The following is a 144,179-nucleotide window of genomic DNA, read 5'->3' on the forward strand; positions in this document are numbered from 1 at the left end:
GCATTTCCCTAATGAGCAATCCCTTATCTTTCTATTTTCTCCATTTAAAAAGGTTTCTTTCCAGGCACAGATCTGCCTCAGGTGTATTTATATTTTCTTACAACCTTCCATGATTTAAAAGTCCAAGCAAAAGAACATAGTCACGTATTTAAGCATAAAACGCGCCCTGATCTATTAGTGGGGAATAATTTGATTACCTTTAGAATGGACACATTAATGTAAGATCTTAGACTAGTACATATCATCAGGGTGACAAGAAAGAATAGAAATGTACTTATTCTGAGAAATACTTATATGGAATACCCAGAGTTCTAAATATAGCGTACATAAATAAGAAAACTTTTTTACTTGATAGACTTTCCATATTGTTGAGCTAATGAACATCTACCAAAATAGAACATCCATAAATTTGATTTGCATATAAGACTTGGCTATTTTATTAGCAAATCAGGTAAAAATACTAATCTTGCAGAATTCCCACACAAAGGTATTCATAGAATGAGATGTTGGGAAGGGCAAAACTAGATATAACCGAGCAAAGTAGCATATGCTTACTCATTCAAACACAATCTACTTGCATTACTGGGTTTCAATGAATACAGAGATTACATTTGTCTGAAAGATATATCTGTTCACCCTTAGCACACAACAGCATGTCTGCACTGTCTATACGGGACATGACAAACCTGTAAAGCAGCTTCACAGATTTCTTGTTTCTGTTAACATGCACACTTTTCATTTGGGGAATGAACAGCTTTAAGTCACCACTAAGTAATTATTTTTCAAAAAATTAATTGTATTTCAGTTCCATCACAAACTAAATTCTATTATTAGCCAAGTGAGAGACAGTTACCTGCATTTCTAATAGAATCTCAGCTACAATTCATTAGTGGAAGCACTTCTTTGAAAGAATTTTGCAAAGAATCCTTTACACATTTCCTTTAAAAGGCCTTTCATAACCATCAATCCAGAAGAAATACATTTCCTGAGGAGACAGTTACGCAGTCTAAAAAAAGACAAGTAAACCTAAAGACTTGACCTAAGACTGGCTTCAGCCACATAGACCAACACAAAAATGTCACCTCGTACACTGGAGACTCTTCTATTATTACTTCGCTTCTTTACATTTCTGGTATCAAACTTCAGCACTTTGGATAAATAAATGGGCCAGATCCTTAGTTATAATTCTTATCCCTACAGACAGCAGCAATGAGGAAGCATCCCTTAGTTTTGAGAAAAGAGTGACTCAGACAACTTCTGGCAGTTAATGACAAATTACATTACTGCAAAGCTGAAAGAAACTGATAACAATAAAATACTTAAATAGGAAGGGGAAGCTAGCATCCTTTACTTGGAAATTCCCTTAAAATATAAACACACACAAAAAAAGGAAATTTCTATCAAAATTAAAAAAAAACAAAACAAAACAAAAAAACCCCAACCAAACAAACAAAAAAACCCAACACCTAACCCAAAAAACAATCCCCCTTAAGTTTGCTTAAGCTCAAACACAAAGACAATCTAGCTTGGTTTGGCATGACAGTTTCATACTAAATCAGCCTGCCTGCACAAGCTGAAACGTGAGCGCTACTGTTACTACATACTGGATTGTTTATAACAAGCAATAGGAGACAGCAGCTAGGCAAAATAAAAACTCATTTTTAAGTGAAATAATCTTTGCAAAAGAATGTTATGCTTGAAGTGGTTAATTTTCTTTACCATTTCAAAAAAAAATCTCTGCTTACCTATATAACAATAGGACATTTACGGAGATGGCATCTTTGTGTTACTGTAGAACCTTAAAACCCAACTTCAATGACATCAAAGGTTCGTAAAGAAAATACTCCTGATCAGCACTGCCAGATGCAAAAAAATCACTGGGATACAGTATGCTACTAAGTTACGTTCTCAGAATTTGCCCAGTATGGGATGCATATGTCTAATGTGTATGCTTTAGACCTGAATTTGATCACAAATATATCACCCACTGTTTTGTGTAAGCCTGAAAGCTTTTTCACTGTGGATCTATATAATGTGCAGCACTGAACCTCACACCAGAAGGTGTCCTTTCATCCCTTTTCAGCCAGTTATGTACAACGTATTTGCAAATGCTGTGGCCTTGCACTTAAGATTTAAAAAACTGGAAAAGAAGAAAATTGTGATCTGGAGTATCAACTATGTGAGCATCTTCCAGGAAGAAAAAAGTGCAACTAATTTAACCTCTAGAGGTTCCCCATGTGGCTTTGAACAAAATCCTTTCAGATTTATCTGATCCAGATTGCAAGTTCTCTGGGAAGAGACCAAGTCATAAAGTACGCTATGCAAAGAAGGGCTATTCTGGGCCTCAAGATACACAAGGAGGTGACAAGTGCAGTAAGTTCAGTTTATATTTCCCCATAGTTGATCATGACTTTACACTAGTGGAAAAAAATGCTGGAAGAAGGGAGAAAGAACAAAAAGTTCTCTGCACTGCGCGAATGGAACATTTAACATGTATATCTTCCAAGTCAATAAAAACAAAGAACTAAGCTTAATTTTGTAACAAACCAAAATGGTAAGTACTAAGAATAAGACAAGTTCAAACACTACCTCTTTTACAGGCAATTAAAAAACCCAAACATTCTGATATGCTTGACTGAAAAGTTATGCTATGGGCTTAAAAAAATTAATGCTGTAATTGCTTACGAGTGCCTTTTCAGCACTATCTAGTTATTCCTACTGTAATTAAGAATACCAGATAATACAGCATTTCATTCAAAGTTCCTGACATGCTCAGTTCACTTAGAAACTTTTTAACTTTGGCTTATCAGTTTAATATTCTATTATATAACAGTAAAACGTTGAGAGAGCACAGAGCACCTCACAGATCATTCCTTTGCTTCACTCAAGTAAAGACATCTTCCTTGATTTTTGTAGGAGATGGCAAAATTGTTTACATGCCTGTACATTCTGGGCTGCAAGGAAACTACAGCAGGGGCTAGGAAAGAAGGAACAACTAATGGCCCTGGCTGGAGCTAGTTGCCTACTATGCACACAAACAACGGTTCGGTATCTACTGAATGACCGACATGCCCACGCTTTCAGTAACACAAAGTGAAGGCATATTGTGACTTAAGATTTTTCACAACTGAGTTCTGTAGGATTATCTATCATCTTCTCCTCTGACAGTACCCTAAATAATACCATATACCATTATGGGATATGGCTAACAGATTCTCTCGTAACAACAATGGAATTTTGTTTGGAAGAAAAAAAAAAAGTCATCAGACGATGTGCAGCCAAAGTGTGCAGACAAAGTGCAGCCAAAACACAGGTATATTTATGACATCATTTTATTGGCTGGAAATGCACAGGTTTAAACAGCATATTGTCTTGCTCTATTGAAAATCATTGATGTCTGCTACATATATTCAGTAACCATTTAACATGAGGAAAAATGAAGTTCACACCAATTAATTTAGACATGCACTTGGCAAAAGCTCAAAACACATACACAAAAATGCAGATACTGTACTTCCAGTGATTAGCACTTCATACTCCCTGCACCAGCAGGGATAAACAGGAAAAAAGAAAAAAAAAAACCCAAAAACAAACCCAAAGGAGGGGTGCCCGGCAGGCAGACAAGTTAACCGCCCGAGTTTAAAAACGCATATCCGTAAAACGGAAGGAGGTCGGGGCCAGCAAGGCACCTATCGCGATTTTGAACGTGTAAGAGTCGCACCGCCAAAGCGGAGCCAGTAAAAGCGACGTTTCACCAGGGGCACGCCGCCCTCATGTCACCGGCACGGCTGGAAGGCAGCTCCAGGGGGTCACCCGGCGCTGGCCAGCAGGATGGCAGCCCCCACACCTGGCAGCCAGGGCAGGGGAGGTGAGGGGTTGGGTGGGATGTTTCCCCTTTCCACCCCGCTCGGTTCTCGGAGCTCTCTCCAGGGAGGGGAGCGAGGCCGGGGCAGGCTCTCCGCCGCCCACCTTCCCCCTCAGCCGCCCGGGCTCGCTCGACCTCTCCCCCGCGCCCCTCACTTCTCCTCACACAGGCCGACACCCCGCCCCCGGGCGCGCCCCCTCCCCACCCCGACTCCCCTTCTCCCTTACCTCCAGCGAGGCCCGGCGGAGTCGCCGCCAGCCGAGGAGGGACGGACGGAGGGATGAATGGCGGGGGAAGAGCCAGGAACAGCGGGGCGGGGGAAGCAAAGGGGGAGCTGGGGCAAGCCGCGCTCGGCTGGATGCGAACTGCGCCAAGCGGCGGCGGTTGGTGCAGCGCGCGCACCTCTGCGCGCACGCGCGAGCGGCGGGGACGCGCCGCCGCGGGGGCGAGTGGACGGGCAGCGCGCGCGCGCGCCACCTCAGCGGCGCGAGTCCCGCCTCGCCCCGGGCGCCACGTGACCTTGGGGCGACGCGCCGGGGGCGGGGGGGAAGGTGTGGAGGGACGCGCGCTGTCGAGGCGCGTGCGCGGGGCAGGAGGCGGGTGAGGGGGGCCGCCTTCCGGGCCGGCAACTGAGGGGGAGCAGCGTCGCTGTGGGGCGGGAGGCGCCAGTGAAGGGGCACAGAGGGGCAAGAGGCTGTGGCGACCGCGGCTTTGCTGAGGCAGGGGCCCGCGGCCTCCCCCCGGGCAGGGCAGCCTGCCCTGGGCCTGCCTTCCTCGCCCGTCCTTCTCCTCCGGCCCCGAGTTGTGGCAGGGGCGATGCGTCTCGGTTCCCCCGGGCGCGGGGCTGAGGTGATCGGCAGGGAGGCGCCCGCTCTCCGCGGCTATTTATAGCCGTGGTCTGAGCTGTGTCTGAGAATTAACACCTCGTGACGGGGATGTTTCGAAAGAAACGCCGCGGTCAGGGCGTTTGCCTCTTTATGCGTCTGTCACTGCATCCTTCTTTTGAAAGTTACCAGGCTAGCCACAGGAGGCTGGAAAAGAATATATATATATATACACAATTTTTTTTTTTAATGAAAGTGTAGAATTGCAAAATCCAAACGTGCCCAGCAGGCCAGGTATGTATTTCAGGTCAGCAGCTTCACTTGCCCACTGCTTTTGTGATTCACGCTGCTGCTCGCTGAAGCTGGATGGATTGTGTGGTGTTAGTTACTTGAGTCACGCTATTGCCCAGAGGCCCCAGGTGATACTGAGACGTAGTAGGTACTAAAACGGGGTAGTATTCTCAAACAACTTGCAGTATAAAAAAAGGAAAAGAGAAGTAGCATAATTGGAAATACAGTTTAGTCTTCATGAATGTTAATTTAGCCTTTTTCCATGTTACTTCTTTATTGTACTGTACTTTTTATTTGTCTGCCAATTGCTTTTTCATCTTCCAATCTGTTCATGAGAGTTTTGTTAAAAGCTGGGTTTGCCCCACTTGCTGTTAGGGCCATTTTGGGCTCTCGCATAGGTTTTACATAATTTTCACATAAGAAAACAGGCTAGTTAATAGCTGACAAAAAGACATGCTAGCATGCAAAACAGTGTATAGACAGAGTTTACTGGGATAGTCCATGGATGTCTAAAAAGGTTCTTGACAGTCTTTTGTACAAGTCCTACAAACAGATAAGAAGATCTGTTTATTAATCTGTACCTCCTGGTACAAGCTGCCTAAAAGATTATAGTCAGTGAGTTTGCTTATTTGCAAATAATATATTTTAATCCCTTTGAGCATGGAACTAAAAAAAATCTATGCCCACATAACATGCAGGCTGGATTTTTAAAGAAAGCAGTACATGGAAGAAGACACAAACGCAGAATTATGTGCATAGCGTGACTATGTTATACATATATAAAAAGAATGAAAGGTCAGGTTTCGTGCCTGCCCATTTTGATGACATTGGTGTTGCATCAGAAATCCAGAGTCAACTTCAGAACACTTTCCAGGACTCTGGATAAATGGATGCAACACAGACTGCTGGAGCAATTTTCCACCCTTTGGTGCAACCATGTTTCAGCTGCAGCAGTTTTCTGAAGAGGTCTTCTATTTGAATATAATGTTGTAACAATAATTATGTGGCCACGTTAGCATAACATCTGTCACAAACATGCAGTCTGTGCTTCAGCTTAATAGATCATTTCCCTGCTTTACCAAGTTCCTTATCTGGCATCTTAGTTCCTTAGCTTGTGAGGGTAACCACACCAGCGGTTGCTCTAACAGAGTTTTTTTGTTTGTGTTCCTGTGATCTTATCTTTGCTGGTCATAACAGCAAGTGGTTTTTTTTTAGTTGAGGGTACAAATCCAGACAGCCCTGTTCACAGGGAGATAAGAGGTAGGGGCTAAATCTATCATACGTCCTCAAATATCAGTTTTAAGCTAGATCCTATTATAAAATTAAGCCTAATCCAAAAGCAGGCTAGCTGCTTAGGTGACAGAAAAATCTTTACTTGAAAAGGGGTAACAAATTGGTAAGTCATACTTCTCTATTCCAGACCTGGAATAGGTGCTTCCGGTTAAAGAGCATTTGCTTGAAAACACAATGTTTTCCCTTCAGGTAACCTTTTCCATTCCAATATTATCATCTCCAGACAATCAGAAGGCTACAGAACTAGACAGCCATTGGTGTTTTCCTTTTGTATTCTCTACTCTTTTGCACTTACACATAGAAGATTACAATCAAGCTGTAAAAATGGCTTGAGTTTTCCACAGCTGTATCGAGTGAGATTTTTTTCCGTTCTGATTGCGCAGAGTTACGCACCACAGTGGTGTAGGCAGGATCTCCCTCCATCTGTGCATGATTTGTGGTCCTTGTTGAACCATAACTCACTGGTAGGTAAACCAGGGCCTCCGGGCCACAGGAAACCTGCCACCTCATTTACGTTCACTTTGCCTTTTCGCTGCAAATGTCACCATTATTTTCCCCATCAGGGACAGGGGAAGGAGTGATGAGAACAACTGCTTACAATTATTTTTTTTTTTTTTTGGTGGAGGGGGAAGGGAAATAATTTGAAAGCGTGTTACCTAGAGCCATACGTAAATCAGTGGCTCTGCAGCTGTTCGATTTCCAGATCATGTCTAGCAGCAATAGTGTGTGAGAGAGAGCGCCCACTTAGGGCTAGGCAAGAGAGGATGAAGCGTCTCCAGCAGGTTAGGATACAGAGTGCCAGGGGTAAATCACGGGTCTGGGAGCATATAGGGTGGTTGGCATGGCTTTGGTGAAGTCTCAGAAAAATTGTGATTCTGCAGATAGTAGAGAGCTGTAGGTGTAAGGATGTAGCACCAACCCCCAACTCGCATTGGTCCCTGAGTGCTCAACACATTGCTGACATTTGTAGCTGAAAGAAAAAATAGCCTTTTGCTTAGTTGTTACAGCAGTTGAAAAAAAATGTCTTTGGCCACATATGGCAAAAAAGCTAACATCAGTGATGAGATTTTGTTATGTCATTTTGCTTTTTTTATGTGCATACAACACCCAGAAACCATAGTTTGGAGCAGTCACTTATTCCATACCTGCCATCACCCAGGCTCATATTGCAGCAGTCAGGATATTCTTAAACTTTTTTTTTTTTAAATTGTTGTTTAGACTCTGTTGTATCTCACCCATAAACCTGAGGAACTCCTTATCTCTGCATCTTAGTTATGACTTGCACATGTCCTCTCAGGAGTGTTTCAAAAACTTCTCTGGGATCAGAATGACATTATGAAAGCATGCAACAATTTAATTTAGTTTGTCCTTTAATACCATTTAACAGTTAGAAAAAAATGAGGGAAGTCAGTAGCAAGGATTCAGGGCTGTACCCTGACCATACTCCAAGCCACCAATATTTTTAAGCACAGCAATAGCCTCACTGTAGTTGATGGGCTGGTTTGTAGGTTTAGGGTGTTTGGTTAAGTCAGCACACTCAGATCAAGTCTCATGTCAGCAATATTTCTCCCTTATTTGTCAATCATTACTGGGTGTTTCACAAACCATCTTCTGATAATAGATACGATAGGGTTTTGGGCCACCTGTTAAGATGTTCCGTATCCTTGCCAAAATCACAGCCTAAGTAAGGAGGAGGTTTTATTCTACTCCTGTCAGTATGACTGATGAAACAGTAAATGGAAATGACTGTATCAAATAGGATGAATGGTAGAAGATGCAAGGTGGGGAAAGAGGGAAGGAAAGGTGTTGCATTTGAAAATGCAGAAGGAGAAAGATTACAGGAAAGACATCTTGCATAATGAAATGGGAAGTGAGACAAGGGGAAAAGTCAGCAGAAGTTTGCAGCCAAATCTAGTGCCTGCCTTCCTGTCCTTGCCATCGGTCTCATCCGCTGTCCCTCTCACAGTACCTTCATCTCCAGAAGCCCTTGTGGAATGGAGCAATTTCTCTAACATTTTTCTCTTTACAGCTTTTGTTGCTCTTTTCCCTGGGCAACATTTTACTTCACTTCTTAAGATTTACTATTGTCTTAACAGCACAAGAAAACTTGGGTGGAAAGATTTGTTTCAGCTGTCTGGTCGGTGTAAGTGCAGCTGAAATGGAATATTGCTCGCTCAGTGGCTTTATAGTTACTGTTCAAGGACACAGAGCAGAGGTCCACCCTACGCTAGTTTCAGGATGATCTCGCTTTGCAACTAGCTGCTTCAAAAATTATGGCTTTATATATTATCAAATTATAGTTTATCAGTCTCAGACCACAGACAGGTCTTCCTCAATAATTGGCTAACAAATCCAGAAGTAATTCTCAGAAGAACTCAAGGACACCTGGAATCACACTGCCTTTACTATAGTGGAAGGCAAAGCCTATTTTTCACATTTTCTTTCATCTTGAAAAAATCACGCTTTGTAATTTTGGAAGGCAGTTAGATAATATAGTTTAATGCAACACTTTTGCACACTGCTGTTAGAACACAAGAATATGAATTTATAATAGGGTTATAAATATGAATATAAAGAGTAATGCATGCTGGAATGGAATTTGTAGGTGAGAAAGAAGATATTATCCAGAAGTGGCGCTTCAGATAAACATTGCAACCAGTGCCTGATTTTAAATATAGTCAAATGGTTCTGTGTGTTTGATAGGAGATTCTGTTGTTTCAGAAATAACTTGCATTCTATCATTATGTAATGGACAGAGACTGAAACAATTTTTCATAGTTATCATGGAAAACAGAATACAAATTATACATTTAGATTGCAAGAAAAAGGTGGTAACAATAAACTTTAATCTACTCAACATTTCTGTTAATATTTTGAATGTTTTGTTATACATTTGTGAGCAACTACAGCTTAAATAATAATTATTTTTTTTAAATCTTTGATATGTTTATTTATGTATTTCATTTACCATACATAAAATACTATGCTTCTGGACAGCATATAGTTTCCAGTAGAACAATACTGATATAACTGCATTTCCAGCTTTTTGAGGAACCACCCAAATTTAACAAAAACAAAACCCTAAACCCTAGTGCATTTTAGTTTAAATTTTAAAAAGTATTTCCAGTAGGTTTTAATATAAATATCGTGAAAACACTGATACTTTTTCTTTCAGCAAAAAGCTAAGACCTGATTCTGCTACAATGACAGAAAAGGGAGATCTGCCATTGGCTTCACAGGGAGCGAAATGGGCTTTGTAATCTGAGAGTTGGGGACATTTTTAGAACATTCTGCTGAGATCCGGCTTGTTTTCTATTAAAACCAGTGAAAAGACCCCTGTGGCATTTTACAGGAATCGGTTCAGGCTCTCAGTGGTACAAGCTGTTCTATATATAATTTACACGCTGCCGTTGGTGTTTGTGGGGGATAAGCTCCCAACCCGGAGGAGCTGTAGGAGGTGATGGATTTTTAGAGAGGTAAGGCAGGTTAAAATAATTGCCATGGCAAAGAGCAGTTGAGGGTTGTGTGAAACAACCTGCAGCTTTGTGACGTTTAGAATGGCCAGACTCCCTGGAAGAGTGATGCAATTGCATATCTTTAGAGATATTTATCATTTTCTGTAACAGTTGCAGGAGAGCCTACATGCATTAAGATTCTCATTTAAAAAGCCCGTACTGCATTTCTGTATGTGATCTACACTTATGTCATTCACTGCTGGGCTGTTCCAGTTTTCTACTAATTTAAATTGTAACACATAGTTGTAGAACAAGGTGTAATGTAGAACTGAGTCAAGCTCTATGTGTCAAACAGTACTTCAGGCTAGTAGGATGACTTTGTAGTTCAGTCTGAATTTTAAGTTTCTCCCACCACTTTTTTGCGTAGCAGTCAATTTTTTGATTTGCATAATTTTTCCTCTATTGCATCCTGCATTTTTCTGTCACTCAGAATGGACCATCCAAATTATTTAAATCCTTTACCTTGTTTATAGAAATATTATTACTCTAATTGCCTCCATATAAGCACTCTATCTAGTATTTCATTCAGCTGGAATCTTTCTGTTGGTTTTAAAAAGAGTTCAGTAACCCTGTTGGAATTCTACTGGAAGGAAACGGCTTGCTTTCCATCAGAGATATCAGTCTAAGGTGTTACACATTTACATGCTATTAAGATTCTTTGTTTTCTCATGTTAGCAATTCTATAAGGATGGATTATAAACTGATATTTCGTGGTTTTTTCAGTATTTCCACATTTGTCATAGATCTAACACCCTAGAAATATCAGCTGAGTTCACTAATCTTTCATCAATAATCCCTCTGGAAAAAGCCAATGTAGTATGATTGAGCCTTCTAAGAGTTGAAATCAATAAAAATATTTCCCTAGTAATTAAATATCTTTTTTTTTTTTTTCTAGTATTTAATAATTTCTTGTCACGTGAATGTTGAACTCAGCTTGCATATTAACAAAATAAATTCTGACCTTTATTTTTATTGGTTTGTTTTTCAGCTTGAGCTCCGCTTCTTTCAAAGTATCTAAGCATCCACAATGAGTCATATTTTCCTATATATCCTCAGTACATAGATGTACCGAGTACACGTGAATGAACACGGCAATGAATGTGAATGAGCACAGTACTGACTTAAAGTAGAGATTCTTGGCTTGGATTTATTTCTCACTTATATGGACCATGAGGGTATATTCTCTTAAAAGAAACCAATGGACCTGATATTGCAGCAAGGGGAAGAAGGGACAGCTCTGGGCTGAGTCACTGAGGGGAAGGAGGACAGTGGGTTTAGCAGGTCTTGGAAACAGAAATTTGACTGCTGTAGCAAAAAGGATAGAGAGAAATGAACAGGTGGGGCAGCTGATACTTTACGGGTGAATGCCATATCCATAGTACCTCACCAAGGCCATGGAGAAGTTCACGAAGTAGAGAGGCATGAGTGGTCTTGGTGAGAAGAAATGGCCAGATGTCATCCTAATCCACCTGATGAAACAGGTTTACATGGAAGAAACTTGGATCAAAATAAAAATTACTTCTGCCCCATCCGCATCCTTAGGAGATGATTGTGTTTCTGAAGATCTTCCCCTGTGGCCAAATTGGCCATGGTGAAAAGTACAGCCCACATGGCATTAACAGGGCTGTGTGTATGGTTTTCTTGAGAAAGTAAGCGGGGTCTGCCTCAAGCTGTGATGGCCTACAAATATCAATTAACAGATCCACATAACTGATACCAGCATTCTTTCACAGAATAATAAATATGTCACTTCTGGACAGGATTCACTCTAACAAACTGTTTATCATTTTTCAGTAATTAAAATCACCTTGTCAGTACATGGATCATTATTAAGATACTTAGAAATGACTGCAGTGCAATTAATCTGGTACTGAGACACAGGTGCCCATCTACTATGCATTTAAAGTTATGGAGTATTACAAATGTTATAAAAAAATGGTAATAAACTTTTGGGTTAAAATATTAGAGCTAGTCTACCACCCATGAAATCTCAGCTTGAACTTATTATCCAGATCATGACAAGATCACATTCTTCGTGCAAGAGTAGCGGGGCTTACTCAAGGCTTTTTTCCCAGTGGTTTCTTCCCCTGCCTGTCCGAGCTTTCTGTGGGCTGAGGAACTGTTTCTGCCGCTGCTGCCTTTCCATCAGTTGTCTTTGCTGCTTGCTGGTTGCTTTGTGTATCCTTTTCTGTCTCCACAGGGGGGATTTCATTTGGAACAGCTGTCTCTTCTGTAGCAATAATTTCTTCTATGTGTGGCTTAATAACATCTGATTTGAGAGAAGTAATAGAATTTCCCTTATATTTACTATGCTCAGCAACACAGAGGTACATAGAGTAAGATTTTGCTTTCATATTGCTTTTGACCTTATCATGTTCTTTTTCTTTTCCCATACCCATAAAAAGAGATTCAGTATCACAAATAACGTTACTACTTTATAGAGCCAAAAGCAAGCCCAAGTCGTTATGGTCTCTAATTAGAAAAGATTGAGGACCTGCAAAACATCTACAGATGTAAATTATAGTTTCTCACATATATCATCTCACTTACAGGACTCTTGAAATGTCTGGGTTACCCATACCAGGAAGGCAAGAGAGAAAAGAAATGCAGTTAAATATTTGTTCTTGCCTTTGGAGCAGAAAGGGGAGGCTAATAGGGGTATAAAATGTTCTGTCGGCAATGATATAACAGGAATACACCCTGTATACAAAATAAAAATACTTAGGCAAAAATATGTAAAACAGATGTTCTGATAATGTTGGAATTTAAGCCTTATTTGGAGCTAAAATGCTCTACATGAGGGAGTTGTAATTGTGAGGAATAAGTCAATGACCAAGTAGCAATTATATAGCAAGAGTCCAAAAGAACAGTAAAAATCTGTAATATACAAGAATGCTGAATCCACCCTTTTTCTAATTTGGACAATAACATGATCGCTTATAATTCCAACTTTACCATTCAATATGGGCATGAAACTAAGGGAAAATAATTGATCAATCTGAAATAATAGCTATACGATCAGGCTTTTCTAAAACTCTTTGGCCTTTAGGGTCCCTTAATTAGCAAGGCCTTTTTTGTGTGTTGTGTCAAATCTCTAGCTGCTGAAATGATTCTCGCTTTGGAAAATAACACCATGTGTGTATAGATACATGCTTAGGAGGTCTTTCCTCTGCATTCAGGAATTTGAAAGTATTTATTATGGCTTAAAAAACTTCCATCAGCCAGGCGAGCCAAGGTGAGAACTTGCAGCTCAGTGGAAAGGTGATTTAAAAGTGTTGATTTAAATATCTTTCAGTGAGGTTTAACCTGGCAACTCATACTTTGCATTTGTTGTTGATTAAGAGCATACATACTGTAAACTTGGTTGTTTGGGACCTAAGTAATATTGATTGGCGCAGACTATTAACTGCATAATGTTTGACAATTTTTTCATTGGAGTAGAAGACCATAAAGGTGAAAGTGCTCTTACCTTTCTTTTCCCCTTCCTTCCGTTTGCTTGCTGTCATTGTTTTTTTCTTTTTAGATACAGTTGTGTTATTTTGATCTTGTCCTTGGGCTGTGTCAGTCTGGCCTGACACAGAAATCACAATCACCTGAAGCAAAGCAAGAGCAAAAAGCGCATAAGCAAGAAATGTGGATGCGTCCACAAATTCAGTTTGAAACCACTAGGACTGAATCCCTGGGAGCAATACGTTTACAAGCAGCTATTACTCTGACTCTCAGGGACACATACATCTTCTGGAGCAAAGAGAAGTGGAATCCAGCCTGTCATCTGGGAAGTGGCCCACCTGTATTCCCTCGCAGTTCTGCCAAAAGGAGGGAGGCAGGAGGACACGTTTTTGAAGATAAAGTACTAGAAATAAAGTGCTACCAAAATGCAATCATTATTAAAATATGCTAATGCTAAGTAATAAACATCAGTTATCAGGTATTGCAAGGAGCAAGTCATATTCTTGTTTGTGCTCTGGAGGATGGAAGAGATGTGACACTTGCTTTAAGGTGTATGTCTTGGACCAAGATGGAGTGACCTGCTTATCACCCTTGAATTGGCTTCATGTCATACTAAGCAAAATTATCAAATAATTCAACATTAGTTCTTTACACTCAGAAAGCTTGCCGCATCTCAGATTACAGATATTCTCATGATTATGTATTGAAATTTAAAAATTAAGTTGTTTTACTTTGTCTGATTCGCAGCTATTGTGACTAAATGGTCTGAACTTTTTTTTATAACAGATATTTATAACAGATTAATTAATGTGCATAATTGCACACTTAAACCTTAAAACTGCAATAATGTCATCAAGCTTGACACTTGAGTTTTAACTATTTTAGGAGATAAGGCTGTGTGTAAACATACACTGTTTATGTGAAATGCTGGAAACAGAGTTTACATAATTTCATGTTAAAAATCCCTGTGATGTGAAATCTATTCTGGAAAATAAGAAGATTTATACCAGGTAAACTTAATATGTTCCTTGAAACTGGAGGTGCTATTCATGCATAAAGTTAAGCACATGATAACATGTTTTGGTAGGTCATAAGTCTGATCTAAATCTGAATTTATTATTTTTTTTAATGATTAGGATCAAAATCATTAGCCCTTTATAGAAACTGCTAAAAAAAAAAAAAAAAAAAACCACTATTAAAAAGGTGGAAAAATCACCATTTTCACCATTGATAACTGCGTTGAATCTGTTGTTACCTGAGCCATTAAGAATTCCCTCACGCTTCCACTTCGCCTTTAACGTTAGCTGACAGTAAACCTCGGATGGCACGGGATTAAGTGAGCATTAACTGTACAGCACTTACTAGTGGCGTCCTCACAGAAATGTCAGTGCTGCAGCAAAACGAGTGCCTGGGAAACAGCACTGTGTCAGCACTCACAGTAGCTAAAAATGACAAGAGAAAGTATGTGAAAGGTGCACAGACATCATGCTTACACTAAAAACATACATGTTAGTTCTTTAGATTTTGATGTGAAGAATTGTGCTGTTGTGAGATTAGTAATGACAAGGATTATTAATATGGCACATTGCTCTCCTAATTAGGAATTGGGCTGATAACTGCTTCTGATCATGTATATATATATATATATATGATATATATTGTATCACATGTATAGATCATATATATGTCCAGCAGGATGGATATGTATGTACATTCTGTTGCTCTTCCTCAGCTAATAATAATCAGTGGCATTGTTGTAAAATAGCTGACATGGAGTTTTTAATCTAAATAAGTGTGTTCAAAGATCTGGACAAATGTTTTTTGTCTGAAACATTTTTATCTGAAAAAAACCATTTTTTTCTATGTTCCAGTGAAGATTCTTCTTGTAGCTTTAAAAGATCTTGACAAAATATCTTATTTCTGACCTTCGGTGTTAACTTCGGATGAAATTAACTGAGGTCTCAGTCTAACAAAATACTTACCTAACACCCTTAAATCAAAATTCACGAGCAGGTCCATTGAATCGCATGAGACCACTCCTGTGCCTCAATTTGCAAAAATACCTTGTCGAGCTGAGATGTGAAGTAGTGAAGGTCTGGACAGAAAGTTGTGACGAGGTGCCATTGTGGGTTTTGTCGTGAACAGTAAAGTGAAGATTAACAGGGATCTAGAGGAAAGCTAGAGGTAATTACAGTGGTGAAAGCATTAAGAGACTAAGATACTGTGCACAGCTACCAGAGCCGTGACTAGTAAAACAAGACACAGTGAAACAAGCTTGTGATGGAAGGAAAGAAGTGAATTCTTTTTATTTGTGAACATAGAGGAGAGTTCATACAGTTTTGCAGACACACACACACATTAGTATTCTGGCCTCCTAAGCCTCATTTTCATTTATGTTACAGTACTTTTACCCCAATTGGGCAGATTAAACAATATTTATGGATGTCGTTAACACCCATATTAAGGCCTCTCTAAATTAACACAGCAACACAAAGGGGCCTTAATGTAGACAAAACCAACACTAATATCTCCGTGATTTAAGTCTCTAACACATTCCATCTATGCTACTTTGTGAAAGTTGGAACAAATCTAAACTGCTGCTCAAAAATGCCTCGATCATTTTTTATCTTTCCATCTACCTCATCAGTTGCCTCCATTCTTCACCCTTTCCATTTTTGTTGTATGGCCAAATGCTCCAGGAAGAGGGTCAAATGGTGGACCTGTGTTCCCAGCCAGCATGCATTGGGCCTGGCTGAAGATGCTACAACTAGGTCCTGTGAAGTTAGCAATAAGAATATACTTAGGAAAGGCCCTGTTTTCTCTGTTACAATTAAGCGTATTAGAAACCAAAGTGAAGTGAATGGAAAAATCCAAGGCTGCCTGCTAAAACAGAAAGCCATTTACACACACAGATTATGTCAGCCTGTCATCCAAAATCCCCCCCATGCTTCTGTTTCCTAGTCTTAAATTCACGCATTCATTTCTTATCTTCTTTCTTTTTGTCTTGCTCGGACTGCCTCTCCTCCTCAGGTATGAACACACTTACAGTGACATCGCTGGTCTCTGTGCCGTACTTGTTCTTCACCACAATGCTGTACTTCCCAGAGTCATGTGTGGACACAGTAGAAATGGTAAAGCTGACATTTTTTCCAGATTCATATTTCAGGATGCAATTAGCATCTGACACAAATGCTTTTTCGTTTTTCAGCCATGAGACCTCTGGAGTAGGATCTCCCCAGACAGTGCAAGAAAGGTTGAGTGCCTATAGAAAAAAAGTACAAAAAGAATTACAGGTAAGGCTCAGTAAATATTTGCTGTGTTTTTTGATGCCTGACTCTCCAAATGTTCCAACCCCCTATTTATCTTCCTGCTTTTAGTAAATGGATGCATATCATCATCAGTAATCAATAATTTTTGTCAGTGTCTTCTGTACCATAAAGGAAAAGAAGGAACGCAGTTAATTAAAAAACTCCATTAAAACCTTTCAATATTTTATGGACCTTCTTCTCTACTCTCATAATCATTAGTAGAGCTTTTTCCATGCATACTGTTTAATATAAAATTAGATATTTTCTGCAGTTATGTGTGCAGAAATGAGAATTTGAGGAACAGTCAGATGGATTTTTTTGCATTAAGCTCACTATATATTTGCCAGAGAAGTAAAGCAAGTGTGTCTGCCTTTTTAAATAACTAAGAACAAATTGTCCCTGGAATACTTTGTTTAGTTTAGGATCTTTTAAAACTATGCCCTGACAGCTCTTCCCACAGACTTGAATTGTTTTATGCACTTCTATAAAACTATTTTTAACCGAAATCAATACAGGCTTTACCCTTTCTTTGGTGTTTGTATAAGTATTTCCCTTTGATGTTAGTAATGTTTCTGAGGTCTGAATTCAGTCCCATCAGACTTCATCTGATATCACCATCTTCATCACCAGAGAGTCAGTTGTTGGAGAGCTCACTGTCAGGTGGATACTTTCTCTAGGCTGGGGAGTCTATCGTGCACACCATATTCAGGCCTCCTTTTTTTGTTGTCAGCTGAGAAATTCATATTTGGGAGATACCGATACATTTAAATGATTCCCTCCTCCAGTCTCAATGCCATGGGAATCTTCTCAAAAGAGTTTGTAAAAATGAACATCACATAGAATCAAGTGTTAAGAATGTTAATAGGCAACTTCAGTGGTACATAAGCCTTTCTCTGGACCTTTATCTAGGAAAGAATCCATTTATGTCAAAGTATTAAAGAGTACATTGGTCCGAACTTAAAAAGTTATTCAAAGTAGAATATTTTTTTAATGGAAATTGAAGAATTTTTACTGCAGAGAAAATGGTCTTCAGTGGTCCATTAGGCATGGACTAAGTGATACATAAGGAATGGACATGCTTCCACTTGATTGGAATCAAGTTTCTCTTACATTTTTTTAAAGGCTCTTGATAAAAATATATCAAAAATAGAGGCAACTGAAGAGCGCTCACCTTGTTAGCCCTATAGTCTGTCATGATAAAAATCTACCGTGAGAAATCTATTTAACAGGCTACCTTCCCTTCACCTCTCTGCTTCCTATCTGGTAGTGTGATGGTGGAAGATGGCACAAAAGACAGATACGCAGAAGGCTGTTGAAATGGGCAGATAGATAGAAAAAATGGATACCTCTATACAAATGAAAGATCTTTGTACCTCTGACAACAAAATAAAAATCAAATAAATCCCACATCCCCTAAGGACCAACATGAGAACAAAAGGGAGGGGAAGTCTTTCCTCCATCAACAACACATAATTCTTGGTACCGAAGGAAAGGCAGATTCCAAGGGAGAGGTGGTTATGGCATGGTGGAAACAGCCTCTATCTGATTTCCTGCAGCACCTACAGCTGGTGACCACATGGAGCTGTTGACTGCCTTCTCTCATAGCCCACTGGTGTGAATGTGGTTTTGATTGCTATATCAGTCCATCTTTTTGAAAAACAAGGGGAAAATAAGAGGATTTACATTTCCCCCTCTTCCTTATTGCTCTCAGTACAAACATGCCCTCAGTCTTGGCCAGGCATTGCATGCGGGTCCCTTCAGGTGCTTGGTATTTCTTTGTTGTCTTCTGATTCTCTAGCAAGCAAGAGATCACCACTGAGTGGCCCCAGCTGCCACTCCAAGGTGCTAATGAGGTGATGTCCGTGTCCAGACAGCTCTATTAGTGGCATCTTTCAAACCTCAGGTGTTTGAAGTGGTGTCAGTACTCTTTAATTCAAAGAGATTCAAGCAGCAGTGACGATTCTTTTTTTCTTCTAAATAATTCCTTAAAATAGCTGCATTTTGCTTAACCTTGCATCACTAGTTCCTGTTTTGACATCCATGCTCCTCTTTACCTTCCCAACTTTTACTTGTTTTCCAGGTGTGCGGAGATATATATTATAATTCACTATGTAGCTAGTGAGATCTTTGGTTTTCTTGAAGGTAATTCAATAATTATGCAGCCTTAGCCAAGGGGAATAGGGATCACCCATGATCACCCACAGGGACTGCACCTATTTCAGATTTTCTGTTCATTGGGCAGGAGATCGTTTTTACCCATGTGTTCATAAGTTAATGCATATCTTTATTGCTCACAGAAGCCCCTGGTTGTAATGCTGTGTTCAGCCTGAACTTCTTATCCTGGTAAAAAAGTGTGTCCTGTCCTCCTGAGAGGAAGAGGCACTTTTCTCCTCAAGGGGAAGGACTGGAAACCTGTCTAGATGTTGTGGTGAGTGAATGAAATCTATCAGGAAATCTGAACTATCTGAAAAAAACTGCATGAATCAAACCCATCTCTTTGAACTGGATCTCAGTATTTCAGAGCTCCCTGCAGAAGTTCCCGTAAGTCTCGACCTGGGGCATTGGGGCATGTGCACTTGGCAGCAGGTGCAAGACCCTTTGTGTGCCCCCCAACTTTTCTGCCTTTCAGTACAGATTTTAATGAGTAGGGTAATAGAGGTAGTAGAGGGAAATGTGTCATTGTATTTCAAGTATTGACATTCCTCTTGCATATTAGCACAAACTCATTTTCCTGGGTGGTTTGGGCTAAGATGCCAGTGAGTGAATTGAAGCAGCTCAATCATGGGAACCTGCTCCCTTCTTCCGGCCTACCTGCGAGGGCACCTACTCCTGGCAGAAGGGTAGAAGGGGGATTTAGTGGGCAGAAGAATGCAACACGTTTCTTCTAGATCTGAAGCTGTCTGTCAGAATCTTGAGCCCCTCCTTTTAAAAATAAAACCCCTTACTCACTTGCAGCCCTTCATTAAAACAGCCACTTAGGTTAATTTGGCTGGCTGTACACAAAACTTAGACTAGTATTCTCTGTCAGGTCAAATTCCTCCCTAATATGAACTGACACTTAGCCTTTTCCAATTGTATCACACTGCTGAAGAGCATTTCTGTCTATTGGTGGAAGCCTCTTAGGCCATCTGGAACGCTGTTTGATTAACACTGGGTAAACACTGGTTCATTTGTTCTCACACATATCCTTAAGCTCCCATGTAAAAAGCTAATAAATAGCATCACAGTCACGGTGTTAAGTTTAAGTTTAAGACATGCATATGCTTGGAAGTTCAATCTAGGGATACCAATCTGTTCATATAACTCTCTAGTTATGGCTGCACTTGTATTCAGAATCAAAGCTTGCAATTGCTAGTCCTCTGCTGTCTCATTTACTGTTTTTCAAAATCCTTGATGATTGTGCAATTTGCGTGAATTACACAACAGAGAACTGCATTCTCCTCTCTCCAGCATATATGCAAACAATAGACAGATGAGCCAACACCACACAGACAAGCACTGTTTTCCTCAATCACTCTCTGTCCTTCTCCGTTTCTCAAAACGATTGTCTACTGCATCCAGAAATATAAGGTCAAGGATATTTGTCTTGAGTTCTGGGAGTTTTTCAGTCACTTATTCAAACATCACAAGTGTCCCTGCTGTCAAGGACAAAGTGCGTCTGGGTAAGATTTTGCAACTCGTTTTTTACAAACTCCCTTTTTATAAAGTCTACACATTTTGCTTTAGTGAGGTCATACTCAACTTCATATCAACTCTCTTTTGGCAGAAAGACCAAATAATAACGACCACCCAAAACCGTATGCGAATCTCATCTCCAAGCACAAGCACCATTAGCTGAGAACCTGCAAATTAATTCTGTTTCTTTGTGTCTTCCACCTACAGTTACAATGCTCATGAGTGCTTCTTACTCCTACATCATTTCCCAAACTGCTAAATTGTTTAATGAAAGGTTTAATCAATTTTCATTTTTCATTTTTTTCATTCTAAAATGCCAGCATACTTAATTTTCCCAGGACTGCTGCAGTCCACTATCTGTTGGCTATGTTCTATCTCGCATTGTTAAGCGATTCAGACCAACATTTTAGACTCTTAACACACTTCTGCTCAGCTTATAATCAAATACTTTTAACTCGGCTGACCTACTGCCGATTACAGCCAGAGATACCAGGAAGCTGTCTTACTGTAGTTGTCATATCACAGCTTTTCAATGGCATTCTCGTGCCCTATTTCAGCGTTTGCACACATTGCAAAGAGGAACTGGCTAGTGGCAGACCAGCGGGAAGTGACGAGCAGGCACTTCTTGGTCTCAGTACTATTAAGCAGCAACTTGTAGAAGCAGCGTGCTGGGAAAAGGTTGCGAGATTGAGAGCTGACTTTCTGGGTCATCTCTTCTGTGCTCAAGCATCGATGTAGCTGTGTTCCTCTGGGAGTGCCTTACAATAAGTTTTTGGTTAAAACTCTGCTAATATAATCCAGTGACTTCTTTTGACTTCCCATTTATCCTGGTGAAATTAGAGAAAACTGTCTCCTTTTGTCTGGAAGAGAATTGAGTTAGACTGGTTTACTAGTTTTACACCGTTTAAAAGTCAGCCTTGACAGGTGTGACTATCTTGCCATGTTTTGAGGAATTTACCTGCAAAAGCCATAGAAAGACTAGCATTTTGTAAAAAAAGGAGTTAAGCTTCCCTGATACCCTGTTACAAAAAAAAAAAAAAAAAAATCTAACCGTGAGACCTGTGCATGAATTTTTAAAGAGCTGGTTATATAAGGAGTTTTAGTCTCAGCTCACATTGTCATCTCACTTTTATCTAATGCTTAAGAAAAGACACTGCCCTGAATACATAAACCCATCTGTGCAAGACCGCTGAATTACGTACAGAAGGCAGGGGATGAATAAATAATGTAGCAGATTTTAAAGATGGCATCTTTGAAAAAAAAAAAAAAAAGGTGACTATTTTCCCATCATTGAAAGGCATTCAAGCTGTCAGGCTGTTGTGCAAAACTTCAGTTAATTTAGGGTACCTTGCCCTCCTGGATGGTGACGACATCCGGCAAACCTCCAAGTACCCGTGCACGATCTGGAAATAAATAAGCGTAATTTTCTTTAGTGTCTCAAAATCAACGGTGTCCCAGATTCTTTTTCCCTTCTAGTTCTTTTATTTTATCTTATTTATGTACAACTTGTCTCTGATATCTGCGCTAGCAGAGAACTATTCAGCATTCTTAGCACACCATTTGGACTTTAAAAAACGTTGAATTCACAGCAAAAGATGTGTTAATAGCTGGTGTCAATCACTTGCAGAGGGGAATTAAAGTACATGTGCTGTGTCCTGCAGATTTTGCCATCAATTCAGTGTTACTTCTGAGTGCACAAAAAAAACCCCTGAATTTTTGAGATTTGGCACTCCACATTTTTAGTATTGTAAACTAAAAACATTGTGTTTCCTTAAGGAACTGAATGACAGCTAATAAAGTGGCAGAGATTAGATTTTGATCTAAATACAAAGACAGTCTCAGTGACAGCACTGAAATTCCACCACTTTGTACATATTGATCTCTCATATGAGATCAATATTTGGTCTGGTTTTAAGCTCAAAGTCCTATAGGAATCTTACATAAATACAAATAAGCTGATCACATGCTGGCTGCGGTACATTTGTCCTGGAGTATGGATTTTATTCGTTATAAGTCTTGGTGGAGCCTGGCAGAGGAAGGAAATGACTATACAAAATGTTCTCCTCTAATGTATTCCGTAAAAGATGTGCTCTGGACCACAGAGATAACAACCTTATGAGACCAGGAATGGGATTGTGTTATGTCAATTAACATGCCAGCCCCTTGTGAATTATCCAGGGTTAGAAATGAAATGCCCAGGGTAGGGCTATTACTGATCTCTCTTTGTGCCATCTCAGCTGGGACTTGTAGGAATCACTGTACATTTCCAAACCCAGCTTTATTTGGATTATATGTCCAGGAGGTGTTACCTCAGATCTCTCTACACGTTTTTCTCCAATAACTTTTCAAATGCCATCATTTTTATATAGGTCTGAAAGTCATCAGTAGTGGGAGAACTTTGGGATGTATTACATTTTTTCCATGCATTTTTCTGTAAATAGGGAGAATACTTAAGTACTTATTACATGCTTTTGGTTTAATTGCTATGTTGGAATTGACACACACACAAAAGTATCAGGAGACTGAGGGATCAGTCTTTAAGCAATACAAAAGCTCCTGTTGCTTTCTTGCCTATCTCTTTATGCAATGCAGAGCCATTTGACATTTTAGATAGTTCAAAACTTGTGATTTCCTCCATCTTTGAAAACAAAGTGGCTTTTGGGCAGAGAACATGCATGAGAGATCTCAGCAATAAAGATAATTTTTAGAGAAGGCTTACTGGTAGTGAGAACAGGAGCTTAGACTGGAAAAATCAACATAACCCATAAATATAGCGATACTAGCACCAACATTAAGTCATTAAATGGTCATTCTCCTTGCTTCCCCTTGGTGCAAGGACAAATTCATTTTAGGATGAGCGCATACACATACACATGTATACGTGCCCTCTCTCTCCCAACACACAACCTTCCTGGAGAGGAAGAAAACTTTCATAAACTGTTTATTGCAACTATCGTCAAAGCAGCTCCACTTACTTTTCTCTGCAATCGCAGCTTGCCTGGAGTTGAAAGAAACAAAAAGAAAGTCCAATTTCATTTAAGGTTTACTTAGAGTGATTGAAAAATAGCTTATCTTTCTAATTGCCTTTAACCCATTAAGGAGAATTTCTCTCATCATTTGGCAATATTGCTTACTCTTCGTTACCTAACTGTTATATAAGAATTGCATCAAAGAAGTCACATGCTAAACTCCTACAGAGTTCTGTAGGACTAGGATTTGTTTCACAGGATATATTTAGCTCCAGCACAAAACAAACAAATACTCTTATTATTTTATGGCTGCCATTACTGCGTTTAGATGGCATAATACTTACTTTAATCTCTGGAACTCAGCAAAGGCTTCATCAAATGCTTTGTAAAGAGAAAAGTTGATTTTAAAGGTAGGTTCAGAGATAAATTATCACAAGTTTAAATTTAGAATGTAGAACTAAATTAAAAATGTAGACTTAATTAAAGAAATATTAATGTATGGATGTATGCATATTGTATATGCCCTAAAATGCTGAATGGTTCAACTAATAAAGGCCATCTGGTATATGGCAGCTGTTGTAGGTATATATTTATGCATAAATCCACTTTTTCTTTTCTTCTACAAGTCAGGCTTTAAGACAAAGAGATAGCAGGAGAGCAATGGTCTGAAATTATCTCACAAAACAGAGGAAGAAACCCACAATACACGACCTAAATGATAGCTTACAATAGTGGTCTCCCAAACGTTTGTGATCGTGCACCCCATGGGTAAAAATTTTTTGAGCATGCACCCCCAATGTATGTATATTTATTTATTTATAAATTATATAAATGTACTTCTGAAGTTCTCATATTTTTTTCCCGCACCCCAGCAGATCGTCTTGCACACACCCCACTTTGGAGACCACTGGCTTATGGAATACTAGAGTATTTCTGAGGGCTTTTCACATCTGCTCTGAAGCATCACACTGATGGCCGTGAACAAACCAGACATCAAACTGCTGTCTCCTTTGTAAGTTCAGGCTAAGCTACTGTCATGCGGGAGGTCAACCTCTCCTCTTTGAAAGGGAAGAAGAAATCTCTTTTCTCAGATAGTGAGGATAGAGTACGGAAGGAGCAACATGGATAACTGGGTTATTGCCCTTACACAGATCTTGCAGACTCAAAGTGAAGCTTTAGGGGTGGGAACAGCTGGGACTGGAAACTCAGCGGTTTGGAAGGAGTTAATCTGTTCCCTAGGATCTGAGAGATCTCTCAGACTAAAAGCTTTCAACAGTCGATGCAAATAATTTTAGCTGTTCCCCTAACAGTCCTTCATCGTGCTGATGAAAGGGACCAGTCTTGACATCTCTGAAGAATCAGGAGCCCTATTATATCCATCAAAGAAATGCAGTAGGAAAGTAACAGAACAAACTTGTCCCTCACTTCCTCCTCCAAATATTACTTGGAAGGCAAAGATACAGAAGGCATTCAGTGCTACAACTTGTATTGAAAACTGCCAATCAATGCCAGCAACACAAGGGGTTTTGTAAGATAGCTCAGAAACTGGGCTGACGTCTCAGTGGGCAAACCGCAAGCGGGTATTTGGAATAGGAAAAAGCCAGTTGCAATTTATGACCCGAGAGCACAGGTTGGGGAAAACAAATTGCTCTGTCCCCACAAAGACTGTCAGGCTGCTGGGTGCACCCAGGGAACCTACAACCCAAAGGGTAACAGGTCTGTAGCAAGATCCTGCTATAGATGCTCCTGCCCAACCACAGTGTAACGCCCACGTGATACAGATGATGTTAGCAGAGGGAATGGCCTACCTTGTCCAGAAAGATCCACTGTCTTTTTGTGTCCTGTTTTACCATCAAAGAGTTCCATTGTGTATTTGCCTTTGTCCTGTGGAGTTGGCTCATTGATCTGCAACCAGATCTGCTCCCCGGTGACACCGGTCTTCACTCGGTCTGTAAACTTAATCTGGGTATCGCTGAAAAATACAAAACAACGTTACCCTTTCGTTTCACTGGAGTATAAATGGGATTTGCTCATGATGAGTCACTGAGTATGTCTGCAGTTACTAAATGATTTCCAAGGTGCTATGGTTCACCATATTTTGAAACTTTTGAAGTCAAATTTTTGATAAAGCTGGGGGCCAACGGGGCAGAAATGACATGACGGTCTTTCCCTGTTCAAGGTCTATCTTTCCTCAAAGCAAAGTTATGCATCTTAGTCTATGACCTGACCCAGAAAAGACATACACAAATTTAAACCCCAGATCTCTGAAGGGTAATCCATGCATCCTCAAATGTTTGTATTTTATTCTTAGCATAAGTTTATTTCTGCTTGGGCAAAGTAAAACTATATAGAGCTGTACCTACACACACCCCTCCCCCACTTCTGTCACAAATTCTGTTTGCCTAGTTGGAATGTTTTCTGACACTCTGCTATACTTTGGCATTTATAATTAAGCATACTTTGACATAAGTATATTTTCTTCCATGAAAAAATATTAATTTATCAGCTTCCTAAGTAAGCAGTTGATTGCCCTAGATGAGGCAAAAGATATTAGTCCAATAAGCTACTCATTATCTTTAAACTGATAACTTTGAATATACTAGAGGGTCAAAGAACATTTTTACTAGATTAATTTGATGTGCTTCAAGATTAAATTAGTTCCTAAAAATTAAACAGAGAGAAGAGAGAGAGAATTGAGAGAGAAAGAAATGCAGAATACTTCATATTTACTTCCAGTTTTGAAATGCCTAGGACTCCTGCTGATACCAGGTCAAAATGGGTGCCAAGAAACAGGAAAACCTAAACTGCTTTCATTTCTCTGGCAGCGTTACTGGTTAACATCAGTACCAATAATTACAGCCAGAGTGCTACAGCCCATCCTGGGTATGCTGTGCCTCATTTACATGAGGTTCCCTGAGAGATCAGTAATTCAGATTCCATCCTAAAGCTTAACTACTACCATGTCCACAGGAAGTGAAGCAGCAATAATAATAATAATAACAATAATAATAATAATAATAGATTTGAAGTGATTCAAATATAAATTAAAACAAATCTAAGTTGTTTACTTCTCTGAGTTTTCCAGTGCATGCTGTTCGTGCTGGCTGAGAAGTCAAAGCTGTCTCATGTATTTGGATATACAACTCCCATTCGTTTTAGGGGGAGCTGGGCATTTAAATTATTTTTTAAAATCTCAGTTCTTCTGTCTGTCTTGGTTAGGTTCGTAATGCTCACAGGAAGGGCTGTCTGGATTTTACTGCCCTGGGCACGTGCTGAATCTTGCTTTGCCTCATGAACATGAACCCACGCGTTAAAGAGGACATGCCTGCTTGTCCCAGTTCCCGTGAATTGCAGCTTCTAGACAAGCAGCCCTCCAGGCTAGGTATCTCTGAACCTGTGGTGCTGGCCTCTTCTAAAGCGTGTCAGTCTCTCGGGTTATATTTGCATCACTCCTTAAAACTGATTCAAGGAAAGATGCAGCCCCCATCCGTGAGGTGGGAAACGCTCTGAAGCAGCATGGCCCTGACAGCATCCCGTGGCATGGGACTATCTGTCGCACGAGGGAAACGACAGGAGGGCCCTACACCACCAACACCTGACTCTCATAGTGGTTTCACATGGGTGTACTTCACTGAAACTAACTCATATGAGAGAAGGGAGTCATGAGAGATGAGAAGAAACCTGGGCCTCATTTCTCTCATATCTCCGTGTTCTTTCTGAGTCTATAAAAACAAAATTGCACTGACTTTTGCAAAGCTTTTGCATACTTACTTGTGCACCCAGCCTACTCTCAGATCTTCCACATAATAAGTAACATAGGAGTACAGTCTGATACCCTCAGCTGTGCTCTGGATTTTCAGGTCTGTCGCAGATAAAGCTGAAAGAAGGGCATATGGTTTTATGCAGCCATGCAGCCATTCACTGAGTGTCACAATGAGTCATTCATTCGAAAGAGAATTAAGTGCTTACCAATCCTTCTGCATACTTCATTCATCAGATCTGCAAAAGCTGTGGAAATAAAATCCAGAGACTAAGACTCTCTGTCTGCAGCTCAAGCACAGTCAATAATAGGACAAGTATGGGCTCTGAAATATTCTCCTCAGTAGGTTTGAAAAAGAAATCAGACCTACCTTATAAAGCATATTAGAAATTTAAGTAATGCAGAAATATGGCTTCTTATTCCACAATTTCCAGACTTTATTTAACAGCAACCTTGATGGATACTGCTGCAGCTGAACAAAACTATATTTTCTTTTTCTTTCTTTTTTTTTTTTCTTTTTCTTTCTTTTTTTTTTTCTTTTTCCTATCACGGAATTGCCAGAGTTGGAAGGGACCTCTAGAGATCATCTAGTCCAACTGCCCTGCCAAAGCAGGATTGCCTAGAGCACATTACTCAGGACTGCGTCCAGGCGGGTCTTGAAAATCTCCAGAGAAGGGGACTCCACAACCTCCCTGGGCAGCCTGTTCCAGTGCTCTGTCACCCTCACTGTAAAGAAGTTTTTCTTAAAAAATCATTCTATAAATGACACTATTCAGTTAGAATACTAACCTATCTCTATACATTCTAATGGATAGGTTTTTATCCACTTGCTTGGAAAGATAAGTGAAATTTTAAAAATATAGTAAGCACAATGAGTGAAAAGGCTGCTAAATAACTGAATGGCAAAACATAATACAAATGTAAAATCTTTTAAAATTATCTAGTTCTGTAATTTCTTTCTATACTTGTAGACTTACTACTGTTGGCCCCCTGAGGAAATCTGCTATCATTTTGCTTAGCATCAGTCATCGTGTTCTCCCAAAATTATACAGAATCCAGATGCAATAAGCTGTGTTCAAATATTAGTTGAACTGTAGAATCTCAGTTTTTCTAATGAGACGATCTTATACACAGGAGGAACAAAGCCACAGGAAGGTGACACATGCAGTTGCCTGTATTACCCCAAACCCGCTTGCAGGCGAGCAGTCAGGCTGCCAGCTGGTGTGGCTGACAGCACGCAGAAAGTGGCTCTGACCTGTCTCCTTAAGCTTTAGCTCACTGGAGTCCTTTCCTCTGTCGTCCTTCAGTATGACTTCATAAGTGCCAGCATCTTTCCTAGAAAACTGCAATATTGTAAGAGTAAAACTACTCAGAATAGTTTCTGTACAAAAATTTAGATTTTACTCCTGAACCCAGATGACATCCCATCCCCAGGGAGGTACCCAATGCCTGGGGCTGGGGCTGCCCTGATGCCCCCCAGCTGCCCTGCTCCTGGTTGGGGTGGTGGGACAGGCCTGCAGCTGTGGGGGAGCCCCCAGTCCCTGGGGGCCCTGACACCTCTTCCGTTCCTCAGCCAAAGAATCAAGAGCAAAGAGATGAAGTGGTGAATGTGGGTCACCCCCCCAAGCCTGCAGCAAGGCTGAGGATGGACCAGACCTCTCTGGTGACTTGAAGAGGGTGGTCCTCTGAAAGCCTGAGTGACAAGTGCTTTCCAAATGCCATTTGCAATGTAACTGTGGTCTCATTCTGTTGTTAAACTGACATGCAAAGGAAGTTACAAGCTTATTTTCTCTTCTGTCATCATTGCCTGAAAATCTGAGCAAGTAATTATAGATAGACATTTGCTTTAGCTAAAACACAGACGCCTTGCAAGGTTTTCCATTTTAAAAACTCGCTTCCTTTTTTGATTGTTCTGCTGAAATATCAGATTAGATTGTATCTTTCATCTGAATTCATAACACTAACTTCAGCTGTGGGCTAACAAGGACAGTCACTCACCTCCGATATCAGCAGAGTACACACACCATCTTTAAAGTCATGTTCTTCATCTACCATTATCTCCCTGTCATCTTTGTACCACACAATGTGTGTTTCCTTCTTAATATTAGCCACCTAAGATGGATGAAAACCACATTGTAATTACTCTCTCCATTTGAGCAGGGGAGCTTAGCAGCGCACGGGTTAGCCCGTTCAAGCCTCTCATAAAAGAACAGCAAGCTTTACAACTTGATCGCAGGGAGTGGTTTCAGGCCCCCGCTTTAAAATGAGGGATGCAAGAGGAAAAACAGCAGGGGTGAATAGAGAGAGAAAGGGACTACCAACAGCTTCAAGGAGCCCGGGGAACCAGTGGGATTCCTACATGCAAAAACTGGCCAAAAATGATACAGATTCACAAAGACTTGTCATTCCTATTCCGGTGCCTTTTCCCAGGTAGGTGGCTGACAGACCTGAAGAAAAAAGTTCAAGCTATTTTCCAAGGTATTTTGTTACATGCAATGAGCAGTCACCTCAGCATGATTAGCCTTCAGAGGCTCTGTCACTATCCGATATGCAGTTGGGAGTACACAAGCAAAGGGCATGTCTTTAGTCCCTTCCCACCCTCACCATCTAAGTAGTGGTAGGTCAAAGTCCTTTGAACATTGTACTCGGTGTTTTCCTTGCCCCTTACCTTACATTTCAACATCACGTTACAATCATCAGTAACTTCCCATCCCAGTTGATCCACAAAATGGGGACCTGTTTAAAATCACATATATGTTTTTAAAGGTCACGTCAATGGTATTCACAATACAAAACCAAAGACAATCATATTTTGCTTGACAAGAATACTGTTATATTTTAATGTGGCTTCATTTTTCTTATTTCTCCTTCAGATGGTAAGCAACTATGTAACAACAAAAACCATCTATTTCAAATTAACATATATAAATATAAACAAACTCTTAGCAGACTAACATATATGTGATTCTTATAAATATTCATATTATCACCTTGTTTCCTGTGCCACTCTTTTCTCTGGAAATCTGCTTCATCCTGCAGCTTCTTGAATACTAGAAATTAAACCCAGCAAGAAATACAAGGTTAAACATCATGTGCCATTTGTACAGTACTGAATGTCACTGTCCCAGTTAGGTGCAACTCTCTCCCCTTGAAAGTCAGTGAGAATCCTGCCATAGGGTCAGGTTTTCACTCAGTGTTCCAAAGTGTCACAAGCTGATTATGGCTAACCCAGCTTTCCCAGCTGCATACAGTCATCAGGAGTTTAATGTGTCATGTCTGACGAAGCATAATTCCTAATCATACAGATACTTTCTGCTCTCAGTAGGAAGGCAAATGAGTGGCAGCAGAGTCAGCAAGCCACTTGAGCTCTAAGAGGTGCAGCTACTTGTTCCTACCTGAATGGGCTCTTTCCACGGGAAATCTTTATTCCATCCATACAAAAGTAAATCATGACAGGCTGCAATATTTTACATTTCTATAACAATTCCCCTTCCTCTGAGCACTTTAAAAATATCAGTTCATACACATGCCCTGTCCTATATGAGGCAGGCAAGCACTGTGACATGAAAAACCACTGGAACATCTATTGGTATGGAAAACAGTGGAAAGTGAAGATGACAACTGAGGTAGCCTTGGAATAATTTTTCCAGCCTATTGTGCAATATAGATTAGTTTACCATCGCCAATGAGGACAAGGCTGGACTGATTGGTTGCTTTTCCATCCTGCAGCTGGAAAGTGTAAGTCCCTTCATCCTTGTCCTCAAGTTTATCCATAATCATTTCAACAAGGCCAGTCTTCTGGTCCACCTTCATTTTATATTTCTTCAGGAATGGAAAGTAAAGCAGCAGTTATTGGATGTCAGAGAAAAATATTTGTCAAATGTTATATGGTATCTTTAGGTGAAATTTTGTTTTCTTTATTCATATTCTCACTATCACTAGCTCCAGCTCTAAACATAAAATCAAATAAATAAGAAATCTGTTAAAAGTGAAACCTATTTACTAATGCTATACAAACACATGACATTCCTGTTGTATGGTGACTACTGTGTTCGTCTTCATAAGGTTTAAATTTGCCTCTCTTCAGAGTAACGCTTTCTTTGAGGATGATTATATTGTTATAAAGTTTTGTGTAGAATGCTCCATCACTGCTTTCTACCTGATATCAGTATTGCAACAAAAGCGTGCCATGTCATGTCTTTGGGAGTAACAAGTTCTGCTGCTGGAAACAACCACTTGGGAATTTTCCCTTGGTGTAATAAATTCCTCCAAACAGCAGAGAGAGGTAAGAACTGAGCACAAGGGTATGCTAGGGCCATAGAATAAGGAGGTAGGATGAATCTGGGCAACTGCAGTTACTCCTTGAAGACCACAGTAGTTTCTTACCTGGGATTACCTTATTGAAGGAACTCCTATGGTCCGCACTAGTTAACAGAACACGTGGTACTCACAAAGATAGCAGGAAGTCATTTAGTTCCACTTTATAAACTGCATCCAGTAGAATTCAGCTGCAGCTCAGAACTACAGCCAATATCTTTCTAATGATGCTTTCAATGACATATGTTATTTCTCATGAAAATGCATGTGTGGAACACTAGTTGGAAGTATATTGGAGACAGAGGCACTAATACTCATTGATACTCACAAAAATACAACACATGTAAGCAATGAAAAGACTTACCTCTCCATTGAAAATCTCTTTATCATTAAATACGAAGTTGGCCTTTGCATTGCCAGACAGTTTTTCAGCTTGCAACCAGAATCTCACTTCTCCTTTTTCCAAAATTTCCACTGCCAACTCAGAGGCAAGTGGGACAGCTACAAAGAAGAATGAAAAGAACAAAGCATATACTTTGCCTGTGCCCAACAACTGTTTTCTTCTGTAATCAGAAAGCTATTTCTTCCTTTCATACTCAGATACTGTATGCAAGGTAACTAGTTTCTGATAGTTCTTCCTGTAGACAGGATGTCTCTCCACCCACATATACATAGGATGACAGATAAGATTTAATCTTTTGATCCCTCAATCACTAGGTCTCTACAGACTGGAAATGTTCAGGATTTGAGTTATGCTGGTGCCCCTCCATTCCAATACAAGGCTAAATCTATTTCAAAGGTAAACTGCAAGTATCTCTGCAGCATGATGAGTGAGTCTTTATGGCGCAGACCCATGTTTAATAAGTCACTGAACAATTCTACTGTCGGACAGCGAATTGACTCAGTGAAGAAAAACACCAAAAAACCCCAAACACGAAGCCAGATCAGAAAGTCAGCTGCTGAGCTGCAGGTTGGGAGATTTTTGTAAGCGCTCTGGTCTTTTGCTGGGTTGAACCTCCATCTCCCAGAATTCACCAACTATCACAACACACCCTCAATCTCTCCAGTACATTTTGTTTACCTATGAATAAAATCCCCAGCGTATAGACCAATTCCCTGTGTTAGCAGGCAAAAAAAAAAAAAATGTAAAGGGCAGGTAATTTTAGTCTTTTTAAAATTTATTTAATTTTCCTAGTTCTTTTTAGTAAAAGTCCTCAGCTTACTTTAACTTTTTGTTAGACTATCTTAATCAGCAACATTAAACATGAGGATTTAGACCCTGATACTGGGGCATATTGATCATTTTATTGGCTTCCATCATTTTTAGCTGTCTTAGCGGATGCTCAAATTTTCAACGAAATCATACTCTAGGGAGTACATATGCTGAATGTGAACTCTACCTCAGTCTCCACTTTCACAGCAGTCTAAAGTCTGCGTTGCAAGGGTGTAACATGGAACAGCTGAAGACAGTGTACAAATACGTTGCAAAACACTTGATGATGCAGTCTGGTGATAGTGTAAAGATACACCTCTTGCCAGACAAATCCCAGTACAGGGTTGTTTTCCCCTTCCAACTGAAAATATTCTATTCTATTCCATTCCATTTAACTCCATGTATGCAAAGGCCTAGCTACAGCAGGAGAGAACTGGGGCTGAGGTAGTGTCTAGATTCTCTCATCTTTGTATTTGCACCGTCCTAAATGATTGTGCTGCCTCCTGGAGCAGAGCTGCTATCCCACCCCACTGCCAAGCAAAGTTAGGGGGCAAGGACCACTGTGTCTTCCTTTCCCACACTCATCCCTTCCCTGCACCTATGCCCTCGCGCACCCACATGTTTGCTTTTGTGTCTGTGTGGCACAAGAGCTGTCTCTGGTGAAAATAAGGCCACTGGGAGCTGAGGCAACAGTCACAGGAGAAAAAGAGAATTATGAAAAAGACACAGGCTTAGCCAGAAAGAGGAAAGCCTTGAGCCTGGAGGGACAGCGATACCACAAGGGAGCAAAGCAAAGAACAACTCCATAGGAACATGCCCCTGCAGTGCACATGGTCCATGTGAAGTTTCCTCAGCCGGCACATCACTTTGCTTGTAAGAAACAAAAGGAATCTCAGGTCTTGCATAATTTCTCAAAAAAAGGCAACTGAAATGCTACAGGAGCCAGTGGAAGCAGGAGGGAGAGGGTGTGAATAGACATCAGGCTGCACTGCTTTTGTCTCACTGTCAGCTCTACGGCAATTTTAAACCCCCACTTGATTTGCATGTAATTAACTGTGAATATCTTAGTCTAACACGGAAGAGAGGAAAGTATCTCAGAAGCTATTAAATAAAGGGCTGAAAGGATACAAAAGGGTTCTTTTGCAGGAAAAGGCTGTTCACTCCCCAGCCTAAAGGAACTGCACGAATCTGTGTTACAGTCCTCCATGAGCGAAAGTCTTATTTTAAAACATTTCCATGGGCACCAACTGACAGCCACGTTAGGCATTTTCCAGCCATCGCGCTTACAAGGTTTTACATCTTATTTGTACAGCATCACAAATTACCACAAGCACTTGACAGAGAGTCCTTGGGCAGTCGCTAAGTTGAAGAATTGCAACAATTTATTTTTACCTAGCACCGATACACTATTGCACCCACATGTAGTTGCCTTCTGTAAACCTGCATTATTCAAGCAACCCATTTTCCCATGGAGTTACTGGCTGCAGATGTTTCTAAGCAGAAGTTACAATTAAATGCAGTTCAGAAGTACAAATAAAGCAACATGCAAGAGCTTATGTTGAATCAGAAATGCCTAGCAACTAGAATAGAATAGAATAATTATTATTTTTAGAAAATTTGAGTAATCCTCAAACAGATTATCTGGAGATGTCACTAAAGTTTCATGTTGATCCATAGGAGCTCATTATATTTTTCTAGCCTCCTAGCTATAGCCAGATGTAACTGAGCTCCTATTTGTCTTTTTTTTTTTTTTTTTTTTTTTTGGGCCTAGAGTGACCAAAGCAAGTAAGACAGTTTCCTCCTTGAGGATATGTTCTGCAGTGATCTCCCTTTTTGCCTCTGCCTCCTGGAAGCTCGTGCACAACTAGTTGTGTACAGTTACCTAACATGATGCAAAAAATAAGACACGGTCTGTGTCCTGAGGAGCTTATTCTGTGATGTTAGTTATGAACACAAGGGGTGGAAGAGCACTCAGAAGACAAAGGTCAGGACAAGCAAGGACATGGGACAACAGTAAGGTTTTGTGATGACTAACTTTCCGCGTGAAGATACAGTTAGGAGGAAACAACTGGGAGGAGCAGGAATAAACAAGGGGGTGCTTGGGCATTAAGCTGTCAAAAAGTGATATGATATATTGAGAAGAGTAGCATTGATATGGAAAAACATAGAGGGAAATGAGAAAGAGAGGTGATATGGGCGAAAAGACAGGCCATTTCTGTGGCCAAGCTTTGACTGGGCTGAGAGGCACGATGTGGGCTACATTGGCAGAGGTGTCAGCAGTGCATTTACGAAGCAGAAGATGTTAAAACATAGGCAAGAGTTTTACTGCCTGGAATGAAGAAGAGGAGAATGTAGTGGAAGAATATAAGAGGTTCATATTGTTGTGTGTCTCATCTTGTTATGTGTAATAGGATTCATTATACAATCCAATTCATTATTTTTTTTTCAATTATTGAAGTTACATTCCAACGAAAATAACCAAGTTGTGCTACTACCAGGATATCACAAAGGTAGGGGAGGTCTGTGGAGTTGACAAAAATACCATCTCAAGCAGAAGGAAGTATGTTCATATTGTCAAGTGTTACAGGAAAGAGGGAAGGAATGAATTATAGCAGGAAAATTCTGTATATATAGATCATCACAGCTGAATTTACTATAGTTGCATGTTTTGTTAATCTTAAATTTAACTTATGCTAGCTTCAGTTACAGTAAAGTTAGACAAGTTTTCAAACTGAGGTTTTCAAATCAGGTTAGGTATGCTGAGTAAGTATAAAAGGCTGTTCTTCAGAAGAAACAATGTATTTTCCAACTGTAATATAGATTTATTATATGCCTAGACCAGTAGCTTGCAACAGATCAGGAAGAACACCAGTAATACACAAACATACTGAAAGAAAGAGGCAGGGGGGAAAAAGGAATCTTATATTTTCCATTCAAAACCACTGTCTCTTGAAATTACTATAGTGACTTCCCTACCTGATGGTGGCAGGAGCTTTGCTGTACCCCACCGCATGCAAAACTCTCCCCTATAGACATGTTTGATTCACTTACTTGGGAATTTGCGTTCATGGCTCAGAGCAAGTAGGCGTTTCATTTCTGCAGAAGACGTAAAAGAAACAATATAAGGCATGCATGTCTTACAGATCTGAGAGACACAGCAGCAGGGAAAAACAGATATGAAAGCAAAGCAGGCATGCTTAATAGATAATGTGTCTACCTTCCTCATCAATTGTGAGGCTTGATGAAACTCCATCAGTGTCTGTAACAACACAAGAGTAAATTCCTAAATCATCTTCTCCAAGATCCTTAAAGGTAGCTTTTGACCTTGAGGAGAAAAAAAAAAAAAAAAAAGCATTTTGATTGATAAAAAGATTAGATCAGTCTGAACCAAAGCCCTCCTTTATGTCTCTAACACCAGATAAAAATAGTCTTGTATTGGCTTTTGCTCCGACTGAACAGGCAAATGCAGGCTTCTGGCCAGTATAAAGCCGGGTAGGTCCTACCATGTGTGGTATAAATGGAGGTGGCACAACTCTCAGATTGTGCCAAAAGCACTAGAGATAGCTAGTTTAACATAGCTCATGAGTGCTTACAAACATCTTGTCAAGTCTTTGATGAGCGTGAAAGGATACTGCAAGTACAGGGTGATTCAATTTTCACATGCAATACCAAGAGTGTGGTGAGCCACCGTTTCTTACTGTATGGTTTCTATAACTTGAAAAGCACATAGGTACTTCACAGGCCGAACCTGTGCGTTTGCCATTTCCTCCTCTCTGTTAAAAGCCTGATGACACAGAGTAGGCTTGTAGACCGTGACAGAAGTTACCAAACCAGGCCATGGTGACACCATCAGAAGAGAGTCCTGCTTACTCCAGCATCTCCGAAGATTGCAACAGGGTTACATGGTAAAAGCATTTTGCAAGCAGCCAGATAATTTTATCCTTTGGAGATTTAAAATAATAACAATAGTAATAATAGTAATAATAATAGTAATTTGCCTTGATTGACAGGCTACAAGATGACAGAGCACAATTTTTTCTCTCCCTATGCCCAAACATAACTCAGTCATTTCCAAGTGGTCTGTGTATGAACTTGCTGGAGAACAGCATACTCATAAAGTAGCCTTCTAGTAACAGAGGCAGATATCGCTCTACTGAGGTCACACATTGAAAAGGATGGATTTCTGTGACCAGCCTAGATCTCTGAAACACGAGAGTATCGCGACCCCCCCGAGGGTTCTTACTTTCCGCCTTTGGTATCGATGTTCAGTCGAGAGTCATCCTCAATTGGTTCATAATTCTTGGACCAAATGAACTTAGAGTTTGGAGACATCTGATCACATTCAAAGTTCAAGGAAATTACTCCATTGTCATCTACATCAACCACCACTTCCTTGGTTCCTGAAAGACCAGAACAAGGCAATTCCACTTTGTCAGGAAGCCAGCAAACAAATTTTTATAGATATAATTCATAGGGTAGATTAAACAGATCCTTGCTGTTTTCTCAGTCAGCACATAAATTGCTGCAAACATTGGCGTCCTCAGTCTTTGATTCACAACAACAGTTCTTATTCTTATTCATAAAAATAAGGAACAGATTAAAGAGCATCATAAATCAACTGATTTATTTGAGCAAGTATAAGCATAAATGAGAGTTTATGATATTTACTCTAGAAAAACCTAAAGCGGGGGGGGGGGGAAAAGCAAGCCTCTAGATCCACTAAAGTTTGAAATATTAAATAGCAATATTTTCCATAGTAAGGGGTAGTCAGAGCTTTCATTATGCAGCATGAATTTCTTATTCCCTAATAAGATAAGGGCTCTAAAGGGAATATTGTGTGCAAACGTGGGTGTTTGAAGAGGTACAAGAGGCAGAAGAGGAAACAACCGAGTTGCCCCATCAGGACTCACTTGTGCAACTGAGGCACATTTTCAGTGACTCTGGCTTCACTCCGGGAGGCTGGTTTAATTGCTGTTGCATGGCATCCAGGCCTGCTGCCCATCATCATGCAGCATTAATCCCAGGCCCACAAAGGGAGTGAATATTCGCAATTAGCTGCTTAAGTTGCCCACCCAGTTTTGCCAGTACCTACAGTCCTTGAGCTGGATAAGGTGACCCAGTTTGTCCTTTAAAAGGCCCTGGGTGTGAATCCCAGATCAGAAACCCGAAGGCACCTCTATCCTGCCTGCTCAAACCCCAGTTAAGCTGAGGGAATTTCGTCTGGGATTCAGGAGGCTTGGCGAGCCCGTCATCTGTGGCGTTAACTTAATTTCAACAACTTGTCTGAGAATGTCAGGTAGAGTGTGTGCACTGAGAGGTGCTGGAGAACATCCAGCCTCCTTTCCCAAACAGCTCTGAGCTGGATCTCACAGTTGAATAGGGCACTCATGTTATATTACTTAGCTTAAGACAATTCTGGGCTGCCCAGAATGCTAATGACACACTTTCTCCACAAAGTATTGTACCTTAAAGACAAGAGCCTTATTCCTGACGTCGGGATTAAATGCTTTATTTTCATCATAATTCTTAATGAGCCTCAAGCATACAAGGAGATTTCTGTGTTTCATCATCCTAATACTATACACATCCTTTCCAGCACTGTGAGTAGCTCCTGCAATAACAGTTTGTGTACACACAGCTTTCTTAGTCTTTATAATTTGCCATAACCACTTAATGAAAGATGAGATTAATATTCATACTTTCGTACTGTTATTTACCAGCCCTCGCAGTAATGAAGCACTTTAAGCACCAGTATGTGATAAACGAAGTCTAAGGTCTACAAATATTTTACTAGGCAGCAGCACATTTGCAAAATTTTTATAATTTAATTTATTATATGCAAATTCATCACTTGACATTTCATTAGTGTTTAGTTTCCTGTAGATCATTAACACATGAATCTTTTGATGGCAGTTTATACAATGTGTGAAGAATTACAGTCAGAAGGTTCATTTGAAGGACAGAATCTTTTATATTTGTTTTAGAGTATTCTCATTATGATAACAATGCATAGCATTTATTTCTGGAAGTGATGATGCCATTTACCTCTGATATCTATATGATTAAAAAATGAAAAAAAATCTTCTTAAATTACTGACCAGAGGTCTCCACCTATCTGACAAAGCGAAAGCAAAGAGGCTGCCATAGGAGTAGCGCTCTTAATTTCCCTCCTCTAGATAGCTTGGTGGTTTCAACATATCCGGAGTTTATCTTAAAGTCATAAGAAATAAAATATTTAGATATCATATCAAATCTCCATTTATCTGAACATTTTATTGCATTGCAAGGAAAGAGATAACATGAAGGTAAAGCAGACAGCTTCAAAACACTAGAGTTAATGGTATCATTTTGAATACAGCTAGTCAGAATAGTCGAATGGGACAGGGTTTCCTTCATTTCTGAGGTTCAAGCCCTTCTCAAGTGACTGATGCGGGATCAGAATCTAGTTTTGCCTTGCACCAAGATGCACAAGGACTAAGGGCAGCAATGGGGAAGAGCTGCAGTCTGCTATTGGATTTCCCTTGCTTCCTGTGAGATTCCCCCACACCGAAGTGCTTTTGTCTGAAGACAAAGTTACAGCTCAAAAGTAGCCTGGGTTCATATTTGTTTATGTGGGTGGGTTTTTTAATTTAATTTTAGAAGTTAACTATAAAACTTAAATGTGGTTTTTAAACAAGAGAAAGTGGATGCAAACTACCGCATCTTATTTACACATTTCACTGGATAAAGTCTATTGGTACCATTCGTATTATAGCAAATATTTTCATTCTGGATATTATTTACTTAAACTCTTTGATTAGAAAGCTCAGTTGTCTGGCTATTTTACACATTTGCCAAAAGCAACATTCCAGCAGGAATTGTCTAGAGAGACCTGACAATATTTTGTCTCCATCCAATATGGTAATAAAGGCAGCGTTCATTGGACAACACCAAAAGACTTGTAACTTTAAAAAAATGGTATGATTGTTCTTGAGATTTGTGTGGTTTGAGTGAGAAAGGTGGAAGCCTGCCCAAGAGACTGCTTTCTGCAATTATTTTTTTTTTTAATAAGCCTTTTGTTCTTTCTTAATAGTTTTAAGAAGCTTAGTTTGGTGGATGCCACATCTGCAGATCCTAGCTCAAAATATGGGTCAAACAGATTTGTACAAGTAAATAATTTTCAGCTTCCCTGAGATCTCACTGGCCAACTGCTGACTTCCCTGTGATCCCTCAGCCATTACACCTGTGAACGCAAGCATTGCTTGCAAAAAGGCCATGGTGCTGAGATGTACCTCCTTCTCTAATGGGGAGGTCTCTAAACCAAATATTCTGCTCAAGTTCATGTTGCCAGGTGGGTTTGAGTGAACATTGAAAAATCTGCACAGGTTTGTTTTTTTTTTTGTCGTTGTGATCATCTTCATGAGAGTTTACAATCATTGTGGTTTTTTTATAATTGTAATGGCATGAACAATCCTTTATTTATGACACTGGAGATGGTTATCACAACAAGTTTTTATCAAAAGTCTGACAGATAAATATTAACCTCAAAGAAAATGGATTAGTAAACCCAAAAGTTTAGTACTAATACCGGTTTGATTCTCTTTGTAGAAGTGGTTGCTGTATATAAGGCTGTTAATAAGTTTCTGAGTTTTGCCTTACTCCACTTGCATGATAGAAATTACCCTAGTGCTTCAGCAGCTTGTAGACCTGAAATTATGGCTACTGTATTTTTAAAAGATTCTGTCCCAAGTCCTTCTTACTCACACACTTATCCTTTTTTGTCTGTGTATCCCAATCTTACACCCTCTCAACATTCCATCTACTCCTTCCAGTCCCTTCTTCCCATCCCATGCTCACTAGCAGTCACCCCAGTCCCCAACTCTGAATTTTCCAGTTCTTTTACACCCTCAGCCTCCAAACTCTTTTTTTCAGACCATCTTGACTTACACCCTTACTGAGGTCTAACTCAAGGCTTCTTAGGATTTTTGCTGCCCTGGTCGTAAGGGCCAGGCATTTATGAGAGCTGTGGCAGTCCTGCTGCAGGAATAGGAGATGCAAAAATGAACCTGGGAGTCAGAAGCAAGGAAAGGATCCCAGGGAAATGCTCCTGAGGCAGCCGGAGTGGGAACGGGAACTGACGACTGCCGGTGGTGTCTGCTCAACACCTCAACACAGTCAATACCATCCCAAATAAACCTTGACTATTTCTCCAGGCTAGGAGCAGTTATCAACCTGACTGTGTAGGCAGGGCAGGCAGCTGTTTGCCCAGGTGGTCACCTCCTTTGTCTACGCCCCTGCACTGCTACTCGTGCTCCCTGTGCCAGGCTGCCGCAGGCCCCCACGTCATCCTGCCTGCCCACTGTCTACCTTCGTTCCCGTTCTTTTAAGGCTCTTAGAAGGCTTACCACGTGGGATCAACTATGAGAGTCTGCAGGTGGAGGAAGGGAACTTGTCAGAGGAAAAGAGGGTGTTTGGTGGATCCTGGCTGGGTTGTACCCCTGTACCTTCTTATGTCACACTAACCACATACTAGATTTAGTTAAAATATCTGGGAGTTTGTTTTTCCCCCTTGTAGGACCCTCTGCTTCTAAAATAGTCTATAGATGAATAAGCTGCAAGCCCATGTTGTGTTAGGGACTTAGTGACATAAAGGTGTTGACTCTGTTCAAAGTCACCTATGTTACCTGTATAGCTAAATAAAACTCAGGGGTTTTCTGAAGTTCCAGGTACAGAGATTCTGCCTCTGCACTCGTTCCCATGTTTCCTGCTGGCATTATAGACACACTGGATCCAGCCTTCAAGGATGACTCCAGCAAACAGTGGCACTTGAATTCCTACTGAAGGTGGTCTCCAAACTGACCTCATTACGTTTTTAAAGCCAAGGGAAAAAAGGAATTTCTTTTACCCTTTCCTCAAGCACATTGCATAAGTTAAAGGAGAGAGATAAAACATAAACAACTGGTTTACTAAAGGAAGAGCAAAAATCTACATCTGTAGAATGTTTTGGTTGAGCTGATCTTAGTGGGTCGTCTGCTTATGCATTTATCTATAGATATATGCAAATCTTACAACTTTATTGTATTTTTATATTCCTGAACATGTAGGTAGAGTAAGAAAATCTCTTCTGACCTTAAAATATCCCAGACAAGAAAGTGATATGACTCTCAGCTCATTTCCTGCTTAGTAAAAAAGTTTGACTTGAGAAGGGTCAGACTGTTCTCATGTAGCCTGTATGTAAACATGTCACACAAACAGGAACCTGTTTAAATATGACAAAAAAAGAGGAAGCATTTCTAACAAACCTGGTCGTGTTTCAGCTACGACAGGTTCTGTGACATCTGATGGTTTCCCAACACCAGCCTGGTTTGTTGCTCGCACACGAAACACATAGCTCACACCTTCCTTTAGGCCACCTATCTGGAGGAAGCAAATGTATATACATGCATGATGTATTAAAAACCACTGATTTTAATTTCACACTTCTTACAATTCCAGCCTGGATACTTGGCAATTTTATTTTCTTTCTTTTTGTTTTGCTTCTTTTCCAGTTGACAAATATTTCTTCCTCATGCTTGGTGGTTTGGTTTTTTTCCAGTTCCAGAGTGACATGACTGATCTGTTTGGCTTGCTCCTCCCATGTATGCATAGCTAACATTCAGACTGTGTCATTACTGTCATTGATTTCTTTGCAAAAGGAGCATTGTTATTGGAACAGGATGTTTTTAACTCGTGTACCTTGACCTCTGAAACAGCATAGTCTTTTACTGCAGGTAAATTCTGGCTTTTGAAAATGAAATTATCAGGGTAATAATTGCCAGCCATGCCTATTTTGAAAGAGGAGGGCATTTAATTGTACAGATTTAATTGTAGTGACTTGAGGAATCATACTGACATTATAACACCTGCAAATACTTCTTTAAAACATATATGAAAGGATCACACTTAAAAGTGAGTTGTCTTAAATATGATGAAAAGCATACAAATGGCAAACCTACCTAAGACATATCTCTAGGACAGAGAAATAAGGTGATCCCTTATTTAGAAGTCATTCCACAAAATTATGTAGCATAATAGTGCAAAAAGCTTGGGTTTAACTCACTATGAAATGCGTGGAGAGGGTACTTTGTGTTAGAAAGAATCACCTGCCACATTATCACATCTACTTTGTCTTGCCCTTTGAGCTAGAAAATGCTAGGGTTGCCTCCTGCGTTATTAGAATGGTATTTGGGTATAGCAGTGCTTTCTTTTATTTTTAGGCTTGTCATACCAGATTGTCTTCTGAGTTACCGTCTTGTTTGACTATACAGGCATTACACGTGTGTATCCTCAGCACAACATCAACTACTATGTATTTCACTATATACAACCATGATCAGCACAGGATAATGCTATCGAAGGCTTACTTCCTCAAGATTATACTACTATACCAGCATTTGAATCTTAAGCTATTTACCTTCAAGAATTTCTTCTGAAGTGGCTTCTCATTGACACTTCTCCAGTGTTCCTCCTTTGCCTCAGTTTCCTTCATATCAACATAATATCCAGCTATGGGACTACGACCAGTATAAACTGGTTCCTTCCACAGTAAAACCAAAGAGTCCTTCCTAACTTCTATGCATGTGACATCATGAGGCGGCCCTGAAAGGTAAAAGTTGCAGTTGTGGTATCAAAATGAATCCCAAAAAGGTTAATGCATAAGACTTCAAAAAACCAAAACCAGACACCATGTTGTACACCCAGAGCTGATGTAACACGTGCAGCTCCTCTGTATCATATCTAGACCCGATGCCTATTAAAAAGATTAGCCCAGAAAACAATCCAATTTGTTGAGATTCAGTATCTTGATCAAATATTCATGAACAAACAAAAATGACAAATAATCTCCAAGCTCAGTTAATTTTTAAGCTAATGTGCTGCTTCAAGGACTGCTCTAAAGTTCACTGAAGTCAATGGAGGTTGTTTTCATTCATTACAACGAGTGTTAAAAGGCCAGTGTTCTGGCCTTTAAGTGATATATTTAGACAAGGGTTACAGGATCTCATTCTTCCCTGCCTTGTACCTCAGACAAGTATTTATGTTTACCATTTAAACTAGGAAGCAAAGTGGCAGATGTAGTACTGGAACCAAACAGGAGAGAGAAAGAAAATACAAGCTGCTTGTAAAATGCTACTGATTAAATAGGGATTGTTTAATGCATCATTGTAAATGTACTAAATCAAAGCGATGGAGATTCCAGCCTGGGTATGAACTTCAGTGCCTGTTGACTCCCCTGGAAACTGAAGGCATTGAGAACTTAGATAATCAGTCACAGAGCACCCTTGGGCTGTGAGTAACCTCCACCTCCCTGTCAGAATCCTACCAGGAACAGCAATGGTCCATTCTTCACATTTGAAGGGCTGGCTGGGCAGGGAGGGTGTCCCAACCCCAGCCAGGTTAGCAGCAGCCACCTGGAACTGGTACACCATGTTTTCCTTCAGGTTTTGAATCTGCAGAATCAATAAAATGGTACTTATTAACTTTGGATTAAGGCTTTGGAAGAAAGTCACAGTGACAACTATTGAATGTACGGGCATGCTTTTAAGTGCTTGAAGAGATGAAAGCATTATTGACATCAGACATAAGATGATAACTATCTTGGCTTTTCCTCTAATTAGTAGTGGAGCATACATGAGTGGTCTTAGCATGCTCAAATAATTGTAAACCCCTTTTCCTATTGATAGACACTTTGGTAGTCAGGGAGGGAGCAGGGTATTGCTCAACAGTCATATTAATCTGTTTTGTGATACAGAGCAAGTTCACTTAAGGCAAGACTTGTCCTCACAGTGGGGTGAAACTCAGTCCTGGCATTGCTTTTCATTTGTAAAGCAGGTCACCAAGGTTGTAGCTAGCACTATCTCTAAATTGGGTTAAGAACTGATCACAAAACACAGCTGGCGCAGAGCTGGTTCCAGCACCAGCAAGCACTGGGGTAGGTGCACCAAGCCCAGCAGGAATGCCATTTATTGTGAGGGCCTGACTGACTTGCAAAAATTCAGGCTATGTCTAGAGTAGTGCATTCACAGATGACAATTGGTGCCAGACTAACAGGTAAGTGTACAAATAATTTTGCAGAGAAGTTTAACCAAGCTAAATAAATTTATCATCATGGATATAAAATCCTCTGAACAGCAATCTGCACACTGAATCATAATTCATCCCAATCTGTCTTTGAGATCTGTTTTGGAACACCTACGGCAATAGCAATAAGTTAACGGCTTACCCTGTAGGCCCTTTCACTAATGGCCTTAATGTTGGCCTCCATCCATTTCCCAGGAACTCCATCAACCACTTCACGATAGTTCACGTAGTAGCCGGTAATTTCAGTTCCACCAGTGACTTTAGGTTGTTTCCACCCTAATGCCATCGAGTCACGGACACTCTCAAGGACCATGATGTCATAAGGTGGAGATGGAGCAGCTGTTTCAACATGAATAATGCATAAGTAGGATGCAATATTTCAATAGTCAGACTGGCATTCAATTACTGTATTCAGGTGGCTCCCATCCTGCATTTCCTGATTAGGACAATATTTATGTGGTCAAGGGAAGTTTCTGGAGTTGGAATAAGAAATGCAGGATAAAAGCTTAAGTAAATCAAACGAAAAACTCCAAACTGCATAGGAATTAATCTTCAGGATCATTTGGTTTTTGAGAAGCAAGCTGATACGTAGTGAAAGACTGTGTTGCAATTGCAGCTCTGATGTAAGTGATCAGGACTCGCTTTAAAACCGTGAAAAATGAGGAACTAAAACTAACACTATAGGAAAAGTAAAAAAAAAAAAAAAAAATGGAGATGCAATGATTTGTTTTGTTTTGCTGAAAGCAAACTCTTTTTCACACATACAATATTCGTTGTAGTCCCTTTTTTTAGATAGACCCACATTCTTCCCTTCCCAGAATGCAGTTTATCTGTTCATTCTTTTCTTTTTTTCTTTTAAATTTATACACTGTGCAAATTTTATCATTGCACCCATTACATGATCTTACCTTAATGGAAGGAAGTGTTATCATAGGCACTGTAGACTGACCAGAAATAGAACATGTCTGTTACTGGAACTTAAATTAAAAAAATTTGCTGCATAATCCTCTTTTTAAAAAAAAATAAATTTTTTTAACAATACAGAAATCATTAACTTCATCCCAACCCATTTTCTTGTAAAGGTTTTTCTATACCTAGTGGGGAAATGCTTGCCCACACCCAATATTTCATGCACCAGTGAAGAGCTCTACTTGTGACCTTGAAGTCCTACTGTTGATGTTAATCCTACATCACATACATTTCTTTTTGTCTTTAATGTTTTATCTCAGTGTCAGCTAGCCCTGGGTGCCTCTAGTTTATTTTCTATTCAGAGTTTTGCACAAGCCTTACGAGTCTCACTTCAGAGGGCTGGGGAGGAATTCCATTCACTGTCCAGGTACCAGGACTTAAATGAAATTTAAACTCCACATTTCTCAGGCATAATGTGTGTCTAAGTGTTGACAACATAAAATGTGATTTTGTGCACGTGCCTTCAACTTGATAGGTTTTCCTCATTACATATTGCTGTCAGTCGGAGACACAACACAACATTCATTAGCACTGTGTCTCAGAGGATAAGCTATAGCTTAGGCATAAATCCACAAAGGATCTTCATATATCCTAACACAACACAGATTTTCATGCTTACCATCATAATCAGATTTTGTTTCCTTCACACATACATAACCCAGAGACTAGCTAACAAGACTCCTAACAAATTACTAAAGTGATTTAGAAATAATACAGTACCTTGGATACATTAATATGTAGTCAAACAAGCTATTAAATTAGTAAATGGATTTATGTGCTTCACCTTCAGTAGCCACTAAGTTTATAAAGTGGTCTCTGATACCATTACATGCATAATGATCTTAGCGGAGAGTTGAGCACGTAATTAATGGGTCTGAAGGAAGATGCATCACTGGAGAGCACGGTCACTTGTGGCGCAGAAGAGCAGAGGTTACAACTGTCTGAAGTGGATGTACCAAAGCAGCGAAATCTACTTATTTTATTAATTCTCACCTATATCTTTCTTCTTTGTCACTTTTTCCAGTGTCAAAAGATCCCCGGGTCGAGACTTACTTGCCTGCTTAACAGCAACTTTTTGTGGTGCAGATGTGACACCGTTCTTAACCATTTCTCTCGTATTATTGTCTCCTGTACTGCCCAGTTTGTCAGAGCTACTGGGTAGAGTGCCTCTATCAAATTTAGCATTGCATTTTAGCAAAGCATCTGTGTCAAAGATAGGCTGGGAGGACTCATGCATGCCTTCCCAGCTGGTAGTGCAGTCTGTTAGTCCACCAGCTTTACCACTCAGTTCAGGACACACACCATGACGCAATCCTCCCCCTATAATTGCCAGAAAACAGCAAAGACAGTTTGAATTAGAATACATTCTTTTTTCTTCGTTTAGTCAACAGAAGAAAGAAATGCGCGCAGTGAACAATACAGCCAAAGTATGACAAATCATAGGTTTTACACACAAAATGTTAAGCCTGAATTCACTAAAATTTAAAATGCACAGAGTGCCTCTCAACCTGCTTACAAGTAATGTTCTTTTAATAATGTCTACTTTTCAGAGCAGAAGAAATGTGGAAAGTTAATAGTAATCTTCATTTGCTACAATTATTTTAGTATTAGATCTCCCAAGTCATATTTCTGATCTTTTCAAAATGTCCTCACAAACTTGCCCAAAGCCACATCTCTCTGCTGTAAGGTTGTGAGGTATGCAGTTTTAATACAAATAAGAGTGAGGATGTTGCAGACATACAATTTATTATAGCTCAATGATCTCATTAATCTTTACGGATTAGTTCAGGCAGTGGCAAACAGAAGTAATTAATCAACAAAGGGAGAACACACAGGGTTATAGAAGGTTTACAGAAAAAACATTGCACTGATTATTAGGTTTAGGTATGGAAACAAATTTCTTAGCAACTGACTGTATATAGGATGGTGTATGTTAGAGGTGATAAATACCACATTACGGAATCAGAACGACATTCCATTTTCCAGGATACCTATGGAGTGAATTTGTCAGTGCTCTCTTACAGTGGTTCACAAGAAACACCTGAAGAAGACTGGATGGTGAAGGCGAACAGTCTACAAGAGTGCAGTGACTGTGAAACTATAGCTGTGAGACCACAGAATCTATGGATAAATTATTATTTGTGGATAGCATTATAAAACAAAACAATTAGTTATAAATAGTTGCTGAAAACATCTTTACTTAATCAAAAAATCCCACATTCACCATTGAAAAGAGCAATGGAAAATAGCTTACCAATGGCTGCTTGCACTTCTATAGGCTCCGAATCCTGTGAAAATTCACTGAGTCCCGCTGCATTAACAGCTCTGACTCTAAAAATGTACTTCTCACCATTTACGAGCCCATGGCAAATGAATCTAAAACAAACCAGTGAAGGAATACTTAGAAACTATTACGAAGAAAATAAAAATCTTAAGAGGGAAAAGAAAGTGTTTCTTCCATAAAATTTATTCTAGTTTCTGAAAACTGAGGATAAACCATGAGCCCAGTCACTTAAATGAAGTTCAGAGAATGCAGAATGTATCTAAGTACCTCATTCACACAACAAAGATAATGTCTGAACCCATGACTCTTTAGATGTACTGTTTACCAACAATTTTTCCTTCTTAAGACTACACAAGTTCTTGTGTTACCAGAGGGTCTCCCTTACTTCTGATAGAATATAAAATCCATACTTCCTAACAGAAACAATGTGAAGATCTGCAGAGATAAGGCCTATATTTGCTTATTGGATATCTTCATGACATAAGTAAAAGGCACCAGTAGCAGACATTTCCATAATTCACTTCCAATCATAGATGAAAAATTGCAGTGTTCAAAAAAATTACAGGGCATTGTACAAGAGCTAAAAAAAAAAAGTGTCTGATTTTTTATTTCACTTCCTTGCTTCTATATGTGAAACAACAATCTAACAGACAAACTCTTTTATTAGAATAGTCTTTCTACTGGATTACCTAATGATCACATTAAAAACCTCATAAATTTTATCTTGTGTCCACCCTGAAAACACAAAATTTCCCAAGACAGGAATCAGTTATTCTGGAAAAATTGTGTTTTGGAAATTTAAACATTTATTTAAAACAACATTATTTTTTAATAGGTAATTTAAGTGTATTTTATTTCATGTTACTTTTATTTTGTTCTACTTCATAGTGTCATGTCTTGCACTACCAACACTGACATCATGCAATGATGTATGAAGCAAATATAATGTGTAAAACAAAATGTATTTCAAAAAAAAAAATTTATTTTGGGGGAAAAATAAAATCTGACTAAAAACTTTCAGAGGAGAATTTTCCCTACCCATTCTACCAGACTTTTCCAAATCATTTGCTTTCACTGGGATGTATGCAGAAAACAAATCAAAATTATTGTAATAAGGGTTGTCATGGATAGCAACTACACATAAGAATTATCAGTCATAACAAGCATGGACTGCTTCTGGATTGACATCAATCCACTTGAGATCAAGTTCTGCAATTACTCCTTTACACTCTGAAGATTACATCCTTATTCAAACAAAACCAAATCTGATTTAGCTTGCAAAGTTTTAAATCTTGATTATTTTTTCTGACTAGAGCCTGAGCTTCATGTTGGTAAGAGATGTGAGTTTATACCCAATATTTAAGAGCTTTCATTAATATCTTGATAATTGCAAGTGAGAGCAGTTAGAAAGTAATATCATTAGCCTGATATAGTCCACATTTCCTCCTGACATTCTAGAGATACTGTCCAGAAACATTTTCAGCAGTCTTCCAAAACAAAGGACTTTGCTTCCAAACATTGAGCAGTTTAGTTTTCCACATTTGTAACTTCAGTCATTCCTTGCTGTACTGTTTTTCATCAAACTGATAGGTTGTACAATAGCTGAAACTAGTGAGCTGCTTCTCTTTTCTTCACTAGTAATGTCCATGCTTTCTCCCCCTTGACTAATTGTTTCTAATGTAAGTTTGATTATAAATTCCTTTTGGACAAGAATTACATTTTGAAATATGTTTTTATAACTTCTTATGAATTTCACCTGCAAGAGTGATTCCAGCCTGCTGGCTACCACAGAGCCATTAACTCCACTACTGCTAATGGCTGGAAAGCACATGTACCCAGTAAATCAAAAACCGGTGACCATAATTTCCATGCTTTAAAAACCATTACCTTGTGCCTTTCACTGGATTGTTGTTGCATGGTTCCCAACGACCAGATCCAACTACACTTGACTCAATGTAGTACCCAACCAGTTCCTTGGCATCTGGGGGCTCTGTCCAAGTGACAACAACTGAGGTATCTGTATTCCTAGTTGGCATAATACGCCCAGGAGGTTTGGGAATATCTGTGGGAGAGAAACAGAAAGAAACTAGGGACCAACCAGTCAAAATTTACAAATAAATTGAGTGACATTCTATTCTTGATTATATTAGCACAACTAACAGAGATTTAGCCTCCCAAAGCTCCTCTGATTTCAATCAAGTAATCTGGCACAGCAGGACAGGATCAGGAGGTTCAAGCCTTTGATGGTGAAGCTCCTCATGTCTCCATTGCCTATGGTTATGGGCATTTTCTTCAAATTAGATTTAGTTTATTCCCTTATGCTGAATATCAGCACCAGAGATGTGATTTGGAGCTTTCTAAAAGGGAAAATGGGTTAGGTGCACACTGAGTGATTTTGTGCAGCTCACAGAATAAGTCAGAAACAAATGCCCCTGTTAAGTAGCAAAACGCATCTAAAGTGTTTTTCAAGAGCAGCTGTTTTATTCTTCTTAGAGGATGAAGTTCATGGGCATCAAACTGCTCTGAGAATACAACCAATATGCAGTAAACAGAGACAATCTGGGAACTGGATACAAATCTGCATTGCTGTTTGGAAACAAATTGCTAATGTAGACATAGCTACTGATGCCTTACTGTGGTGAACATCTTGGCTTTTCTTCCAGTGGAAATAGTCTCTGCATTCATGTAAATATTAAATTCTTCACTTTTGTTTAATTTGGCAAACAAGGAAGGTTAAACTCCGCTGATGTCTGGGCTTATTTTCAATAAAGACTCTAAGTAAAATAAAACATTTTTGTACTTCCTTGAGTTTTCATTTTATTTCACTATTTGCAGCCTTTGCAATTCTTGGCATCGCTATTTGCAGCTTAATTCCCTTGGTTTGCATCTGTCATTTGACTATACATTAAAGGTTCAACAACCCAAACCAAAATTATTTTAGCTAGAGGGAATAAATCACTGACTACTCTTCATACTTGAATTATTTACTGGGCAGCTGTCTGTCTTCAGACAAAACAATTATATCATAAACTGAAAAGATACCATAGAGGTAATTTAATACATATGACCACACACTTACCAAGTTTGTCGTCCACCACAGTGGCTTCAGTTGCTTCTGAAGGCTCACCAATTCCAGCTGAATTGCAACAGCGAACTCGGAAGCAGTAGGATTTGCCTTCAGCCAAATCAAAAACTGCAAAGCGAGGAGACTTCACAGGGATCTCGGTGTTCACCCTTTGCCAGTCCTCTGTGCCAGCAATGCACTGCAGTCAAACCCAGAAACTGCATTTGGAGCAAAAGTCTCTGAAAGCTGAGCATCTAACCCGACAAGACTTTCTACCTGGACCACCAAATGCATGTCTACTGTGAAGAACAGGGACTCACATTCCTCCTTTGGGCCTTTCCTCAGAATGAGTGTATTTCAAAGCTTATGAATCTGCCAGATGTCCACCTACTCCAGAAAACTAATGTAAAAGCTACTGGTTTTAATATATCAAAGCTAAACTCCTCAAAACCACAAGGAAGTGATGTTATTATTAACTGCATCCATTTCTGGACCACTTTCAAAATAAGTTCTGCAGACATTCAACATCTTCCAAATAACAAAACTCTAACACTACCACATTGCTTTTAGATGCTCTTGTGCCATTCTGGAGAGTATTTTTGGGGTGGATTCAAGAGTTATTCAGGATCTGACCTTAATTTTCCAGAAAAAGTTAACATGTGCAATTAGTTTGTGAATTGTTTTTATTTCTGTGGCTAGAAACTCTACATGCCATGATCATGTATACCATTAATATTAGTGATTAATTTTTGCCTGTGATTTACATCAAAGAAAATTCCAAGTAATGGGCCCTGGTTTCTGAGGGATTTCAAATTCTCAAGAAAATATTACCTGACTATGTGACATTAGTGCTCAGTAATCAGTATGCAATAGGTTATTAAAAAGCTTACTTATATGGAAACTCAAAATTCATATATTCATCCTCTCTAAGTCTGTTGCTAAGTGAAACTCATTTATTTAGACCAGATTTTATAAGAGAGATGAAAAACACATAATGGGAAGATATTTATGTCTCCCATGATGACACCTCTAGACTGACAGGGAAAAGCATTGATAAAAAAGTTTGTGAGCCATGAGATAGAAGTAAAAAGGGTGATGGCGTGAAGAATTTTCTAGGCTAGCAGCCATGCAAAATACATCTCAGAAAAGCAGGACACTGAAATTAAAACTGATTCTGTTCTAGAAAAGAAATTTTGTCATCTTTGTTGAGTTGGTGAAGCAAATGGAAAGTTAATGTAGAGGATAAATATGAAAAGACAGCTGGAGGAGAAAGTCCTGATGCCAAGAAACTCTTGCAGAATGCCTTCATCCAAAATGTTAACAATCTGTCCCACCAGACAAGCTTCATTTATACAAATTTAATTTTATATATATGTGTGTGTATATTTAAATATATATATATCAACACATGCCTTTGCTCTGTGCTTTCTCATTATAGAGGGAGCTTGTCAGCCTGTCTACTCCAGGGTAGGTCAATGACACTGTTCATAAAAGGATATTACAGCGTGTGGCACATTCTGCATCTACTTTCCTATTTCCCATTTTGTTTTCTTCCTAGTTTATCTTAATTTACAGTAACAGTTATCTTGATGAAGTATACAAGTTCTAGTCCTGGCCCCAGTTTGAAAGTCTCAGGTGGAAATGAAAGTTAACTAGAAGTCCAGAAGAGATGGCAAAACAAATGTAAAAGATTATCACAACATGATGCTGATTTTATCCAATTTTACCTTTTCTACAAAGTACATGATACCCTCGTGGCCCCGCTGTCCAGGAGGTTTCCAGCTAAGCACAACATAGTTCTTGGTGGCTTCAATAACTTGGAGGTCTGTAGGTGGACCAGGAACAACACCCTCTAAAGAACAGGGGAGAAGAATAGGAAAGGGAATTGCGATTTAATTCCTTCAAGTTTGTATCAGAATTAGTTCCATAATTAAAATACAGAAGCAGTATTAATATACCTTTGCACCTGATATTTTTTTTAAAATGCTGAATTAAAATTCATCGAAATACTGGTTTTAAATGTCCTTCTTTAAATTCTAATTATGTTTATTTGTTAGTTCCTGAATAATGAAACCTCACCTCGACAACCAAGTTGGGAGTTATTCAAGGTCAAGTGACTCTCAGAACCGCGAACTTTGGCTGCGTGCCAAAGTCCACTGAACTCACTGGGAGTTTTCTTAATTACTCACCCAGCTTCACATTAGACTTTTGTAGGCAAAAGGGCTGTGTTTACCTGCAGGTTCTTCCTCAGTGACAATAATCTGTCCAGTCCAGGGAGCAGAAGGGTGACCTGAAACAAATGTCAGAGGTATCATGGAAATGGGAGACTCCAGAACTTTTGAAATAATGAGAAAACTGACTTTTTTGTGGTTCAAAACTAAAATTTGCAAGATTCATGTGAGCTCCATGTTTGGTTACTGCTGTGACCGTTGCTCATGTAGCAAGCTAGTTACCCAAGCTAGTTGTAGGCTGACCAGCTTGAATATTTTAGACTGAACATTAGGAAAGAATTTTTCACAGAAAGAGTGGTCGGGCATTGGAATAGGCTGCCCAGGGAGGTGGTTGAGTCACCATCCCGGGATGTGTTTAAGAGACGTTTAGATGTGGTGTTGGGGGATATGGTATAGGGGAGAACTTTGTAGTGTAGGGTAGATGGTTGGACTCGATGATCCCAAGGGTCTCTTCCAACCTGGATGATTCTATGATTCTATGATTCTATTGAGAGCAGCTAAGCAATCAATATAGCTAGAAAATTTAAGCCACTGAAACATCTATTCCTTCCTGAAATGTCACTGAAGTCGCCTAGGTGACAAGCAGAGGTATTTGGCTCACTGAGCTCATCATTTTCAGAGAATTAACTTCAACTTTGTTTTCCATATTCTATTCATTTGGTGTAACAGCTCACTAATTCAAAGAACAGCCAAATTCCTGCAGGCTGCTCTTTGTCTCTTTTTAAGCACTTTCCCTCACATTACGAGCTTTCAAATCATGGGTCACAATCACAAACAGAAACTGCTCAGCCTGACTCAACATATCCGCTTGATATGACTTGGGTGGCTCTCTCAGCGCCTTTATGTTATCGTATTATTGCAGTTATGCATTGAGCTATTAAGCAGGTCAGTACACTTTCAGAGATAATTTTTGAAAATGCTATTCTCCACCTCCATGTGCTTTACCTTACGTTGGCTGATCTGTTTTGGAAATGCAAGCAGAGCGGGAGCGGGTGGTGAGAAAAGAGGAGGAGACGTAATGGGAATAGGCCTCCAAGACCAGACTTCCTCTCCTGAGACAGCTTCCACACTTCCCAGTGAAAAGAAGAGCCTCCCCTATGCTTCAAGTTTCACACGTCTGTCTGAGCACAATGTTTCTTGGTGGTGCCAAACCTCCTTCCTCCGGCCTTTTGTTTTTATTTTGAATGGGAACCGTGATCATCTGACTGCAGTCGGTAGCTTGCAGCATGATATACAGTAAGACATACAAGCTGGGACTGTGGGCACCCTGTAGCTTTGCATGCAAAACGCCTTCACACTGGACCATTTTAAACAGTAAAACTTCACAAACAAGCAGAAATAACTGGATTTTAGGAATATGATTTCAGCATACAGGTAGAGAGGTGGATTTGGAAGCAAAATTTCTGGGAAATTGCCAGGCTACAGGAAAAATATCCTTCACTTGTAAAATGTTAACTTTAAAGCAGAGAGCTTGGGATCAGTTATCTATTGGGCTACCCTGCTATTGTGCTGATGTTACTGCAAGACTTTGATCATCACATGAGCACAGAATCAGCCACCCTTGTCTGTGGCACAGAGAGAGACTATTCATAGGGTCTGATCAGCTTTTTTGTCAGCTGAACAAATGCAAGTCTCTTCAGGCAATTAGCTCTCCTGTGCCTTTTCCTCCCTTCCTGCAAGTTCAGAGCATAGCACCACAGCCAGCCATTTGAGCAGACAGAGCATTTTGTGCAAAGAGCACTGAGATGATTTCCTCTTGGCAAAGCAGTCTCCAAAGAGTATTTTGTTTTTGCATTGCTCCCTCTAGTGGGTTTTCGAAGGCTTATGAGTAGATAGTCATTATTATATTTTTTTTTTAATGAGTTGTGACTTCTTAAACTTTTCAGGCAACCTGCAAAAAGCCCATCTTACTTCTAAGCCTGGCTCTGTCAGCAGGATCCAGAGCAGCCACGGGCTCCGACACCCGGGACGGTAGGCTAATACCAGCTTTGTTCACAGCTCGGACTCGGAAAATGTAGGAACGGCCTTCAATCAGACCAGTGACAGGAAAACGAGCAAACTTCACGGGAGTCTCGTTGCACTGGGTCCAGTGGGTGGTGCCAACCTCACACCTGAAAAATACAAACAGCAAGAGCAGTGCTGGGAAGGGAAAAATGCAAACTCAGGGCACCCACCCCTTTTTTGAACTTCACCATCTGTTCGTGTTCATTGGCTGGTCCATACCAGTTTCGTCAGCAGCGTTTTATACTGGATAACATCAAAGCAGCTGCACCAAGGGGTCAGGGCTGAAGCACCATCTGGGCACGCACTAAATCCCTCACAGCTGCACCCCTTCTTTCCGGAACTGAGGAAGGGGCATGAGCAGAGCTCACTTCACTGTCTAAACCCTCCCGAGTATGCTCCGGAGAGTCAGCTTTAGGATACTTGAAGGGACATGAAATACGTGTATCTTTTGCAGTTGCCAGAAGGTGATTAGTTCATCTTTCATGCACAGTGCTCCACTGGACATCCTGCAAAATGATGGGCTTCATGGGACTCCGTTGTGAGTTCTGTGACCAGCCCAGCACACAGATAGCTGTGAACAGGGTTACAGTCGGGCACTCAGCTGGACCCTGCTTCAAACACCACTGGGGCTGCCAAGGGAGCCTGTGATGCGGTGGTTGCAGCCACTGCAATGACAGGACCCAGTGGTGGTGCTGGTCCCACCACTGCGGAGCCTCACACCTGGCAGGAGGCTGGTTTCTGGCAGAAGGAAGAGATAACCAGCAGCAGGGAGGGACCAGGGCGACTTCGGCGCAGCGAGCCAGGAGGAGCCTGCAGGGAAGGCTTCCCAGTATCCAGCAAGATGGTCAATGAACTAGCAGTTAGGGAAAGACTTCTGCGAGACATCTACTGTGAGATATCTGCTGAACTGAATGTTATGGTGCCTGCCCAGATTTCTTGGTAGAGACAAGCCTCTCTTTTCTGGGAATTGTTACCGTCTCACTCTGGGTGGTTTTGTGGTTCTGGTTTCTGCGTGGGGCAAAGGATGCTCGAGCTTTGCTTCTAGCATTAGCACAGACTGGTCCTGCTGCCTCGGGTGACCTGCTCACCCTGTGAGGCAGTTAGGGGCTACCCTGACTGAATATTTGGGTGCCTAAATACCTTCAGTGGGATCAAATACAGGAGAGCAGTAACACAGCTTTGAATTTAGGAGCACATGTAGAATAAAGGAGGTGAACACGAGAGAAAAAGCAAAATGCCATTTGTCTTGCAGTTGCTTTCAATGCTGACATCCCTCAATAGCCTAGTCTTAAAATGAGATATTATTTTTCAGAGTCTAGTTCTGTCTTTTGTTTAGGATTTTTCAATGAACGTTAAAGAGCTATAGCTTAGCTCTTTAACGTAGTGCTATCTAGTTACAGCAGCAACTGACACTCATAAATTATCAACCCAGTAACACTATATTTGAATTGGATGTACTGATGTTAGATTTGTTTCACAAAGCAATGTCTTCTTTTCAGACATATATCACTTATGTATATACCATGGCATAATATAGTGGGTTTGCATATACATATACATACCCGATGTTTGGGGTTTTTTTACATGCATCTGAATAAGCCCACGGGATCTCCATATTACTGATGGTGTATTCTGTTACTGAAATTCGAACAAATATTACCAGCTCCGAGAACTTCATTGCACACCTCAAAATGCTGACTGAATTTCTTGAATCCTGAGGTTCTGGAGTTCTGCCACAGTGTGACACATTCAGTGTTCATATTTTTAAAAATTATTTCCAACTCTTATCGTTGCAAAGAAAAACACATAAGTGTGATCTGCATGAAGGTTACAAGTCTAAGAGGTTGGAAAACAACAGCACATAAAAGAAGTTCAACTGCCTTTGAGATAATATTTTGCTTTCTGGTAGATGTTAGCTATTTGGAACATGGGAGGAGAACACTGAGGCAGAAGGAGCCACAGCTGCCCAATGAAGGAGCTGATCTTGTGAGCTACCAAACTGCAAAGTCCCGAGGCCCCTCAAGCCTTATGGGAAGCAGCGAGGGCTGAGCTGCGCAGTGTCTCACAGAATCCTTTGTATGTAGTTAAATGAAGCGGGATGTAATTATTTCCATGAAAATTAGATCAGGCCCAGCCAATCTAAAACAAAAAAAGTCATTCTCTTCTGGCCAGGAACAAGAATAAAAATAACAATGACCATTTTATCTCATGCTCTTCAGTGTGCTTTTAGTTAGCATGAGCAGCAATACAGATTCTCCAGTCCAGCGTGCTCACTGACCTGTCAATGAAATATCCGAGGATGGGGTTTCCTCCATCGACAGCGGGCTGCTTCCAGGAGACAATGACATAATCTTTGTTGGCATCTAAGCACTGCACATCCAGTGGTGCGCCAGGGGCTCCGGGGATTTCAGCATCAGCATCTATGAGGATTTCCAAATGTGAACCACAGTTCTTTCACAATTATTAGTCTTTAAGGACAGAACTCTGTTCCTACTGAGCCAAAAAAAGAAATTCCACTACTGGCCTCAAAAAGTATTTGTTTTTATATTGCCAGTGTTTTTCTAGGTTTTGGTTTCCTCTTTGCCACATTTACAAATGCTTAATATGTTACAGCATACTGTAATTGTGATTCACCTAGGCATTTTAAATAAAATTAGTAACATGCATTCTGGTTAGGTAGCTGCGAGAGACATAGCTAAACTAAAAACCTGGCAGACTATATATTTACCTGCTATTCTACTTAGGAGAAGAGGCTGATATCTTGCCTTACAGCCAGGCAATAGCTCAATCAAAAGTATTCACCCATTGGATATATAACACTGAATTAAATATCTTATCTCCACACATAGTCCTTCCTTGTTTGTTTTTGGTTAGCTATGAACTCCAATGGTATCAAAACCTTTTGAAGTTTAATTATATTACACATTCATTATCATTGCGGAATATAACCTTCATAAGGATGAGCATATTGTTCCTTTCAAGTGTTTATCACAAATCTGAGACTGCTGGTGTCAAAGGGCCTTGACTCCAGCATCAGCTTCTGGACATATCTTATCTAAAGCTTTAAAAAAACAGAGCACAGTGCTGGGCACTGGGGAATTTTACTATTTACACAGACAGAGTCTGATTTGTGAGATGGGGTTGTTTTCATGTAGAGAAAAATAACCTTTGCAGGAAGATCATATGAAAGACTTTCCAAGAAGAGAGGTCGTTTCTCTGCAGAATAACATCTATTTGTACAATTACATGTAGCATTTTTCAAGCCTGCTACTTCAAAAGAAGACCAGACTTAGATAAGAAAGACATATATACCTGAAGAAAAAAATATTTTGATAATAGATATTATTCATACATTCCATCTAAAACCCAGACTTCTTAAAAAGGTTTGATTTTTCAAGGCACTACAGGATTTTGTATTACAATATACAGTAATCTCTATTTTTTATGCTTCTAGCTTTCAGAAAAAAATGCCTCGTCAGAGTATTTAACATGCTTCATTAAGTAAAAAAGTACTCTTCAGGAAAAAACCCCACACCTTACACTGTGTCTTCTCTTATAGGCAGAGTAGCATTGCATGGAGCTTTTGAAGCTGTGCCAAAGTTACTGAGTTCAGGTTCTAATTACAGCTAACTCGATACATTTTTAAAAGCGATAACATACAGAGTAAGCAATCCAGTTAGCAGAACAAAATAATGAGAACATTAAGAGTAATAACAATATGTCTTCGGCAATCTCTGTACAAAAGGCTTTAATTGTCCATATTTACTCCTTGACTAACATGAGACACCACAGTTTCTTTCCAAGGCAGTCTGGGAAATAGCTGGGGCAACCAAGATTGCTGATCAGCCTCAGGGAGGCTAGAATTTCATCCCTGATGGCTTGCTGACAAGTGCTGACCTGTAGCCATGGCAGAAGAGTCACACAGGCTCTCAAAGCCCGTCTAAAGAGCTAACATTGAGAGCCTGATTAGTGCATCGCTCACCTCCACCAATACCAGGGGTTTCTACACATGACACAGAAAGAGAAATACTTGTGCTTAAATACTGTAGCTAGCCATTTATAACAAATTTGCTTACAATTTCGGAGGAGCAGGGAGGAATATGCTAGCCAACTGAGACTGTGGAGACCATTTAAGTAGGAATGTAGAACATAATTAATCTAATTAGAATTTGGCAAACACACTGATTGGCTAGTAAGATACTCTGGTGAAAGGGGTAGTGGGTTCACAGTCAGGTCATACCCGCGTTGCTAGAAGACGTAACAGGAACGAGGGTGATCATTTATTTATATGGCAGCACAATTTAAAACACAGCAAGAAAGACAAGACCCTATTCCTCGTCCCACATGCTCATTTCAGTAGACTCTTTCTTCAGGTGATGAAAACATCTGCTTCAGTCATATTTTCTGGGCAGGCTGTTATCTCACACAGCTCTTCTAGACTTGGCAACACAGTGCCATTCTGGGCATGGGCTTAGAGCCAAGAATTTCCAGAGCCTTTTGAATTAGCATTTCATGCTTCAGCTGCTTTTAGCAGCTGGGACAGATATAGAATCAGCATGCAACCTGATAGCCATGGCTCCTTTTAAAGAAATCTATCTCTAATAGAAATTCAAGGAATTCTATTAGAATAGCAAACACCACCCAGAGAAATTATATTTTAATTCTACACTTTGCTGCTTTACTTTAGAGAATCACAGAATGGTCAAGATTGGCAGACAATTCCAGAAATCACCTAATCCAACCCCCGGCTCAAAGCAGGGTCATATAAAGGTGGTTGCCTGGGATTATGTCAAATCAGGTTTAGGATATCTTTCAGGATGGAGACTCCGCAGCCTGTCTAGGTAACCTATTCCAGTGTTCAACCACCTTTACAGTAAAAAAAAAGTGTTTCTTATGTTTAAATGAGTTTTCCTGTATTTTAATCAGTGTCCATTGCTTCTTGTCCTGGCACTGGGTGCTACTGAAAAGAACCTGTCTTTACTCCTCTCCATCAGGTATTTATATACGTGGATAAACTCCCCCTATGTCTTCTCTTCTCCAGGCTAAGCAGCTCCACCTCTCTCAGCCTTTCTTCACATGAGAGATGTTCCAAACCCTTAATCACCTTCGCTAGACTCACTCTAATGACTCCATGTCTGTCTTGTACTGGGGAGTCCAGGACTGGACCCAGCACTCCACGAGTTTCACCAGCACTCAATAGAGGGGAAGGATCAACTCCTCAACCTGCTGGCAATGCTCTTCCTAATGCAGCCCAGGGTGGCACTGTCCTTCTTTGCTACAAGGGCACATTGCTGTTTCATGTTCACCTTGGTGTCCACCAGGACCTTCAGAGTCTTTTCTGAAAAGTGGCTTTCCAGCCAGTCAGCCCCCAAGCCTGTACTGGTGCATAACGTTATACTTCCCCAGATGTAGACCTTTGTGTTTCCCTTCCACTGTATTTTTTCCTGCATTGTGTTAGGTTGGTGGTTGGAATCGACGATCTGAAAGGTCCCTTCCAACCCAGACAATTCTAAGTTTCTATGATTGTGCATTAGAGAGAACCCCTCAAATGGTGCACAAAAGCTTGATCAAAAAAACAGTGCAGTTTGGCTAGCAGTGAGGTGGTTATAAAAATACATTTTTAAGTTTTTATGTAGATTTTTCCTCTTTATGACTTGTGTTCAGTCATAGCCTGAAAATAAGAAAGAGTAGTGAAGTTACATCAATATCCTAAATTTCCTCCTCAGAATGCCAATGTGCTTTAGAAGTCTTCTAGCACGTGACATCAAAGCTTGAAGTGTGCCTTCAGTTTTTCAAAATAACAATTGGAAGCTATGTTGCTAGAATCTATTAATAGAAAAGAATTATTCTCATCTTATTGGAAAAAAAAGGACCTAAAATGGCTTAGACTGATTTTGTCAGCATTTTCCTCATTTCTATAGTGACTGTTGTTCACAACACAATATCCTACCTCGAACAAAGACATAACTACTGTACTCTTCATAGTAGTCTCCCATCACCACTCGTAGAGTGTATAGACCTTCATCTTCCTTGTTTGCATGAGTCAGTGTTAATGAAGCTCGCTCCCCGCTCCAATGCATCTGGACCCATTTGGATGGTGTAATAAGAACACCTAGAAATTAGAGAATGTCATGATGAAAACTAGTTGGATCTACTGAGGAATAGATTCTGAATATGCAGAGTAGATATATTGGAAACACACAAGAGACCATTCTTATGCAAATTTGTCTTTGAAGACAATCATAAATTACAGTTAATTCTGCTTTCATGCCAATTTTGTCTTCATTTTCAAATTGTAACTTCAGAGAGCAACAGCTTTTTATCAGCTCTTGCACAACACATTTGTGCAACTACTTAAGAAATGTGTTATCATATAAATAAATAGTAAAAGCTATGTGGGCTATGTAGATGGGCTACATATATGTTGGTGCTGATTGAAACGCTTCTAATTTAATTTTTTTTTAAGAAAGAAAAAATCCCTAGAAGATGTTTTCACGTGCTTTGTCTGTTTTCTAATTGTGGTACCATTTCAAAATACTAATTTAAAAAAAAAAATTAATTGAAAAAGAGAAGATATTACTGTTCAGAAATCTGAGAAAGTGATGACCAAATCATAACATTCACTTGTGTTGAAATAAGTAAAGATTTACGTGAAAGAAGTTCATATTTCTTATTGTCAAACATTCTCACCATTTCTGTACCATTCGATGTCTGGTTTGAAGCGCTTGATGTCAGGATTGATGACAACTGTGCAGCCCAGACTCATTGTCTCACCTTCTCTCCCAAAGGCTACGTCAAACTTGTCGACAAAGCTGATTTCAAACCTGGAAGCATAGCCATGAGGGCTAACACCAACTGGATGAGGGAAAAAAAATCTGGCTGTTTACTTTTTCTTTCCTCTTGTGATGAGAGTAGTAAGTAAAAGTACCCAATGATTATGAACACAAGCTGAGGTAAAGTTTAATATATAAATAGAAACAATATATATTCAGCCATCATATTCAGAGGTAATTGCAGTGTCAAATAATGCAACACCTTACTATGACAGAGAATCAAATATTTCTTTAGTCATATAACTCTAGTTCTTACAGCTAGTTCATTATATCAGGGAGAGGCTCCTGCAGAATTTCATTCCAGAATTTCCAAAATTTCAGATCCAGCATTTTATAATTTTATCATAATGCTTGTTTTATAACTTAAACAGACTTCTATTTGTGATTAATGACAATAAATAGAAGGTCAAGCTGATCTTTAGCTTATATGGCTCTTTTCTTTCTCTGTTTTAACTCTTAAGTTAAAGGCAGTAAGGGCAGTCATGTGTCCACTCAATCTTCATTTTTATAAGTTAAATAAGCCTTGGGGGGAAAGGGGGCACTTAATATAAAACGACCTACCCGGGCATTCAAGTAGCCTATTTCTGTACCTGCTTCTGAATTTATCTTTTCTGATGTGTGACCTGAGTTATGCAGTATTCCAGACAGAATATCCTAAGTGCCTTACACTTGTGCTGCATGTACATGTCACAGGGGCTTCCATATTTCTTTTGAAAACAGCTCAGCTGACAAAACGTAGGGTCACAGTTTCCTCAATGAATATATGCAGGTCATCATATTCCTTTCCCATTACCAAGTGATAAATCCCAAATTATATTAGAAACTTGTGGCCTTGCATTTTGTAATGTGGTGCATAATCTTGTTTCTATTATTTCACAGCTTCACTATATAAATGACATCTAGTATGCCTTTTCAGCATATGCATCATTCTATTTGTGCTGCTACAATAAAAGAAATGTCAATAAGTCTCAGCTGTCCTTCCATGCACTGGAGCCCTAGGGTACTTCACACATATCGCATGTGTGGGTGGATTGTCTTACCATTTCTCATCATGGAATTATCTATGCAATACTGTAAATCACTTCAAAATGTGAGGGTTCTGGGAAAAACAAACTACAATTTTGACCTTGATATATCCAAAATATTCAAATTGGATTCTGGCTATTTGATCTTTTCTACGCATTTTCGCAATGCATGGAATCGCATAGCAGCACACAAGAACTATTAAGTCAGCTACTCTACTTACACACATGCACCCCCTAGGTTTTTTCCAGACCATGTTTTGCAAGAGATGAAGTGTTTCTCTCCATGACAGATTTTATCCCACAGCCAAGGGCAATATTAAAAGGATGTTTCTTATATAAGCAAATAGCCAGAGATCCAAAAAGCAATGCCATTTTCCCCTATGGGTGAAGCTAACATCACCTGAAATTGTAGAGCTCACTGCCTTTGTAAATCAGATCTGCTTCCTTTTTAAATAATGCTACAAAATATTCTGCTTAGTCTCTTGTCATGATGTCACAACTGTAAATGGATGTGTCAAACAAACATAATATTGCAACTTACGGCCCAGAGGCATGGAAACAGTTCCGGCATGCAAAAGACTTGCATCAATGTCTCCTTTGTACCCTAGACAGAAAAAGAGCAGTCACTATCACCAAGACGTAAAGGCTCTCGGAGCCACAAAAATGAAATTGTTAATGTGTATCTTAAAAAAACCAACAAACAAACAAAAAAACAAAATCCAAAACCACAAAAGGAAATATTTTGCAAACCTACTCTTTACCACAAGGGAAGCATAAGCCGAAATTTCTCCTTTTACGTTCATAGCAGAGGCCCGATACTGAGCAGTGTCATCAAAATCACATCTGAAATGATAGAAATTATTAGGCATGGCACCCCTTTACTCCTTGGCATACAGTCTCCTATGTTTTAGATCAAAAAAAACCCCAAAACCTCAGAAATCTGCGTATAATTTGTAAATAAGAAAAAGCTTGGGAGACGGATACACCGGACACTGGACTGATTGTAGCCATTAAGTTTTTCTCAATGTTAAAACCCCAATGTTTAAAATACACACACATGTCTGTTTTCAAATAGCACTTGCATATTTGAAATTAAGAATACAATGGAAGTAGGAAAAAATCTCTGACAATATTTATCTAAGTTATCTCTAAGTTACCTCTAATTTACAGTCTCCTATGGGGAGATGCATAATGTGGAAGCTTTAGAAATGGTAGATATCATAAAATATTTTCAAAGGGCGCCTACCAGTATCTAAATTGTCAAATCTAAATTGTTGCTGATGGTCAAATTAGGTGATTAGATCTCATGTTTTCAATGTTTTTTAATGTGAAGTGACTGCAAAAATTTCCCATTTGGAGGATGAGTACTCTTAAAGATCTTTCTTGTGTGTAAGTGAGGACATCTCATTTCTGTTTCTTATTTCAGTAAGAACCAGGAACTTTGCTATATTTGAAAAACAGTTAACTCGCATGTTTTTACCCCGAACTAGATTTTTCTTATGTTTAACTGTACTCATGCAGCAGACAAATGGAAAAAGTAATCACAAATGTCCCACATGTTTCTGACTCAGCCATAAATAGAATAATAATCCAGATAAATTATGCAGGTATATTGCATATCCTGTACTGAGGAAAACCAGAACTGCTTCAACATCAAGTAGACAGCATTTACCTCAGCTGTACAAACTTGATATGTCTTACATCCCCAAGAGACATGTTCACATTTTGCAGGTCTCAACCTATAGCAACATTTCAGCTTAAGCTGTTTGTTAAACTATCTAGTATTCCCTTACGTGGTAATTTCCAGTGAGTGCAGCCCATATCGACTTTCAATGATATACTTGCCAGGGTGAGTCTGTACATTGATGGGCACGTTGTTTTTGTACCTATGGAAAACAAGAGAAACAGTATGTCACAAACAGAAGTGTATAATTATATACCTTAAAAGGTCACGTGCTTGGTGTTTGAGATAGAACATAAGTTTCTGCTTGTTTCTCCTAGATAAACTGCAGTCTAATTTCCTGGAAAGACATTATTAAGACAATCTTAATCTTAAGTCTTTCTTTTTGACCTGCCCCAGGTGAATTTTATTTTCTAATTAAAAGGAGAAAATAGTATTGAACAGGGTGAAAACCAACTTATATTACCACGAATTTCAGGTTACTGCTTGTAAATGAATCAAAGAGCCACATGAGCAACACCTCAGAGTTCTGTGAATTGCAAACAATGAAAATTCTGTAGCATCCTTACCTACTAGGTATTGTACACCCTTTGTCTGGTTTGCATATTTTATCTACTTTTAAAAGCTGCATATTCACAAAAAATTTCAAGCTGAAAATTAACTTTTTATTGTTACTTGCATAGCTAAGTTGGCAGAAGCCCCAGTGCAAATAGGGTTAGATTGGTATGAAAAAAATTGATGGCAAAGTGCATTGCAGCAAGGGATCTGGCAACACCTGTACTACCAAAAACATCTCTGCCTTTACAAGTATACACTATAAGTGTTTTCTGGTATAGGTATATATTCAGGTAGGAAAAGTTTACTGCTCAAAATTCTCAGTAAGTAATTTGAAGGAATGGACCAGTACTGCTCAGTAGCGAGCTGGCACTGCTAATTTCAGAATTTATATAAGCAGCTTGAGACTCATGGAGGGAGAGTTCAATGGTTCATGGTCGATTCTTCCTCAACAATAGTTGTATTAAAAGCCACTCATTCTGGAAAATACATGCTGTAACCAAGTAAATGTTCGAGTGAATCCTGTCTTAACTGAACACTATTAATATGGAACAAACTGGCGATATGAGTCTAATAAAAATAAACACTGAATTGTGTTCAGTACCTTTGGGATTGATATCAGGTCTATAAAGAAAGTGTTCCCTAAGATAATGTCCTCCTTTAGCATAGCTTTCCCTGTGCTCTGTAAGTTGCGTGTATAAGGGAAGTGGAAATATAAATCATGATAGATAAAAGTTTCTTCATCTCTTACTTTGATGTAGCTTAAATAAACCCTTCTCTTCGTAAGTCATAACAGATATCCAGCCAAAGAGCTTTGTTTCTTCATTTCAGATTTTAAAGGTCAGTTCTCATGATTTTCAATCAGGAAAGACAACTGCTCTGCTGTCAGTAGCATGTCCCACTTCATCAAACAAGTCAGTAATAAGCGATTTGATTTTTACCAAGAATATTGTTAGTTTAATATGTCTCAAGATGAAGCTGTATCCACAATAAATCTGAAAATTGCCTTTCAACAATTTCAGTGTTGTGGAATAAAGAATATTTCCCTGACTACAAATATTTGGGCAGAGTAATACAGTGGGATTTTTCCAAGTGCCAAAGCGAGCAAGGATCATAAAACCTAATGCTTTTCATCCTGATCTTCCTCTCAGCAAGATGTCTATGAAAAGAGACTCAATGCAGGGCAATACCCTCTATCCCAGACTTCAAACAGTTGCAGAGATACCTGACCTCATTACAGGTCTCTTACTGCATTATCCTGACTTACAGCAAAGAATAATACATGGGTCCACTAAGAGTAAATCCATTCGCCACCGCTCTTCATCTCATCTGTGGAATGGTGCCCCGCAGGCTGATATGCCGAGGAACATCTGGGCGTCTTTATATTCCATGTACTGTGTCAAATAGTTTAGAAAATAGAATAATGCCCTCGGTTCCTAATATTTTCCAGGGAATATGAAATCCTGTGAGAGGGGACTTGACTCTCTAATTTCTTTAACTTTTCTCCAAAGGGTCAGGCAACCCTTGGATCCTGTTTTTAGGGAAGTGGCACGCATGTCATGTGGTGCTACTGAATGCAGAAACAAGCTAAGTCAAACAGCAGCGAGAAGACTTTCACATCTCTTGTCTTCATTATCAGGTTAGTAAAAAATAATTGATTCAATTTTGGCTTATTGATATTCATCTATGAAAGAATAGGGCTCATGTTAGAACAACCATTTGTTATTTCTGGAAACACAAATTCCAGAACAGCCGAGTCATTAGCTAATGTTGGACTGCAACCTCCCACTGTCATTATGCACTGATAGTTTATGCTTTCTGCTACTGGTTTCAAATGTCCTGGGTTTTCCATATGCTTTTTCCAAGAGAGTCAGAACAGCTGCATCACGCAGCAAGGTTTCCTTTAGAGAAAGTTCATGAAGCTTTATAATTTTTCATGCACAGCATGAAAAGGTCTCCATTGCTGATACAAAGAATGTCTATTTGGAACACACGACTGACATTTCATTAGAAATGCTGAATGGGAGCTGACAGATCCAGGTCAGCACTGTTCTGCATCTCAAAGCAAAGACACCGGCTGAAATGGTTGTGATCTCCTTTTTTTTTCCATTAGTAACCTGTGGCGGACTGAAATCCCTTCAGAATTCAGATGTATGGTAAAATGATGTATTAATTTCCACCATCCACATTTAGCACTTAGATGAAAGGCTGGTTCACAGTGAGAGCAAAGGCAGGCAGCTGAAGGCTTGGTCTAACCATATCGGGTTTGGGGGATAAGGTGAATCTCAACCAAAGTGAAAATGGCCCAGTGCTTGCGTTCTTGGTTAGGATTCAGCTTACAGAGCTGGATTACAGCCATGAAGGTAGCTGACCATTCCTTATGTTCAGCTGAGACCAGACCCAAAGGGTTTGTCTGGAATCCCCTCCAGGAGGCATGTCAGAACAGAGCACTCACAACCCTCACTCAACGGGAAAAATGTGTCCATGCAGAGCCTGGCTGTCAGTTGTCATTGTCTAAGGAGAGAGACCAAGGGATTTCATGGGCATCAGCTCTGGCCTATTAATGTGCCTCTTAGGACTACTTTTTATCAAGCCCTGAGATTAGTTTTTTAAGACCTAAATAAACACAGAATCCATTAAGAAGTTCAAGTACTAAATTGCAAAATGTATTACTTAACATCATGATATAGTAGATGTTTTTTGCTGTCTCCACAAATAGAATCTCAATAGGACTTCTTCCTAATTAATGCTTAATGCTGAAAACAGGCTTATCCTTTGTTCATTTTATAAACACATACATACATTTTATAAGCACATTCTATAAGAATCTTTTAAATTAAATAGTAAGCATCAAGTCTGACTTTATGTTTGAAAAAACGTTATTACCTATTATCTTAACAACATGATGGTACCTGTGTAGCATGAAACAGGTAAGAAAGGTCAGCTTAATAGACAGTGAGACAGTAAAGCTTCACAAGTCACTGTTAATTAAGCTAAATTCAATTCCAGTTGGGGCAAACTTTAACCCAAGAGCCAAATTAGACCTTCAGCTATGACTAAGAGTATATTTTGGAGTTCTTACAGTAAAGATTTAGACCAAAGAGCATTCAAGTAAATAGAAAGTTTCTAATAGACTCCAAAGCTTTCAGATTTGGATGGTCCTGGATCTACCTGCAGTCTTTGACTTCAAATAATTATGACGTGTCTGCTATGAACACCCTGCATCATGAGATTTCTGTTTCATGGAGATTCAGTACTATAACTGCTCAGCAGCCAAGAAACTAGTTCTTAACCAAAACATGCCTTAATGCTTCAGGAACATTAGTGGCATTTGTAGACTGAACAGAAGTATTTGGAAAACATTATTTTAAGGATAGCACTGACAATAAATTAAACTGCTATTTTTCCTTCATCAGCAGACAGAAAGAATATATTGGACGTGTCTATGAAAAAAAAAAAATCTATGTACTGATGTCATTGTTACACAAAGGATCATTTTGCCTTTTAATATTTTGCTTTATTTTTGTACATGGTGACCTGAAAGGTCTTTGATAGGCCTCTGCACCTGATTTTTTATTGAACTTGTATCTTTCGTGAAAAAATACCACATTCACTGAGATGACCTCAGATATTGGTTATGTGGTGACTTTCAGTGATAGAGATACAAACTTACCACGTAACACGGGGTGCTGGCCAGCCAGCCACAGAACAATGAAATTTGACATTTTGCTTTTCCCAGATAGTGTGAGAACGAGGCTCAATAATAAACTCAGGAGCGTGTAAAAGTTTATCTTGATTCATCTTCTTGTGGAATGCCTGAGTCTCTTCTAGCTGGAAGAGAAACATTTGATTATAAACTCCAGCAGTTGTAAGCGCAAACTATTAATACGTTAAAAACATATTTTTTTTTTAAGAGCAGTAAAAAATATGCAATTTTTATTTAAAAATCATGTAGACATACTTAATGTATTTATCTCACCTGGACACAGAAAAATGTTTTCATCTTCAAGAAGTTCTCCTTCCAGAATAGCTAGAATTTATTTTATTTTTTTTTCCCCTATTCCAAGTAAAATAGCTTTCCACATTTAATTATTTTTTAAATACAGAGTGAAAGGGGAAACAGGTCTGAAAATCAGATGACTTGTGTCCTTTTGCTTTAATGCAAAATGGTGTATGTCTAGATCATCTCTGACAGACTGCTCTCAAACCTTTCCTGCTGATGGGATATGTCATCCTCCCAGGGTAACTATTTCAACTGCTTGGCTATACACAGAGCGGGAAAAAATTCCTAATGTACTATAAATCTTGCTTTCTGCAAATTAAACTATTTCTTTTCCACCCTAAGTTTCACATATGTGGAGAATTACTGTTCCCTGTATTAAGGTTATTAATAGAAGGCAACTTTTGTAATCCTCTTAATCTTTTATAAACTGCACAATACCAACTTTCCTTACAATTGTTGTTTCTCAGCTCTGGACGGATTCTACTTGTCCCCAACATTCATAAAGCAGTAACTACTTGTTATCAGAGGTCCAACAGTCTCCAACACAATTAATTAACTACCTTATGAGTGTTAATGACAATACTTTTGTTAACACACTCTAGAATGGCATTTGTTTTTATACAACAGTGGCTGACACTAAATTGACTGACATTAAATTTGTGACCTGTTATAACTCCCAGATCATAGAATCATAGAATGGTTAGAGCTGGAAGGGACCTTAAAGATCATCCAGTTCCAACCCCCCTGCCATGGGCAGGGACACCTCCCACTAGAGCAGGTTGCTCAAAGCCCCATCCAGCCTGGCCTTAAACACTTCCAGGGATGGGGCATCCACAACTTCCCTGGGCAACCTGTTCCAGTGCCTCACCACCCTCACAGTAAAGAATTTCTTTCTGGTATCTAATCTAAATCTCCGCTCTTCCAATTTAAAACCGTTAGCCCTTGTTCTGTCACTACACTTCCTGACAAAGACTTCTGCCTAACCAGGCATTTCTTGTTTACTTGTTCTTTTCCTTCTGTGTATAGTAATTTTCATTGGTTGTTATCAAATTTCACCTTCACTGTTTCTCAATTATTTTGAATTTTTACCTTATCCTTCAAAGTGTGTACACCCTTTCCAGCCTCATGCCATGACGATATTTTATGAGCATATCACCAATTCTTCTACTCAATACATTAATATATTTGCTAAATTAAACATAATCACAGTTGATGTATTTTGCCAGTCTGGTCATAACATATTTGTAACTATCCTCTGAGTATTAATTTTAAGATGTTGCACAATAATATCAAAGCTACCCACAATTAGAGATTCAGTTCCAGATGTCTTTGGCAATCCCTTCCCTAATTTATATCCTGTGATTAAAACTCTGGGGTAAACACTTAGGACAAGCTTGTTCCCAGGCCATAAGAATCCAGAAATTACCCCATCACCTCTGTACTGGCAAGATACACGTATTGGCACCTTTCTTCTCTGACAGCAACTGCCTCACCATTCAGGTGAAGGCTGCTGCGCCATTTTACTAGGTGTTGGCATGACCAATGAGTGTTCTCTCGCCCCGTTCTTCCTCCCTCTCTCCCATCACAGCAGAAGCATTCCTGGTGCCTACCTCAGCCACTGAACCTCCTTTTTTAACCATCTGACACCAAGATAACAAAACATTAAGTCCTTGAATAGACTTACATTGAAAATACTTTGCTTTTCACTATCATTATTGTGTTTGCCCATGGTGCAAATCAGTGCCCTGTTGTGATAGGCACGTTACAAACACCAAACAAAAAGACCCATGCTGTTTACAGCCTAAGTGTTCGTTTCTACTCTTTTACCGTTTTCTTCAGGGCCATACGTTCAGCAGACTCCCGGATTGCTACTTTCCGTGATTTCTTTTCATGATGTTCCTCTTCAGAAGTCGACTTGGCCACCTTGCTGATGCTAACCCCTTCACCTGTGGCAAAAAGGTTCCTCTGGGCAACATACGCAGCACTTTCTTTAATTCTTTCTTCTTCCGTGTCTGTGATCCCACTGATACTCACTTCCCTGAAAGGATTTTTAAAAAGCAGAATCCCATTGGAAAATGCTGAGAACATATTCCAATTATACTTTCTATTAAATTAGCCAGCTACAGTGGCCAATAGTCTTTCATAATGTATTTCTGCCATTACAGTCTCATATGTATTTATTTAAAGCAGAAACATGGAAGGTTACTGCAGAATTCCTGAATATTTCACGGCCTAAAGTCATGGGCATTTTCCGTGCCTCTCTGTATAATTATGCCATACGCATTTTGAGTTTAACCATTATTCTGTTGTGGTTTTATACCTCCATCACTATAGAGACTAGTGTAAGGCATACCCACAGATCTGCAGTTACTGACCTGTGGCTGCAGCATTCATAACAACACTAACAAGGGGGCAGGAGATAGTCATAGCTGTGTAACAATGTCCTTGTCTGTGTTTTATACAAAAACCCACATTACTATATATGAAAAAAAATCCCTTTTTTCATAGAAAATTCAATCCTGTAATGTTTGTAGGATAACTGTCCTCCCAAATGTTTTCAATATGATTAAGGATTTTCTTGAAGCATCCTCCTCAGGCATCCCACAGAGGCGAGATGCAAAGAACAGTTACTCTCAGTGGGTCCAATCCAGTTTCCATACGCACGTGTGGAAGCACCATTGCAGCCATAGTGTTTTGGCACTGTCAGGACACTGTAACTGCTATAGTAGTGCATATACAATGAGAGTTCCTTGACTTAAGGGGAAGCATTAATGCCCTTCTGCTGAGTTTAGTTACTTTAGGGTAACATTAGATGGCACAATGAAAAGAGGTTCTGTTTAAGTTCTCATTAAGTGCCATCGTGCAAGCACCGTAGAGAAAGCAGCCTCTCGTTATTTCCAGAATGCACTCAAGCACAGCCTCACTATTTTATCGTAAAACGCTTACTATTGCTACAAAGCAAAAATATTTGGAAGAATGATTTTTTTCTGTTTTCTTTGAGATAGCTAATATTATGCATTTGATAGCACATCTCAACATTCAAGAAAATTTGGATTCAAGCCCATACTTAACTGTCCAGCCCCTTATTTTTGGGCTATGAAGTCAGTTTGGTGGGATGAAAGACAGCCAAGCAGTGAAAAGTGCTGTAAACTTAATTACACATAAAAACTGCTCAAAAGACTGAAAAACTTACTTAACAGGATAGAGCTTTGACCTCCCTCATGTATTCAATCTCTGCCTTGAACTTTCGGTGTTTCAGGCTGCTTTAACAGGATGATCCTTAAAAGTATTAGTGGGATGATTGATTCCCTTCACCTAGGTACACCAGCTCTCCCCACAAATACCATCTGAAGCTGCAGAGATATGGCAGAGATTTCTAAAGACAATTTCGAAAACTCAGTTTAATGAATATGAATTTAGCTATTACATTCAGTTTAAATGAATCAGTGGCATTTTTCTTCAAAGGCAAGCTGCCATTTTTTCCTCCTTAATTACAGTAGTTAAGATCTCAGCAGCTTCACAGTATGGACCCGCTCCTCAAGGCATAAAGCATCTTCTGGGAGCTGATGAATATCCTCAGACTAATATAGGACTCAGCCTAGTCATCTGCAGTAGTGGTCCCTAGATGCTTTTGATCAACAGTATTAAATATTTAGATTTGCTAATCATTTCTTCCTGTTATAATCTTCCCAGATCAAAGAGAAACATGTTCCCTGAAATGATGAATGCATCAGAAACAGCACGCAGTGCCATTTAAGAATAGATTCTGCAGTCAAGTCTCAGGGGTTTCAGTAGAAAACAGTTTTCAAACAGAAACAACAGGATCAAACCTCAAATGGCACACCAAAATATTATTTAAAGGGTATCTGCCATCTGCAGTTCTTTGGGATAGACTTATTAGTGGTCGTAAATAGTTCCATGAGCCACATCCAGTATCTTTAGCACCTATGACATTAAATCAAGCTGTGTTTTATTGTCTAGAATACTGGCTGGCTGTCCTTAATTTTATCTTGCGAGGATTTGGCAAGGTGTTTAAGAAGAACAGTTGTGAACTAATAATCTGAGCTTTTTTACAGCAGAACCTGAGGGCTCTGAAATATAGAACCAAATAATGTAAACGGTGACACGGCACTGAAGGTCATCCAGCAGCATGGGCAACAGCTCTGATGAGCCCACAGAGAGCTGACCTTTATAAATAACTTTTCCTTGTAAAAGCTATCAGCCCATGGGAAACAACACATCAGTTTCACAGGGGAATTTGGGAGTGACACATAACGTGCACATGGTTCAATGGGCTTCAGCTGTTATCTTTCAAACAAAAATAAATATCTGACAGGAATGTGGCATGAAACTTCCACAGTCTTGGCATGTGATCATAAACATGATACCAACAGAAAAAAAGCCTAAACCAGATACCTCAACCATTTCATGCAATGTTGAGTTGGGCATCCTAACAATCATCATATGTGTTTTTTATATTTTTTAACTAACTAAAAAAAATTATTTGGGTCATTTCAGTGGTACAAAAGCACACACAACTTCCTGAGTTGCCATGTGCAAAGTATAAGATTGATACCAACAACGGTAAGAAGAATAATCTCAACAATGATGTAAGAATCCAATAGTGTCTTTTAATGTAGAATCCCAAAGTATTGCACAGACACTATAAATTTTACTTTTGTAGACCTAGACACAGTGAAAAGGGAAGAGATTTGTGTTTGAGGGCATGGGAGACTGATGATGGTAAATCTACTGCTGAAATCTACTGCTACATAAGCAGAAACGCTGGGTGAAGTGCAAAGGTAGTGAGAAGCCTTGAAAATATGTTACCGCAAGTTTCGTCTGAGACATATTTATGTATTTCTGTCACAGAAGATATAGCTGAGACTCTGAAGAAATGATTTAAAAATGCAACAGTGTGTGCTTCTGAATGTCAGTTGGATCAAAGAGCAGTGAATCTGACAGAGAAATGTACAAGGGGTGAGAAATATTACTCCAGGATAGTGGGAAGGAATTAATAAACTCAAAACTGCTGGTCTCATCACTAAGGCATCACAAACACTCAAAAGGCCAAAGTAATAACATCTCCCACTGACAAGATGGAAGTCAGTTTCACACGAAAGCACAAGTTTGGACACAAAGAAGTCACAAAGAAGTGACACTGGATGTTGATTAAGGAGTAGACAGAAAAGCACTGGCTCCCAGAAACAGCTTGGAAGTGTCCCATGAAAAAAAGCTGCATTGCAGAAGAGAGATAAGTTGAAGGAAGGTTTCTGTTCAACTGCAGGTGGGCAAGAAATTTTTCTCCTGGTCTCCAATCAGGAATCAGTTTTCCATGGCACACGCCAGTATGTATCAATATGAGCAAGTGACGCATTCGAATTGTCAGAGACTCCTAATAAAATCAGTGTGCCATACCCCAAAAAGGGCAGGTGGGCATCCTTGCTCGTGTTGGTTCTGGCTTCCACATAAAGTTCACATTCAGCTTTACTGAGGACACTGCTGCAGTAAGACGCATTACATCAGTAGTAACCATGCAATAAATACCAGCAACACGTGAGATCAGTGTGAATCATTATGATGATTTGAGAAAGTATTTGGTTTCATTCCAGGTTTTCCCTGTGCCAGGGCAAAACATTAGCACATCATTTCATTGTTTCTATGTTTAATGCTTGGTACAAGACATTGAATTACAGAACAAGTCTTCAAACCAAAAGAATAAGATAAATAACGTGAACAACATGTTTGTCTTGTTCCCAATAAACAGGGTTATAATTATATCTTGATTTCACAGAAAGTGGCCCTGGCGACGTGTTCAAAACAAAGTCCAGACACCTAAGTTCATTTGTCCTGGCTCTGGATGCTCAATGTCTGATTTTCTGCCAGTCAGTTGACTTCTCTTTGTCTTTTTATCACTCATGTGAAGTGCAAACAATCACGTTGAGATCCATGAGTGTAAACAACGATTAATGGATTTGTTATTCTATAATTTGTTAATGAAATGTCAGAAATAAGATACCAAACAAAAGCAAAATGAACATACCGTCCTGTGAATATGGGCACTGAGTAGTCTATGGCTTCATTCTCTTTGTCCTCAGATATCAAATTCTGTTTTGCTCTCTTTGCTTTGGGACTCATCTTGTAGGATTGATCTTCAATCATTAAACTGGAATCTTTCAGTCTGAAATAAAAATATGTTAAATTCAGAAAAAAATCCAACCTGTTAAGAAACAATCCAAAATAAGATTAAAGTACTAAACATTTTTGCTGTCTTTTGTTTGATAAGCAAGAAATATAATTTTTAATAGCCTTCAGAGTTATTAAACACATAACTAAATGCACTTTTGACATTACATATCATTACAAATATAACAGTGATCCCCCTTGATAGCAAATCCAAATAGAGAGAATAAACAATATAGTTGATAGCAACGCACAATTAATAGCTTCTTGGTTTGGGACGTGGAGAGTTTGTACACCCAGTTTTGGTAGATCCTGAAGTCACTGAGACCACTGAATAATTCTGAAGATTCTATCTAAACTCATAACCTCTACTTTTCCAAAATTTACAGCCCTGAAAATGTCTGGTCCCCAACCAAAATGCTGGTGTGCAAATATATTCAATGTAATAATGCATTTAAGTATCTCTACAGACCCTACACCAACCCAAACCATTGAAAGCGGAGAGCTGAGTGAAGTAACACCATTTACCATAGCACAGATAAATGGAAAATGAGTGGAAAGAGAGAAGAGCAAACCAAAAGGAAGGCTTCCCCCTCCCACTGTCCAGGGAGGGATTCTGAAGAACATGAAGCGTATTTGAGGCAGTCACTTTGGGTTCAGTTTTAACATGGTTACAAATTGTGCTAATAAAGCTCCAAATGCCTCTGTCCTCCTCTCCCAGTGCAACAGATTCCTAACTCCCAGATCTATGGAAAATCCCAATTAGGTGTCAGCCATTTGTAAATCCCCAAAGTGTCTATTTATCTCTGTCCCAACATCACCATGGGAAATCATATGTGAGTCTGCTTCTGGTCTGGAGAATTGTCTACACAGCATAAGCTTACCGCTTATTGCATCGATACAGAATTAAGGCACGGGATTTCTCAGCAAGGCTCATTAGCCGAGACAGGTAGCACTAACATGGCTAACTTGCTTCCCATGCCCTGGGTAGCTTACACTGGTGTCCCTACACAGCATGCTGGACACATATAATCAACACCCATGCTGGCACTGGGCCCCTGACAACGTCACACATGTATAACGTAGGATCACAGATGCATACTTGGGCTCAGGTTTGCCTCATGTTGCAGCCCTGCAAAAGTACCAAGCTTCAGAGGTGCCACCAACACAAGTCATACCAGGAAAAGTGCTTAATTTCCAAAATATGTGTTAATAATCTATCCATGTGAGATTGTGCGCGTGAGATCACATGGGTCCAGTTTCATTCTCCCATTGTTTCTTTGGGCCCATCCCTCTGCTCAGACTGAGTTCTCTCCCTACCTCAGCACCTATTAAATGAGTCGCCCTTTTTCTAGCGCTCTTATTGGCTTTCTTATGGTCATCTCTTCTCATTCTCCATCTAGTTTCTTGCCTGAGTTTCCCATCCCCTCCCACATCTGCTTTCTAGCCCTCATCTCTTTGCCCTGCTGCTCCCAGCATCATCAGTAAGAGCTTCCCTTCTTTTCCGCTTAGTCCCCTTCTCATCACACTCGACTGCATTCGGCTTTGCCAGCATTGCAGTGGGGCAGCCCCCTCCTCTGGGGACCCTGGGTGCCCACTTTGTAGCCACTGTCACTGTGCCTGCAGCACCACAGCCAAGAAACAGTCGGTACAAGGGGTAAAAACAAACGTGCACTGGTTCTCCTTCCTTCTTCCTCCCCCTGTATCCTGGTTTCCAAGCAAGCAAAAGCACAGCCAGAGAAGAGCTGTGGCACACACGGCAGGATGGGTGCCGAGGGTCTACCACAGCAGGCAACACCAGATCAACCCAGGTACAGACCGAGTCTACGGGAGAGAGACTCTCTCTGCTCCAGGGTCTGATGCCAGCCACTGCACAAGGCAGCCAGGGAGAGAATCCAAGGGAGGTGGATCCAGCTTTAGGGACAGAAATCCCAGTAGAAAACATTTGGAAACAGCCCAGGCAGAGTGAAATAAAAGGGAAGAGGTGGAGTGAAGCAGGGTATGCATTGGCCTTGCTCCTGGGTTGGGCAACGGTGTGGTGCAATCACTACAGTCAACCACAAATGCATTGGGAGAACTCGTTGTCAAATAAATGGTGAGAAACATCAAAGGCAAAGTATTTCAATTATTTTTCAGAAATGAACTATGGTCTGTAAGGAGCTGCACAGGTGACTTTTATTCCTGTCCTATTTTAAAATGGGACAAACCTGGAATTTTGACTGTGACTGACACCGGATTTCCTAGGGGCTTTAGACTGGAGCCTTAAGGAGGCCACTTGATTCCTGGCTGTTTCTGGGTCAAGCAGGATCACAGTACCATTTGAACTTCAATTTAACTGTCAAGAAGTTTCCATTTTCATAAAAGTAGATGAAATGTGGTGAAAATTTCAGTTCAGGCATTTTCAGCACTCTTAAATCCAGACTTGCTCTTTCTTCCTAAAGGAGAGTTTAGCTGTCGCGTCAGTTTAGTTTTCAATTAAGGTCCAGATTACACACTCATGTAGAGAATTAACAGGGAGTGTCCCATCACTCTCTGATAGGCCTTCTGTTGATGTCTTTCCTGCATGTGGGGTTCTTCTCCTATCTTTCACTTATAACTCTCTAAAATTATTTGAAAAGGAAAGAATAAATTGCTATAGGTTCTGGGGTTTTGATGTTTCTTTTTTCAATCAAACACTTCAAGTGTTTCAACTTGAATATTGCAATTTCATTTTTTCTGCCTACCACAGCTGGCATTATGAAAACATCCCCCAAATCCTTCAGATTAATGCCAGAGATCTCCATCACGATGGAGCCTGAGAAACAGGTATGGAACTAGGATTTTTATTGAGATATGATGACTAGGATAAAAGCACTGTTCGTGCACAGCTGATTCCCGCTCTTTTCTGAGTTTTCTAAACCACACGTCTCTTTGATTGAGGCACCTTTCACTGCAGCCACCTGATTATTTTCTGGATTCCTGTTCCTGGATCCTTCACGTTATTGCATCCTTTGGTTGGCACTGTACGTATGTGCTCAGGACCAGAAAAGCAGCTTTCTAGATGCCTGTTCCTCTCTTCTTCTTTCTCCATAAGGGGCAGCAGCAGCGAGAGTCATTGTGCTGTCTTCTAAGAGCAAGGGTTGGGTCCCCATACTTTGTAGCGGTACAGAAGAGGGAGTACTCAGCTATCAAAAGCACAGATGGTATCTGTGAGCTGAATAACGGATCCGTGTGGATCCTGTAATTGTCTGCTGTTCTCAGATTGCTAACATGACACTCCAACCAACTTACTTCAGTCATTTGCTCTTCCAAAAACTTGACCTGGACCAAGCAGGGCCCCGGTGAGAAGTGTTTCATTGAATAGTGCCAATGGTGTTTTTGCACCAGTTTCCTCTTTCAGCAATGGTTAAGAGCAGGTAAAAAGGAAGCTTATGTAGAGAGATACTTCCCCCAATAAATCCTTCTGGTTTCAAGCAAACGCCTAGGTACATCCTGAGCCAGAGGTTGCATCCTGGTTGTAGCAGTGAGCTTACAATTTATTTATATATGAAAGTGGCACCTTCTTTTGAAGCTGTTTTAATCTGCAACTTTATAGTCTCTTTTGTGCCACACTGTGTGAGAAATAGTGAAAAATTGTTCCTTGTTCACTCTCTGCACATCTTTCACTGTTTTATACATTAACATTACATGTCTACATTTGCCTCCTTCCCAAGGTAAGAGCCCCAGTATCCTACCTTCTCTAGGCAGAAGGTATTCCACACCTCCCACAACCTTCCTTGCTGATATCTCACCATTTTCCGGTTTCAGAATGCACTTTTTGAGATATCATCAGAACTGCACCCCGTATTTCAGCTACGAGCATACCTTGGATTAACACACTGACAAAATATGCTTTCTGTTTTATTTTCACTTTCCCTCACAGCTGTTCCAAAAGTTCTAATTGCTTCATGACCACATCAGAGCATCCAGCTGGTGTTTTCAGAGAGGTATTCAGAGCAACTCCAAAATCTTTTTTTTAGAATTGCACTGCATAAACAAGAGCTGAAATGAATAAATTATAAGCAGTAGAAAATGTTTCTCCTTTCCAAATCTTCCTATGGTTTACTTTTGTTTAGGCAGAGCTATATGAAGGTTATTAGGAATGTATATTCAAATGGAGATCTTTGCATGGGAAAACAAATTGGTCACTACTTCCATCATGAAGTTTATTTCCCTGTTTTCCTTTTTTGTTATTACTATTTCTTCCTGTGCAACACAAAAACCAAACCCTGCCCACAACCATTATTTAGGTAGCCCAAAAGAGGACTCTGCTTTCTTGAACCAGATTCTAAAATCTTGCCCTTTATTTTAAAATGTTCCAACCTTTTACCTGATATGAGGAACAGAATCTCCCTGGAGGAGAAGGAGCAGGGTATCAGAGCTCTCTAGTTTCACAGGGAGGAACAGTACCATGACCTTTTAACAGCTTTCAGCCTCATTTGATATGCCCAGCTAGCGTATATGCATGGTTTTTTCCAGGTCAGATACTATCTGTACAGCCTTATCAAGGTTGGTGACCCAAGCTCAGTGTCCTCATTTCTTGATGCTTTTCAGCATGTTAAAATATCAACACCAGCATTTTCTTAGTTTCTCAGTAGAGTCACTGAATTGGAAGTTGAGTAACTGGAAATGCTAAAGGCACAGGTATTGTCCTGTAGAGATGTAAAAACCACTGTTAGCTTTTCCCTCTAGTCTAACAAAGGGACTAAATACAACACCCCTGTGTGGGGCCTCTGCAACCTCGCAACCACAGGTTTTGTTTTGATGTCTCATTCTCAGATATAAATATAATTCAATATGTTGGCACCACCCTTGTTTCTGTGCCTGACGGAAGACGTTTCTCACCTTGCACTAAGAACTTGTGCCCAGTGGATGTAGAAATGTGTCCTATGGACTGCATCACCATATTCCTTAGATAATCCAGCCCCGCATGAAAACGCACCTGTAAACTCATTTATACCTCTAGAAAATCATGTATCTTAGCATGCTTTTGTTACGTCTCTCTCCCACTTTATTCCGACAGCAGACAGGGATGCATTGGTATACACAATAGCTGTACCAGCTGTACCTGCTGGAGGAGCTCCATTAGCCAAGAGGCATTTTCCAGGCCCTCTTTCCAGCAGCTGCTTCTTTCCTAATACGCAATGTTTGAATTTACTCACTGTGAAGAGGAGAGAGTGGATTGGCAAACCCAGTTACAGAAGAGAAAAAAAAAAAAGAAAAAAAAAAAATTTCACCAGAGAGCTCTTTAAAGCCAACCTCTAAAGATGAGAAGTGCTCTCTGGTGACTATGTTAATTTTAAGTTGCTGACAGATTTGTCACAGGCCCAGGCAATATTGCTGGCAATAATCACGTTGTTCCCTAACACAGCTTCCACAACAAATTTTTTAAAGGGGAATTGTTTCCACATAGCAGGTCTCATTAAAACAATTTCCATGCTTGTCTATGACGTTTGGATGCCACCTCCTTAACCCTCACCTATAATAAACTGACAGATGAGCAGTGCCAGTAGGGATCTCAAGATCACAGTCTCCTCATGTTTCTTAAAGTGTGTTATTTACTCAGCCCTGTCCCGATCCTCCTTACAATATTGCTCAGAACAGCATTCACTGCTACTGTCTGGCAGCCTAATTAATTGCAAGCTATTAAGGCATCTCTCCTCTGTTTGCTTGATTCACCTGAATTATGCCATGTCTTCTCTTCTGTTTCTCCTGACCTGAAAAATATATGCAAATGCCTGGCCCATGGCAATAACCTGAGTTTTCTCCCTCAGCAAGTCTCTGGCCCATTTGGTGGCTGATCACCAGTCTGTGACACAGTGGGATTATCTGATGCTGCCAGCCAGGAAAATAACACGTGGAAAAGCAGTGAAAGTTTGAGCAAAGGCAAATGACTGAGCTTCCAAAAAAAGAGGTAAGCAGGTTTAATCCAGCAGTCTCAAAAGCTTCTCAGAAGTACATGGAGGATGGAGCAGTGCCATGGGTAGTAGGTTCTTCATGGGAAGAAGGAGCCAACCTGCCCATGTCACCCTCTCCCAAGGATGAGACAGGGAAGATGACAGGCTGCCACAACAACGGCTTTTGGGAGAGAGCTGCCACCCCTTGCCCATACAGATCCTGCCCACTCCTTGAGGGAAGCAGCACACCCCACGCCTCTTTCAGTCTCCGTGGAGGCCGATGAAGCAGCGTTTGGCTAGAGGTGTCTCCACGAGCTGGTAGAGAGGGCTGGGTGTGAAGTAGCAACCTTTACACGGTGTGGCTTGCTTTCTTTCAGGAGCCCAGGGTTTTGCAGCTTTGGCAAACTGTAACCAGCAAAGCTGCAAGCTCCCGTACTTGTTCTTGGTTTTGCCAGTTTTCATGTCTCTCCTTGTACTTCTTCAAGCTGTCATGGTGTGAAGAAGACTTGAAATGTGGGGAAGGGACAGACCATTTGCAAAGGCAGCCTTTTTTGTCCTCATGAAAAGCAGGCTGCATCTCCTTCAAGCTGTCTATGTCCATGCTCTGGCCATGTTTTCCACTGGAGTCAAGCTTCAAAGTCAGAGAATAGGGTTCGGTTCAAGGTCTTACAGGTTACCTGGTCCCTAGTCCATCTCCAGAGTTTTCCCATGATAAATTCCTCACATAGCTAACTGTATGTCAACACTGTCCCTTTATGAACACTCACTCTTCTGTAAGGTGGCTACAAAAAAGGATGAGACTTAAATTTTGCAAGTATAATCAAGTTAAGCAGAAGCTACTTTAGATAAAAATAAGAAATGACTTGAATAAAAGATTTGAATAGTATACTTTTCCTGTTGGGCTTGTGGGGTTTATCCACAAAACTATATCCGTTATACATAAATGTGTATTTGATGTTAAAATCCAATTATTTGCAATAATCAATTGTTAGCTGAAGAATTTTATCTAGATTTGGATTCCTGCGTCCATTCACGTGTCAAGCAACCACCACTGTTGTAGGTCATTTAGACACATCATTTCCATTCAGGGCCCTTTCTACTTTTTGAAAACTGAAAGTGTTTGAAGATTTTTTTTTTTTTTCGCCACACTATTCCTTTCATAAGGATGAAATCAGAAAGTCTCTGATTTGCCCAACTTATTTTAGTAACACTTTTTGTCTCCGCATTATCCTTTGAAGTGTTTTGGGCTACCTGGGGAAGATTGTACAAACTTGGAAAGAGTTACTTTCAGTTGGCACTACATGTAACCATATAGTCACATTATTTGTTCTATTTTACCTCTCGCAAATTGCAGCAAAATGGGCTGCAAAACCAATTAAATACCAACACAGAGGCTATATTAGCCATAAAATTATGTCAAGTATAGAGATTATCATTCAGTACCATGATCTGTCATGAATTAATTAAGTTTTGTGCAAGAGATTTAAATCACGTAGCCCCACTACGCGTAATCTCCTGAGTCCTGGTCTTACCTAGCAGCACTGAGTTTCTCAGACCTCCAACACAAGGACAGGATCACAGAAAAAAAGGAAGTTACAGCTGAGACATTCTTATCTCCGATTACCAGGATAGTATATCAATCTGTTGGCAACTCCTGTACTACAGAGTAGCTTGGAAGTATCACCAAATATACTATTTTAAAACAATAGCTCTTATCTCAAACAAAACCTTGGGAAACCTGGAGATGTTTTAAGTTCTCTCCCAATTAAGCAACTCTATTTCCTTTAATATTACTTTGCTGACATTAGAGCTCTTCTCAGTGAGAATATACAGGTTTCAGAAGAAATAATCTGAAAAAACAGAGTCAAAACCAGGTGTTTGTAACTGGGACTCAGAAACAGATTTTTTTACAATCATTTTTTTGCAACTTCAAGTAATGTTCCCATTTCTTATGGGAACGTTTTCTATGAGAAGAAGGAGACTTTGGGTTAGGGTACAGCAACAGCATGTAGGCACAGTTGCATCACTGCAGAAATTGGAATATCTTCCCCTACCCAACTCTCTCTGGAAACATAACCCTCAGTCCCAGCATCTCCAGTTTTCTTCCCGTCATCATCAGATTATAAATGAGCTTCTTGCTGCTCCACTCAGTGGTTAATTACTTGCACAAGTGAAATTTTTTCAACAGCAAAGACTGAATATTACCCAGCCCAAGACAGTCAAGTAGTCAAGTCATTCATCTGGGCTCTAACAGCCTGAGGTTCAAATTCCTGAACAGACCCTGGCAAACAGAGACTTGACCCTGAACTTCCTGGAAGCCAAGGGAAGGTTTTAATCACAAGGTATTGTTTCCTGTGATACAGGTAGCCTTTCCCTCAGTGGTTTTGACCAAAACTCCATCTTTACCCACAATCCTTGGAGGATATTCAGTTTTCAAAATTTAGATTTTTCTGATGGAGAAGTCTGGATCTGTTCTGCTAATAATACTCTAATTTTTATATTAATATAACAGTGAGCAGATGTTTTGGGCTATAATTTGTTGATCATTTCCTCTATTGCTAACAGCTGCTCTAATCTTACTTTAATACTCCCCTAATTTCTGTAAACCTCTGAGATACATAGAAATAATGTGAGGCTATGATATCTAAAATATTCTGCTAATGTAATTGCTTGAGCAATATTTATTATCTTAATTAAACAAAAAACAGAGCAGCTAAGTACAGCTGCTCTTCTAATGCAAGATGAACACTTCACGATATTCCTACTTTGGAAATAGTATGCCTCAACCAATATAGAGTGTGAAAATTTCAATGTCATGAATCACTCAGCATAAAAATGAAACCAAATTAGGCCAAAGAAGAATTGTTTAATGATATATGGACATGTCAGCTCAAACTTCTGTGAACAGCTCTAAGTTCTTTTACTGCTCCAACCTGGCCAGATAAGAGCCAGCCTCAAACCGAAAGCTGTCTCAACACTGCATATTAAACTCATCTGTACTAATATGGCTAAACAACTTGGAAGGACAGGTGGCTCGTGCGTGACCAGTTTGGAGCATGAATATGTCATCATTCAGCCACATCACCATTGCCAGTGCTCTTCTTATGCCAATCCAACCATCACACGTGAATTAGTCCAACAAACTAAGTTGACCACAGTCCTTCCCATTGCCAAAGCCAAAGGAAAACACCAAGCCTGGAAAATACGTTACCACCAAGTTACAGAGCCACTTTCTGTGGACTAAGAGGAGAGTTTTGCCATTGCTTTCAATGGGAGGTGGTTGGACATTTTTGTTTTGGAATATTGTTTCGAAGGCAGATTTGCTTACCCAAGACTGTAGGCTTCAGCTCCCAGCCTGTAGGCAGCAGCCAGTTTGTTGATTGATTCAGATCCACGGCTGTAGGCAGCTGAGCTCTTGCTGAGGGATTCAGAGTCAAGACTGTAGGCAGCAGATCTTTTACTTTGTGCAGCAGAGTGGTCATAGGCTGTAGATCCATAGCTGTAGGCTGTCGACTCAAGGTCGTGGGCTGAAGAGCCATGACTGTACGCCGCTGAAGAGTCAAGGCTGAAGTTTGCTGCAGATGCGTGGCGATAGGCTGCAGAGCCCCGAGCGTAAGCTGTAGATCCTTGAGCATAGACAGCAGATTGGCTCTTTGTTTCCTTTTGGTACTGGCTTACAGTGGACTGCAGTGCTTTATGGCGGTATGCACGGTCATAGTGGTCATGGTGTCTTTGGTAGAAAGGTAAAGACATCATGGCTTTCTTCTAATTTTCTTTTTTTACTACACGTTTCTGAATGTAAATAAACAGGACAATGTCTGAAAAAGAACAGACCAACATAAAAGCTATTGTCAAAGAAACTTCTGAGTTAGCATACAAATAAGACACAACTTAATACAAAATAACACAGAACTTAAAACTTCAAAAATCAAATGCAATTAATTTAGGGTTATCTTTTTACGATGTGTTTTAGACTTTAAGATAGGTTCATATTTAAGTTTCAAGACACTCGTCATTCATCAGGACCAGAAAACCTTGCACTATTGTCTCCGTTCATTTGTAGTTGGCCTCCCTGTTATTGCAAACTATTCAAGTTTTATGTGCTCACCTTCTCCACTCATTACTGTGAACTAATGAAATTTTATGTGTTCAGCTTCTTCAGAGATAGTGTACTTTTGTTAAATTACAAAAGAGAGAGTAAAGTAATAAATTATTTAAAAAGTCATGAGCAATTCCAACAAGGCTATATAAGCTGAAATAAAAATACATTAATATTTCATTCATTTTTGTAATCCAATGTTCAGATTGAATTAAATATTCCATTTAATATTTTAACAGTGAATTAAGAAAATTAAGACTGAGAAAGATGTCACTTTTTCTGCAAACATGCATTACCTTGATTATTTTGTAGGTGACACCAGAGGTTCATTTAAAATGGATTATCATACTTTTACAGTTTAATCAGGGATACAGTCTGTATGCAATGAGTAAAATAATATCATGTTCATCAGTCCAAATGACCCTTTTTTTTAACCTAGAATGTCATGTTCATGATCATCAAGAAACTCCTTCCAGACAATAGCCCTAAGTTTTCCTTTGTGCAGTCATCAGTAGATTGTCTTGCAGTTGCTCGTAGTAGGAAATTTGATCAGGTGAGAGATAGTCCCCCTCTCATAATGGGATGAGTGTTGAGTGCAGAAAGGATTTCCCTCGGGGGTTTTTTAAGCTGGCAATTCAGTCTTGATTTTGTTATTGTTTTATTTTGCTGTTGTTAAAACTGACTTTTTCTTCTTTGACTTGCAAGCTTGCTTCTACTAATCCCTATGATAACTTTTCTTTCTCTTATTACTCATGATCAGGCTTACAACATGGCTAGGATTGTTCCTGAAAAGGTACATGATTATTGAATAGAAATGAGCTACAGTGGAGAAATGTTTAGAAAAATTTAAAGAAGATCCAAAAGCAATGGTGAGGGGTGTTTGCTATTGTCTAATATCAATCACAACAATAGCAGACATTCTACTTCTGGTTTTGTTCAAGTTAATGAACAATAATCCGATGTTTTGACATAAAATACACTTACAGAGATGGAGTGTAATCATGATCTAATGAAAATCATGACATTTTTTTCCCTGGTCTTTACGCTTCCTAGATTTCAGTCCTTGGGTTTTTCTTCAGTATTTGGTTCTGATAGGGAGTCAACAAATTGCAAACTCTTTTGTAACAGCTCAAGTACTCACCCCAACTAAGGCAAATTAGGAAAAAAAAGGCCTGTGTTTCAATTTTTTTATATTCCAGGCCTCTTTCAAGGGAACTGCTCTTCGTGTGATAACAGAACAGATCACTTGTTTGCAGAAAGTCAACAAGAAAGAAAGTCATTCAGAAGTCTTTAAGTATGTAAAAGAAATTGCTGATAGCCTGACCACAGTGAAACTGTGACTTCAAGGAGAGCAGTTTATGTACTTACTTTATTTTTGTCTGAGGAAGAGGCAAGAGTGGGAAAGAGTGTTAGCCCATTGTTCTTTATGGCAAAAACCGATGTTCCTTTTTAATTCCCTAATTTCTCCTGCTGACTGGTTTTTTTTTATGTAAGTCTAAAGGATGCAATTATTCTGTCTAATATCCTTGTTTCTAATACCTATGAATAGTATGTGTAGTTATTTATTTCACTTTGTTAGCTTCCGGTAGTATGTAGTTCCTCTTAATTTCCCTAGTTTCAGAAGATTCCTTCTCCATTTTTCTTCATTGCGTTCTCTCCCAGCTCCGCAGAGCTAGGTTTAGGGTTTGCAAGACATTGTGGTCTCTGCTGAGCAAAGTTAAGGCGTACAGATAAGTATTATCTTGCACACTGAAAGGGAAAGAACATGAGAACATCCTGTTTTCCTTCTGTAGAGTACTACAGTTGTCTCCCTTCGTCTTCACCAGCTTTATTTGCAGCGTTGGCTGGCTTCATCACTGATACAACAGCCGCAAGGCTAGCAGCTATTCAGTCCTCTTGCTCAGGGATTCCCACAGCCATCCAGGCTCCAAAGTAAGGGAGGTGATCCAAAAGTATAAAGCACTGCATGTGTTGCCCATTAAGGAGAAGCTGAATGAGGCATTTCATTTACATCTCGTCAGAGCAAAAGAAGAAGCAGCAGACAAAGTCAGCATGTTTAAAATGTACAAAACCAATTTTTTTCTTCCGAACATAAAAAGTCTGGACCTCACTGTCCTCAGGAGTAAGAGGGGGAGTCTATGATAGGAGTAAGAGTTAAGGCAGTAAGGCTGGAGCTGAGCACAAAGTCAGCTCTCCTGGTTCAAATCAAAGGCCAACTCTGACTCATGTCATATAAGAGGAAACTCCTTTTATAGGTATTTTATCACACTGTGAGTTATGTTTTATATTTCCTCTGAAACATCAAGCATTGCTAATAGGTCAGGATCTGTTAGTTACACTAGTCTGATCAGATACAGTAGTGTGATGCTATCGGAGATGATGAGAAACTCTGACCTTTGCAAGGATTTTGCTCCTATTCGGAGCACTGTCTGATTATCAGATTGACTCCCATTTCTTAAGTTTTATAAAATCCATGCTACCTGCACCTACTTGCTTTGTGTCCACTAATCAGCCCACTTTAGTGTAAAAGGGCAACACTCACTCTTCAGATCTGTGTAGCATTTCATAACTGCAGAGCTGGGCCAAAAAATATTAGTGGCCATAGTTAGATGAAAATGTGGTTTTTGGAGCTATATATTTGCAGCCGCTGAAGTGAATGTTCAAAACAACTACTAAGTAGACAGTTTTGTACTTGTTCATAGGTTATAGCTACACATTAAAGGAAGTGATTTTATTGGCATTACCTCTTGTGCTGTTTACCAGTCTGTGTAATTCTTTCAAGATCTACTCCATCAAATGGTGAAATAGATAAAAACCAGAAACTCTCGTAAGCAGGGGAAAAAAAAAAAAAATAACATTTCCTTCCACTCAGTCAATGGCTTTACAAATCACAAAACATCCTATGCAATTAGAAAATATTTAGATTATTTACACATTCTCTAAGCCCAAAGAGGGCTACATGACAAAATCCTCCTGTATCTCAGTACCCCATGCTTCATTTGAGAGTACTGTGCCAATGTGCAAGGACAGCTGAGTTGATAATAAGTGAACCCTTGCACTACTTCACTTTATTTCACAGCTGAACCCTCAGATGTCTTCAGCTCACGTTCACAAGTCCCTCAAGTAACTGCTGAGCTGAGAACAATAAAGGGAGCTACTATCAACTCGGCATTACAGATTCAGATTAAAAATAATTGAACACAAAAGTCTTCTGTCATAAAGGAACACTCACCAGGGCCCAAATGAATGGCGGCAGATGGAATAGCTCTCAAGTGGATGAATAGCAGAAAAATACAGCAACGAGGAAGCCAGCAAAGAAAGAGGTAGTCAGGACGAGGGGTAAAGGACTGGACTTCAAGGTCCAGAACAAAAATAATGCCTGCAGTCAGTGGAATGTCAGAGCCCCAGTCCAGACCTTTTATGGCCGGGGGGGTGATAAATATAGCATCGAAGAGGGAGAGAGACAGAGACAGATACCGATACCCTGTGCTATCTCAGTGCAAAGACATGATGACAGCAGCTTCAAACTGAGAGTTCTCCCTTTTAAGTGTCTTCACTAAATTCCTTATAAAATCAGCATTCCAATTCAAAACTATTTATAGGATTTTTTTCCTTAGTTAAATCAGATTTAGGAGAGAAAAAAAATATTATGTCATGAATCAGAAAGTAGGAAAGATCAGATCCTGTATTGACCTTTGCCATGGTACAAGAATATGAATGAATTTTTTATGGGTTCCTTTCTTTTTTTTTAATGCCAAGCCACAGTGCATATAATGTTGATATTTCAGCTTAATGACAGACAATCTAGAGAAGCAGTTAGCAGCAAAACTCTATAAAGCCATACAATGTGTTACAATTCAATAAAAATGTACTTTCTTTGTTCTGGGGACAAAGTGTTACTTTTTTATCATCTTATTTAAGATAAAATACTAAATTAAGAACATGACCTCATGAGGCATTTAAGTAGATATAAACAATGCAGCTCTAAGACCCAACTTTTTGTTTCTAAATCAAACAGTATTACCTCTAGGGATAACTAAATGGGCTTGTCTTCTTTCATTTCGCTCACAGCATTTTGGCACAGAAATGTACAATCAGTGTGGCTGAATATTACATCAGAACAATTTCTGTCATCTCAGGTCTAATATGTGGAACGCACTGTGACTTCATTATAAAGACAGATCTTGCTCTACACTGTACATTTAACTTTCAATACAAGTGATTAACCCATTTTATTTTGTGCATTTGCATTGACAGAAATATTAACCCTCTCAGTTGTCCTACAGCCACTTTTTACTGCACCCACTATGCAACACAACTGAGAACTTTCCACAAGCATCTCCTCCTCTGCTGAGTCCTTCCTCCTTATGGGTGGAACCACCAGCAGAAGGTCTGGATGAGGCCAGCGGGTCCCAGGCTTTTCTGCACAATGGTTCATCAGTATCCTCTTCTCTTCTGCCTTGATTCCACCTGAAATCTCTTCATTCTCCCCACTATCGTTCCCTGGTATTGCTACCTCCTGCCTGGTGCTACACCATGGAGTAAGTTCACATGCCTCTTCATCTCCAACACCGGCAGCTGCTCAGCTACAGTAACCATATGGGCTTTTGGTCTTTGCTCTTGAGCACAGAGATTATGGCCAGCAAAAAGTTGTACAGTCATAGAAACTGTATCTTGGCTCAGGAAACAGGCCAAACCCGCAACAGGCAGAATGAAAAATGGGAACCCTAATATAACCTTCTCTTGCCCCCCAAATTATGTGCCAATGGCAGTGCCACTGAGCTATAGAATCTGGGCTATAACATACATTTTTAATTAGAGAAGGTAGTGGCCTCAGCGGATGGACTCCTGGATTCTATCACAGACTCCTGATCCATTCCTTCACCGTAGGTTATTTGCACTGACATCTTAAGAGACTTAATGACATGCAAATTGCTTTTTTAAAAGTTCAGAGAGATGTTGAGAAACAAAACAATTAAACATAGTGTTTCTCTGCTCTCATTGCAATACAATTTGTATAGATCACAGGTGGGATATAAAAACCTAAACAACATTATTTTCAGTGTTTTTCCGGGTATAATGGCACCACCAAGTCCAATACAGTTTTCAAACTCTGTGCTGCCTCTGTTCACTCAGTAAGTAAAATGGAGATAGAGTGTGACAGCAAAATCTTTTGGGTACTTTCACTATTTTGGCACTTAAATTTACGTACTTTTATCTGGCTCTAAAATGAGATAATATCCACAGCTAATTTTAAACCACTTAACTGCTATTTGAATATTAAAAATACATGTTTCAAACCACTTGGAGCTCATAAGTCTCAGAACCCCAGCGGCACTGCATATCCACATGTATTTAGTCACATCAGTCCTGGGAGAGAGACTCTTTGGAAATGTTAGTGCTGTCTTCTGCTAATTAGAATTACATAGTGACAGAGACCAGTTTGTTTTTCTGAGTGGGAAAGCCGGAAGATTAATTTAGAACCTGACACAGTAGAAAAAATAGCTTTCTAGACTGTCCATTGAAGTTTTGGCAGCTACAGCATCCTGTAGCTGTGGGGATTTGTCAAATAGTCACATTCCACAGTGTCCAAGTCCACATCTTTCACTAGAGTCCTAAATAAAACTAGCGAAACATGTTTTGAGTATATGTGCTGTCTTCTGGATGTTTTTTTCAAACTTGCATCCAATTTTTTGAATAGATTCCCAAAAAAAGGCATTTTTCTCCAGAAAAAATATCACTTTGGGAAGATGTGCTGTTCTCCATTATATACCCTAACTAGCCATCTTCATAACCCACTGAAGACAAGGGATATCTGTGTTATTACCTTCACCCATGAGAAGATCTTAATCTCCAGGTAAAGTCAATCTCTGTTTCTGTTTATTTGCTGCATCACTCTCAGTTCATGGGTTTCACATGAAGTCAGACTGGTAACAGAAGGGACTAGGAGCAGCCTACAGCAGCTTGAGAGTCTGGCATCACACCTGAAAGACCAAGCGCAAGACCACTTTCTCCTTGATATGGATAGAATTTACATTCAGAGTTTCCTGTAGCTCTGACTGGGGTGTCTGTCCTCAGTGATGTGGAGGCTGGGTTGGATAAAGAGGAGGACGTTGCCATTTCCTCCATTGCCAGTCCATGATTCTAACCCTCCCATCGTTGCTCTATGTGAAAAGAAAGGTTAAATAAAAAAGGTATTTCTCAGGTACTTCTTATTTCTTCAGGTACTTCAGGTACTTCTCAGGTATTTCTTATTTTAGCATGCAAAAATCAGGGGAAATAAATTAGGTATGAAATGAACCAACGCTGATGCAAGTTTTTCACACAGAGTGCTGAAGATTACGGCATGTTTTGCATCAGGAGGTGCCGGTCCTTTTTTATCCCAGTAAGAAAGGCACTCAGACTCTGTAAATCTGTAGTCAAAATATAATGTATTAGTGCTAACACTCTAAGAAGAAAATAGTATAGACAGTCTTACATCCCCTTATATGCTGGGAATCCCAAGCAGTGTAGCATCAAACAGGACAAGAAAACAACTCTATTTATCATTTCTACTGTCAAACGGGAAGGATGTTCAGAAGAGAACTTCTCGCTGCACCGTTGGATACAAGCAAGGCCACGCAGGTGGTGTAATTGCTAGTGCTGAGTGGGAGCTGCCTGCAGGCTCCCGCATGCAATTAGTTGGCAAAGTTAGACCTGCAGCCAAGGGCTGTGTGCGGCACAACACAGCCTGAAGGCCACAGCACAGGGATGGGAGTGCTCAGGTTAACTGCTGTGTGGATCACTGACTCCTCCACAGACAGAGGTCTTTGGCCAGGACAGCTGATCGGCTCCACCTCTGGTCCCAGCTTCCTCACTGCCAGCACATCCACAGGGGGGACCAGTCTGTGCCCTTTCCTTCTGCCTGCTGACAGGCAATGATGGAAAATCATATTTTTTCATCAATTTAGCAAAGCCCACCTGTACCTGGTCCTGCTTGAAGTTATCTTTCTGCACCACGAGTGGCCTGTGTACATACAAAGTACTCCAGAGGATGTTTCATTAGAGATCGTTACCCTCATAGTGTGACACATTTGTGTCTCCGCTGGAAAAGAACCTCAACCAATAAACTTCAGAATTGCATTGGCCTTTTTCACACATACATTGCATTGGCAGCTTACAGTCATCCTGGCGGATCAAAGTCTTCAGATCTCTTTAGTCCTCTGTCACTTCCAGCTGAGGCAAATTAGTGACATCTTACAGCTTGTCATCTTACACTTTGTACTACTGAGTTTCATGTCTATTACTCTAAGCCTTACCCCTATATAATATTCTAATCTGTCTTTGCCGGGGGGATGCTGCTCAATGTTACGACATCAGCAAATTACATTAGCACCTTCCTACTTTTTGATAATAAGATCACCAGCAAAAGCATTAAATGTTGCTCCCAAGACTGATCCTTTGCTAGTAAAATCCCTCCTCCAATTCTTCCCTTCTCAACAGAACCTAGTGTTGCTTGTCCTCTTGTGTAAATTCTCCATTTCAAATAAGAGTTTTCCAGGTGTTAGGATACCAAATACAGATGGACTCAATCAATTGCATTTCTATTGTTTGGAAAATAATTTATTATCTTATTAAAAAAAAAAAAAAAGAGAAAGAAAAAGAAAAAAGGTTACTTGATGTGTTTTTCCTGATTTTGTTCTTCTTGCTCTAGCTGGGATACATGATTTATTCTTATTGAGCGCATTCCATCCAGATTGCCATTTCTCTCCAAATCTTCGATAACTTTTTCTTCAAAGCTTGTTTCACAGCATGTTTTTTCCAAAAAGCTTTCAAGCTATTGACCGTTGGTGCCAAGATCAGTTTTTCCTCATACAGAAATATTTGTCTTACCATTATTAGTAACATTTATTCTGCGGTGTCTTTCTGGAACTGGAAGTGTCCTGTAACAAATCAGTTGCTGGCAGCATTTATTTTCCTTTGTAACATTTTAAAGGTTTCTTTTCATATTAAAGCCTCATCCTGAGAGCCTATAGCAGACTCGTAGAGCTATTCCAACAGAAAATTCTTATCATTTCTTTAAGTGTCTTTGGCACTTACATGGTTTTTCAATCCATAGTATCTCCCGTCATTTATAATTACATATCAAAACAGGTGGTTGTTAAATGTTGTCCCATGCTGTCAATCTTTCCTAAGCACCACAGATCCTTCAATACGTTTATTCCAATAACAACGGATAGTTTCTGTTACCCTCACTCTGTTTAGTTTTGCATCTTGTAAAGACTGGCCAAAGAACCTTGACACACAACTGCTGTAGGACCAGAGAGTTGCTCCAATCGCAGATAATCCAAAGCCAGAAAACTTGACTGAGGTATAATAATTGAGCTCTTGCCATTTATCTATGCAGCTTTTGGAAGCAGATACTGTACTTCAAAATACGAATTAAGCAATTTGGCCAGAACATTGGCCAAATGGGGGTGCCCAATGCCTGGAGCTGGGGCTGCCCCAGTGCCCCCTGGCTGCCCTTCTCCTTGCTGGGGTGGTGGGATGGACCTGTCCTGATGGACGCCATGGGCAGCCCCCATGGTCCTCGGGGAGCCCAGACACTTAAAGAGTGACTTTGTACTGATTGTCTTCCCCTTTCCTATTATCAAAAGTCTGTTTAACTGCACTATTTCACTACAAGGAGACAAACTGTAGGTTTCATTTCGCTCACATTTAAGCCACAACTGCAATAATATGAAGCAATTGCCTCAGGTATTCAAATAATCATTACCACAATCATTCAGGCATAGCTAACACAAATTTACCACCCAGTACGCAGTAACAACTTTAATTTTCCTTGTCCTCAAATCGATTAATGAAATACTTTTGAACAAGTCAAATGCTTCCATTGAAGGAAAGGACACCAGCAGTGTCTTAATAGGAAAAAAAAATTTGGTTTTAACTATCATGCTTGGAAATTATTTCCAATATAATAATTAAGCTCAACAAAGCTTTTCAAGGAAAATTTGCATCAGAAATTTGCAAATTTATTGTTTTGTTCAATACTCCCTGCAGGACAGAGCCATCAAAGTTAAAACATCAAAATAAATTATGAATTAAAAATTCTTTCAGAAGTTGAGGACATAATGCAAAAAGAGGGGAAAATAGGCTGGAGTTTAGTACTTGAAGAGTAGGAGATAGATACACTCAAGGAAAGAAGGAGCTGCTATTAGAAGGATCTGATGGGTGAAGGCACAAGCCAGAGAGAATTCTGGTGATTATTTGCCATATGTGATTTAGCTTTAAATGAAGTAGCTCAAACATCAACAGTCTAAGTTGCAGCAGCAAATGATTTTGAGACAACTGCCAAACCCACTGGGACTTTTTATAAATAGTTAGACAGTTAATCAAATTGTTTGAATAGTTTTTTCCAGTCACTTAAAACATTTCCTGTAGCTGGTGGCTTCAGGCTGCGGTGCAGTCACGTTCCACGAGGCCAGTGGTGGTTTTAACTTTGAAATGGACTGATCTTTATGAGGTGGGCTGGTGCTCTCGTGTCTCAATCCCTGCAGTTGAACAAATTTCCTACATTTTTGAGGAAGTCCAACTTTGGAGCCTCAACAAAAGGGACTAGCACCAGCTAAATTAAGATGCTTCAAAGATTGGAGAATGTATGAATCTGCAGGGCAAGACCAGTCCAGTTTCCTGATTGACGGTGGTCAGTACTAAGTGGTTCAGGAAAAGATGCAAGAAATCACACAGTGGACAGGTTTGCAATATCCTGTCCAAGAGAATGTTTTGCCTTAACATTTGATATTTATCAGTTATTTTATGATCTTATAACTTGTAGGAGAAGTTGTGATGGCTTAACAAAGACCTTTATTTAAAAAAAAAATAAGATTTGTAATAGCTGTTTGTAGTAAAACTTCAGAATTCAGTATAATGTTAGTCCTACGGATGAGAACTCAGACTTTACTGACTGTCTGAAAATCAATTTGAATTTGCTTATGTTATAAACTGTCGAAAGTTACTAGTTCCCATCTGTCTTTTTCTTGCTATAGCTTGTTCCCGGCTTTCTACCAGAAGCTGTCGATGTCATGTTAGCACATCCGTGCCTCTTCCTCTGAAATCTCCTTCAGCAGGACACGCCAGCAAGGTGGCAGCAGTCTTCCCTCACAGTGACTGGAAAGGAGCAGAGGACCACTGCCTTGTTTCTAACGACTGGGATTCACAACCAGCATCTTTACACCCAAAGCAAGACTCCTGACTCGCTGTAAGCTTAAACAACAGCAGTGGCAAAATGCAAATCCTAATCTAGCAAACCTGTCTCCTCCAAGTCACTTAACCACACTAAATTTCAGAAGTGCTCCTCCAAAATACTGTGTATGCCAGCAGTGAAAAATAATTACTTCTGGATGTGTCATTTACATATCTTTTTGGTGTTTCCACCATGTAAGCTGCAGCAATGTTGAGTGGGAGATGTACACCATATGGGCAACAGATGCGCCCAAACCCCGCTGGCTGCCGTGGCTCCTGAGGAAAAGCCACGGCAGGTTCACTGCCAGAGAGAGGAATCTCTGCAGCTGCAGGTGGGGGAAGTAAGAGGAGGTACCAAAGGTGACTTAGAAAGCAAGGGAAGGCCAAGCAGGGGGTGAGTTTTAGCTATTAAAATATCCTCCTCTGCCTACACGAGCAGCTGGCTTAAAAAGCAGAACATCTTTTTTTTTCCTGGTAATAGCTATCATAGAGTTTATAGATTTAAAATATAGACTTGACTAGCTAAATCCCACATCAGTGATGGTGTAACTCTGGCAACACAAAGCTCAGCACAGGACTTCTTCATCTGCTATTTACCGAGCTAATCAGTTTGGGGTGAGTTTTGTGGTCAACTGCAGATGTACAGCTAGCTCAAATGAGCCAGCTAGTTTAAAGTTGTCTCAGATATATCTCTAGTGATGGCTGTGGTCACCAAGGCTCTGTTAAAACCCAGACAACGTTGTACAATGAGGCATATCACAACTGAACATGATGAAAAAGCCCTGCCTCCTAATGAAAACAACGAAACAGAAAATTACCTACCTAGCACATGGAGTGCTGTTAAGTCAAGGCTGTGCTTATGCAGCCTTAGTGCTGTCCCCACGTCTGATTACGTGTTTGTACTTTCTACCACTTCTCCCAGTACGCAGCACGTCCACATTACTTGGATGTGGGCGCACGTTGATCATCTGCTCCCTTGCTCTTCTTGTTGTGCTATTCTTAAAAACCCCTACTCTTGTTTACTTTTCATCTACAGATTTTCACATCGAAACCCCATTCTACATGCTGATGTTGCCCATCAGGATTTGAGACAAAATATTAAACCAGGATATTTGGCATGCCTTATTTGGTCTTAGAAATATATATAGAAAGTTACCATTCTACATGCTGTCAAACAGGTACATTTCTGAGACCTTAAATAAGGTCTCAGGAGACCAGGATCTCAATTTCTGAGACCTTAAATAAGGCCTTAAGAGGCTGAGATATGATGCAATATGGCAGAAACAAGTGACATATGGACCATTTTTGTTGTGCAAAGTGCAGGCTGTAGCACTGTTGAGTGTACAGCCTGACCTGCTCTGCGTACTCAGCTTCTTATCTACAGTATTTTTTGTTTAGTGCTTTAGTCATTTTAAATGGATGTTGAAAACAAATCATTGTCTAACGAGGCTAAAAATCTTTTTATTAAAAGTCTTTGTACTGTTTCACACCGGCTTCATTGAATCTCTTCCACACTTTGTCACTGTTCAATCTCTGTGTGGAAACTGTATGAAGATTTTATATCTGCTTGTAAATTTGACAAGCATATGTAGTACAAATTTATTCAGAATATGCAAATTGATAGGGAGAAACATTCTCTAGCTCTCTTTTTTGCCTGACTCTGATGATGATTACTGTTGCTTTGCGTAAATCACAGGAGAGCTGTGGGAGCTGGAGAGATACGAGATTCAATCTTCCAGAGAGAAGTTATTTGTCAAAACTCTTCCACACGATGATGTGCCTTCAAAAGAATCACCAGTTTAGATTTAAGATATTGTATCTCATATCTCCCAGTTGTTTTATATTTTTAATATTATTTCATTTAACTTTTATTTATAGGTCTGGATTTTTCATCAGTTCTTATTTTCTTGTGTCAAAACTTTTCTGTATAGTACCTGTCATGGCTGTCTCAGCTAAACTGAAGCTCCTCCTATGTTTTAAATTGGACCCCTTTCCATTTGAAAGAACTGTAGGGAATTTTTTTTTAACCGTGTTATGAATTTTTAAATTAAAAAATTCTGAATGTTGGCCCATAAAGAATTATTTTCTTACCATGTTGGAAAACAGCCAGAAAGACTGCAAATACAAATTAAATTTATTTTAAATAATTTTTATTTTAAATAGTCCTTTCTTCCAAACCATCAAAGATCAGGCTAGCAGGCAAAGAAAACAATTTCATGTAGAATCTTCATGGAAACCCAGCTGCAATATAATGGTTTTCAATGGGAAAACTGATTTTCTCCCTGCCTGTGGGTCCTGTTCTTTCAGCCACTGGCTTTTCTGAACTACTAAGTAAACATGAGCTGGAAAAACCCCGCTGGAGGCTCTCACAGATGAGTGACCGTCAAGCATTACTAGTAGGCTAAGACAAAAACATTCTTGGAACCAGATAAAAATAAAACTTGAGAATGTGATTAAATTCCTGTAATTTTCTGATTTCCAAGAAAAAAACCTCACCCGATGTCTGTGACAAAACACCCCCATTTTGCTGGCCAGCTTGGTAATTTGGTACTGCTCCCTTTTCCAAACCTTAGGAATCTGGGAAATTTTCCTTTATGTTTTTCTCTTTTTTCTCTCTTCCCAATGAGTATTTTGCTCTTCACGGGATCTTAGTATCGCTTTTGCTGCACAAAACACTGATTTCTAAATTTTCCTTACACCACAGGGAATTACTATTTAAAACAATGCACCACCAACAGAATTTCTAAATTTAGCTCTACTTCAGTTGTAGTTTACAAACACACTTCTCTCTAATGAGTCTCAGTTGTGTGCAGCAGTATAAGAAGAGCCTTTTAAGCTACTCTGATTGGTTTGCATGTCTGTAATAAAATAAAGAGTAGTTATTAGTTTTATTGGATTGCGTTTGCACACTTGGAAAAATATTCGATTGTCAAGAAAGTCATTACTGATCTTAAGCAGAGAAAATCTCTCTTGGAAAAAATTAAGCTTATGTGTAAGTGAGGGACTTCAAAAATTGATCACATATTTTTGTAAGATAAGGTTGCTGTTGCTCGACAGAGGACAAGTGTCCCGTCATTTTACTGTGATCTCTTTATTGGCCATTAATTGTAATTAACCTTAGGTTTGTGGAAATTTGCATACTCTTTTCCATCTCAGGGTATCGTAATGCTAGTCCAGATAATAATTTCTAGTCATTAGTTTACTATCAACATACAGTAAAGTGCATCTGAATGGCAATTTTGGATCTACAACGAAAATCGCAGAATCACGAAATAATTCAGCTTGGAAGAAACCTGGAAAGGTCTCTCATCAAATCTCCAGCCCAAAGCAGAGTCAGCTGTGAGATTCAGCTGTGAGATTGTCCACAGCTTTGTTGAGTTGGGTCCTGAAAACCCCCAACAATGGAGACTGGACAACCTCCCTGAGCAACCTGTCCTAGCCCTTGACTATTCTAACAGCTGAGAGACATGACCATCATCCATAGATGCTCACAAATTTGGTGTTTCCCCTCCAGAATCATAGTTTGATTCTTTGTATGCATTTTTTAAAAACTGACATGTTTCTGGCTCTATAATCTGGTGTTTGAACTCCCAGATAACCCAAATGCATATGGGTTGCCAGCACTCTGAAAGCTGCAGAACAACAACAGACCATTTGGAGGTCTGATGACAGATTTGTTTTAAAAATCTCTGCGGCTTAAACAGTCTGTATTTTACTATTGTTACTGGTTCAGATCTGTTAGGACTGAAGTCATCCCCAAAGCCAGCAATTTATTAATGGCAAATTATCAATGGCAAAAAGCAAAGCAATTTTGCTCCATTGCACAACTTTCCAGTGTCTGCCTGTGACTCCAAAGCTTTTCTTCAACCCAAGGACTGACTTTTGACAGTGACAGGCTCTAAAGAAGTTCTCAAGGGTATTTTTACATAGCAACCCACTTGTCCAATTTTCCACCTTCCATCCTACGTCCCTATCTCATGCTTTCCAAGCTTTGCCTTACCTGAAAAATCATTAGCAGAGCTCAAGCCATTGGGCTGGGAGCATTTGAAGGGATGCAGCTGGCAAAGCCTCTCAGGAGAACAGGTTTCTCTACAGTCAGTTGGGTGCTATTGCCTGAGGGGAGGCTTCTCCTAAGAAGGCAACCCTTGACATCTGGATGGTCTCTGGACATAGCTCCAGGAGGGATTAGTGCTGCATCACTGCTAGGTCGTTTTGAGGGCTCACAGAGTTATAAACATTTAATATTAGCAAGCATATGGTGTCCAGAAACATGGTTAGGTCTTCAGCTGCATGTCCAGATAAAGGATGTGGGCCTGAGAAGAAGGAAATCCTTTCCATAGGTTCTGAAAGAGCTGTGTATCAATCCACAGAAGCTGAGGTGATTTCAGGAGTTTAATGACCTGTATGAAGGAAGATTAACTTCTTCACGCTGGACAACGGCAAGGGAAAGCCACTGATAATGGTCACCAATGTTAGAGACAAGTGATCTGTATTTACCTTATTTAACACTGAAAGCACGGAGCTATGCAGATATCGCAAGCTGTGACAATGCAGGGCTGTGGCAAGGATAGGCATTTTAACATTTGAATCTGCTCACTAAAATTGCTGAATAACATTAATTTTCAGAGCACAGCATCTCCAAATTATGTGTATAGCTAATAGATCAGTATTCTGAATGTAAGCTCAGACTAGCTAATCAACCACATGGCTATTTGCATAGATCAGTGAAAACTGCTGAAAGCAATATTGATATTCACAATCTCTAGCAAACACAGCGATGCCTTGTTTTTCAGTTTTTCTTTCCAAGTGTCAGATACAAACATAGTATTATTTCACTGAAAATAACTTCCAAGTAATGAGCAAACAGAAACCAACTGTACAATTCAGAACGCTCTTTAGTTTCAGTCCCTTCTCAGCACAAGTTCTTGAAACAAGCTCATAATGTCAAATTGATTTTGGAATTAAAATAATTTTAGGAGAAACCTAAAAAAAAAAAACCTAGGAGAAACAATTACCTGGGAAAGACACCTCTGAAGAACCCCAAAGTACTTTAAGGAAGAAAGGCTATGACTTAGGGCATGACTATTCAAGATGTGGTATTCAGGGAGTTTGTGAACAGCACTCACTGGGTGAGCTGCATAGACACTTAATTAATAGCCAGCTTCTTATAATGGTGGACTTGGAGTTCCCAGGGAACAAAAGATTCATTCAACATTATCACAACTCGAGCAGGCAGATGTAGGGCTGCCAAATCTGAATACGGTCTCAGGGGTTGGCTCCGGTAGGGTCCAGGCACATGGGGGTTACCCTGTGCCTGACTTTTCTACACTGAGATCTCTGCCTTTTCAGCCTGCCCATGGAGATGGAAGGCGACAAGGAGATTCGACGTAAGAGCCAAATATGTGCAAGACTGACGAGAGAATATTGTGCCGGAAACGTACTTCAACCTCCAGTCATCTAAGATAAATTTGCACACATTAACGTCCTGTCACATAACTGGCTTTGTAACTTTTCCTTTCTTTTTTCTCTCCTTTCCCTGGAGCACAATTAAATGGAGACCTACTTCCAAAGTGCATTTGCAAACTATTCGGTGTTTAAAGCTTTTCAGTCACAATCACTTTGCTGCTGCACCACTGCATCTTACTCTGAAAAAGGTTTCTCTTACAGTTTGTTCAGTAGAGCAGGTCCACCCGTACTTAGTGCCAGTATTAACTTCATTGGCCAAGGAAGATATCGCAACCTAATTTCCTGCAACAACTGGAAGGCTGGTGATCTCCTTTTTGTCCTTGAATTTCTCCTGCTCACCTAGTAAACGTGCTCCATGGGCAGCTTGGCAGCCATTTGAAACCTGCCTGGGATCTGGCATTTATGTCACAGAATGTCTTTCATTCTGGTGTCCTTATATACACTTCTTTTGTGATTAATGTTAGCTATCTCCAGTTCAAGGAGCTTAGAGATACCAGCATCCCCATTTTTGTCTTTCTGCGAGTCCATGAGTTGTTGATAAGTGTATTATAACAATCTTTAGCTGCATACGCCCTTAACACTTGATCTCACTGTTTCTGGTAGTGAGCTGGTAATAGGGTGGAAACGTCTCTTTTGCCCAAGTACTTTCTGGTTTTGAACTTCTTATAATAACAGTTGCTCCAGCACTCATCCTCTGTGTATTAAAACAGGCTAGATGAGTAATTCAGACAACTACATGCAGAGAGCTGTACTTTTTATGGATAGGCATGCACTGTACACGATCCTAAAATGCCTGCTAACATAATTGCAACACAATCCCTTTATCGCAAGAGGTGCCGCTCCGCATGGCCCATTACACTGCCATCCCCAATGGACATGATTCCTAATCTTTCTATCTATCATGAGAAAAACAGCAGAAGAAAGATAGCCACTAGAATTATTATCTCTATATACATGAAGTCTTTGGATAACAGCGTAATCTTTGTAGGAACAATTAGAACAGTGATACGGACCCACAACACTCAAAGTTATGAGATAAAGTTAGAAGAGTGTGGAGTCTGGAGTTCATGTGATTCACTGTGCAATAAAGCTGATACCAACCCAAGGACTAAACGTCCACAGCAGAAAATATGGGATGTATAGTCACATGCAAAAACAGAGGGGAAGCATTTGTCCACTAGATGTGTCTGATTTTCTATGAGATGGTCCAAATTTGAGCCCATCTGTTGACCATTTATCACCTGCTGGCAGTTCTTTGAAGTTTAGCCACAGTTACTGCATTTGCTCTTGCGAAAAAAGATTTATTTAAACATTGCTTTAGCTCTGGACAAAGGCCAAAGAAAATTATAGCTAGCTACAAGGGAGAGATCAAACTGAATAGTTCAAGCCTATTTTCACATTCTGTGGTTTTATGAATTAAAGTTTTAGGTTACTTAACTTGCAGAGACCGAACTTCTTGCAAGTTTCAGATTCCAAAGGGATTTTGGGAAAAATCTTTGCAATTAATCCATACTGGGGGAAAATGGCAATATTTTGGGGCCAGAAACATATAATTCTTAAAGATTTTTGCCAGTATTTTCTTGTATTTAACTATATATGATGAAGAAACTATTTTCATCAAGCCATTCAGAGACACCTTGAAATTTCTAATACATTTGTTTATCATTGCTTCTACAGGCCTAAAATGTCATTAAAATAAAATACACAATGAACATTTTTCAGCCTATATCAGTTTTCTCTCATTTTGCCTGCAGAAAAAGAATGTTAACTTATTAAGCGGAGTGGAAGGGTACGTGCTGCTCTGAACAGCCCTGCAAAAGGTATTAGTGGCTTCCTGACACAGGGCTGCTTTTCTGCTTTCCCTCCTGCATCTGCCTAAAATTTTACTCTTTCCTTATAGCTCTCTAGGGACAGTTACACTGTCTGGCAGCATAAATACAGAAGGAATATGTCCCTTCCCTCTGCTTGGGCCAGCAGGGACTCACGACCAAGCGCAGCTGCGTAATGACTGCTAGAGGGTTAATAACAGCTGCTGATGAGCTCCAGAAATTCCTGGTGGAGCAATTAATATATTTTTTTTTTGCTGCCGGGTTGCTAATGAAGAGGGGAACAAGTCTGCCTGTCAGCAACGCTCAAGTGAGCAGTGTCTGGTCTGGTGCCTGCGCTGCCTGCCCTAGCAAAGGGGAGGGGGTACCTCCCCAGGAGGGTGGGGGAGTGGTGGGACCCCCAGCCTGCAGCAAGGGAGCCAGAGTCCTGTGTGGGTGGTTCCCTGGTGGGAAAAGGGCCAGAGAAGGGCTTCAAAACTTCCAGCTGGAAAAGTAGGAGCTTGTCTTTTTCTCTTCCTTTCTGTACGAGGGGAGGAAATGGGAAAAAAGGATTTTATTACGTCTGTCAGCTACCCCAAGGAATCCTTTTTGGGGTGCAGTCTTTCGGGAGCATCATCTGTCAGCAGCTATTCTGCAATGAGACGCTCACCAAGAAGACTGCCTTTAAAAAGTGAGCATCTGGAGGGACTGCAAAACAGTGTTTTTGATTCCCCCTACCATGTGCAATCAGCTTCTGTTCACTATTATCGCTCCAGAGTCACAGGTCAGATTACAGTTTTGGGTGGAGCGTTTGGAAAATGATTATGCTTTCCCTTACCCCCACTTCCAGCTGGAGAAGTTGAGTCAAGTTACACATGCCATTTCACCTTATCATCTGGTTTCTGGTCTCAGGGCTGCTTTCATGCGTAAAGTGGCCAGAGACTTAATACTTTACTTTTTCAAGTGAGATTTCCTTTGAAAAAGCACAAAAGCCAGCTATCTAAACAAGGGCTTTTGAGACGTCTCTCCAGCTCACCAATGGAAAGAAATGTATTTCCTTCCATAGCTGGCAAGGAGGGAGCAGGGAGCCAGTGGAGTCCTGGGTACAAGCAGAACACCCAGATAATGATCAGCGGGATAGGCTTACAAACAGGAAAATTTCAAAATATTTGATTTTAAAACAATTTATGTCTTCCATCGGTTTTGCAGTCCTTGTTAAGTCCTCATTACTTTTCCTGTGCTACATAAGGGAGAGTTATTAATCCTAAGATCAAAATTAACATGTTTCTGTGGGGTATTCAGGCAGACTTGAACTCAGAAGCATAGCTAGAGGAAGAAGGTGTAACTAGAGCTTTGCAAAGCTGGGTTTAATTTGTGGTGTGCATTTGCTCATTTTTTTATTGCAATTTGTTCACTGCTGCCTATGTGATCATTTCATCAGTTCTTGATGAAAATGGTTCATAAACTATGAGCTCTCCATTGGCTTTCAGGTTTGAATGAATTATCTCCCCAAACCTCCTTTTTTTTCACCTCTTGGCCTGCTCTAGAATACTTGTTTTCATATACTTTCCAAGCACGTGGACATTTTATTCAACCCAGATTTATTCAATATTTCCCTCTGGCCTGTTCTAAGTTCAATCCAGTTTCAGAGGAAGGTTTGCAAACCTCGTTCGAGTGGTAGGTCAGCTCTGGCTCATCACACTCACAACCGGTACCTCTGCTGGAAACAAGGAGACTAATTTTGTTATACAAGCAGAAAACATGTTTACCATAGGTGGTGTTGATTACTATGATGTTGTAGCTGTTATTGCATTTCTATGATTTGTAACTTTGATTGCAATACCGTAAACCAAAATGTTTTCAATGCCAGGAAAAAATATTTGAGCTTTTCATAAAATGAGCACCCTGGTTCCCAGGCTGTACCGAAACCAGAGAGGCTGCTCAAGGTTTCATCACAGGTGAAACTATGATGTCAGGTTTCACAGAGCTTTAACAGCTGTGATAAACCAAGGTCACAGGAAAGCTTCTGAAACAACCAGAGCTTGGAGAAACTTCTGTAAGTTTCTCACGTCTGGGAAAAAGCAATTAAGAGCAGTGAAGCAGAGCAAAGAGGGGCTACTATAGGAAGGCAGACCCCCACTTTGTAAAATGTCCCACAATTTCTCCTGGTAGAGGCAGGCAGGCGCTGGCTACAGGCGTTTCAGGAACTCAGAAGCACACCAAGTGCCACCCCAGAACCTGCTGCACTTGTAGGGTCTTTTCCCTTCCTTTTCCAGGCCACAGCATGATTTAGAATCATAAAATGGTTAGAGTTGGAAGGGACCTTAAAGATCATCCAGTTCCAACCCCCCTGCCATGGGCAGGGACACCTCCCACTAGAGCAGGTTGCTCAAAGCCCCATCCAGCCTGGTCTTGAACACTTCCAGGGATGGGACATCCACAACTTCCCTGGGCAACCTGTTCCAGGCTCTCACCACCCTCACAGTGAAAAATTTCTTCCTGATATCTAGTCTAGATCTGCCCTCTTTCAGTTTAAAGCTGTTACCCCTCGTCCTATCACTCCACTCCCTGATAAAAAGTGCCTCCCCATCTTTTCTGTAGGCCCCCCTCAATACTGAAAGGCTGCTACAAGGTCTCCCCGGAGCCTCCTCTTCTCCAGGCTGAACAACCCCAGCTCTCTCAGCCTGTCCTCATAGGAGAGGTGCTCCATCCCTCTGATCATCTTCATGGCCCCCCTCAATACTGAAAGGCTGCTACAAGGTCTCCCCGGAGCCTCCTCTTCTCCAGGCTGAACAACCCCAGCTCTCTCAGCCTGTCCTCATAGGAGAGGTGCTCCATCCCTCTGATCATCTTCATGGCCCTCCTCTGGACTCCCTTCAACAAATCGATTAAATGTCAATTTTCCAGCGTCCTCTCCTGCCCGTGGCGGTGCCGGGCCTCGCCCGTCTCTCGGTTCCTACCCAAACCAGGAGCTCCCCTTGCTGGCCGCAGCCGGTACGGGACCTGCCCGCCCGCTGCCCGAGATGCTCCGGGCGGCTCCCTGTGACACAAACGTGCCCAGTTCGAGGTGGGAATTACAAATCAAGGTGAGTCGATCATCCTCAGCCTCCCCAGAGCCTGAAAGCAGGCGGCAGCAGGGCTGCGGTACGGGTTTCTGGCAATGGGGGCGAGAAGGGAGCTGCTGGGAGGATGGATTCTGAGTCCAGGGAGTGGGTACCACTGTGCTGCCTCAGGTGTGGATGGAGTCTCTCTGACCCAGGCTTTGCAAGGACATTAGGGAAAGGTAGCGGGCTACTGTTGGAAAAAAGAGGTTGTAGCAATGTGGGGGTTGTTCTCTTCTCCCAAATAATAAGATGAAAGGAAATGGCCTCAAGTTGTGTCACAGGAGGTTTAGGATGGAGAGTAGGAAAAATTTCTTCACAGAAAAGGTTGTCAAGCATTGGAACTGGCTGCCCAGGGAAGTGGTTGAATAACTGTCCCTGGAGGTATTTAGAGGTGGTGCTGAGGGACATGATTTAGTGGTGGTTTTGGCAGTGTTAGGTCAACGGTTGGACTCAATGATCTTAAAGGTCCCTTCCAACATAGATGATTCTATGATTCTATGAAACAGACATCTTCCTCCTGGAGCAAGGCACAATCATAGGAGCTATGTCATCTTAAACGTAGTACGCTCAACATCCACAGCAATCAAAGAAATAACCTGGAAGAAAAATAAAATATTTCTAGTGCAAGCCATATATAAATTACAGGATGAAGATTACAACAGGGGCTTAACGAATGAAGGAATGCTGCTGCAGAGAGCAGGGATGTCTCACCTGCCAACCAGGGAGGACTGGGAATCCTCACAGTCATCACTGCAGGAATGTGGCCATGCTGCTCCTGAACCCAATCTGCTCACACAGCATCCTCGTTGGGTTTGTGCACCCCCAACTGCTGCACGACCTGCATAACCCGCCCACAGATAAGTAAGGTGTGACAGAAGCTGTCACAGAGCAGAATGGGCATAGAGGATGGACAGCCCACTATTCCTTTCACTTCCAGTGCCTGCAATGTCCAGTGCGTGTCTTGACTCTTTGCAATCAACATCGGAACCAGGTTTTGTCCCCAAATGGAAGCACAAATCTACTTCACACGCAATGTAACAGTACAAAATGAGAGACACACGCATTTGCAGGATTAAAAAGACAAGAACATTGCAGAGATGTTCAAACTAAAAACGTTCCTGTAGTACTGATCATGGCTGGAAAAAAGCAATGTGGCAGATAGAACTCGCTGTAAAGAGCAAGAAATATAAGATCTGATGCCATCCAGCACACCGTAATCAGAGACAGCTGTATTTTTAATCATTACTTTGCAGTTATTTGGTCTTCAGCAATACCAGAGGACTAACTCAGTACATAGTCACAGTTTTCCAGTATGGACAGCCCACTAAAGGGCTCTTCTTTAACACTCCAGATACTTTGATCATTCCTCTCTCACGTGCTGTGGCTCACTGCCTCACGGTGCAGAAGAATGGTGGCTCAGCTTAGACAGTGCTTTTGTTTGGTTTCTTCTCAAGTGTATTGATGTCACTTTGCATTTTCAAAGTGTTTCTTCAGCTGTGAGTGGGACATCTGAGTTGTGCAAGAAGCAAAGGGATATTAAGGATAAAGCAGCTCAGCCTGCACGGAGTGAGAAAGCAGCAGCACCTCTGACTTCTCCAGAGGCACATCTTCACAGGTCAGTGAGGTGCAGGGCCATATTCCCATGCTAGGAATGCCCCAGGAATGGCACCGCCAGGCCTGCCATATGGCACCCCCTTTCCACGTGCTGGAGTTGCACTGTATAAGTAAACTCGAATTATTCACTGTAGTGTGGAAGATGTGCGTCGATTGCTGGAATTGGTAACAAGTCAGAGCACGTTCCTTCTTTCCTGACTGTCAGTATTGGTGATTCCCAGAATGTAATTATAGTCCACCTTCCTTGGTTTCTTTTATTTAATAGTCTGACTATACTATTATTTACATAACTGAATACCATAAAATAACATATTCTCCTGGCCTTTGTTGCAAATGTATTAAGCTATTATTATTATTATGACTATATTTTGCTATGGTTATTGATATTATTTAACTACTGGCAATTGTTTCATTTCTAGATAATAAGATAAAAGATAATAAAACAATAAAGCATTAGACAAATTGCTAAATTTGACATATGGTTAGAACAGGTAAATCATTTACTTGAGGACAGTGCTCAGCTTCGGTTTCTTTGAATGCTCTAGGTCCCACCGAGTTGTCTGGGGTTTTGTTACGAAGCATTGAGCTTCATTAAAGAATGCACTTCATGAAAGTATGCTTCTCCCAGTAAAATACATCCTCACAGAGGAGACACACTGATGAAGAGGTGTGACATTCTGGCCCTGCCCTTCCACATGGCCAGGACTTTGCTGGCTGCAGACTTTCTTGGTAAGTTGATATTCATTCTAGGCTGCCACTCCCAGCCTGGATTGAAATATGATCACTTCCATGGAGGGGAATCATATTGTATGTATGTGGAAAATACTGATCTACACGCAGACAAAGGTATTACTGAGAGTGAGAAGTTCCCCAAAAGTATACAGGAAGCAGCAGTGGAGCGCCTTACAACAGTGGAGCATGAAAAGACATGGAAGCAAAACGCAACAATGCCAGTGACCAAGCAAGCCCAGGAAGGCAGATGCTTCCCCAAACAAGCCACCACAGAGAAGTTCCCGGGCAGATGGAGGAAGCCAAGAGAGGAGCCTAGTTGCTCCATTAATACTCTATTTACTGCAATGAGACTATCCACACATACAAAAGAGGAGGATCCACACATACAAAAGAGGAGGATCCACACACCAATCCAGGAGGATTAGCCTAAATCTAGCATATATTCAGGATAGAGTTTAAAAGTAGCTTTGGAAAACTTCCTCCTTTAGGACCCTTTGGGATCTGAGGAAGTAGCAGGTAAGGTACTTTAAGGTAGATGCTAAAGTTATTCAGGTGTCCAAAGACTGGAAGCTCATAGGAGTTTTGGAAGCGTGCAAGCTTCCAAATACCATTGAAGGTAGGCTCCGAAACTACTGACCTTACTGAAAATCCATTTACATTCCCAACATTCTTTAGCATTTATGTCTCACTGGTTGTCTAGCCCACATGTACTTCAGCCTCACCCTCTGTAAAGTGGAACTCATGACACTTTTATACCGTCTAAAAAAGTTTAATGAAGCAGAATGTTACAAATTAACTGTATTTTTTTTACAACCGGTTAATTATTTTTTCTGGAAACGGGATTGTTCTTCATGAATCCATATTCCTGCTGTCTGTGTTTCCTAAAGACACCTAAAATCTAGCGAGTCTCTAAATTTCTCCCTACTTCTCAAAATAAAAGCTTGTACACCTTTTCCCATTAAGAAATTATTCAGAAAAAAATCTTACGAAAGGTCACTGTGCAATAAGGTAAACTCAACTATCATAATTTAGAGTATAGGCTGAAGTCCTCTGTGGTTAGTCAATGTATTAAGTATTACTCACTGTGTTAAATATTAAACCTGGCAGCTACTCATATCCATATACTTCAGACACAGATGCCAGGTGTGAAGGCTTATTCTGACATATCCTCCTACATTCATTATTCACATTTTAGCCTTTGTTTGTTCTTTTATTGGTACATTTTTTATTTTGGGTAAGCTAAAAAATTGGTTTAGAATAGGTCATTAAAATAAATATACTTATAAATCATTGAGATAATATTATATCAAGTTTTGAAGGCAAAAAATAGGAAATCATTGTTATCAAGTATTATTTATTTCATTGTCTGGGGCAGGAGGAACGACCCGTTTCTGGATCACGAGAGGAAAGGCTGTCTCAGCTTCCACATCGTAGCTGCTCTGCGACAGGAGCACAAGCGCTTGGGGTCCGGTGCTGCCTGGCTCAGTGCAGAAGACTCACCCCATGCAGGTGTGCTGGAGCATCCCTCCAGCCCACCAGGGAAGTGCAGATGTGACAGAAGCCACCGTGCTTCCCTATAAATGAAAAATGTTGCCGGCAGCACCAGCACCAGGGAAAACTCTGCAAGTGGGAGACCTTTTTCCTGACTCCGCGGCTGGGTGGAGGAGATGTTCCCCTGGAGCTCTCCAGCTGCCCCGGCCAGGGGAGCCCTGGGGGGCACATCCCGCCTGTCCTGGTTTGAGCAACACAGGGTTAATTTCTCTTTGAATAATTTTACTTTGCAGTAAGGCCTCCTCTAAGGTTTGGGAAAACCGCATTTTTAGAAGACTCGAGTGTCTGAATTTGTGAAAATATTTATTCATAGCCAGCTACGGTAGGTGGCTTTCAAGGTCTCAGTAGTTTCGAGCCTGGCCAGGTGTGGGGATGAAGAGGAGCGAGACCTGGACACTCGACCCAGGCTGGCCAACAGGATTATTTTGTACCATGAATGTCACATTCAGTATTAATTAGGAAGTTTGCTGTGTAGTTCTCTCTCTCCCTTGATGGCTGCTGTGCTCCTGGGAACTTCTTGCCCCGGTGCTGGACCTCCGAGTCCTTCCCCTCCTCCCGAAGCCGTAGGACCCGCTGCGTCCGACATTTGGTGTCCACTGCTGGGAGCGCACGGCTTCCTACTGATAGCATTGGCTGTGCGTTTTATACTGGTATCGGGATCAATACTGGTTCTTTAGTAGTCATATTGTTAATTATTTAGTCTTAGTCTATTAAATCTATTTATCTTTCAACCCTCGTGTTTCTTTGTGTTCCCCGATTCCCCTCCTCCGGCTGGGGAGGGGTCACCGGGCGACAGGATAATTGCCCAAACGCCGATGAATTGTTGCGGGTTTCTCAAACCCGAACGCCGCTCTGACCGACAAGGGAGCCTCGGGAACGCCGGCTGTGCGGGCCGATGGACGGCGGCGGGGGGGGTCCCCCGGCTCCCGGGAGAGGCCGGGACCGGACAGGGGCGGGGCGATGAGATAAGGCCCCGCCCGTCGCCGCCCCGCCCCGCCCGTCGCCGCCAGCCGGGCGAGCAGGAAACTCCCGCCGTTGCCTTACAAGGGCAGACGCGGCGCTGCCTCCGCCCCCTCCTGCCCCTGGAATGCGGTGACCGCACCGCGCTGCACCAACGCTCCGCCGGGGGGGGGGGGGGGAGACGACGACACACGGCAGAGAGGCTGAGCCCGGGACCTCGACCCCACCCTGCCGCGGAGGACAAAGACCCCTGAGAGGAAGCGGGAGAGACACAGCCGCCGTCGCTACCCTTTACTTGGTGCTGTTTTAGCCGCCTCGCCGCCGGAGCGACGAGGCTCGTTGCCGCCACCCCCCCTTACCACGAATGGTTTCGCCCACGCCTTCCTTCCCCTGCGCCGGCGGCGGGGCGGTGGCCGCTGCCTCTCCGGAAGTGCTGCCGCCGCTGCTGTCGCTCCCCGCCGCGCTCGGACGAGGACCCGCTCCCGCAGTCACCAGGTAGGTTTCGGGGGTGGGGGGGGCCCAGCGACCGCCCGCGGGGTCTGGAGCCCGGAGGGAAGCGAGGGGTGCGGTGGGCCGGGGGCCACCTGAGGCGTTACCCGCCTCGGGGGCAGCATTCACCCCACCCCGGCCCTCTCCTCGCCGCTACCGGGCCCGGCCGGAGCGCCGGCCCCACGGCTCTCCCTCAGCGGGGAGCGGGTGCTGAGGGGCGACACCGGGGGCGCAACCGCGGGCACGGGCACCCCCGGACGCGGGCAGGCTGTGGGGAGGGACGGGCCGCCTTCCGGCCCCTCGGCGGGCGTTTCCCCGCCGTTGTTAGAGCAGGGGAAGGGCCGGTCGGAACGCTGCTGCGGCTGGCGGAGGTTGAGGTGGTGAGTCTGAGCCTGTCCCTTCCTGCCTGCGTTTTGAAATAGTTACGGCCGCAGCAAAGCTCCTGGGGACAGTCGGTAGCGGTTCCCGCTCTCTAATCTGCAGATGGAGGCTTTGTTTGAGTCACAAAAGTAGCTTTTGAGGCAGGTCTGACTCCTGTACAAGCGTTTGGGGAAGCTTATTAATGAGGAGTGCGTTGAGATGCCCTCAAGACTAGGTTGAGATTGCCCAGGGCACTTTTCTCTGAAGTGAAATCTGCTCTTCATTGAGCTTTGCCACAGATGCCCTGAAGTGCCTTGGTCTTGTCATCTCTTCCTGCTGCCATCCAGGCTGTGATGGGCGAGTGGTGGTACCAGGTGCTGCAGCTGGTTACGTGGACAGAATTTGGGCTGTAGCATTGAGGCCTGGCTTCTGAATTTAATGATATAAGAGTTTAACGTGACTTATCTTAGTTTAACGGTGACTTTATCTTAGTTTAATAAAGTTCCTAAATAATTGGCAGTGTTGAAGTACTCATGTACTAAATTTCATTTTCACATTCTCAGGTGTGTTTTGTGTGTTTCTTTGTGTTGTAGTTTTTTAGGGTTTTGTTTGTGGTGGTTTTTTTTTTTAATTTTGAGTGATAGACATTCACAGTCATTATAAAACCAACTGTTGAGACACAAGGCTGTTCTCTGAAGCATAACTTTTGGTCACTGCCTCTGAACAGATCAAACTTGCTGTTTACAGCAAGTGGGTTGTAAATTTTCATCTCTCACTGTCAGGCTCAAGCTCTTCAGTTGGACAGTTCTATCTCCTTCCAGGGTTTCTCCTTTTTCCAGAGGTAAGGAGCATAAGATGACCTTCTCTGCTTCTGTAGTTTGATACTTACCGCTCAACTAAACAAATGAATGGACGCGTACAAGCAGCACAGTGCTGATATTACCTCTCTAGGCTAGTGAGTGCAGTTTATTAATTTTTTTTAAAAAATATATTAAAATCTTCCTAAATAAAGGTTATGTTTTTGGAAACAGGCAAGATCTTAATTTAGAAGCTCCTTGAACAGTTTCTAAAACAAGGCCCACACCATTCAGTGCATCATAGTATTTAACAACAGACTAAACCTGCCTGTCATGACTTGTACTATGTAATGTGAAGTATTTCCACTTTTTAATCTACTAAAATTCTTCTATTTCCAGCTTATACTTATATTTCAATTATAAAAGCGTGGTTGGTTGGTTGTTTTTTTTTTTTGTCAATAAATGACCTGGTGGATTTATCCGATGAAATTGTCTAAAATTAGTGGGTCCAGTGCTTGACTCAAATGAGGTTAGTTCTTGCTTGTTGCATCATTTGCTGCTGTACACAGAGAGGTAATGCTTAATGTAAACACTTTGAACTCTTTTGTCATAAATTGATCTCTTTGGCTAACTGGATTGATGTCCCCGTTCTTCTGAACATGGGGTGAAAAACACTTCTGAGTTTATCACCCACGTTCTAATAGTTTCCCAGAGCTGCGTGCAGTATTTCTTAAAATCTTTTAGCTTGAAAAAGACCTTTAAGATCATTGAGTCCAACTGCAAAGCTAACACTGCCAAGTCCATCACTAAACCATGTCCCTAGGTGCCATATCTACATGTCTTTTAAATACCTCCAGGGATGGTGACTGAGCCACTTCCCCAGGTAGCCTGTTCCAATGCTTAACAACCTGTTCAGTGACAAAATTTTGCCTAATATCCAATCTAAATCTCCCTTGGCACAACTTGAGGCCATTTCCTCTTGCCCTATCCCTTGTTATTTGGGAGAAGAGACCGCCCCCCACCTCAACCCCTTCCAGGTAGTTGTAGAGAGCGATAAGGTCTTCCCTCAGTCCCTTTTCTTTAGGCTAAACAACTCCAGTTCCCTCAGCTGCTCCTCAGAAGACCTGTGCTCCAGACCCTTCACCAGCTTCATTGCCCTTCTTTGGATGTGCTCCAGCACTTCAGTGTCTCTCTTAGGGCCCAAAACTGAACACAGTATTTGAGGTGGGGCCTCACCAGTGCTGATTACCGGGGGATGATCACTTCCCTAGTGCTGCTTGCCACAACATTGATACAAGCCAGGATGCTGTTGGCCTTCTTGGCCACTTGGGCCTGCTGCTGGCTCATATTCAGCCAGCTGTCGATCAACACCCCCAGGTTTTTTTCCACCATGTAGCTTTCCGGCCACTTTTCCCCAAGCCTGTACCCCTGCATGGGGTTGTTGTGGCCCAAGCGCAGGACCTGACACTTGGCCCTGTTGAACCTCTCATACCATTGGCCTTGGCCCATGGATCCAGCCTGTCTGGATCCCTCTGTAGAGCCTACCCTCAAGCAGATCAACACTCCCACCCAACTTGGTGCTGTCTGCAAGCTTATTGAGGGTGCCCTCAATCCCCTTGTCCAGATCATTGATAAAAGTGTTAAACAGAGCTGCCCCAATACTGAGCGCTGGGGAACCCCACTTGTGACCGGCCGCCGGTTGGATTTAACTCCATTCACCACAACTCCTTGGGCCCAGCCATCCAGCCAGTTTTTTTACCATTTCAGGCACAGCTGCACCAAACTTGGGCTGAGAAGCACTACGGTCTTGTGAGACCTCATGTTTCTCTATATGCAGGCTGACAGGTCTCTTCAAGCGAAAGAGTTGTACCTTCTGTATTCTGTATGGCTGCCTCCCAAGCATGGCTGAGAAAAACTTAGAAAATAGCAATGCACGCATTGGCAATTTTTTTTGTCTTCTCTAGTATGATATTCTGATATGGCAATCTTCAGAACAGAATTAGAAAAGAAACGGGCTTTCTTCTCACTGTGTGTAGCTACGCAGTAGTCTGTTGTTACCTCGTCTTGATTAGGATTGAATTCTACCCGAGAGAATCACAGGTAGTGGTTTGCTGGGAGTGCTGCCTTGCAGGCCATGCAAAGTAAACTTTTTAGTTTACTTTAAATAGGCCATATCCTGAAAACTATAAATTATTTCAGAGAACAGTTATTAACAGATACTGTTTATGCTGGGTAGTGGAACTTCTAATCAATAACTCATAGTTTAATAATAACTTGTATGAGTGTTTTTACAGAGGTAAGAAAAAGGCTGAAGTTATGCACAACCCTTGTCTGCAGCTTGAAAGCAAACTACCTTTATTGTCAGCTGTCTTCATAAATAACTAGATGTTAGGAGTTCATATTCATTTGTTGAAGTGTTGTTGGAGGCCAAACATCTCAGATAGCTTGTGGTTAGTGAATGCAATGAAGAGAACTCCAGTGTTGTTAAATGATGCGCAGTTGCATTTCATAGGCTATTTTTAGTTCGGGACATAATAGGGTTTTTTTTATACGTCAGAAGAACGTTGTATATGCACGTAGGATTTAAAAGTGTGGAGTTAGCAGGGGAAATCGGTAACGCTGTCTGTAGACAGAGAAGGACATAACCATGGAATATCCTTTTATGATCCAGATGCTTGGTACAGCATGTCCTGTGTCTGATACAAAGCAAGGTAAAATGTCTGTCTTTTAATTAAAACCAAAAAACCTAACTGCTTTTTTTTTTCCTGAATATTGGATTGATTGACCATGTAAGAGTTACTTTGCTTAATTTTACTCCCTGTTTTTTTAAGGATGAATCCAAGTTAGGGACTTCAGTCTTGCTTTTTAGGATTCTAACAGAAAATACAGTAACTTCAGGCAAACTATCTAAGAAATCATTAGAACTGTGCTATGACTCTGATTAGAATTGCATTTCTGACCAGATAATTTTTTTTTTTTTTAGCTATAAAATTAATACTTAGTTTAAATTTCAAAATGTTGACATTCTTGTGACTGCAGGTGAAGCTTAACTTCATCCTATTTCAGGAAACTTGCTGCAGATACTTCCTGTAAAGTTCAAAATCAAGGATGGAAGGAATCTGGTTTGCACAACATTTGCTTTGGGCATAATATAGGATTTTAGCAGTGTGGATTGCTTGCATTAGATAAAAATAAATCATAGAGGTGTATGAGACTTTTAGAAACAACATTAGACAGGGTCTACCTTACTTTGATCCAGTAGCAGTGTTGAGGTCTCTCTGTTTGCATTTCAGTGAATGACTCAGCTTTTTGTGTTTCTACCATCAACCATAGTTGAACGCTAAAGGTATCTTCCCAGCTAAAAAGCAGCAGTTAATTTGAAAGCTTCACTTCTACCCTGATTATTAGTGTTATAACATGTAAACTACCACTTTTATTTCATTTGACAGCTCAAGGGAAGTAATGAAATTAGTATATTTGTGATACATGAAACTATATAAAGATTCTAGGAGAATATATAAATGTTTTAAAAGGCTGATAATAGTTTTTAAATTCTGAAGATTGTTTCTTTTAAATTATGTCATTAATTCATTTTTAAAAGAGTATGCTTGCATTTGCATATGTATTGTGTAATAGTTTCACTGTGTAAGAGAATAGCAATGTAGCGCTTTTGAACCACGTCAGTGTCCTTTTTCTAACACATACAATCCTCTAGTTGACTTTGAAAGCACTTTCATGGGAGTTCTTTAGCAGATTTCTCCCAGCTCCGGCACCATCCAGTGATCTTCACAAAAACATTAGGCTCTCGTCAGGGTCATTCTACATCCTGAGACATAGTGCTCTTTTAAGAGCAGCTATTCTAAATGCTATTAAGACCCTAAAATACCTTTTTTGCCTCCCAAATGTTAGTTTAGCATCCGGTTTGATTTATTTAATCACTACATACTATGCTGGGTTAGCAGCCCGTATCCTTCTATGTAGTAGGTCAACAGTGCCTCCTAAACTGCTAAGTATGTAGTCATCTTAATTTGTGGACAGTGCAGAGAGAGTATTAAATCAGCAATACAAGCACTACATGACTTTCATTTCAAGAAATATGATTTATTTTTTAATGTAGACTATTGTTGGCCTACAGTGCCAGTCCCTCAATCCTGAAAGACATTATGCTTAATAGCAAGTGAATTCCAAATGAAAGAGAATACAGCAGGAGATATTAAAATAAAAGTGTACTTTGGGGCATTTGCTTATAACGTGGAACTGGATATTCCTTTATCTGTCTCTCCCCCGGGGACTTGTGATCTGATTTCAATAAGGCTAAATCATGGATATGTTTCTGTCTCCCTAGAACCAACAGCCAACATGTCTAGCAAAAGGGCAAAGACGAAGACCACCAAGAAGCGGCCTCAGCGTGCCACTTCCAATGTCTTTGCAATGTTTGATCAGTCGCAGATTCAAGAGTTCAAGGAGGCCTTCAACATGATTGACCAGAACAGGGACGGATTCATTGACAAAGAGGACTTGCACGATATGCTCGCCTCCCTTGGTAAGGTCCCTTTTCTGTTTACGGTTGCCAAGCAAATTTGTGCTATTACAATTAAAATAGTGAGTTTGGGATAGGTTATGAGAGGTGTCTCAGTTTGTATTAGGCTGTTGAGATTCCTTTCTCTTTTAGGTTGAAAGCTAAGCCAAATATGAATGCCTTTATTTGTAGGAAAGAATCCAACGGATGAATACCTAGATGCCATGATGAATGAGGCTCCAGGCCCCATAAACTTCACCATGTTCCTCACAATGTTTGGTGAGAAGTTAAATGGCACCGATCCGGAAGATGTAATCAGGAATGCTTTTGCTTGCTTTGATGAAGAAGCAACAGGTATGTGGGTAAAATAACCATGTACATGTATTATTTCTACTCACTTTTGTAACAGTAAATACTGGTATTCATAGAAGTGGTGATGAATTTTTTTAACTCTGAAAATTCTGATTTCTGCAAACTAAAAATCATGCCATGTATCCTCAGCAGCTGAAATTACCTTTTCAAACGCTATAAAACGTCAAGCCCCAAAGTTCTGGCACTTTGGTTGTGTTGATCAAGACAGGAGGGGGGGCGGGGAGCAGGGGTGGGAGGAAACATGTTGATTGGGAACCAGGGTCCTAAATTATTCTAAACTTAAAATTCAGCTCTGGGGCAACTTTTGTAATGGGGATCCTTGTCTTCAAAGTTGTGCTCTTATGAAGAACTCGTTTTCTGTCAGCAACTTGTATCCACCTTCCGTATGTTAAGCTGCACTTAAAGGAGAAGGAAATTAATACAAGAAAAGCCTTGTGTGACTCACAAGAGTGGTGATAAAGTTATTTATAAGGCTGTTTGTTTAATAACCAAGGCCGACAATGTAGTCTTTGCAACCAATTTAGTAAATCTTTGGAATATTTCAAACTTCCCTGTGTTTCATGCACTTGTTGGATATTGGTGGTCAAGTTCCATCATTGTTTTTCTTAGTGGTTTTCACTAGGAATGTTCTGTACAAATGGATCCCCTTTTGTGCCAAATGTAGAGTTGTGAGATAGACGGCACCCAGTACTACTGGGAGTACAACCCTGCTGTTGGGAAGAAGGTCCAATATGTATACTGACGAATTCATGTATTCTTTGAAACAACACAGGCAAATCATAGAACGGCCTTTACTTGAAGTAGTGGGACTGTGCAAATCAACTAAGAGGCTTGACTTAATTGAATGCTTGCAATTATTTGGCAATTATAGTAATAGGCTTTAATGGCTTTCTTTTTATTTGGCAACAAAGACTGTAGGTGGTCTTAATTGAAACAAATAATTCAAAGAAATTATCATCCATCTATTAGCAGATAAATGCAAAAATTCCTTTATCTTATGTCATCCTCTTATATTGTGTCCTAGGGTTCATTCAGGAAGACTACCTGCGGGAGCTGCTGACCACGATGGGAGACAGGTTCACAGACGAAGAGGTAGATGAGCTGTACAGAGAGGCACCCATCGACAAAAAGGGGAATTTCAACTACATTGAATTCACGCGCATCCTGAAACATGGCGCGAAAGACAAGGATGACTGAGCAAATCCCTGGATACCTGCAGATTATCTCTCTCTACTTTACACTTATGTTTATTTTTGAGGGTTTCTTCCTGATAGAACTTCTTGCATGCATTTAGCTTTACAGCTTTTGCCTTTCTCGATGTATTTATCTATTCCAGGCCATTTAGGCACACTTGCACCTGTGTAATCAGACTGGATGGGGAAAATATTGTGAGGAGAAGGATATGGGGACAAAGATCCATGGACTTGATAGTCCAGGAAAATAATCTCAATGTTTCTGGTCTAGCTGGATTTTTACATTTTTGTAATAAATGCCATTTTGAAATAAAGATTGCTATATAGAAAAAATACCTCAATTCTTTTGTGAAGAATGACATATTTCTATTATGCATTTACAAATGCAGGTGTATTAATTGTGTTTTACTCGCAATTGGAAATCAAGCTGGAAAACTTATTTTCATACTGTTTTGTGCAGTATCACAGTTCTGAAATGCTCCTACCAGTATGTGCTGGTGTCTTTTAAAATGCAGCTGTACAAATCTCTTATCTCAGGTTTTTGAAGTGGGATCTGACTGGTGTAAGCAGTTAGCCAAAGAAATGGTTAGGGAAGACTCTTAAAATTGCCTGACAGCCAGCAGAGAAAAGTTGTGATTCCTAAGCAGATACCATGCCCAGCTTTTATTTCCTTTTAATAGTGATAGCTTTTTAGCAATATTTTAATCTCAAAGTTTGCATCCCTGTTCGTGAAGTTTTTATGCTGGTAGTAAGTGGGAATTAAGCATTTTTCCCTTCTGCTGAAGGCAGCTTGTGCAAAGGAATCTGTCTCTGAGATACAGTGTTTGTGCTGGTTCTAATTAACAGTAATACACGGCCAGAAAACCTGCATGCCTTTACTGTTCCGCAGCTTTTAATCTGCATGTGAGAATGAGAGCACAGTAATTCTGAGAAGTTGGTAAAGCCCTATTATGTGCTAAAGCCCCCCTCACTTTTAAAAAGATCATACATTGTCCTCAGCTCCATTGATAAGATGACTTTTAAGCAAGCAAGACTCATTCATTCAGAAATGGCTGTGCTGATGCTGTTGTTTCAAATACCAGGAAAAGACAAAGGGTGTTCTCATAGCTCTTAGCTAAGAGGACACATGTCCTTTCACGTGTCTCATTCTCTTGGGTACTGCAAGCTGAAAAGCATGAGGGGGATTTATCTTACCTACGTATTTATCAATTGAAGTGATGACCTATTATCCAGATACCATGCCCTGAGCTATTTCACATGACTTAAGACCCCAAGGAACAGGAATTTCGCTTCAGCTAAAGGGTTTGTAAAGGCTCGGACAGCTTATGCTGCAAGGAGAGTTTGTCTCACTTCCCATGGGGTAGCATAAAGGCCTGGGTACTTAATCTTGCTTGTGCTCCCAGTATGGTAGTTCTTGAAGATATTCTGGATTTAGCTTCCTTAAACAAGATAACCTGACAAAGTATACTCAGTTGGCATACTTTTTTTTTTATTATTGGGCGTTTTCTTCCATTGCTGGGCTTAATTAAAATGAGTTTTCAGTGTTTTAATCTGCTAACTGAAACTAAGCTTCAGTTTTTTTTTTCCTCCTACCCGGACTATGCTCTTTGCTATACTACTTCAGACTGCCGCATCTGCTCCTTTTCACAAAACTTTGTTTTTAACCTCTCAGTGCTCTCCGGTGAAGTTGCGGAGGTGTTTCTTCATAGGATGCCTGCAAGGTTCCAGCAACAGCTAATTTTTATTTATTTATTTTTTAGAATGTAGTTTACAAGCATGTATGGAAGTTGTCACCTACACTGCCCATGTGACAAAGAGAACAGTGTGGAGATCTAGGAAACATGGTCTTGTTGAAGTGTTGCTAGGTAACAGTAAGCCAAAGAACAGTTACACTGTCACTTCTTTAGACTGATCTTGTCACATCTATGCAATTCAATATTGTGTGCGTATATGGAAGCAGCCTGTGCTAAGGATAGATTTTAGACTATCTTGATTATTTTTTTTCCTTTGAATATCTTAATGGCGTAAGATTCAGAGGATCAATTTTCTTCTGAACACTGGGTCTCCAAGCCATTCTTTTCCTGATCCTGCCTTCTCAGTAAATTCCAGGTGCTGGGCAGCCAATCCACCTGTGTTTTTCTTGCTGGAAATAAGTTCTGAAGTAGTGACTTTAAAATCATAAATATGAGTTACATAAAAAAGAATCTGGCATCCTCCTTCAGAGGAAATTGTCCGCTTCAAAATCTTCTGTACTGCTCCTCTTAATTTCTGAACAGCCAGCTGAAGTGTGGGCTGTAGCTGCTTTGTTCCTTGTCACACTGTGTGGGTGCTGTGCTCTCTGGTCAGGGCATAGGGACAGGAAACCATTTTAATGTAAAGATACCTACTCAGGGAGGCATGGTATTGAGGAAGAATTTCCAAGGATATTTGAGTCTTAACTGATGATGACCTTCCAAGTTCAGGTTTCCCCAGTATCTGTATTGTAATGTAGGAGACCAGTTAACCTGTGAGTGGGGACAAACCTCTTAACCACTGGAAAGCTATGAGACCTACAGACCCAGCCAAGAGACCATATAAGAGCATCAGATGCGTTCTGTAGCCAGGCAGCGAGGAATGTCCAGACAGCTGAGATTGTGTGCTGAGGGCTGTAGGGATGTGTCATCAATAATCCACTTCCAAAAATAAAAATAACTTTGGTCACTGAAACAGCTTGAGATTCTGATGACTTAGACTTAGCATTTTGCAGTCAAAATCTTGGAAGCTAATCTTTTCTCCCTTGGGATTCATATATAATGGTCTCCAAGCTCCATGCCAGATGAACCTTATGATGAAAAACTATTTTCATAGCCTGATGCACTCATTTAATAGTCTTACATCTACGGTGATATATAATGCCCTGTGAAGCGCTACTGAAAAGCAGTGAGTTATTTTATATGACCCATTTACCCTGTTCTGAGGCTACATCTGCAAAGGTCAAATTGAAGCCAAAGAGCTATTGCTGCTGTGTGTGAAACCTCTAACGAGGACATTTGTGTGAAGTGCTGCCAGTATAAGCTTGCCTGCTTTTTTTTTTTCCCCCTCCTCTAACTGTTGCTGGAGATAATTGTAACATGCAGCTTTTTAACCAACTCTGGATACACTTGTTCACTACGATGCATTTAAGCAAATAAAATCATCCTTTATCACACAGTGATATGCATTTCACAACATGAAGTCAGCTTAATATACTAGCTCAGCAACTAACTGATGTCACAGAGGTGGTGTTTGTACACTCTGAAGTAAGGATCCATTTCACCACTGACCTAAGAACTATCTTTAGATAGCTTGTTTCTAGGATCACTGTCGTATGTTGAGAAATGAAATGTAACACAGGGGCCCATCCTGACACAGGACATCCATCAGTAACAGTTTGCCTTTGTGTCCTGCCCAGTGCGTTGGTTCTGAAAGCTGGAAAATACCTGAAATCTTGTCATCACGTTTCTCATGGCTGTGGCCTTTTCTTGTCAGGAACTAACCTATTATTTGGTATGTTCCTGTGGATCTTCAAATGGCAACAAATAGCTCTCTTGCCATACTGAAGGCATTCAGACAATGTAAGTCCAAATAACGGGTGAGTAATAATTAGAGTCAGGAACATTTTGGATATCAGCAGTTAATCTGCCATTGGTATTGCCCATGTACCCATGCTCCTATTTTGGTTTGCTTACTTAATTTTTCAAACTCTACTATCATTTTTAGATAACCTCCTCCTTTGGAAAAATTACTTAGGATGACAGTAACTCAGAAACAGTATTATAGAAGCCAGGAGCAATATAGACACAAAGAGAAATCAGTAAATGTCTCTCAAAATGCAGCTTAAAAATAAGTTATCATGAAATGTTGAAAAGTAATACCGGAAAAAAAAAATAAATTCCACACAGCTCATTTTTGTTGTACTCTGAGCAGCAGCTCCATAGAGATCACTGTTTCCTAAACTTTTGATATATTAGATAGGAAACTTCTAAGAAAAAAAGTTAAGAAGAGGCTGATCCTCCCATTTTCCTCTGCAGTCTGTGGGCCTGTACACATACTGTTCCCTGGGACCACTCATTTTAGGTAGGAGCAAACTCCGTTGCTGTGAGCAAAGCGCGCAGGCTCCTGTGGCAGCACATCCTTCGGGAATACCTGCACTAGATCTTTAAAAAAATAACTTGTATTGCAAATTTCAACCATACAGAAATAAATGCCACCAAGGAATCTTTTCAGACCAAATGTGTGATATTGCCTAGAGAACAGATTATACATAACAGGCGTTGCACCACAGGGCTTAAGGGGTCATGCAGTTTGCATGAATGTAATATATCTAAGGGAAGATGTTTACATGTTTCTTGGAAGCATGTAATTAACAGGAGAGCAGGAAATCAAACTACCTCCTGGAAAATCCCAACTGCTTGCTGTGTGCAGACTCCTCTGCCACATAGCCATGATTCGGTCCCTTAGTAAACCAGCCTTGCACTGTGATAAAGCTTGGAAGTCAGTTACAAATACTGCAGGATTAGACAGGTCAAGACTATCTTTAATATGTGTGCCTAAAGGAGCAGATGGTGTGTGACAGCAGCATTCATTTTAGCATTCCTGTAAACTGCCACTGCTCAATTTTGCAAGGTTTATTTAATCCTTAATTTGTAATTTTCTCACTTTGACTATTTTAGGGTATCAGTGAGTACAACCTCACTAAATTAAATATTGAACTATGTTGGTTTTTTCCTTATGAATGTTACAGGCATAGCTCCTTAGGAGTTAAAAGACAGCATTTCACAATAATTTCCAGCCTGTCTCGCATATTCAAGTGAGTGGGTGTAGAATGAGGTCTGCAAGCCCTGTCTCAGCATTTGCTAAAATAGAGTTGGCGTCAAAGACAAGTAACTTGAGCCTTAACTTTTAGCACTGTATCTAACAGACACTGGGTTTTTTTCTTCTATCAAATTCCTCTTCTTAATTGTGAGCTAACCATCTCTAATGCAATAGGTTTTATACTGGCAACATATTACCACCCCACAAGCAGCACGTTGATTTTGAAATTGCTCCACCAGCCAACTGAACTTGCATAGACATCACCTAGTAAGAAAACCGGTAACAGCTTGCTTTTTATGTCAAACACCTGACTAAATATGCTCCTTCTTGTTTTCTGGGTATGTTTTAAAATATCATTTTAGGCCTTCGGCCAAGCACTGAGCACATTTCATTTCCTTCCTTATTTGTACATACACATTGTCAGACAGATACAAACGCTAATTTAACATGCGGGGAGAGGGCACATACCTATGTCCTTAGATTTAGCAGAATTAATTACATGTGTTTGAAAGACTGGAGGACTCACTCTCTTCTTACTAAGAATGCCTTATCAACACTTAATTTTGCATTTCACTTATAAATATTGTGGAATCATGGTGTCTGGCAATATTTCTGTTTAAAAATAATGCAAAAAAGGGAGAAAAGCCCTCAAAGATTTCGCTAAAATTATTGCAATGTACCAGCTGGAATAAAAAACAAGTGATGGACATACAGCACAAGTGGCAGCACAGTGACTTCTTTATCATAGAGAACAGGTAGCAAGAGACAAAAACCTGGCAGAAATCAACAGCCCAAGATGTACTTTTCAACTTTTTCTTGTTTGGTTTTTGCTTGTTTGGTTTGGTTTTTTTTTTTTAAAAATTTGTGTTCTCCTATATAAAGGACTTTGGACTTGGGAACTCAAGGAGCACCTCGTCTGCTGAGTCCTGTCCCTTGATACTCCATCAAACATGTTTCGGTGCCCATTCATACAGTGATCAAGCTGCAGATTTAAAAAAATTATAATGGGGTTTTTGTTCTCTCCTGTTTTACAATACTTTAGAGATTGACTTTATTTTATTTATGTTCCATTAGATTTCTCTGCTTTGTCCTTAGCCCTGGCATATCATTATCATACGATGCTCTAGAGAACTTAGATTCTCGCCTTTTCCTCAGCTATGCACACTGGATGTTACCAAAAACTCAAAACAGAACTATTTCTCATTTTCAATGCAAAGAAAGAATATATCTTTCTTCTATAGGCTTCAGTACATTCTCTGAGAGCCTTTATTTTTCATGCTTCAGTATCTGCCTTGTGGCAGGGACCACCTGGGAAAGCAGTAACTTCCTATTCTTATTCATGAGGTCTTTGAATGAAAACAGCAGCTCGATAGAAGTCTTGCTCTGAGGCCCTCCAAGAGACCCCAGTGACGAGATGTATTCAGAATTCCTTCTTTCACTTGTGACTTCTTAAAGGTTTTCACTTTGGATCACAGCGCTGGAGCTATTTTTGGAGAAATTCCAGAACAATTCTGGGACACTCCAAGCATCACTAAAAGAATGACTGTCAATCTGACTAATACAGCACTGCACTTGGGATAGCGTGACAGAGACAACAGATGCCAGCTGGAATCAGGGAAGAAGGGATGGAAAGGCAGAGGGATGAGCCAAAATATTAGGTGAAGCAACTACAGTCAAAATGCTTTTGTTAAATGGCTGTTTTGACCCAGAAGTGACTTAGAACAAAATTTGGAAATATTTGATTGTGCTGTCAATACTTAATCTTTGCAAGCAACATTTGCTACTTTTGTTGAACAGTGATAATATGCTCAGAAAAATCTCTTAACTGGCAAAACCATCCAAATTTCACACATTTTTAATTCTTAATTCAATGTGAAAATGACGTATATGCTTTTTCATCTAGTCTCCTTTCTCATACTCTTTTGTTTGTTTCCTATGCTTATTCTCAGTCTTACTTCTGTGATGATCAAGGGTACGGAATAGCCTCCATACAAGAAAAATTACCTAAGCAGGACTCTTCGTTACAGTTCACAAAACACGCAAGAGTTCTCTAGAGGCAAAAGTAACACGGAGGAGATGGACACACAATTTAGCTTTAGCATTTCTTCCAATACTAAGTCTAGAGCATTGACTAAAAATAGGAATAGGCAGGTTCAAAATGAGTACGGTGAAGTTCTTCCTGTAACAAATAGCAACCTTGCAAAGGAATCCAAAAACACCTGCAAAGGATATTGTGGATGCTAAGTTTACATCAATTCAAAGACTACCTATTAGGCAAGCTTATGAAAGTAGTTCATCATGGGCTACTAAATACCACATCTGGCTCAGGGTGGCTTCCCCCTCCATGAGTTAAACATTGAAGAGGTTGGGAGAGGACTCTGGGAGGATATCACAGGCTTTCCTGATTCTTATTCTTCCCTCAATACCTGCATATGGCCATTGCTGCTGCTCTCTCCTTAAGAATAGGCCAAAAGCACCCAGTGCTCTTTCTCCTCAAAAATGAAGAGGAAGTATAGAGAAAGAGATTTTCAAAACACCTGGTGATTCCAAGTTTCAGGGAGGGGAAAAAAAAAAACCGACCCCAAAAAACCAGTAAGACCCTCCAGGGACCTGGCAAGGTAGACCTCACAGCATCTATTATTTGTTGAAGGTATCCAAGGAGCTAGTAGACATCCCAATGGTGCTCCACCTAGAAATGCAAGAAACAAGAAGATGACACAGCTGCTGGACTTCCCCTTCCCCACTTTACGGGCCAATTCTGAACTTGCTGAAAAAGCCGGGTGAGACTTGGACAATCTCATTTAACCCCAGCTTTGTGGTTCGCACCTTCTTAGGAAGTGGCAAGATCAGGCGGGAGGAAACTCCAGCCTGAGCAAACCTGACAGGCTTGCTCTGCTCCTCACTGTTGTGTACGGCCAAATGCAGGTGCTGGGGACGATCCTGGTATTTTTTCTGGCCTTGCAGCGAGCAAGTAGTACAATGTGACCACAAACAAGTAGATCGGTCCCCTGGCCCCGACCTGTTCAGTGCAGTTCCCTTTGAGAAGCAGACACTGCAGATACAGTCCAAGGGAATGTCAGCTCACCAAAGGATGAACAAGGATTTGCTCCCTGATTTCCACATCCAGCATACACATCTCTTTACAGCTAGGGCACACTGGACTAGGCAGACTTATACTGTGAGCCACTGCAGCAGTTCCTGTAACACTAGTAAGATTCATAAAGAAACATCATATGACGCAGACTGATTCTGCTTCATTAAGCAACCATGTTAATCACAAATATTTGCACTGTCATCGTAACTCAGCAGAGGTGAGGGAATTGAGAGAATTAAATGAAAGGAGGGAAAAGGTTTACTGTAAATTGTTTACTGTCTATTGCCTTAGAACTTAAGTATGAAACAGATAATTTTGAAGGCTTTTAGACGGTCCAAAGAAAACAAGTCTAGGAAAACATTTCAACAGCACCGAAGTATTTGAGACTTTTAGATGGACAGGACAGGAAAATTTTATACATTTCGTTTAAAAGGGTTTTTTCTTAAACAAGACTGACATAAATGAGAAAGAAAGTGGGAGCACTGAAGGAAAAAGTAGTAGAAGAAAACTGAAGGAGTTAAGAGCTCAGCATTTAAAAAAAAAATACCATGTTTTCAGAATGGATAAATTAATTCCTTTTCTCTACAGTTTATGCAGGAAATTATGCGGTACTGAGAAATAAACAATTTTTGGGCGTACATTCTTGGATGTGGTAGTGCAAGCATTTTTCTCCAGCCCACAAACCAAACGCTGTATAAAACTGAAGCTCATCAGTAGGTGGCACTATTTCTTGGTACGGTAACCGCAGGAGCATCCCTCCAGCAGAGAGCCTGGGAACTCCCTGGCCCCAAGTGATCCCGCAGAGCCCGGCCTGCCCACAGGACGCTCTCTGCGGAGCAGTTGTAGAAACGCTTCACTCTGGACACACTTGGCACTGTGTGGTGGCAAAAGCTTGGATGAACCAGTTAGCAGCCGAGCTACCCATTTCAACCTCGGGCTTCCCAGAACACGCTCTCCCTAGGATGTGCCTGGACTGTTCTTCTAGAAGAGCCTGAAGGCCACCGGCAAGACCAGACCTGCTGTCCCATCAGATCATGATCTGCAAGCACAGCTCTCTGTGCAGTCAGGGAGAACCATCAGAGGAGTCTGCGTACTCAGGAAAGGAGCCTGCATACTCAAGAAACAGCCCGTGGCTTCATTGTACTCGCAGAAACAATCTGTAAGGCAGCAGGAAATGGGATTAGAAGCACGCTCTTCTCCAGCATCAACCAGGGATGCACAGTCACAGGGAACTAAGCACTGTTCAAGGCTGAGGGCAGCTCACAGGTACCATCCTCAAGCACCATCCTCTCCACAGGGAGGTTTAAGCAGCAGAAACAAAGTCCCGTTCACCCGAGAGATCATCAAAACATATCTCCTTAATTAAGAGCTGAAGCTGAAGCTAATACAGTCACAGAAAAGACCTTTTTTTTTTTCACCTTCCTTTTTAAGATTTATGTCAATGAGTGAAAAAATATTCTCCAAATACTCTAAGAGGCAAAACAAATCCAATTTTTCCCCTTTAAATTTCTTTAGTGGTATCATGAATGCTGGAATCGAGTAAAAATGAACCATTTGTAAAAGCATTATACAGATTTACATCACACAGAAAATGGTCTGCATTTAACAACTGCTTCTCATTCCATCATGACGTGACAAATTGGAGACAACAGCTTTGAGAGAGACACACAGACAGACAGACAATTTCATCACTGATCTCATACTGGGTGAGCAATGTTACTGTACCTCTTCTCACATCTTTGAAAGTTAAACACTAGGAACAACATACATGGTGACAGGTTTCATGTAACACCTTTTTAATAGCATGAAAAACAATACAATATAGAGTAGCATGTTTGCAGCAGTGGTTCAATTTAAAGTAACTGATGAAAAGATTTTAAATTAAGATATCAAATAACTAATTTCATAATTAAATTTCAACACACAATTTAGTTGTTCAAGATTATCACAGAGTATTTTAATAACTCTATTACTGTCTTGGTGTTTCTACTGCTTTTCTGCCCACTCATACTTTACATATAATTATCCTGAAACTATGTGCTGTGTCTAGTAAGTACAGATTTTTCCCCAGAACTTTTTCCATGAAAAAGCTCCTACTCTCAATTCAGCAAAGTTTAATATTTTTTCCACTGCATTTTGAGGCAAATTTTAGAAAAGCAAAATTACAATTCATTGGGAAAATATTCTTACAAGCTAATTAGGCCACATTCTCAGACCTCATGAAATAACTCTTCTGGCTTGAGAGGAGGGCTGGGAAAGAAAGTTGGGCCTTTTAGCAATTAAAATGTCTCCCTTCGAGTTTGGGACTGCAACTTCTAGATTATATTAAATTCTGTATGTACCATGGCTAAACGTAATCCATTTACATTTGTAAATATAATTGGTGATTTCAGCAGAAGCCTGTTAATTTGGTGATTTCAGCAGAAGCCTGTTAATTTATTTTTCCCTTTCCTCCTTAGGAGTTACTGTTTACCAAGGTACTGATTGGATACCAACAAAACCGGTAACGGGTAGGAAAGGAGTTGAAATAATGATGAACCGACAGTGCAGCTTTCCCATCTGACAACATTTGAGAATCTTTTTGTGTGCTAAACAACAGCTTCTTGAAGCTCAACTAATTTATATGGGACTTATATGCAAAATGTGAATAAACATTTGGTTCAGAAAAATTCCAAAAATGCAGAAGTGGTCATGGGCTAAAACCAAACTGCTTCTTCTGAAGTCATTTCAGACCCTCAGGGAAACACTAACAAGAGCCTGTGCCTCAATTTCTTTGAGATCCTACACCAGTAAATGAGGAAAGCAAAAAAACGAAAAAAAAGTGTTATTCTTTGCACTGTTTTCATGAAGAAAATATAAGCAAGGATACATCTTCCAGGGCGTCTCATAATCTATGGCTGTGAAAGGTATTAAATCTTGTTCGTGAAGGAGTGCTCATTTAGAAGACTTAGAAGGTGCAAACTAGAACGTTTCTGATCCTTCAAGCGAAACATGAGGAAAGACTGACTGTAAGGAAAACACCTTACACTTAATTCGGGCAGTACAGTTCATTTACCTCACTGCTATGACGCCACGAACGCCTTAGCTCCGCGGAGGCCGGCTGAGGCGTCAGGAACACGGACCGAAGCTCCATCTTCAACCTGATACATTAAAAATAAAAAAATAAAAAATAAGCTCCATCCATCCCCTCCCCGCTGAACTTCACCTGACTTCCCCCGGGCTGCGCCACCGCTGCCGGAGGGGGGGGGAGAAGAAGCGGTTGCGGGGACACGCCGAGGGAGCCGCTCTGAGGAGACGCCGGGGGGGGGAGGGGGCTGCCATCGTTACAGGGAAGGGCTTTGCCGCCATTTAGCTGCCCTCTACCCCTTCTCCCGCCGCCACCCACTGTCGCCCCCGCCGCTCGTCCCCCCACCGGCGATGGTTTCTCCGGGAAGCGCCGGGGCTGCCGCCACCGTCGCTTCCTTCCCTTCCGCCTCTGTCTCGTACCGGGGTCCGCCGCGGCGACCGTTGGGGTGAGGGTGCTGCCGGTTGGGGGTGGGGTGTGTGTGTGAGGGGCGGGAACGGGCTGTGGGGAGAGTAACCGTTGGGAAGCGCGTTAGAACCGTTGGCGGCAGCCGTTGGGGCAGCTGCTGAGGAGAAGCGATGGCGCCGGGGGCCGCCTTCGCCGCCGGTTGAGGCCGAGGCTCCGGCAGCCACGGATGTGGCTGCCGGAGCCTCGGCCGCAACGGGCGGGGAGGTCGAGGAAGGGCCCCCGGCGCCATCATCTCTTCATGAAGAGGGCAAGAGCTCTTCGACTCTATGCGGCCTTGAAGCCTGGGGTGGGATGCTGCTTTGGAAGGGAGAGCCTTGCTCCGGGGCCAAAATAAATAAGTAAATAAATTTTATTCATTTTTAAAAATATTCTCAGTGCTGTCTGTGCTCGCTGGAGAGCTGAGTGTTGTCACTGAGCTTGATTCTTTCCAAGCTTAGGGTAAAGGGTGGCTGCCAGGTTGTTTTCAGGTCACAGTCTTCTGCAGTTAAAGCTGAAAGGGGCCAGCGTGTAGGTTTGCCCCATCAATCCCTTCCCACCGACCCTAAAGGACAAACGCATTCTCCCCCGTTTTGTTTTATAAAATCTTAAAGCTTGCTCTGCAGCATTGTACGATGAAACCCTAAGGCTGCTGCAGCCTTAGCAACAGGTAAATTCAGTGACGGTGGGAGCAACGAAAGGGACCATGGCTCTGCATTGTTCAAACCCGAGCTCAGTTAGCCTGACTGTTGCAGGTAAAGAAACCTATTTCTGAGTGGTTTCTCTAGGGAGATGAGGAAAAGCAGTGTAAGTTGGTTGCTTTCCCTTTTTTGCTTAAAGGAGTAAACAGCAGAAGTCAGCTTTCAGGTATGGCAGACCTGTAGTATATTTCAGGTAAAATTAAATGCATAAAAGTAAATGCAGGTCAGGCAGAACTTCCTGGTATGAGCAGAAACATTTTTCTCCTAGTTTTAATGTGTTTTAAATAATGGAAGGCAAAGCAAGGACAGACGCATTGTACAAAATAGCAAGTACTTACTGCTGTCAGGTGTAAGTGTAGGCGCTTCAGAGTTCAGGTGAACTGAGTTGAGTTTCCTCCTATTGCACACAGTTATTGTATAACCATATCCATACAGAGCTCTTTCACAAGCTTAACGAGAGCTCTCAAAACCTTACTTTCCTCTTTTAGACTTGAGACCAGTCCGAGTTCCTTTCTTGCAGGTGCATGTATCAAGAAGGGATCACAAACTAAAGCTGTCCCTTTGAAGACCGAAATTCAAATTTAACTTACATACTTTTTTAGTGACTTTTTTTAGTTTGGAGTCTGTCTTTCATTTGTTCATCTTTCCTGCTTCTCTTTTTCCTTTCTTGATGAGAGAAATATGCTCTGATGAGAGGAAATGGAAGTGTGTTAGAGGTGTTTTCTATCTGTGAATTTTAACGTGAAACCTTAGTACAGTGTGGTTTTTTTAAATCCTAACTCTGATCTTAACTGTATTTACTTCTCTCCCTAGTGTCCAAAAATCAACATGTCTAGCAAAAAGGCAAAGACGAAGACCACCAAGAAGCGGCCTCAGCGTGCCACTTCCAATGTCTTTGCAATGTTTGATCAGTCGCAGATTCAAGAGTTCAAGGAGGCCTTCAACATGATTGACCAGAACAGGGACGGATTCATTGACAAAGAGGACTTGCACGATATGCTCGCCTCCCTTGGTAAGGTCCCTTTTCTGTTTACGGTTGCCAAGCAAATTTGTGCTATTACAATTAAAATAGTGAGTTTGGGATAGGTTATGAGAGGTGTCTCAGTTTGTATTAGGCTGTTGAGATTCCTTTCTCTTTTAGGTTGAAAGCTAAGCCAAATATGAATGCCTTTATTTGTAGGAAAGAATCCAACGGATGAATACCTAGATGCCATGATGAATGAGGCTCCAGGCCCCATAAACTTCACCATGTTCCTCACAATGTTTGGTGAGAAGTTAAATGGCACCGATCCGGAAGATGTAATCAGGAATGCTTTTGCTTGCTTTGATGAAGAAGCAACAGGTACGTGGGTGAAACTCAGTTGCTTGGTGGTGTGGAGGGCTACTTTTATGTTGTTTATTTGTGTTTCTAAATAGTATGCTGGGTTTTGGACCTTTATAAATGAAGTATGACACAGTAATCCTTCTAGATGCCATATTCTACCAAGTAATGAGAATTTGACTTAATACTGAGTGAAAATAAAATTTGTCTGGCTTTTCTGTGTGAATACTTAGGACTAGAAGTAATGTTCTTTTGTGAGGCTTTGAAGAAGAGTGCTTTAGCTAGGCAGTGTGTATTTCCTCAAAGTTCAAAATAAGATGCATTTTCTCTAAGGAGATGAGGAATTCAGATTGGTAATATGTGATTTTCTATGGCATTGAAGAGGTAATGGATTTGAAATCTATAGTACAACTGAGTTTGTCCTTCCCCTGCAGTAGATCTAAGATGCATCTGAATTCTTTGATGTTTTTAATGACAGGCTGCCCAGAGTACGTAAACTCTTTTTAAACTCTCATCTTGCCCCGTGTATGTTACTGTTGTGATCACAAATGCCGTGTGTCATGCCCTCACCCGCAGCTCAGTTTGTTTTCAGGTTACAGGAAGGGCTGTAGACTTCGTGGTCTAAAGATAAAAAGTGGGTGGGGTCTAGAAGAGAGAAATGACAGATTGTACTGACTTGCATAGCAAGGTGGGGTGAAGGAGGAAAATGCAGAGCTCGCTTTTACTACATCAGACTTTCAAGGTTGCCCCTGTAATCTTGAGGTTAGAGTTTATGCTTTTATTTATTTATTCATGTAGGCTAAGATTCCGGAGAAGTGTGTAGCAACTGGGGATGAATCCCGAGGGCAATTCTGTGGAATCGCAGAATATCAGTGCTTTGACCTCTTGTGAACGTCTTACTAGTGCGTGCTGAAATTATGTAGCCTCTGTAGTGGAGATGTCACTGCGCCTATAACTTTCCTCACAACTGTCCACTGCAGTATTTCAGTCTAACTTGTGGATATGTGCTATGAACCTTTCAAAGGATATTATTCCATTTCAAACAGCTATTTTCAGTCTGTGTATTTTTAGCACCTTTTGCCTTTTCAAAGAGCATCCCCTTCCTGCTGAGGTGTAGGTAAACAGACTTTCTGTTGGTAAGGCCTTTTCAAATGTTAATTGACTTCCTCCCTCTCAAGGGAAATCTCTTTACCATCTCCTAGAGAAGGAAGTTTTGTTAGTAGGTTAATTATTTTCTCTCCACAGGTAGTCTGACTCACTGTGCTACAGGGGTTTTTTGTGTGCTCCAAAACAAGAGCCTGTGAATTAGGATATAAAGAAAATGATTGTGCCACCACTTCTTTTGAACAGTAACCTTCTATGTCTTTGTAAACAATAAGTTACTAGTTCAGGCCCTCATGTACTGATAAGATTGATTTTATTATCTTTCAGCTCTGTGTGGTAGATGTTTTAGTCTAGTCCTAGGATGACTTGAGGATAATGGTTCCACAGTCTTTTTTGTGTCTTATGCCATCCTCAAATTTTAACCAGGAAACATGTTAGATAGTTACGCTGTTTTATTGATTTTTTTGATTCATAACAGTCAAAATGCAGTCTTCAAAATAACATGTGACGTATTTGTAGAACCCATGTTATGTTTGCCTTTCATTCATTTTATTCTCAGATTTGGGTTCTGATCAGTTTGTTTCTTTTAAAAATGAAGAAAACCGTTTCCAGCTATGTCAAACCTTTTTTTTTTTTTTTTTTTTTTTCACTTCATACTCTCCATGTGCGTGTGTGTTATGGGCCTGATTTTCTAGCTCTACCTCAGTGTAGTTCTTTTGAAAAAGAGTAATACAAATCAGACTCTCTTGATGAGGATAAGTTAATTGTACTTGTTGGGTTTTACTTATATTTCCTATATTGGCAATCAAGTTGGGTGTATTGCTTCAGCGTTACTGTTGTATGTAGTACTGTGAAATTAGTATAAAAGTTGTATCTGGCTGCATTTAGTATATCTTTTGTCTGCTCTTTGATCTTGCATTGTCATCCGTTTTGTGCTGTCAAAGGCTGGATGAATCATAAATTTTGCTTTGTTAAGGTGCTGCTCCCCATCTACATTGAAGCTGTGTGTGTGGGAGAGTTGAGGGTGCTGTTTGTTTCAAAGTTCGGTGCTGCTAAAACTTTTAGTGTATTCCTGGTCTGGCAACGTAGTTCAGTGTTTAAGCACCTGGTTGTTCAGACAGAAGCAATTAAGTCCTTGAGGCTAAACTTGCAGCACCAAAGGCCTTGCATTCTTTGAATTCTAATCCCAATGTCATCTCTCATCACTACTTGGTCTCCGTAGGACTGCAGAAATAGAGAGCCTGATCTGTTTTAGCTGTTTTCCTCCCTCTTTACGCACATCTGCAAAGAGACAACGATTTGACCCGATTAAAATGGGCCTGGCTAACTGCACATTCTCCCCATTTTTAAAGTAGAACATTGCTGTTAGCCTTCTTCATTTGGAGTCAGTAGTCAAGGGCTTGTCTACACTGGGATATGATGCTGTTTTAATTAGCATATGTTGAAACACATTTTTTTCCCTTTCCTGCAGCATACACCAGCCCCATGATAATTTGTCATGCTCATTGACTGCCTTTTGGTCCCCTGATTCCCTGTTTGGTTTTGTCTCTCTAATGAACTGTTTGCTTAAGTTATTCAACTCTTTCCAAAGCAGAACTTTTTTTTTTTTTAAATGACATTCTGATTGAATTTACATCAGTTAATGTGGGTGTCTACTTATGATTTCCAGCTGTTCTGCACAGTTTACATATCTTTTTTTTTTTCAACATAATTCTACATCGTCTGTTCTGTTATTTGTATTTATCCAACTGAAGTTCGATAACCAATTTCTTTGTCAAATGAAGCAACTGTTGCGCATTTAAAGCCATGGTAGGTCTTATTTCAACATTAAGCAGTTTCTGCATTCTTGTGTCTACCATTTTATAGAATCACAGAATGGTTTGAGTTGGAAGGGACCTTAACTCATCCAGTTCCAACCCCCCTGCCAGGGGCAGGGACACCCCCCACTAGACCAGGTTGCTCAAAGCCCCATCCAGCCTGGCCTTGAACACTTCCAGGTATGGGGCAGCCACAATTCTCTGGGCCTGTTATGTGCATTCCTTTTTTAATCTCTAATCTTTCCTGGGATTATTTGGCAACTGGTGGTTCTGCCCATCTATTGAAATTGACTGAACAGAACATACTTAGCAACTGCTCATTTTTATATCTTTGTTAAATTCTTCCAAACTTTTCTGCTAAAATTTTAGCATAAAATAAATAATATATCCTATCCTTTTTTGACTAGCTTCTCAGCCCCTACCTCTCCACAGCAAACATTCTTCCTCCCTCCTGAGTTAACTTGCTCAATCCTGCCTGAAAGTCTTTTCTGTTACAAACTCTTTCCCTGGATTCTTGCCAGCAGTCCACTGTATCCATGTAAACTGCCTCCAGCAACAGTATTGTGCAGCAGTGAAGAGCCAACCAGTGATTGTTTAGTCCCCAGAGGAAACTAGTTTAGAGAGGACACACAAATATATCTAATTAAGTCAAGAAAAATGGAATTCAATTAAGAAACAACTTGTGTAATTAAGATTAGCAATGACAGGAACTTGTTTTTCCACTTAGAGCTGTTGAAGATCAGTAGATGAAAGTAGGTATTATTAGATTACAGCAGATCAAGGCCTCTTTTCAAAAATCTGTATGAAATTCATCAAACTTCCCCTCCCTTTCCTTTGCATTCAAGGAATTTCTTTAGAATTCAATTAAGAAAGTATTTTGGGCTCTTGGTGCAAATGCATGTATTACGTGCTGTATTAGTGAATTGCACGTCTGTCAGTATATCTGTCTTACTGCTTTTGAAGACTCGGCTAAGAAACGGCTTCCCTTTTGTGTTTCTTTCCGTATATCTTGTCCTAGGGTTCATTCAGGAAGACTACCTGCGGGAGCTGCTGACCACGATGGGAGACAGGTTCACCGACGAAGAGGTAGATGAGCTGTACAGAGAGGCACCCATCGACAAAAAGGGGAATTTCAACTACATTGAATTCACGCGCATCCTGAAACATGGCGCGAAAGACAAGGATGACTGAGCAAATCCCTGGATACCTGCAGATAGCGCTTTTTCTACCCCCCCAGTAATTTTATTTCTCAGGATCTGTTTTTTTCTTTTTTTTTTTCTTGTTGGGACCTTTTGCATATGTTTTTAACATTCCAGCTTTTTCACCTGTGGACTCTGGGGCTGCTCAGGCACCCCTGCACCTGCGTAGTAAGACTGGGAACAGGCAGGGAGGGAGGACAGCGTACAGTGGTAGAGGTTTAGGGACAAAGATCTGTGAGCGTGGAGGCCCAGGTAAAAATGTCAGCATTACTCATCCTAGCTAGATTTTTACATTTTTAATGGTAATTTTCAAGTAAAACTCTGCTATATTACATATGTCATTAAAATTTTCATGCTAGAAGTGACCTGTTTAATCGTATCTGTAAATATTTTTGCAACTGTATGCAGTTCTGTTGTTACCTATTTTTGCCTTAAAAATGAAGCATAAGTCACTTAAGCATACTGATTTTTGTACTTCAGCAACTGAGTACTTCGCTTACTACAGTGAGCATATACAATTAAGAAGATCCCATCCTTCAAATTGTAATGCATTGTAAATTAATTATTTCTGTCCTAGACTTGCACATTAAAAATTTTAAGTGTTACAGATGTAATTGAGGGGGTATTTTACCACCTTAGCAGCTCCATTTCTTGACTCTGAGTATTGTGTTAACACTGCTTTTTAAAAAATTAGATGCTAAATCCTAGTGTCTTCTTAAAAAAAAAATACCATTTGTGATTAGAATGGCTGAGTGATGCTTCTTACCGCATCTGCAGGACTGACAATACAGAATTCATTCCAGTTCATTGCAACCATTTATTTTTTTTGTTCTTTTCTCTTCCCGTCTTTTTTCAAAGCCCAGTGAGAATGGGGCTGGATGAAGAAGGAAGGTGTGCTGTCTCTGTCCTTTTTGTTTTCTTTCTGAAAATGTTTTTATTGCTTTCCAAATGAAACAATATACAGTATGTTTTTAAGAGCTTCTGCTGAGAGTGGTACTTTGGGTGTGTGAGAAGGAGGCATTCCTTTTTGTTCCTTTTCTCCTAATTACATCCTCTCATTCTTGCGGTATGGAACGCACAGCAGATTTGCTACAGTCCTCTGAAGCCACTTTGCCGTAATCTGAATACTTGTGGTTCTGGATTTTTGGTCTTGAGAGAAAGGGTGATTAGAGTTGCTTCTGTCACTTCTAGGAATTACATTGTTATCCCTTAAGTACTTGGGTTACAAAATGAAGAAATGTCATTGGGCTGAAAGAGTTTTGCTGTTTCTTGGTAGGCTGCTATTGCGAACTGAACTTCTAATTATTTGCCTTAGAGGACAGTGATTATCTGGTTTAGAAATACACTGTTCTTTCATGAACAACCTGTTAGGACTGTCATCTTTTGAAAAGAACAATGCCCAAAACATCATTTACTGGTACCTGTAAGACAAAGCTCTGAAGCTTCTGCTCTACCTCAGTCCCAGGCAGGTTTGCAGAAGAATGGGTCCTGTCCAGACACATAAGGGAGCACAGGATGGTAACAGTAGGACTGTAAGAGAAGTATGGAAGATGCTGAAAAACAGAGGGGAAAAAGGTTCTAAACGCTTTCAGAGAAGACAGAAATCCAAATGCTTCAAAAATGAGTATTCTCTCAGTTGCTGCCTTTTTGCTGAAAATATTTACATTTAGAGGGGGTGGGGATAACAAACTCGAACTTGTGTAAACTATCGATGTCTGAAGGAGGCAAGGTTGGCCAGGTCCTCACCAGCTCCCAGCTGGGGAGAGCCTCCCTCCTTCCCTCCCTACCGCAGGCATGTCCGCGGTGGCTGCCGGGCTTTCCTTTGAAGGAAGCGGGCTGAGAACTTGAGGCCACTCTCCGGAGCCATCAGTAGGTGGCATTACAGCTCCTAGCACTGAGCTGAAGGGCAAATGGCTCACAACACAATTTTTTATTGTTTTGAGTCCCGAAGAGCATGTTTGGTGCAGCATACAGAGGAAAATACGGGCAGTCCCCACGGAAGCTCTTCTACCACAACAAGGACTAATGCTGTCAGGATTGTTCAAAGTGCAGCTTTGGCATGCACTGAATTTTCGGGTCTTTAATCAATTTGTTATAGAAGGGAAAAGAGGTATCTGCAAGCCGTTGTTACAGTCATGTATGTACAAACACACTGTGTGGCGTATGTTCCAAAAACACTGGTTTTCAAAAGGATTTAAGGCCACTTTTGTAACTCAAACCAGTGTAACTCACTGCTTGTGCATTTCTCAGTGTCTCAGGAAGGGCTCCTGTTGTTGTGTAAGATCGGCTTTGAAACACTACCCCAAATTCAAATTTATATCTTTGCATAACTTAGTTTACATATGCAAGGGTAAAACCGGTGATATAAACTAACCTGTTGAGTGAGGCAGTTGGTATTTATCTATAGCAATAAATGCCAATTGTTAAACCACAGTTGTTGCTTACAGGCAAGGGCTCTGTTGCTGTATAGCAACCCCTATAGGATACGCCATTCGGTCTTGTGATGACCAACTGTAATTCACTAATGCTATTGTTCTTAGCCTTGCCTTTGGGGGCATCTTTGTTTTACCCTCTGGAGTTTAATGGCATTTAAAGCTCTGATACAAACATGTCAGAGAGACTGATAAAAACGAACTTTTGGTGGGTAATTCAGAGGCCTGAGATTTCCCTTGCAAAGAAGTTTTAAACCCCCCTGCTCACCTCTGATGCAGAGGGTGCTCTAAAGCCAGTGTCTGCAACCAGTAACGCTGGTTTTACAGAGCAACGGCAGTTCCCAGTCTCAGTGAGAAGCCACTCAGAGTCTCCAAGTGTTCTTACTGAAGTGGGTCAGCAGAACATGAAGGCGTTTATGGTGGGATGTCTTTCTCCTTTTTTTTTTTATTAATTCAGTTGTTTTGTAGCTAGGTCACTTGAGTGGAGGGCTGGAACAATGTGGCCTTGAATCCTCTCAGCTAGAAGAGAGAATTAAAAGTAGGTCTGCAACATTCAGGCTGAATGTTAAACTGCTGAACAATTGAATAAGGGAGGGTGGAACCATCACAAGCAGCTGTGTGTGTTATTGTGCTGCTTTTTCGGTTTTTTCGTTTTTTCAGCAAATGAAGGAGCTTAGACAATGATCCCAGCAGAATGGATTAAAGAGATCAATTCTACCTGAAGAAAGACTCTTTCGTGCTTTTTAAGGTGAAGTTCCCAAAAGCTGTAATTCACAAGTGGAGCTGGTGTGCTTGTTTTCTGGGGTTGCAGAGGCAACAGAGTTGAACCCTGAATGAGTTTTAGCTTATGAACCGTTTCCTCTCCAGGACTGTCAGTGAGAAGTGGTGCCTCACCACGGAACTGTCTCGCACATCCTGTATCTGGCATAACACCCCCCAACACAGGCTCCACATCAGTGTAGGTAATAACTTGTAAAGGTTGTCACCGCCCTGACTCTGCTTTACTGTGGTGGAGCCACATCCTTGAGCCACCCGGCTATCTCTGTAGGGGGACAGTAATTTTGTCAGCTGCGCTGTCCCTGCTTGTGAATTACAGCCCTAACTCCCATAGAAACAGCAGTGGTGACTCCTTACTTTCTCTCCAGTATTTTGCGTGGATGAGATTCAGCAGATCCTTACTCAGTACGCTTGTTTTAATAGTTACTAATTTTAGTGCCTAACTCCCCTAGACGGGGGGGGAGCAGCATCTGTCAAACTGGCAGGCATTGCCTCGCTGTGAATAGTACCAAGGATGTCAAACATTCTTCTCTATCATCCAGATACCAAGCAGCGGGGATTTAATATGACCACATCCAAATGTCAAAAAGAATGATGCTCGGTCTAAAAACTGTGAGATACTTAACAGAATTCATATCACCAGGGTGGTAGCATCTCAGTACTAGGCACTTGGTATGACCTTTGCAGAGAATTTCCCCGTGGCAGGCTTGGTTCATATTGCTATTCAAATAACCTTAGCTAACTGCTGACTCATCTCCAGTTCCACTCTACGCATCCCACTGCTTAAGTATAAAAATCGTTTTAGTAGCACTCATTAGCTGTGAAAGGCAAAGCTAACTAGAATTTCTATGTAATCATCGGGAGATCAGAAGTGTCATGTAAACTGAGTATTTAGAAATATAAAAGAAGCGTTGACACAACTTTTAATAGGGATGCATACCAATCCCAGCAGGCTTCTTTCAGTGAGTAGATAAGAGTTGCAAATTAAAGATACTTGCAGCTGGAAACTTCCTTTCCAAATAACTGCAGGTCACTGTGACATTGGAAATGGTTGCAGAAAGCTACAGTGAGACCATAATCACTGCACGCTGCCCCCCCCCACACATACCCAAGATTTCCTTGAGAAATCTGCTGGGCTCTCTGCCCCACAGCCCCAGCAAGCTTCAAAGCTATAGGGCTGGAGGCAGCTCGAAGGGGAGTTGACAAGTTTCATGTCAGCAAGATAAGCTCATGAACTTTGTGATACATTTTTGGGAGAGAATTAAATGGAACAAAATTACTTGTAGTTAGTACTTGCCTGTTTTTTTTTTTAACTGATTTAGGAGATAAGTTACTGTATATTTATTAGAACCAGAGATATATGTTGTGCAAAACACAAGTTATAATACTGTTATTGCTGTCCTGTTGGCAAACAGGGGAACTTGGCCATGAATCTAACCCCCCCTACTTTGCCTGCCCTCCTCCCCTGCTAATTACAAAAAAATAAAAAGGTAGCAATGCTATTTTCAATTGTCAAAAGACATTTCTTTCAGAGTTTCTTTGATATTTCTTTTTGTAACTAATTGAATATAATCTTAAAATTTAACTAATGACTAGTTTCTCTGCTGGAACGTGTAGGTACACAAACTGCATCAGCATTTCTGGTGTCTGTTATTGGTGCTTTTTAGCATATCCATCTCTTCCGTGGCCTCTTTTCCCAGGTGAGGCGGAGCGCAGCAGCACTGCTGCAGCCGAATTTGGGGCTGTCCTACCACATGCAGACCTATGAGGAAGGAGGAGTCATCAGACTTGTACAAAAGGATGAGTAAGGAATGCACTGCAAAAACACAGAACTCTGATTCAGTTACTGGAAGATGACTGTGGGCTACTTGAACCCCCAAAGAGGAGCATATACTCTTGCCATGAACTGCTAATTATAGCTGAGTGATTAGCAGAAACCCTACTTGGTAACAGCTACAGCTGAATTTGGAGGTGAGGTGCTATGTGGATGGGACAGTAATCAGCAGACAGTGATGAGGCTTGTTGGAAATACTTGGTTGGTTTTACTCTGTTCCTGTTGCAATGCATGCAGCCTGCTGCCCCTGAAATTTTCTGCCCCAAGCTCTGCACACAGCATTGGGTAACTGAGTAGCCGTCTAAACTAATCAAGATTAAAACACCAGAAAGAGGACAGAAGATAGAGGCTGAGGCACTGAAGTATTTCCTAATGCAGCAGATCAGAGATGACTCTCTAGTTGAAATCCTGGTAGTCAGCCTTCTCTAGAAGCTCAACACCAATGCCTAGTCAACTCTTTAGGTAGCCCCTTACTTTGGTAACCCACAGCAGCTCTTCCAGGGTTCTGTTTCATATTTGATGTTTCACTCCCTCCCTCTCTCCCCACCTTCTGCCCTTTATGCAGCACTTAAATGCTTTCCACATGCCAGTGGTCTGCATCTACCCCTTCTGTTACAAGCTTTACACACGCCTAAGGGTTGAGGCCCTCAAGCAAGAAAGGCATTCCCTTCCCTGCTTTGTGTACCACACCTTGGGCCTCACCTTGAGATAAGATTCAGAGCAGCTAATAAGCTCTAAGGCAGGCTTTGCAAATTTTGATGAGTAGAAATTCAAGCACCCCCAGGATTAAGGAGTAATTCAGTGGCAGCTTTGAAAAGGTTGGCAGTGTCTAAATGGGATGTCAGTACCTCAGACATTTCAGGCTCTTGGCTGAAAACGCAAATGGGATTCTTGTGCACATCTCTGGCTGCACAGCAACAGGGCGACACATGACAAACCTGCCATCTGAGGGCAGTAGGTAAGTGTGCTAGGAGAACAGGAGGCTCTTTTGGCTGATGTTCATAATTACTAGTGATGCCTGGAAGATCTTACCCTATGCCAGGTTTTCAGGGCAGGAATTTATGCCTCTTCCACCACTGATCTCAAGTATTGCTATGAAAGAGCAAATATCAAACAAAGGGGTGCTGGCTGCTTATTTTCACAGCCACTTTCCAGACTGGAAGGGTACTTTACACCTGTGTGACTGATTCTGGATTATTCTTACCTATGACAGATTTAGTGCTTGCACACACCCTTTGCAGGAATGTTTTTGTTACCTACTGGTAGTTTTTAAAGCGACGATAAAAGCAAGGAAAGCATTTGGGAGATGCTGTTATTATGAACAGGTTAGGTTGTGTTTATTTTAGTTATTTCTTCTCCTTCCAATCCCTCCATGCCTCTCTTAAGCCTATTCATAGGCTTTCCTTCTACAGGGAAATTGTACTGAATTCAGCGAGGCACACCTAAAAAGGCCAATTCAGCAACATTATGTGAGTTTCCAATATTTATCTTTACATACCAATACGTAATTTTGGCTCGTTTCCTGACTCTGCTATTTTTAGGTATTTTTTTTTACAATATTTTTTTTAAAGGTACAGTTTGCCTAAGTTTCTGACTCTAAACAATATTACATTAATGACTTTCACATAAAGTTTGCCCCATTTTATCTCTGTGGCAGTTGAAATTTTCGTTTGGTGAATCTCCTTGCCTTTCTCTGCTATATGTGGCTGATGTCAGACACCTGTGTTATCTGGGCATGTTCTTACACAGTCCACAAAGGTTTGTTCCAAGCTTTTGTTCCCAGAATCTATGGAGAAAAGGACTGTATAAAATCCGTTTAGAACAGAAGTTGGCTGGGGGTAGGGGGCAAGAAATTTTATTCCTGGAAATAAAAGCAATGTGGCATGAAAGTATTTGTAATATGGGTTCCTTTTAATGAATCTTAGCCACTTAGTTGACTGAAGACATTAAGTTGGTCTTTCCCTAAAGTAAGTAATTAACTTTCAACACAGAAAATTAAATTGCTTAAGATTATTACACAGCTATCTGAACAATACTTCTAGTGTCTTGTTGCTTTTATTGCTTTTTTGCCCCTGGCATTTTGTATGTAATCATCCAGACACCATGAGACATACTGGTTAAATAAATTGGGGCCCTTTGCACAGTACGATCTTGGTTTATATAATCTTATACAATATGCCATTACTGTAGCTAAGTAATAAATAAGAGCAGAGTTAAGATAGAAACTTTGGGCAAAGCTAGTCTGGCCTGTAATCCACAGTCAAAAGCAGTTTGGACTTCAGAAATAAGCTATGTCTTTACTGGGGGGGGAGAGAGAGAAAGAGACTCCTGCGTTGACTTTAGGAGATATTTTGCCATTAGGCTGAGTATATTTCCTCTTACTACAGTGAAAAAAAAAGCTGGCTGAAGAGCAGCTTCCGTGCCAACGCTCACAGTGCTCTCAGAGCTCCAGACAGGTGAGTGGGTCTCCCTCTGTGTTTGTGCAGTGTCTAGCAAAACAGAGGGAGGAAGGGTTGAAAATGTAATGTCGTAAGGCCTTTCCATAATAAAAGTAATAAGCACTTTTTCAGTAGAGGTGACAAAAGCTATGTCTGAACAGCTTCTACAGGGCCCTCTCTAATTCATCAGAACATCATTTCCACCTCTGGCTTTGGCGAGGCTGATTTAGCAGCTTTCTGTTAGCAGTGCTCTAGATAACAAGTGGCAACCAAAATATTCCAAGGCTGCTTCATCCTTTCTTATCCCACAGCCTAATGACAAAAGGAGACAATTGTGTCTTGTTTGATAACTACATGCTGTGCTTTATCTTGTATTTCGGCTTATGTTGTCATCAAGTTGCTAATCATCATCCTGTGACACTGTCTGCACGGCTTCTCCACGCAGCTCTTGGCTGCATTACATGGGCATGGTATCACAAAAGAGCAAACGCAAGCGCTGGCACCTGTCAGTAACTG

The 144,179-nt window shown here is 40.6% G+C and overlaps 3 protein-coding genes across 8 annotated transcripts; 2 read left to right on the plus strand and 1 right to left on the minus strand.

Annotated features, from left to right (window-relative positions):
* Positions 1-8,757: 8,757 nt before the first annotated feature.
* MYOM1 (myomesin 1) lies at positions 8,758-88,812 on the minus strand. 2 transcript variants are annotated; one of them, XM_074146195.1, is made up of 40 exons: positions 88,655-88,812; positions 84,652-85,141; positions 75,269-75,406; positions 71,053-71,263; positions 68,896-69,053; positions 64,780-64,872; positions 63,741-63,829; positions 63,528-63,590; positions 61,819-61,983; positions 61,079-61,240; positions 57,407-57,548; positions 55,036-55,235; positions 53,127-53,183; positions 52,621-52,745; positions 50,909-51,092; positions 49,717-49,891; positions 47,800-47,921; positions 46,539-46,865; positions 44,719-44,915; positions 43,819-43,945; positions 42,913-43,097; positions 41,762-41,876; positions 36,724-36,880; positions 35,698-35,804; positions 35,532-35,576; positions 31,632-31,768; positions 30,628-30,772; positions 29,941-30,000; positions 29,619-29,686; positions 28,949-29,062; positions 28,206-28,293; positions 27,160-27,198; positions 26,962-27,067; positions 24,999-25,162; positions 23,535-23,571; positions 23,197-23,219; positions 21,569-21,624; positions 16,285-16,500; positions 13,258-13,381; positions 8,758-12,057 (listed from the first exon to the last, which is right to left on the minus strand). In XM_074146195.1, exons 2-40 carry the CDS (start codon positions 85,077-85,079, stop codon positions 11,846-11,848), a joined length of 5,361 nt encoding a protein of 1,786 aa, XP_074002296.1. In that variant the 5' UTR covers positions 85,080-85,141; positions 88,655-88,812; the 3' UTR covers positions 8,758-11,845. The 2 variants fall into 2 exon arrangements, with proteins under 2 accessions (XP_074002296.1, XP_074002297.1); XM_074146196.1 differs by lacking the exons at positions 8,758-12,057; positions 13,258-13,381; positions 46,539-46,865 and having other exon boundaries at positions 15,516-16,500.
* A 22,228-nt stretch (positions 88,813-111,040) lies between these two features.
* Positions 111,041-121,793, plus strand: LOC141463876 (myosin regulatory light chain 2, smooth muscle minor isoform). 3 transcript variants are annotated; one of them, XM_074146541.1, is made up of 4 exons: positions 111,041-111,370; positions 116,867-117,064; positions 117,233-117,394; positions 118,437-121,793. In XM_074146541.1, exons 2-4 carry the CDS (start codon positions 116,881-116,883, stop codon positions 118,607-118,609), a joined length of 519 nt encoding a protein of 172 aa, XP_074002642.1. In that variant the 5' UTR covers positions 111,041-111,370; positions 116,867-116,880; the 3' UTR covers positions 118,610-121,793. The 3 variants fall into 3 exon arrangements, with proteins under 3 accessions (XP_074002642.1, XP_074002641.1, XP_074002643.1); XM_074146540.1 differs by lacking the exon at positions 111,041-111,370 and adding an exon at positions 115,134-115,232 and having other exon boundaries at positions 118,437-120,154; XM_074146542.1 differs by lacking the exons at positions 111,041-111,370; positions 117,233-117,394 and having other exon boundaries at positions 116,881-117,064; positions 118,437-120,154.
* An 8,156-nt stretch (positions 121,794-129,949) lies between these two features.
* LOC141463877 (myosin regulatory light chain 2, smooth muscle minor isoform-like) lies at positions 129,950-137,540 on the plus strand. 3 transcript variants are annotated; one of them, XM_074146543.1, is made up of 4 exons: positions 129,950-130,050; positions 131,555-131,753; positions 131,922-132,083; positions 136,002-137,540. In XM_074146543.1, exons 2-4 carry the CDS (start codon positions 131,570-131,572, stop codon positions 136,172-136,174), a joined length of 519 nt encoding a protein of 172 aa, XP_074002644.1. In that variant the 5' UTR covers positions 129,950-130,050; positions 131,555-131,569; the 3' UTR covers positions 136,175-137,540. The 3 variants fall into 3 exon arrangements, with proteins under 3 accessions (XP_074002644.1, XP_074002645.1, XP_074002646.1); XM_074146544.1 differs by having other exon boundaries at positions 129,960-130,044; XM_074146545.1 differs by lacking the exons at positions 129,950-130,050; positions 131,922-132,083 and having other exon boundaries at positions 131,570-131,753; positions 136,002-137,149.
* The last annotated feature ends 6,639 nt before the right edge of the window (positions 137,541-144,179 follow it).

Source organism: Numenius arquata, chromosome 4, assembly GCF_964106895.1.
Source record: "Numenius arquata chromosome 4, bNumArq3.hap1.1, whole genome shotgun sequence".
Lineage (NCBI taxonomy): Eukaryota > Metazoa > Chordata > Aves > Charadriiformes > Scolopacidae > Numenius > Numenius arquata.

Coding starts and splice junctions, on each gene's coding strand:
- MYOM1 (XM_074146195.1), bottom strand. CDS start 85,079: ATGATGTCTTTACCTTTCTACCAAAGACACCATGACCACTATGACCGT. Junction 71,264..75,268: donor GTGCCCATATTCACAGGACG/GTATGTTCATTT, acceptor AAATCCTTTCAG/GGAAGTGAGTATCAGTGGGA. Junction 21,625..23,196: donor AGCTGCGATTGCAGAGAAAA/GTAAGTGGAGCT, acceptor ATTTATTTCCAG/ATCGTGCACGGGTACTTGGA.
- LOC141463876 (XM_074146540.1), top strand. CDS start 115,169: ATGGAATATCCTTTTATGATCCAGATGCTTGGTACAGCATGTCCTGTG. Junction 117,065..117,232: donor CGATATGCTCGCCTCCCTTG/GTAAGGTCCCTT, acceptor CTTTATTTGTAG/GAAAGAATCCAACGGATGAA. Junction 117,395..118,436: donor CTTTGATGAAGAAGCAACAG/GTATGTGGGTAA, acceptor ATTGTGTCCTAG/GGTTCATTCAGGAAGACTAC.
- LOC141463877 (XM_074146543.1), top strand. CDS start 131,570: ATGTCTAGCAAAAAGGCAAAGACGAAGACCACCAAGAAGCGGCCTCAG. Junction 131,754..131,921: donor CGATATGCTCGCCTCCCTTG/GTAAGGTCCCTT, acceptor CTTTATTTGTAG/GAAAGAATCCAACGGATGAA. Junction 132,084..136,001: donor CTTTGATGAAGAAGCAACAG/GTACGTGGGTGA, acceptor ATCTTGTCCTAG/GGTTCATTCAGGAAGACTAC.